The following is a 121,915-nucleotide window of genomic DNA, read 5'->3' on the forward strand; positions in this document are numbered from 1 at the left end:
TAAAGGAGAAAAGTGCCAAAATAGGCCCGGTAACGAAGTGGTTAAAGAACTAGCATTCCCAAAATAAAGTTCAATAATGGCAGCCTCCAATAACCCCTTATTACAAGAGTCCCTTTAACCGCTTGCCGCCCGCCGCACGCAGATATACGTCTGCAGCATGGCACAGGCAGGCAAAAGGACATACCTGTACGTCCCCTTTAAGAAGCGGTTGTTGCGGGCGCGCACCCGCCGCAATCTCTGTGAGCGCGCCTGTGGGTACCACAGACTAGATCGCCACGGGCATACCCGCGATCGTCTCACGGAGAGATAGAACAGGGAGATGTTAGTGCAAACACAACATCTCCCCGTTCTGCCTAGTGAGACCGTCACTGATCGTGGTTAACTCCTTCACTGCCAGTGTCATTTTCACAGTAACCAGTGCATTTTTCACCGATCGCTGTAAAAATGACAATGGTCCCAAAAATGTGTCAAAAGTGTCCGATGTGTCTGCCATAATGTTGCAGTCACGATAAAAATCGCTACATGTGACACGACACTGATCACCGCTCCCGATCACAGGTAGCGGTGATCAGTGTCCTGTCACTAGGAAGACTGGGGAAATGCTTGTTTACATCAGCATTTCCCTGTTCTTGCTCTCCGTTTGACAATAGTGGGTAGCTCCGTGGACATCGAGTCCGCCGGGACCCGCAGCCAGACTCATGGAGCCTGCGGCGGGCGCGTACACCCACAATGGCGCATCTGAAAGGGGACGTACAGGTACGTCCATCTGCCCAGCTGTGCCATTGTGTCGACGTATACCGTTGTGCGCTGGTCCTTAAGCAGTTAAAATAAAAATTTGGATTTACATCCACTTTGAATGGACGGGACTGCGACGCAAGCAATTGTGGCATAGTGCTATGGACTCTGAATGGTTAAAACAGGCATCCAGAGAGGGTAGTAAAACAGTTGCACCTGTAAAAGAGGCCTTACAATTAAACCTTTATATGATCGCGCATTCCTATTTTCACACAGTAGCATGCTGCAAGGAAAAAGTAGTAATGTTGTCCATTGCAACTACTTTTTTTATTTATTACTATGATAGAATTTGGCTTCTATGAGCAAAGGAAAAGTTAAACAGCAAAATATTAAACTGTGTTAGATGGCTGGGTCACATTATTGCCTTAGGCCCGATTCTTACTTATGCAGTTTTAGTGTTTTTTGCATTTTGCAGATTTTCCCTACAGTCCATTTAACATGGTTTCCTATGGAACACGTTCTGTAGTGCAAATCTGCAAAATGCAAAAAGCACAAAAAATGCATAGGTGTGAATCCAGCCTTAAAGTGGAGTTCCACCCATAAATATAACATTACATCAGTAGTTTAAAAAAAATGTCATTAGTCCTTTACGATTTTTTTTTTTTTTTTTTAGATGCCTTCAAAGTGTTGTTGCTAGGCAGAATAGTTAATCTTCCCTCTTCCTGCACCTAGGTGCTTAATGCTTCCTAACCTACACCGCACAGACTCCTGGGAATGTAGTGGGTGTAACTTTCCAGGAGTCTGTGCACTCCCCAGTCTCAAAGAATCATGTGACTTGGACAGCACAGGTGCTGAAACCTGATCTGACACTGCTTGTGCAGCACTAAGCATGTGCGAGATCTGCAAGGCTGAAATCCAGGAAGTCATACAGTTGGCTTCATGATGCCCACACTTAAGATGGCCCCAGTCAATTTCTATTTTATAAAGTGTCTAAATGCTGTAACAACCTAACAAAACGGACCTTAGTTTACAGACTAACTTTACTAGAATACATTAAGCTTGTGTATTACAGGGGTATTTATATTTAAAAAGTGAAATTGTGGCCGGAACTCCGCTTTAAAGTTGCTCGGCTGTTATCCCAGGTTTGGACATACACATTATTCAAATATTGTTTGTGCTTTTGGTCAAAGATTATGCACACACCCCTTGCATCCCACAATACATAGAAGCTGAGGAAGCTGCATTGTGCTGTAAAGATATGGTCAAAGAAATGTGTATACATGAGCTATGACTTGCAGCAAACACTGTATTTCCAGTTGCCCAGAGTTGTTCAGAGTATCCGGGCTTGAGCAAATAAGGAGTTTTGATAACGTTGTGGCATTTACCAGCAACTAAGTTCCACTTAAAAGGTGTCCCTATATCCCATGTCCGGTGGAAAGAGTGCAAATGGCAGCATGAATTCAGTCCAGTTCCCCAGCCTAGTTCAGTTGTGCTTAAAGCAAACATTCCCCTCTGGGTGATCGATGTACATTGCAAGGATTATAACAACCGCTGTTGCATATTCCTACCTTTTGTCATTCTGAAGAAATCCATGTGTGTTTGTCTGTGCCTCTGGGCCAAGTGGGTCTAATGGGAGTGGTTTCATAATTATCAGCCAGGAGGGCAGCTGCAGAGCACTAATGAGGAAAGCTGCTGGGCCTGCATCCCTTTAGACGTGTTTCTATTAGAAATATCTCACAAAAAATGAAATTTTTGTTGCAGGGGACGCCTGATATCCAACTTGTATCTTAGGCAGACTTCTGGGGGAAATTGGTGAGCCAATCACACAAGCAGGAAATTATGTTTCTGGGGAGTGGTCAGTACACATTCTGGGCCAGATTAACGTAGCGCATCGTAATTTTAGTCCAGCATAGCGTATCGTAGTAACGCTACGCCGCCGCAACTTTGAGAGGCAAGTGCTGTATTCACAAAGCACTTGCCTCTAAAGTTACGGTGGCGTAGCGTAAATCTGCCGGCGTAAGGGCGCGGAATTCAAATGATAAAGATGTGGGCGTGTTTTATGTTAATTTTACTTGACCCGACGTAAATGACGTTTTTTTCTGAACGGTGCATGCGCCGTCCGTGGGGGTATACCAGTGCGCATGCTCGAAATTAACCCGCAACAAGCCAATGCTTTCGACGTGAACTTAATTCTACGCAAAGCCCTATTCGCGAACGACTTACGCAAACAACGTAAAATTTTCAAAATTCGACGCGGGAATGACGTCCATACTTAACATAGGATACGCCTCATATAGCAGGGGTAACTATACGCCGAAAAAAGCCTTACAGAAACTACGTAAAAAAATGCGCCGGCCGGACGTACGTTTGTGGATTCGCGTATATAGCTAATTTGCATACTCAATGCGGAAATCGACGGAAGCGCCACCTAGCGGCCAGCGGAAATATGCACCTTAGATCCGACTGCGTACTAAGACGTACGCCAGTCGGATCTAGCCCTGCTTCAGGCGTATCTTGTTTTGTGGATACAAAACAAAGATACGCCGGAGCAACCTAGCAGTTACGCGGCGTATCAATAGATACTCCAGCGTAACTGCTTCGTGGATCTGGCCCTCTGTGTACAGAACACCTCTAGGTAGTCATATTGTATTACAATTCTAGGAAATGACAGCAGCTGCAGATTGAAAAGGAAAGGTCATTTTTAATAACATTTAATCACAATATGACTTCTGTTGCAATTGTACACAATATATTATTTTCTTTAATTGCTATTTTTTCCCCCCATAAAAGTGGATTTACCCTTCATCTTTGTCCTGATCATATGCAGTTCAGACAAAGGAACACTGTTATCTTGCTTGAAAAGGAGTACACACCAACACTTTTTCCATTTTAACCCTCATAGGATTAGTGTACCTGGATGTTTCCATTTGCCTTTTGTTTACCCCGCAGTCTTAGGCCCCATACACACGATAGAATTTATCCGCGAATACGGTCCAGCGGACCGTTTCCGCGGATAAATCCTCTCGAGGATTTCGGCGGATTTTCATGCGATGGAGTGTACACACCATCGCATTGAAATCCGCGCCGAAATCCTCTGGTGATGACGTGTCGCGCCGTCGCCGCAATTATGACGCGGCGACGTGCGCGACGCTGTCAGATAAGGAATTCCACGCATGCGTCGAATCATTACGACGCATGCGGGGGATCCCTTCGGACGGATGGATCCGGTGAGTCTATACAGACCAGCGGATCCATCCGTTGGGATGGACTCCAGCAGATGGATATGTTCTGCATGTCAGCAAATATTCGATCTGCTGGAATCCATCCCAGGGGGGATATATCCGCGGAAACAGATCCGCTGGAGTGTACACACCATAGGATCTATCCGCTGAAACCCATTTGCTGGGATTTATCTGCGGATGGATTCTATGGTGTGTACGGGGCCTTAGGCCCCATACACACGAGAGGATTTATCTGCAGATACGGTCCAGCGGACCGTATCCGCGGATAAATCCTCTCGAGGATTTCAGAAGATTTCTATGCGATGGCGTGTACACACCATCGCATTGAAATCCGCGCTGAAATCCTCTGGCGATGACGTGTCGCGCCGTCGCCGCTATTATGACGCGGCGACGGGCGCGACGCTGTCATAAAAGGAATTCCACGCATGCGTCAAATCATTACGACGCGTGCGGGGAATCCCTTTGGACGGATGGATCCGGTAAGTCTGTACAGACGAGCGGATCCATCCGTTGGAATGGATTCCAGCAGATGGATTTGTTGTGCATGTCAGCAAATATCCGATCAGCTGGAATCCATCCCAGAGGAGATTTCTCCGCGGAAACAGATCCGCTGGCGTGTACACACCATAGGATCTATCCGCAGAAACCCATTTGCTGGGATTTATCTGCGGATGGATTCTATCGTGTGTATGGGGCCTTAGTGTGACCACATTCCCAAACAGCCATTCAGGGCACCCATTCCCAAAAATCAGCTTGTGCTGTAATGAATCACAGCACAGCTGGGGCAGCAGATGCAAGCTCTACCCAGAAGAACTGATCACGCCCCCAAAAAAGGCAGCCACATCGCCACTTTACTCATTGACAGCACTTGTCCTGAATGGCCATGACCCATTTTATCTTGTTCCACCGCTGGCTTTACACTGCCCTGCTGTGATTAGACACAAGAGGTGGGATTTATGATTTCTCCAATCACAAGCAGGGGGCGGGGATTGTGCCTCTCCAGACATTCCCGGCCAGGACAAGTACTGTCAGTGAGTAAAGCGACGATGTGGTGGCCTTTTTTGGGGGCAACAGAAGGGGAGGGGGGGGTGGCTGTGTCAGCTTCATTCCGGGACACTGTATTGTCCTGGAATGAAGGTGCCCGGGACATGGGACAGACCTGCAAAATGCAGGACTGTCCCGGGCAATCCGGGACACGTGGTCACCCTATGCAGTCTAACTTTGAAATGCTCAGCACAATCCATAGAAGAAAAAAAAGTGTTGCCTATATAAATCATCTGTACCATCTCTGGAGTTTATGTGGAGGCCTTGCTGATGCTTTTTCATTTTTGCTGGACCTTTAAGCCTCATACACATGATCGGATTTCCATCAAAGGCGTGGAATTATGTCCGAAGGACGTTGGCCGTGAACTTGTTCTGCATACAGATGGCAAAACTTTGTCAGCCAACAAATACGAAACTATGTGGTTTTTCGCGCCACCCTTTGGGCAATTTCTGTTAATGTTGTGTTATGGTTAGCATTGCTTCTGAGCATGCGTATTTGTACCGTTTACGATGGACTTGTGTCGGAAAATTTTAACGCATGCTATCCCACATTTGTTGTCGGAAAATCCGACAATTGGCCAATGGAGCGTACAAATGGTTGGATTTTCAGACAAAACCCTTCCATCACACAATTCCCGTCGGAAAATCCGATCGTGTGTACGAGGCTTTACTTTCACCTGTGGCAAACATGACCAGTGCCCTGGCTTATACGCTCCTTCCTGTTTATGGCCCTAAAAACATCAAAGTATCACCAATATACAAATTATTTATTAAATCTGACATTACAATTGTATTACCTGAAGCACCCGATTATGTATTTTGCATTAATATCCAAGTATACCTGCCCACGGGATCCTTTCCTAAACATTCCTTATGTGAAGTCTCCCACGCAGCCATGAATCTTCGCATATAAACTTAGACTGAAGAACATATTTAGCAATCATTAACCAAGCCTTGGACAGCTTTCACAAAGCCCTCAAAGCACATTAAACTCCGACCTCAAGTGTTGAATACATTTTTTTCTTTTAATGGGAGCGCTGGCTCTAACTTTATCGGCCTGTTTACAACCTCTTATAGACGAGATCAATTTTTACATTTTATTAGCCAAGGACCTCCTGGTTTGGTAATAACTTTAGCTTTAATTATAATAAAATAATACATGTACTATTGATTTTGGGCACAAACAATGCTTTCTTTTGGTAATATTATCTTATAAATTAGTTAAAAAACATTATAAAAAGCAATGTTTGACAGTTTTTTATTATTTAACCACTTCAGCTCCGGACCATTTGGCTGCCCAAAGACCGGAGCACTGTTTGCGATTCGGCGCTGCGTCGCTTTAACCGACAATTGCGCGGTCGTGCGACGTGGCTCCTGAACAAAATTGACATTTTTTTCCCCCCACAAATAGAGATTTCTTTTGGTGGTATTTGATCACCTCTGCGGTTTTTATTTTTGTGCTGTACACAAAAAAAGGGCGACCCTTTTGAAAAAAAAAGCAATATTTTTTACTTTTTGCTATAATAAATATCCCCCAAAAATATATATATAAAAAAATGTTTTTCCTCAGTTTAGGCCGATACGTATTCTACATATCTTTGGTAAGAAACAAATAACAATAAGCGTTTATTGATCGGCTTGCGCAAAAGTTATACCGTCTACAAAATAGGGGATAGTTTTATGGCCTTTTTGTTAATATTTTTTTTTACTAGTAATGGCGGCAATCAGCGATTTGACTGCGACATTATGGAGGACACATCGGACACTTTTGATGCCATTTTGGGACCATTGTCATTTACACAGCGATCAGTGCTATAAAAATGCACTGATTACTGTGCAAATGACACGGGCAGTCAAGGGGTTAACCAGTAGGGGGCGCTGAAGGGGTTAAGTGTATCCTAGAGAATGATTCTAACTGTAGGGGGATGGGCTACGTGTGACACAACACTGATCACCGCTCCCTATCATAGGGAGCGGTGATCAGTGTCCTGTCACTAGGCAGAACAGGGAACTGCTTGTTTACATCAGCATTTCCCCGTTCTTCCTCTCCGTGAGATGATCGCGGGATTCCCGGCGGACATCGAGTCTGCGGGACGGCGGTCACACTCACGGAGCTCGCGCCCACAATGCCGTGTCTTAAAGGGGACGTACATGTACGCCCATATGCCCAGCCGAGCCATTGTGCCAACGTATATGGTCATGCGCTGGTCGCAAGTGGACAACAATAAATGTACACTCTTGATCCGCAGCTAAACAAATTAAGCAAAATACATTGTAAATTCAGTAAAACCTTGGTTTGCGAGCATAATTCGTTCCAGAAACACGCTTGTAATCCAAAGCACTTGTATATCAAAGCATTTTTTTTAGAGGGTATAAAAGAGAAGAGAGGCACCTCTAAGTGTAGCAATAAGTTGCTAAATGTTGTACTTTCATTAAATGTAACCATATTGCTACACTTAGAGGCGCCTCTCTTCTCTTTTACACTCAGTTGTGACATGACGCTACTCTTATATCAAGACATCGCTTGTATATGAAGGCAACATTTATTAAAACATTTTGCTTGTCTTGCAAAATGCTCTCAAACCAAGTTACTCTCAAACCAAGGTTTTAATGTCCAATCCAATATTGTTACAATGTATTTACAAAGCCTGCAATTACTGATTGCTGCTAAAGTACAGACTAGTACCTAGTTGTTAAAATTAGGAAGCCCTGGCTGTATGAAGTACAACTAAGGTGGTATATTAGAATTTGTGGTGTACAAAATGCACCAAAATATCTTTACGTAGTTCAAGCTTTTAGAGCTGCTAATTGTACAGCCGGCACTCCCAGGCTGGAGGGTACCGTCATGGCTTCAAAAATGCTGCTTAACTTCTTCAGCTCCAGAAGGTTTACCCCCCTTCATGACCAGGCTTACGGTGCGGGTGCAAATCACATGCAGTGTCTGAGATCGCATATACAGTATGTGAACCTAGGCTCAAACAATGTCTGCACTATATTGTCAAAAGTTTTGGGACACCTGCCTTTACAAGCACATGAACTTTGACGACATCTTAGTCTGTAGGGTTCAATATGGAGTTGGCCCACCCTTTGCAGCTATCCCATAGTTTGTAGACTCTACAACATTCGCACAAACAAATCAATTGTGATTTTTTTTTTTTACCAAAAATATGTAGAAAATCGCCTGGTCATTAACCACTTGAGATCCGCACTATGGTCGAAAGACGTCCACAGCGCGGCTCTCAAGTGCCGGGTGGACGTCCCTGGACGTCCTGTTGTTGTTGTTCCCTGTGCGCGCCGCTGGGGGCGCGCAGCGGAGACATAATGTGCCCGGCGCATCGTTCGGGAGCCGATGCGAGTGCCTGGCGGCCGTGATGTCCACCAGACACACACGATCGTCGGTGACACAGCAGAGACGTGGAGCTCTGTGTGTAAACACAGAGCTCCACGTGCTGTCAGGGAGAGAGGAGACCGATCTGTGTCCCTTGTACATAGGGACACAGCATCAGTCCCCTCCCCCCACACAGTAAGAACACAATGAGGGAATACATTTAACCCCTTCCTCACCCCCTAGTGTTAACCCCTTCACTGCCAGTCACATTTATACAGTACAGTGATACCTCGGTTCACGAACGCTTCTGTTCACGAACAACTCGGTTCACGAACAGGAAAGTTCATAAAAATATGCTCCGGTTCACGAACTCCGCCTCGGTTCACGAACAGGAGCCGCGGCCATTTTAATGCTATTTCCCGGCTGTCACATGGTCGTGACTTTCTGTAGGAAGACCGTGGAGAGAAGAAGACACACAGAAAGAAGTACTGTGAGTACTCTGCAAACATTTTGAGTGATTTTTTGATTTTTGGTGTGCTTTTTAGCACATACAGTACTGTACTGTACTACAGTACTGTCCTTGCTGTATTGTACAGTTCACTGAAGGAGATCCCCCTGATGTCCTTATGGAGGGGGACTCTCCCTCCAAACAATAACTGCCTCCCACCTGCCTTCCTCCATGCCAGAAGTCATCTCAAGCAAGGTTAGTGTCCTCTCTTTATACATTACTATACTGTACTAATGTGTATTGTAATTTGTTTCATATTTTTGTGCTTCAAAAACCCCCAAAAAAAGGTCAGCACGGATTAACTGGATTTACATTGAACCCTAAGGGAAAATGTGCCTCGGTTCACGACCAATTCGGTTCGCGACCAGAGTCAGTTCACGAATTAAGTTCGTGAACCGAGGTATCACTGTAATTAGTGCATTTTTATAGCACTGATCACTGTATAAATGTGAATGGTCCCAAAATTGTGTCAAAAGTGTCCGATACGTCCGCCGCAATATCGCAGCCCTGACAAAAAAAAATCGCAAATCGCCGCCATTACAAGTAAAAAAAAAAAAAAAAAAAATCATAAATCTATCCCCCATTTTGTAGGCGCTATAACTTTTGCGCAAACCAGTCGCTTATTGCAATTTTTTTTTTACAAAAATACGTCAAAAAATACGTATCGGCCTTAACTGAGAAAAAAAAATATATATAAAAAAAAAAAAAATTGGGATATTTATTATAGCAACAAGTAAAAAAAAATATATTTTTTTTAAATTGTCGCTCTTTTTTGGTTTATAGCGCAAAAAATAAAAACCGCAGAGGTGATCAAATACCACCAAAAGAAAGCTCTATTTGTGGGGGGAAAAGGACGTCAATTTTGTTTGGGAGCCACGTCGCACGACCGCGCAAATGTCAGTTAAAGCGGCGCAGTGCCGGAAGCTGAAATTTCGCCTGGGCACGAAGGGGGTTTATGTGCCCAGTAAGCAAGTGGTTAAGGGGGCAAATCCTTTCAGGGCTGAAGTGGTTAAAGTTCAACTGCGTGTAAAGACAGGCGTCTCAATACTTTTGACAATCCAAAGTATATAGGTTTAGATTTTATAATTTATTTATTGCACTAATGTTTATTAACATTTTCTAATTAAAAAGGGTCAGTATGCACAAAACGATTATTTCAGTTAAATCATGTTATTCATTACTTATACAGCAGGCATGTTCAAAGTCCGGCACATGGGACAATCGCGGCCCGCGTTCCGGATGGCCGCCTGGTAATTTTGACATATATATCTTTTGTGGCCCCCAACGAATCCCCAAGTGCCGGGGGCCACAAAAGATATAAATGCTTGCTGCCTTGGAGCAGACGGGACAAGTGCAATACGTACAGGATACAGTAGTATTTCCTGTTTACACGGCATCCTTTGTAAAAGGAAGTCCCATCTCCTGCGCTGCCATTGGACGACTGTTCTGTCCATCACAGGAGGCAGGACTTTCAGAGGCAGCTGAGAAAACAGGAGTTTCTCCTGTATGTCTGTCAGCGCTCGTCCCGCCCCCTCCATGTCTCCTCAAGGCTTCAGATGGACATGAATCAGGCTGCACTGACGAATGGTGAGTCTGCATTAATGGCAATGTGGTTGGTGCTGAATTCATGGCAATGCAGTGTGGCATTCATGGCAATGGAGTGGGTGCTGCATTCATGGCAATGGAGTGGGTGCTACATTCATGGCAATGGAGTGGGTGCTGCATTCATGGCAATGGAGTGGGTGCTGCATTCATGGTGGCAATACGGTGGGTGCTGCATTCATGGCAATGGAGTGGGTGCTGCATTCATGGCAATATGGTGAGTGCTGTATTCATGGCAATACGGTGGGTGCTGTATTCATGGCAATACGGTGGGTGCTGCATTCATGGCACTTGTGAGGCTGCAGATGGGCACTGATTAGGCTGCATTGATGGGCACAGACCCTTATTTTGCTTCACAGTTCTTTATTTAAAATGTAGGATTTCTTCCAGAAACATCCTTTTTAAAGTGAAGGTGCGTGTTTTAAGCCGATAAATACTGTATATCTAAATAACACGCCTATGCTCATCTCTTCGCCACACACAGCCACAAAGGCAAGAGAATTATTGTTGGGCCGTGTATTAGTGCTCGGACAAACACACTTCAACCAAATTTTAATGGTTTAAAGAATGTCAGGCAAAATGGTCAGCCCTCAAGCATGTTCACTTTATTAAATCTGGCCCTCTTTGAAAAAAGTTTGGACACCTCTGTTATACAGTATAGCTCTGTTATTCCAGATGTAGATTTCCACCTTAAATTCTCCAAATGCACTCACCTGATGAAACTATTTTGAAGGTTCTCCCCAAGGCCCCTTTCACATTGGACCTGTAGCCGCGGTGGCGGTATATCGCCGCTAAAAATAGCGGCGCTATACCGCCGAGATTGCCGCGCGAATCGGCCGCTAGCGGTGTGGTATTAACCCCTGCTAGCGGCCGATAAAGGGTTAATACCGCCCGCAATGCGCCTCTATAGAGGCGCATTGTGGGCGGTATTGCCACGGTTTCCCATTGTTTTCAATGGGAAGGAGCAGTATACACGCCACTCCTCTCACCGCTCCAAAGATGCTGCTGACAGGAGATTTTTTTGTCTCCCGCCAGCGCATCGCCTCAGTGTGAAAGCCCTCCGGCTTTCACATTGAGGTAGCTGGGCAGGAGTTTTTCAGGCGGTATAGCAGCGCTATTTTTAGCGCTGTACCGCCTGAAAAACTCCTCAATGTGAAAGGGGCCTAAAGAGTTTTTTCTGTGTATTACATTTTGGCTAATGCAACAAAATGTGCTAGGCTTCGTGATGGGTGCAGAGCAGGTCCATAAAAACGTTGGAAAGATCTCACTGCGAGACCCATATCCGAGAATTTTGTTTCTCATGGTCACAGTCTTTTGGGTGCCTTCTGGCAAACTCAAGGTGGGCCGTTCATGTGCCTTTTGCTGAGGAGTGGCTTCCGTCTGGCCACTCTACCATACATGCCTGATTGTGGAGAGAGGAGAACCTTCCAGGAAGAACAACCATCTCTGCAGCACTCCACCAGAGAACTGCTGGAGCTCTGTCAGAGTGACCATCAGGTTCTTGGTCACCTCCCTGACTAAGGCCCCTTTCCCCCCGATCCCTCAGTTTGGCCGGATGACCCACTCTAGGAAGAGTCCTGGTGGTTCCAAACTTTTTCTATTTATAGATGATGGAGGCCACTGTGCTCATTAGCACCTTCAATGCTGCCAAAATCTTTCTGTACCCTTCCTCAGATCTGTGCCTCCATAAAATCCTGTCTCGGAGGTCTACGGACAATTTGGACATCATGGCTTGGTTTGCTCTCTGACATGCACTGTTAATTGTGGGACCCTATATTGAGAGTTATGCGCCTTTCCAAATCATGTCTAATCAACCGTTTTACCACAGGTGAACTCCAATATAGTTGAAGAAACATCTCAAGGACGGTCAGTGGAAACAGGATGCACCTGAGCTCCATTTTGAGTGTCATGGCAAACTGCAAATACTTATGTACATGTGATAATTTTTATTTTTTATAAATTTGCAAAGATTAAAAACAAACTTCTTTCACATTATCATTATGGGGTATTGTTTGTAGAATTTTGAGAAAAATAATGTATTTAATTAATTTTGGAATAAGGCTGTAACATAACAAAATGTGGAAAAAGTGGAGCAATGTGAATACTTTCCAGATGCACTGTATATACTGTACACAAGAGTTTAGGTGCCATCTTCACATGCGTAGGATGCACAAATTAAGGACAGACAGCCAGCTGCATGGACCTCCACATGCATCTATGTCAGCCAACACATGGATCAGAACGCAAGTCCTGACCCGTGTATCAGTCCCACACAGATGTCTGGGATGTGTATGGAGATCTTTGCAAGTCCAAGGAACTGGATGTCTGTCATTGATTTAACCACTTCAATACAGGGCACTTTCACCCCCTTCCTTCCCAGCCCAATTTTCAGCTTTCAGCGCTCTCACAATTCCAATGACAATTGCACGATCACGCTGTACCCAAATGAAATTTTTATAATTTTGTTCACACAAACAGAGCTTTCTTTTGGTGGTATTTATTCAGGACTCAGTTTTTAATTTTCTTGTGAGTGAAAAAAGAGCGGAATTTGAAAATATATATATATATATATATATATATATATATATATATTTTCATTCGTCTATTTTAAAGGAAATCCAATAAAAATCAAATTTTGTCATAAATTTACGCCAAAATGTATTCTGCTACATATTATTGGTAAAAAAAAAAAAAAAAAAAATCACATTAAGTGTATAATTGGTTTGTGTGATCACAGACAGATGATCATGTTACAGATGTGTGCAGGTGATCACAGACATGTGTGCAGATGATCATTGGGACACGTGATTTTTTACTGTTACATATGTGGGGGACAGGTGTTTTTACTGTGTGGGGACATTGTGGGGTGACACAAGGCTAGCGATCAGTGTGTAAAAAATATCTCATACCTCACTAATCACCAGCCGGCTGCAGCGATCCGCTCTCCTCACAGACGACTTCTGTGTGAGGAGAGCCGATCCCCTAGCAACCGCCTCTTTATTTAAATCACATGACGGCTGTAATTGGACACGGGCGTCATGTGATCAGGAGGGCCAATCACAGAGCCCTCCTGCCGATCGGAGAAGCACCATGTCCGGGTGACACGAGCGCATCGCTGTGCGCGATCCCCCTCCTTCCTGAACGTCCACTCAGAAGGAAGCGCCCACCCGGCCTTATATATGCAGTGCTCGGGTGGGATGTGGTTAAACAGGCTGCCTATATGGATTTGCATAGAACTCGTGCATTCCGCATGGAAGAAGATGACCCTTTCACTTAAGTGTACAGATTGGTACGCCCATGTAAATGAAGCCTAATAGATCGTTTTAAAAAATGCAAAGGCGCTAAATTTAGCCACAAGTCTCTGAGGCGTGTACTGATGCAACTACGTGACTGTATATAGTTCAACTGACTTATTCATGTCCCACTTATCAGATTTCAGTGTTCTTCGTTCTCTCAAAAGAATTAAAGTGCCATCTTACCTGTGAGCTACTGTCCTTTAAAAATGCGTGCTAACATATTTAAAACACAATTCAATTACTTTGGGTGATACTGACCTACATTAATATATTGTAAAGCGCTGCGTGTTGGTGCTATGTAAATCCTGTATAGTAATATTATTAATAATAATAATGTGCCCTTACTGCAAGATATACTATATGCACTTTTTTAGAATTGTATTTCAGTAAACCATTATACGGAGTAGATTCTGTTTATCAGAGATCTACATTTGTCTGTAGGTCAATGGTACAGTCACTCCTCCTTTATTGGTGTCATATTCTGTCTCCTCAATATTTGCACAAGGTGTTCCTTGTGACTCAGCTCTAGACACGTGAGTGACATGTTCAGTCTATCCATGTCTCTCACGTTTACTTGTATGTAAAGGTAGGCCGTTATCGGCAGCTATGATTTCTAGTCACCCTCTGTCCCACTGGTATGCCAACATCGGAGATAATTTTTAGATAAGGACTGATAAATGAAACTTGTGGCCATAACAATCTAGCAACTAGTTGCTATGTTCAATAACTGCATTAAAAAAAAATGAAAAAAAAAAAAAAAAAAATAGAACTACACCTACAATATAGTATATATACAGTATCTCACAAAAATGAGTACACCCCTCACATTTTTGTAAATATTTTATTATATCTTTTCATGTGACAACACTGAAGAAACTACACTTTGCTACAATGTAAAGTAGTGAGTGTACAGCTTGTATAACAGTGTATTTGCTGTCCCCTCAAAATAACTCAACACACAGCCATTAATGTCTAAACCACTGGCAACAAAAGTGAGTAACTGAAAATGTCCAAATTGGGCCCAAAGTGTGTCCACCATTATTCACCCTATTGGGCATGGAGTTCACCAGCGCTTCACAGGTTGCCACTGGGGTCCTCTTCCACTTCTCCATGATGACATCACAGAGTTGGTGGATGTTAGAGACCTTGCGCTCCTCCACCTTCCGTTTGAGGATGCCCCACAGATGCTCAATAGGGTTTAGGTCTGGAGACATGCTTGGCCAGTCCATCACCTTTACCTTCTTTAGCAAGGCAGTGGTCATCTTGGAGGTGTGTTTGGGGTCGTTATGTTGGAATGCTGCCCTGCGGCCCAGTCTCCGAAGGGAGGGGATCATGCTCTGCTTCAGTATGTCACAGTACATGTTGGCATTCATGGTTCCCTCAGTGAACTGTAGCTCCCCAGTGCTGGCAGCACTCATGCAGCCCCAGACCTCGACACTCCCACCACCATGCTTGACTGTAGACAAGACACTTGTCTTTGTACTCCTCACCTGGTTGCCGCCACACACGCTTGACACCATCTGAACCAAATAAGTTTATCTTGGTCTCATCAGATCACAGGACATGGTTCCAGTAATCAATGCCCTCAGTCTGCTTGTCTTCAGCAAACTGTTTGCGGGCTTGTGCATCATCTTTAGAAGAGGCTTCCTTCTGGGACGACAACCATGCAGACCAATTTGATGCTGTGTGCGGCGTATAGTCTGGGCACTGACAGGCTGACCCCCCACCCATTCAACCTCTGCAGCAATGCTGATAGCACACATACGTCTATTTCCCAAAGATAACCTCTGGATATGACGCTGAGCACATGCACTCAGCTTCATTGGTCAACCATGGTGAGGCCTGTTCTGAGTGGATAAGGGTAAAAAACTGCACTAGAAAAAGGGAGAAGCGACGTGCTGACGTCACCGCACGATACGTCACGTTTGTATGCACGGGCGTGCATACTGCTGCCGGCCGTCTGCAATATTTAATATTCTTTTTTTTACCATTAAACCCATCAGTTTTTACCTATGGCGGTCCTTTTGTATGTCCCCTTCTTTGAGAGCCTATACAATTTTTGAATGATTATGAGCTGTAGGAGAGGATGGACCAATTGTTTGCATCTAGACAGCGCTGGTGATGGACTGAGGAGACTGACCGTTTGACAACATCGTGAGAATAGAGACCCTGGCTGGGTGATAGCCACATGCTGTATGGGTCCGTGCAGCTGGTAAGCGCACATTGCACTCGGTGGTGGATTCACCGCGTTTGTCTGATATTATTCTGAAGCTTGAGTTATTCATTCACCCTTTCACATTGGAGATGACTCCGCAAGAACTTTCTTCACTTTGGACAATTTTGAAATATTTCTCTCATAAGAACTTTTCCATATATATTCAACAGAGGATTATGTTTATTAATTCATTTTTCACATTTGAGTTTGCAATATTACATCATTTTGTGCATATTTTTTTCTCACAGGGATTTTCATTTAGAATTCACTTAAGACTTTTCTCCACTTTGTTTGCCTTTTTGCATCGCCATTTGTATTATTCAGTTTACAGTGGATACATCCATTAAGAGTTCACACAGGACTACTTATCAGTAATAGTTGGTTAATGTTTCACTTATGATTTAGTTAGAGCGCAACCTTCATTTTTTATTACTGTTCTGAGTGGAACCTGTCCTGTTAAACTGCTGTACAGTCTTGGCCACCGTGCTGCAGCTCAGTTTCAGGGTCTTGGTAATCTTCTTATAGTCTAGGCCATCTTTATGTAGAGCCACAATTCCTTTTTTCAGATCCTCAGAGAGTTCTTTGCTATGAGGTGCCATGTTGAACTTCCAGTGACCAGTATGAGAGAGAGAGAGCGATAAAACCAAATTTAACACACCTGCTCCCCATTCACACCTGAGACCCTGGAGACCCTGGAACATCAACAAGGGAAAATGGCTAATTGGGCCCAATGTGGACATTTTCACTTATGGGTGTACTTACTTTTGTTGCAAGCAGTTTAGACATTAGGGTGTTGAGTTATTTTGAGGGGACACCAAATGTACACTGTTATACAAGCTGTACACTCACTACTTTACATTGTAGAAAGGTGTAATTTCTTCAGTGTTGTCACATGAAAAGATAGAATAAAATATTTCCAAAAATATGAGGGGTCTACTCACTTTTGAGAGATAGTGTATGTCCTAGAGACCTCTGTACTTAAAAACATACTATAACTTCCTGTTGTTGCAACACCATTTATTAAAGTAATTTACTTTACAGTTGGAATTTGCTCATCTGTTTACCCATCATGGGCATCACATACATTAAGAATTACACAACATAATTAAACAATTAAGAATAAATGTCACAAGGACGAACAGACACGTTAATGTATGTCACTAATGTGTTATGTTCAGGAAAGTGTGTGATGGAGCAGTACAGAACAATACATTGGCCAACCTGGAGGTAGATAGGTATGAAAACAGGGAATAAGGAAACTTGATTTTCTCTCATCCATTGAGGGACACAAGGCTCTTTAGTCTTCAGAAAATCCAAAAGCATTTAATTTAGGGGTGGGCAACACTGCAAATCGATAAACCCTTTGGCTGATTGAAAATAAATTAATCATCTATGGCCAGCCTAAGAATTAGCATTTCTATGGCTGATGGCTTGGCCTAAGTCCGCAGGCAAATCAGAAATCGAATTGGCAGCAGTTGGCGTGGGATCATGCATGTGACTTTGGTGATCAGAGTCTGCAAATATCTAGGTGTCTTGGGTGATAGTCTTTCTTGACTGTGGCAAACACTTTAGCTGATGGGGGAGATGCTCCAGTCAAACCCAAGGGAGCCAAGGAAGACTCAGACAATGGGACGGATTTCTAAGCACAAGGATCTCTGGTTGCAGATACTGGCACTGTCAGTAGATGCACTGCAAGCAGCTGTAGAGCCGGTATTGGCAGGGGGTTATCCAGGGCTGGCCAACAGTTTTTTTTGCCAGTTTTAAATTCTCCTGTAGGGGGGAGAATAACATGAAGGTGAAGATTTGTGTCCCTTAATAGAAGAGAAAAAATTTGGATTGCTCACACCAGCAACTGAAAGAATCTGGTTGCGATTGGCAATTCTTCACATCTCCCATTCAAGCCTTTTTAGATCAGGGCAGTTGTCCTTTGATTCTCCAAGATCACAGAACTAAATTACTCCATAAAGGAGTACTAAAAATTATGGTGCAAGGCGCTCATACACCCACCCACCCTCTGCAGGGTGTGTCCAGGGGCTTGTGTCAGTCTCCTCTCCTTCTTTCCTTCGAAATACAATGCGGTCATGCAGACGATTAGTCTGTCCCTGCCAGAACTCCATGACAGAAGGACGGATGATGTATCCTCCCCTGTAAAAGTATTAGTAAATCTTTTTAGCATGAAGAAAAGTTGTTATATAACCAGCAAGTACCTTAAAAATACTTACCATTCATTTGGCCTGGGAACCTCCTTGTCCTTGTACTCCTCCTGAAGGTCAGCATTTTTCTTACGAAGGTACTGTGAGCAAGAATACTAGATGCATTAGAATTGGTTCTGGACGACTGAAATTTAAACTTTAATGGCTTGGGTCAGTTTTAAAAGATTTGTTCTTTAAAAGCGCAACTCTTTTTTTTTTTTAATGAGAGCACAGCTCTTTTCAGACTGGCTCAGCCCGATTAAAACCCAGGGATGGAGCCAAGTCAGTCTTAGTCTAATTCATTCACTGTGCGTTTAATTTTAGTTTGAGCTACTGAGCTCTGTATACAAGTTTGTTTTGTATTTTAAACAAAAGAACTTTGGAGAGAGGGAAAACAAGCAAAACAGAACCCTGTAGCTCGTACCTTCTGGATAGATACAATAGCAGATATTATTTACATGTAATATTTTATATTTTTTAACAGAGAAAATATTTCATATTTACCTGCCTAATAAAACATTTTTAAACTAGCAGATTTGAAAGTAAATAAAAATCTGTTCCGAATGCAAAACTCACCTCTTTTTCGAAGTTGTTCTCCACCTCATGGTTTTGTGATACGGCATCATCTTTTGGGTTGAAGGACTACATTCAATACACTTCCTGTCAGGCATGAACATCAAGGACCCACCCCCTGGGGGCACATTGCTAGGCTGCTAATGACTCACAGGAGAATGAGGAAGAGAGGGACCACATTTTGTTGTGCAACGCTCTCCCCAAACTTATTTTTTCCGCATTCCCCACTGAATCCTCCACCTCAGTACCCCAAAATTGCTGGGAAGTTTTAACCTTCCGCAAAATATAACTAAAGCCTGTTGTGGAAATTTCATGAAGATGTATTTTAAATGTATTGTCATAGTGTCACCCATTGTTGGTTCTCCCGCAGCCCGCTCTAAAGAGCTGACTGGGGCGGACTGAGACTGGTTGAGATTACTTTCCTGATTTGGAGAAGGGTGTTTGCTGAGTGGGGGTGTCAGCCGGCGAAAGGGCCCCTGTGTCATGCACAGATATTCGCCTGTGGGATGCGTCCACTCTGCAAAACGCATTGTAGGTTTAGCGGATATATGCTTTTTGTCATCTCTCGGTGCCTGATCAACACTGTATTGTGATGTGATCATACACCTGCAGATAAGCTCCCCTCATCAGGAACTGTGTTCATTGGTTATTGTATTATTACTGTATTATATTGTTATTACTGTATCGTTATTGTAGCATGCTGTTGTATTATGTTGCATTATTGTCCCATCCATATATGGGCATTTGCTGTGTGGAGCCCCCATGCTGTGTCCTGGCTTCCCATGGAGGAGGTCACATGCTGTGACATCACTTCCTATGGTCACATGCTGTGATCTCCTCCAATCAGCTGTGGTCTGAAGGCTTTTGTTGCAATAAAAGGACTCTCTGTGGGCGTCGGCAGGCAGTCTTGTGATGATGCAGAGATGAGAACAAGCTGGTGTTAATGGTTTGTTATTGAACGAATGGAAGGGGATGAATGGTGAGTGAACCTTTTAGCTTAAAGATGGATTTCACCAATTTCACTAAGATGAAGTGTGTGCTTACTAGCACAGGCAGAATGGCGGTGTGCTCTGCATACCACCAAAACTGCCACGTCAAGCCTCATACATACGGTCGGACTTCAAACTTTTACAGGGATTTTTGTTCGAAGGGAGTTGGCCGGGCACACCCATAGCATACACACGGCAGGACTTTTCTGCAAACTTTCCCAACATCACGTGGTTTTTCTGCTCTTTTCCGCCACCCTTTGGCCAACTTTTGCTATTGTTGGTTGATTTTAACATTGGTTCTGGGCATGGGTATTTGTACTTCGGACAAAAGTCCGATGGATTTCTGTACACACGATAGGACTTTGCAGCGTAGGACTTTTGTTGCTGAAAAGTTTGTCTGTTTGCAGAGCGAACTTTTGTCCGATGAAAACCGAAAAAGTTTGTCCGATGGAGCGCACACACACGGTAGGATTTTTTTGAAAACTTGCTCATTTTGAAGTTTGTTGTCAAAAAGTCCTACCGTGTGTATGGGGCTTTACACAGGGCTAACAACGTGACCTCCTCCCACCTTCTGCATGTGACAGCGATCAGAGTCAGAGATGAATGGTAGAGAATCAGATGGAAAGCCATATAATCTCCTATCTCTGGAAGTACAGGGCTCTCTCAGAACCCTGGTGTCAGATGGCAGCAATGGGGAAATGTGTGGAAAGTAAAATTCAGGCAGTTTACAGTGCTTGTTCTGCATGTATCCACAAAGACAAAGCACAGGTTCACATAGATAGTGGCAGTATTCAAGTCTTTAAAGCGGATGTGCCATGGGAACAAAATATTAAAAGTCAGCAGCTACAAATACTGCAGCTGCTGACTTTTAATATTAGGACACTTACCTGTCCTGGAGTCCAGCGCCGATCGCAGCAGAGCACGAGCGATCGCTCGTCACTCTGCTGCTCCCCCCGCCATCCACGCTGAGGGAACCAGGAAGTGAAGCACTGCGGCTTCACTGCCCGGTTCCCTACGGCGCATGCGCGAGTCGCGCTGCGCCCGCCGATTGGCTCACACGCTGTGTGCTGGGAGCCGAGTGTTCCCAGCACACAACGGGCGACAGACGGGATGTGACGGAATGCCCGTCTTTCGCCCGTATCGTGTGGCCGGAAGTGGGTGCAAATACCTGTCTTTAGACAGGTGTCTGCACCCCCCTCCCCCCTGAAAGGTGTCAAATGTGACACCGGAGGGGGGGAGGGTTCCGATCAGCGGGACTCCACTTTAGGGTGGAGGACCGCTTTAAGGCTTGCTCTACAGTACACACACAAGAAGGTAGAGAAGACTGCAAATTCTGATTACCAATTTAACACCACTGCATAAACATTCATGTTTTCATCACCCAAACTGTATGTACCGAGGAGACTCTCTACCACCACATTATATCAGGGGAACAACGGAGATTGGCAAGGGGAATGCCAATTAATTGCTTTTTCTTTGTGTGAAAAACTGGCCTTGGGTTTTTGCCAAGTTTCAAAGTACCCATAAACATAACAATTATTATGTTATGTGGTCAAGATCAGGCAATTGCCATTTATCATTAAAATAATTCATCAGGCCCCGTTACTCACCTCTCGGTCTGGGATAACTTGACTCTGACTGCTAACAACAGCACCAATCTGGCTAGACTTTGGACGAGAGTGGAAGTACTTGTCAGATTGTTCGTCTGAAAGCTTTTCAACTGACCCCTCTATGCGAACCTAATAAAAATCAAAAATGTTGTAAGCACTTTACCTAAATGCAAAATAAACATATTATGCCTTGTTCAAGAGGGATACATTGCAATATGGTTATATAGGAATTAGAAACATGCACAGATCCTCTTCCCTGGACTGTGTAGGCTGACCTGTGTAAGCCCATGGCTATGCAGCTTGTTTTAGCAAACGCCTTGCCTTGTTTTGCTCACTTTATGTTGGTTTTAGCTAGTTTAGCAGTGTTTGGCCCAGGGATTGGGAGCTCTATATAGCATGCACATGGTGGTGACACACTAGGCTAGGGGATATTTAATAAAACTGGAGCACAGCTGTGTATGGAGGCCAATCAGCTTTTAAATTCAGTGTGTTCCATTAAGCTTTGACAATAAAAACTGGAAACTGGTTTTCTATGCAGAGCTGCAACAGATTTTGCACTCTCCAGTTTTAGTAAATTCCGACCACAGTGTTACAGCAACAGTAAATGAGTTGCCAGGCCAGCATCCTCCAAATATATAACTGTGGTTTGCATTCAGGCAAACAGTCTGGATAGTATACAAAACCGATTGGCCATTATGCAAGCTGGTTAATATTTGAACAGATGAGCAACAAATCTTATTAGATGAGACAAAAACTCAGAAGAGAGTGAACGTTATGTTCCATCATAGAGCTATGCATCAAAACTCATACATATTGGGTGTGGTTTGCACAAGTCCGTGAGTGGAAATGCTTTCTAAAGAGCCTTGGCCTCTGTTTTTGCCCTGAGGATCTCTTTTCTTCAGCCCTCTTTACTGATTTTATGGGGTGCAACAGTAAGGAGGACAGCACGGAGCACTAGCCTGGTGGAATCATCATTCCTAAAAGCAGGACACGGAAAACACCTGGGCTTGTAAAATCCTCCTAATATGGTGCAGGAGACTAGGATGCATCTTCCAACACTGTTGGGAGAGAGACAATGGAAAACAAATGAAGCATTACCACAAAAAAGGGAAATGGATGAAGTTTGGAAGGGTTTGCAGACTTTTCACTGTTTGGATAGTATAGAAATGGTCTTTTCACCACTAGCTGAATACATATGAGAGCTGCAGGAGAGGGTATACAAGCCATAACATCTGGGGCATACCCGAGGCTATTAAAGTAGACTGTGAACTTAGACTTCCATAACGCAAATCTATCACACCCAAGGGTTTTCTTTGCAGTGCCCACTTAAAGCAGAAGTAGTAGATCATGGCCAAAGGAAGGGAAAGAGGAACCCTTGACTATGAAATGTGTGCAGGTCACTTTATATCCTGACCCTGGAGGACGCTAGGTGGGGAGCCCATTGCCCACTAACATGTGCCCTTAAACATGCCAGTACATTGTACTGCTGGGGATAGCCTTTTCATCTACTGACATTTAAAAGTAGTAGAATTTACTTGCTGTGAAACCTAAGGGGTTAATCCTCTGCATTGTGTAAAAAGGCCATTTGATCCTGCATGCACAGATCTTCATCTTCTTGCATTGCCCCCAAAACATGTCCAGATAAGATTGAGTAAATGGAGTCAGGCTACACATGCTCAGTTTGGTGTGTATTGCTAGAGAATTTATTTTTCTTGGGAGAGTGCATGTGATCGGCACCAGTGCCGGGACAAGGTCATCTGGCGCCCAGGGCGAAGATGCCAAACTGCGCCCCCCCAAGATGTTTGAGCATCATGTGTTAGCAAATCCCCCCCCCCCCCAAAAAAAAAAGAAATACAAAAAATTGAGCACTAATCAGCACGCTTAGCCCTAAGCATAAATTCCCATTGCAAGCCTTGCCAAACAAAAATCCCCCTTCCACTGAAATCCCCTCTCCCAGCACACATCTCCCTCACCCCCCAATCCTCTCTCTAAGCTTAAAGGTGTTGTAAAGGAAAAAAAAATTTCACCTTAATGCAATCTATGCATTAAGGTGAAAACATCTGATGATACCGGCTCCCCCTGAGCCCCCGTTTTACTTACCTGACCCTTCGAAAGTCCCGCGCTCGGTCCCGAGATCCTCTTCGCCGCTCAGCCTGGACGCTGATTGGCTAGAGCGGATGGATTGAGAGCAGCGCAGCCATTGGCTAGCGCTGCTGTCAATCACATCCTGTGACGCGGCGCGCCGAGGCCGAGTGATACAGTGAGCGGCTATGGCCGCACGCTGTTTCACGGGAGTGCGCCCGCAAGGACTCATCACCATGCGAGCTCTCTCGCATGAATGTGACGAGTTCTTGCGGGGAGGACCAGAGACAGCCGCCGAGGGACCCCCAAAGACGTGGAACGAGGCCACTTTGTGCAAAACGAACTGCACGGTGGAGGCAAGTATAAGATGCTTATTATTTTAAAGAAAATTATTTTTTTCCTTTAGTGACACTTTAAATTCTTCTCGACTGTTCCCTGCTAGCATAAATCCCTCACCAAAAAAGCCCCTTTTAGCACAAATCCTCTTCTGCCCATTGCCCCAGCACGAACCACCCCTCCAAGTCACCCTCAAATTTCCCCTCCGAGCACAAATCTTACGCCTCTCACCCTCCAAATTCCCCCTCCTAGCGCAAATCCTCCCCCCAAATTTCCCCTCTAGACTTCCCCTCTAGCACCCCTATCATCCCTACCAGCATAAATCCCTCCTAAATCCGTATTTCTAACAGCTCCAATATTTCCTGTCCTAGCACAAATCCCCTCCACATTCACCTCTTCTAGCACAACCCCCCAAATCCCCCCTCCTAGCACAAATCCTTCCCCCCCCCATCCTGGTGGCACAAATTTCCATCCTCCCAGCACAACCCCTCCTCCTAGAACAAATCTTACTCCTGTTACCCCCCCCCTCAAATTCCCCCTCCTAGCACAAATCCCCCCCCCCCAAAAAAATCTTCCCTAGCACACATACACCCCATGTCACGGTCTGGAGTCAGGCTCAGAGGCCAGATTGCTATAGCAGTGACAGAGCAAGTATACAGACAGTAGAGTAGTCCAGGAACAGGCCGAGGGTCAAACACAGGTGATTGCAGATTGGGATCAGGCAATAGAGAAGTCCAGGAACAGGCCGAGGGTCAAACACAGGTGGTTGCAGATTGGGATCAGGCAATAGAGAAGTCCAGTAACAGGCCAAGGGTCAAACACAGGTGGTTGCAGATTGGGATCAGGCAATAGAGAAGTCCAGTAACAGGCCAAGGGTAAAACACAGGTGGTTGCAGATACAATGGCAGCAGAGCAGACAAATTGCAGGGCACTGGCTGGGAAGGCACAATAACCTGGCAAAGAGGAAGTGCAGAGACAAGGCTTTTATAGGAAGTCTGTGGGAGGAGCAAGGGGTTCAAGGTTCAATGCAATCAAGACACAAGGCAGGAATGTTCAATGGATCAGATGGGTTTGTCCAGCAGATCAGACAGGGAGCTGTCCAGCATCCCAGATAGCTCAGTGAGAAGGTTCTCTGCCAGCCACAGCTGAGGTCCCAGGTTCGAATCCAGGTCCTGACAGTACTCCCCTCCTCTCAGGATGTCCTCCGGACGTCCTAGGTCTTGGCTTGTGAGGAAACCTCTGGTGGAATACTTTTGTTAATCTAGGGAGTGAACCTTATTATTGCTTCAGAAGTTCCTGCCCGGGAGATTCTCCTTGCTTGCAAGGCTTTTTCAAACATCTCCAGCTCCTGCTTATGGATAAGGGTGCCATTCGAGGCATACATACAGTCAGGTGGTAGAACTTCTTTGGCAGGACAGGAATTAGTGATGAAACCAGACTTTACGGAAGTGGTGACGGTATCAGGAACAGGCGTTTTCTTAAGAAGTAGCGAAGATGTTTCTGGAGCAGGAGGTGGTTCTTTGGCAGGACAGGGTGATGTTACTGTATTTACCACTGTGGAGTGTGGGTTGACTACTGGAACTGATCTGTTATCAGGAAGATGCATAGTTGCCTTTAGGCCAGATGGTAGGGGTTTCACAGGGGTATTGGTTGCAGGTTCAAGAGGGGCACTGGTATCGTTGACCACCGTAGTCTGGGAACCCACTTGTGCCATCGAACACGGACAGGCCTTAAAGCAACCTTGGCAGTTCACAGGCCGAACAGCAGTGATAGCATGATGAGTCCCAATAGTACACACTTGAAGAACCTTTGGTCGAGGTGGGCGAGTTGGGCAGAGGGAGATAAGGTGACCTCTTTCTCCACAATAGAAACAAAGGCCATAGCCTCTCCTCCGCTCTCTTTCACCTTTAGACAGCTTGGTCTGGATGACCCCGATCTCCATTGGTTCCACATCTTCCAGGATAGGTGTGTGTATATCCACAGGAATGCCAAGGCTTTGTGGTGTTAGGGCTTCACGGCTTGGCACATACTGGGATGGCTCAGAGTCGTATCTGTACAGGGTATTCCTGTCCCTGGGTTCCCGTAGGCCACATGAGCTAGGAGCAGACTTGGGAACCCTGGTTTTCTTGGCAACAGTACAGTGAGAGTCCAGAGCTAACATAAATGCTTCCCAGCTGTCCAAGACTGGACTCCTTTCCTGTAGTACCTGATGAGCCCATGCTTTGATTGGTCCAGTGAGCAGGTTGATAGTAGCGCGAACCTTTATATAATCGGTGGCATAGGTCATAGGCTTAAGAGCAAACAACAGCTCGCAATCCACCTTGAAGCACAAGAATGATGCACGGCTACCATCAAACCTCTCTGGCATCACCACAAATGGCTCAGGGCATACTGGTTCCAGGGCTGGGCCTACTGTACCTTTCAGTAACAGCACTTCTTGCTGGAGCTCCAAAAGTTGCTGCCTGAGAGGAGCCACAGCCTTTGCTATAGCGGCCTCCATGTTTTAGGCCAGGTTATTCTGTCACGGTCTGGAGTCAGGCTCAGAGGCCAGATTGCTATAGCAGTGACAGAACAAGTATACAGACAGTAGAGTAGTCCAGGAACAGGCCGAGGGTCAAACACAGGTGATTGCAGATTGGGATCAGGCAATAGAGAAGTCCAGTAACAGGCCAAGGGTAAAACACAGGTGGTTGCAGATTGGGATCAGGCAATAGAGAAGTCCAGGAACAGGCCGAGGGTCAAACACAGGTGGTTGCAGATTGGGATCAGGCAATAGAGAAGTCCAGTAACAGGCCAAGGGTAAAACACAGGTGGTTGCAGATTGGGATCAGGCAATAGAGAAGTCCAGGAACAGGCCGAGGGTCAAACACAGGTGGTTGCAGATTGGGATCAGGCAATAGAGAAGTCCAGGAACAGGTCGAGGGTCAAACACAGGTGGTTGCAGATACAATGGCAGCAGAGCAGACAAATTGCAAGGCACTGGCTGGGAAGGCACAATAACCTGGCAAAGAGGAAGTGCAGAGACAAGGCTTTTATAGGAAGTCTGTGGGAGGAGCAAGGGGTTCAAGGTTCAATGCAATCAAGACACAAGGCAGGAATGTTCAATGGATCAGATGGGTTTGTCCAGCAGATCAGACAGGGAGCTGTCCAGCATCCCAGATAGCTCAGTGAGAAGGTTCTCTGCCAGCCACAGCTGAGGTCCCAGGTTCGAATCCAGGTCCTGACACCCCATCATCCCCATCCCCCCCCAACAGCTTTAGGCTTTCCTATACTAGCCCAAACCATCTTCCTCCCATCTCCCAGCACAAATCACCCGTTGTAGCCCCCCCCCCCCCCAATATCCCTACCAGAAAAAATAGTGTCCTGTCACCCTTCAAATTCCCCATCCCAGCACGCACAACCCCCCCCCCCCCAGATGATTTCACTTCCTAGCACAAATCCCCCCCCCCCCCCCAATATCAATCCTAGAAGTAATCATCTTCTCCCTACACCTTCAAGTACAAATGCTCTGATACCCTTGTGTCCTCAGTGAGTGCAGATCTCCTTTCCCCTCGCCTGGGCTGCAGCTTTCCCCTATACACTTAGACAGCGTGGTACATTGCTCCATGATGTCCTCCTTCCGAAGGCTCCTTCTCATGTTGACATGTTAGAGCCGAGGAGGAGCCGATCTCTAAGCCTTTGCACAGGCAGCTGGCGGGAGAGATACCACCCGCTGCTGAAGGGGACTGGGATCGCAGCTCAGGGATGCCAGTGGATGTCACCTCTGGACTATACAGAGTTTAACACATTGTTTGCTGGGAGGAGATGTGGGCGGGTAAACCAACTGTAAAGTCCCAATGGAAGAGCGCTACAGTGATAGGAGAGTGACGCTGGAGAGAAGCAAGAGAGCACATCCCGCTCTCCAGATTTGGCACATATCATGCAACACTAAGCGCTGACTGAAGTAGTGATGCCGCTGTCACTACTTCTGTCAGCTAATAGTCGCACAAACTCTCCTTGCAGCGCCTCCTATGCTACAGTCGCCCAGGGCAGCCGGCCCGACCGCCCACCCCTTGTACTGGCCCTGATCGGCACAGGGCCAATCGGCACCATCCAGTAAGAGTCCTGCATCCTGATAACCCAGCCAGTGCAGTATGAAAACTCCTACGAATTTTAACCAGGCACTGATAGAAGTTACAAGATTGCTATATACTTCCAAAGAGAAATTTGGAGTTTCGGGGGTGACAAGTGGTTTACATTTACTGAAACTATTGCGTTTCCATGTTCTGTGTACTGTGGGAGACCAAATATATTGAATGGATGTAAATCATAGGTTGATTTACTTCCACTTTAAATTGCTCCACAAACAACAAGTATCAGCTATATGGAGAATCCTGCACCCCGCAGATAGGTACTAGATTTGTTTTTCCCCACTACACCCTTCTTACAGCAAGATAGACTACTTTCTTACATCACACTGCTTCCTCCTCTGGCTTCCTCATGCTGGCTCATAGATTTGATTAAAACATTTCCCAATAAACTCCTGCATACATTAAAAACTTCTTCCTGATGGATGCTTCTAAAGACATTACCACTCAACTGGCCATTAAAGCAGAATATAATTTTCATGAGATCACACAGGACGACAACATTGCCCTGCCCATTAAGCAGGAAGCCATCAAATGCATTCTTCTTCTGTTTTAATACCCAATGATTCTCTAAGAAAATTTGGGGACTTTAAATGAGGCTATTGACTTCTGGAGGTTGAATGATATGTAGACATGTTTAATTGGCATAAATAAATGTTGGTATACATAACAATGATATAAAACATATAAATAAGTAATCAATTCGGACCTACTATCTTTAATCAATCATGTTGACACATTTTATACCCGATTTATAACACACTGATATGCAGTCTATACGACATGTGTATATACAGTTTTATTCATCACTTTGTTCAATATTGTCATGTACTGCCAAGCCAATATGTATATATCTACGTATCCACGATGTTGATGCCGTGTGTGCATAATATTTATATATATATATATATATATATATATATATATATATATATATATATATACACACACACACACACACACACACACACACACACACACACACACACACACACACACACACACACACATACAGTGAGGAAAATAAGTATTTGAACACCCTGCTATTTTGCAAGTTCTCCCACTTGGAAATCATGGAGGCGTCTGAAATTGTCATGAAATGGTCATGAAATTGACAGTGCATGTCCACTGTGAGAGAAATAATAAAAAAAAAAAAATTCCAGAAATCACAATTTATGATCTTTTAACTATTTATTTGTATGATACAGCTGCAAATAAGTATTTGAACACCTGTCTATCAGCTAGAATTCTGACCCTCAAAGACCTGTTAGTCTGCCTTTAACCACTTCCCGCCCGGCCTATGGCCGATTTACGTCCGGGAAGTGGTTATGAAATCCTGACAGGACGTTCTAGAACGTCCTGCAGGATTTCATGCCGCGCGCGCCCGTGGGGGCGCGCATCGCGGCGATCGGTGATGCGGGGTGTCAGTCTGACACCCTGCATCTCCGATCTCGGTAAAGAGCCTCCGGCGGAGACTCTTTACCACGTGATCAGCTGTGTCCAACCACGGCTGATCACGATGTAAACAGGAAGAGCCGTCGATGGCTCTTCCTCACTCGCGTCTGACAGACGCGAGTAGAGGATAGCCGATCGGCGGCTCTCCTGACAGGGGGGGGTAGCGCTGATTGTTTATCAGCGCAGCCCCCCCTCGGATCGCCACACTGGACCACCAGGGATGCCCACCCTGAAGCACCAGGGTGGGAAAAAAAAAAAAAAAAAAAAAAAAAAAAAAAAAAAAGCATAAAGAAAAAAAAAAGGTGCCAGTCAGTGCCCACAAATGGGCACTGACTGGCAACCTGGCAAAAATCAGTGCTGCCACCCCAGTGTCCATCAGCGCCACCCCAGTGTCCATCAGCGCCACCCCACAGTGCCCATCCATGCTCAGTGCCCATCCATGCTCAGTGCCCATCTGTGCCACCCATAAGTATCCATCAGTGCCGCCCATGAGTGCCCATCTGTGCCGCCTATGAGTGCCCAGTGCCGCCCATGAGTGCCCATCAGTGCCGCCTATGTGTGCCCATCAGTGCCGCCTATGTGTGCCCATCAGTGCCGCCTATGTGTGCCCATCAGTGCCGCCTATGTGTGCCCATCAGTGCCGCCTATGTGTGCCCATCAGTGCCGCCTATGTGTGCCCATCAGTGCCGCCTATGTGTGCCCATCAGTGTCGCATACCAGCGCCGCCAATCAGTGCCACCTCATCTGTGCCCGTCAGTACTACCTCATCGATGTCCATCAGTGCCATCTCATCGGTGCCCATTAGTGCCGCCATATCAGTGCCCGTAATTGAAAGAGAAAACTTATTTACAAAAAAATTAACAGAAAAAAATAAAAACGTAATTTTTTTTCCAAATTTTCAGCCTTTTTTTAGTTGTTGCGCAAAAAAAAATAAAATCGCAGAGGTGATCGAATACCACCAAAAGAAAGCTCTATTTGTGGGGAAAAAAGGACGCCAATTTTGTTTGGGTACAGTGTAGCATGACCGCGCAATTGCCATTCAAAGTGCGACAGTGCTGAAAGCTGAAAATTGGCTTGGGCGGGAAGCTGCGTAAGTACCTGGTATGGAAGTGGTTAAAATGTCCACCTCCACTCCATTTATTATCCTAAATGAGATGCACCTGTTTGAGGTCATTAGCTGCATAAAGACACCTGTCCACCCCATACAATCAGTAAGAATCCAACTACTAACATGGCCAAGACCAAAGAGCTGTCCAAAGACACTAGAGACAAAATTGTACACCTCCACAAGGCTGGAAAGGGCTACGGGGAAATTGCCAAGCAGCTTGGTGAAAAAAGGTCCACTGTTGGAGCAATCATTAGAAAATGGAAGAAGCTAAACATGACTGTCAATCTCCCTCGGACTGGGGCTCCATGCAAAATCTCACCTCGTGGGGTCTCAATGATCCTAAGAAAGGTGAGAAATCAGCCCAGGACTACACGGGAGGAGCTGGTCAATGACCTGAAAAGAGCTGGGACCACCGTTTCCAAGGTTACTGTTGGTAATACACTAAGACGTCATGGTTTGAAATCATGCATGGCACGGAAGGTTCCCCTGCTTAAACCAGCACATGTCAAGGCCCGTCTTAAGTTTGCCAATGACCATTTGGATGATCCAGAGGAGTCATGGGAGAAAGTCATGTGGTCAGATGAGACCAAAATAGAACTTTTTGGTCATAATTCCACTAACCGTGTTTGGAGGAAGAAGAATGATGAGTACCATCCCAAGAACACCATCCCTACTGTGAAGCATGGGGGTGGTAGCATCATGCTTTGGGGGTGTTTTTCTGCACATGGGACAGGGCGAATGCACTGTATTAAGGAGAGGATGACCGGGGCCATGTATTGCGAGATTTTGGGCAACAACCTCCTTCCCTCAGTTAGAGCTTTGAAGATGGGTCGAGGCTGGGTCTTCCAACATGACAATGACCCGAAGCACACAGCCAGGATAACCAAGGAGTGGCTCTGTAAGAAGCATATCAAGGTTCTGGCGTGGCCTAGCCAGTCTCCAGACCTAAACCCAATAGAGAATCTTTGGAGGGAGCTCAAACTCCGTGTTTCTCAGCGACAGCCCAGAAACCTGACTGATCTAGAGAAGATCTGTGTGGAGGAGTGGGCCAAAATCCCTCCTCCAGTGTGTGCAAAGCTGGTGAAAAACTACAAGAAACGTTTGACCTCTGTAATTGCAAACAAAGGCTACTGTTCCAAATATTAACATTGTTTTTCTCAGGTGTTCAAATACTTATTTGCAGCTGTATCATACAAATAAATAGTTTAAAAAAATCATACATTGTGATTTCTGGATTTTTTTTTGATTATGTCTCTCACAGTGGACATGCACCTACGATAACAATTTCAGACCCCTCCATGATTTCCAAGTGGGAGAACTTGCAAAATAGCAGGGTGTTCAAATACTTATTTTCATCACTGTATACACACACAATTATTTATTTACATGTTTTATATCATTGTTATGTATGACAAACATTTATGCCAATTAAACATGTCGACATATCATTCAACCTCCGCGAGTCGATAGCCTCATTTAAAGTCCCAAAATCCCCTTTTTTGTCTACTTGAACCAGGGATGGAGGCACACACCATGTGCTTCATCTAAAGTCCCTAAATCCCCATTTTATTCTCTCTTTAAGAAAGAACAATCACAAACAATGACTTAAAGCAGTGTTTCACCCTGCAGAACAACTTTTTAGCATAAAATTCGGCATAGTAGCGCGAGCTACAGTATGCCTGTCTTAATTTTTTTATCCCCGTACTCCCTGTTATATCGTACATAGAAGATTCCGACTGCCCGCGGGGAATGGGCGTTCCTTTCAAGAGGGAGGGTGATTGACGGCCGGCTCTGGCACGTCACGCTCCCCGAAGACAGCCGGAGTAGGTCTCGGCTCTTCACGGCGCCTGCGCACAGACTATGCGCAGGCGCCGTGAAGAGCCAATCCTATTTCGGCAATTTCCGGAGAAGCGTGACGCGCCAGAGCTGGCCGTCAATCACCTTCCGTCTGGATTGGAACGCCCATTCCCCGTGGGCAGTCGAAATCTTCTATGTACGATATAACAGTGAGTACGGGGATAAAAAAATTCAGACAGGCATACTGTAGCTCGCGCTACTATGCCGAATTTTATGCTACAAGAAATTTTTTTTTTTTTTTTTTTAATAGGGTGAACCCCCGCTTTAACAATATTCATACCTTAAAAATGGTCCATAAAACACTTAATTGATGCCTTTACACTTCCAACCCAAAAAACGCACAGACCTGCACAAATTGCTTGACCAATCCCACACTCACAATGGAGACTGCATACTTTGTGCGATTTATGAAGATGGGAATAAATATGGCAAAGTTTTATACACCTCAGGCAGTAGTGACTGATTAAGTTTATTTCCTCACTATAGTTGCAGTTGAGTCTCAGAGGCAGTGGTTGTGTCATTCGGATTGAAATGCATTAATAATACCTTAGGCACTGTTGTATCTGCTTTGTTTCTCTAGACAACCATGTTTAAGTGCCTTATTTATTTAATTATATACTTTTTTGTAATATAGTCCCTGATCATCCTAGGAGTCTAATGTGTCATGCGTTTACTTTATTCAGTCTGTACCTTGTAAATCTTTAATAAAAACCACAAGATACATATACATGTTTTATTAGAAAAAAAAAAGTATATTTAGGCATTTTAAAGAGGAACTCCAGCTGGCTGCAGAAAAATACAAGTCAGCAGCTACAAACACTGTAGCTGCTGACTTTTAATAAACAGGTACTCAGGTCTTCAGGTAAACGGTGCCACCATCTTGAGTGTGTAAAAATGGCTGTGACTTCCTACTGGTTTACAGCTGGATCCCCACTGAGCATGTGCGAGTCGTGTTTCCCTTCTGATGGACCGGCAGCCTTCTGGGACCTGTGATGCATCCCAGAAGGTTGTGGACAGGGAGAGGGGCCAAACTTTTGCTCAGATCACCCAGGCTAATTTTTCTCAACTCCAGTCCTCAAGTACCCCCAACAAGTCATGTTCTCAGGATTTCCCAAGAAACGGCGGTCGTAATTACTAAGGCAGTGAAACCGATTAAATCACCAGTGCAAAATAGGAAGCCTGAAAACATGATCTGTGAGGACTGGAGTTGACAAACATTGACCTAGGTGATCTGATCAGTAGGGGGTACCTATCAAAACTAGGCAACAACACTCTGTTTTTTTTTTTTTTCAAAGCATAGAAAGTAGAGGAGAAGGAAAAGCAGAACATCCCATTCTAGGTGAAGTTCTGCTTTAACCGCTTCCTATCCACCATATTGTCAAATCACGGGTGGCAGCACTCCCGTTCTGGGACGTCATAGAACGTATAACCACCCTTGCGATCCCCTGGCGATCAGTGGTGCGCTCTGTCCCTGGCACACAGCACGTCACAGATTCCAGTAAAGACCTGATGATGAAGCCCTTTATCCATTAGCAGAGTCCAATCACAACTGATTACATGTAAACAAGGAAATGGCGATAACACGCTGACAGCGTGTGAGAAGAGGAGAGTCGATCAGCGGCATTTCCTCACGGGGAAGATCTGCAGACATGCCTGTCAGTGCCCATCCGTGCTGTGCATTAGTGCCTCCTCATCAATGCAGTCTCATCAGTGCCGCCTCATCAGCAAACATCAGAAAAGGATAAAAATCACTTCTTTACAAAATTTACAAGAGAAAAAAAAAAATGGTCTGTTTAGCAAAAACCAAACAAAAAACACAGTGGGCCCAAAATAAAGCTCTGTCTCAAAAAAAAAAATGTTGTATGGGTACAATGTCATAGTGTGACAGCACTGAAAGCTGAAAATTGGCCTGGGCAGGAAGGGGGTAAAAGTGCACAGTAGGCAAGTGGTTAGCGAACAAGTCACTAAATGAGCGCCTCTTATGTGATAAAAACAAAGTGTAAATATTATGTTGGTATACAAAGTGGTAAAAAGTTAATGAATAAACCAGTGCATACCAAGACATCAAAATCTGGCCTAGTCACAAAGATTTTGATTATCCCAACACAGAAATGGATGATGGGAAAATGGGTCCCTAGGCAAGGCCCCCCTTCATTTCGATTGACATTGAAAAGCACAGAGAAGCCACCCAATTCCCATTGTCTGTATTGGCCTGGCCCCATCAGAAATGAAATACAAGTTCATTGTGAAGTGATAGGCAGGCGCCAAAGCTTTGAGTAATTGTGGTTTAATCACTAAAGCTAGAGGGGGCAAAATTTGTCACAATGCTGCAGAGAAACCAATCAACTTCCAGTATTTTTTGCTAAAGCTTAAACAAGCCAAGGTTAGAAGCGGATTGGTTTCTCAGCATAATTGTGACTACTTTTCCCCTCTCTAGCTTAAGTAAATAAACCCTATTGTGTCAATCCTTTTAGTATAAGGCAGGAAAATGAAAGGTTGTAGCCTTCTGAGCTCCTGTCTAGGTTGTGTATGATCCATCTATGCCAATTGACATATAAGGGTTCATTTATTTAAAAAAGATGAGAATGAGATAGGAAAAGCTGAAGAAAGGCTGGGAAAACCCAAATCTCCCCGGAGGGTAGAAAGAGTTGGAAAACCTCACTGTCTGATACAGTTTACTACCCGGTCTCCCCAAAAATAAGACCTACCCTGAAAATAAGACCTAGCGTTATTTTCCAGGAGGGCTGCAATATAAGCCCTACCCCAAAAATAAGCCCTAGTTAAAAATGCTTGTAAAATCCTATAATCCACTATATTACAGTAGTTTATAATGTACAATGTGTGTGTTTCTGTAATATAATTGCGGGGAAGAAAGCTCCGGCGGGTAACAGAAGTGGAGAGCGGCGCTATAACAAATGTATTTGGCACAATTATATTACAGAAACACACACATTGTACATTATATACTACTGTAATAGAGTGGATTATAGGATTGTACAAGCTTTTTAACTCAGTTCACACTGGGGACTCCTGACAGGCAGGGAGGGAGAGGGGGAGAGAAGACAGCACATTACATGGTAAGACCTACCCCGAAAATAAGCCCTACTGTGTCTTTTGTTGGCTTAATAATATAAGACCCAGGCTTATTTTCGGGGAAACACGGGTAGGCTCCCCCTTTAGCCAGGATATCATAGTGGGTTAATTTTATTGGTAAAATGAACCCGTGCTTTGCCTATTTAGGGCAAATTAACAGGTTTACCTAATTTCTTTCCTCCCTGGAAACACATTCACCTTTCCTTCAATCCCTCGCTGCTATGATCAGCTGCCAGTAATGTTACATTTTGGGTGGGGAGCCAGTCTTCAGCCCCGCGTTAGTTCCAGGTCTCTTTCTTCCTTTGCTCCTGCAGGCAGAACAATGCAGCAGGGGAGCAAAAAGCATGTGCTAAAAGGATAGGAAGATATTAGGTGAACCGCTTATTTTTCCCAGCATAAGCAAAGCACAGGTGTAAGGATAGGGGAGGAAATATAGTTAAATCTTAAAGGCTCAACATTTTTTACCTTAATGCATTCCTTGTTAAGGCAACGGTTTTAGCCCCTCACCCTTTACTTACATGAGCCCTCATTCTATCCAGTGATGTGCACGTCTGAAGCTCTCTCTTCACTTCCGTGTCTCACTGGCTTTGCTTTTGGCTCCTGCTGCGGTCAATTAAAGCCAGTGATGCAGGAAGGGGTGGGCGACTCCTGCTGTCTGTGTCAATAGATGCAGCAGCAGGGCTCAGGAGCGAGCGGGCACAAGTGCCCCCCATGGGAAGCCGCTAGATAAAGAAGAGGGGCCATGAGCGCTAAAGTAGAACCCGAGAAGAGGAAGATCGGGGCCGCTCTGTGCAGAGATGTTTGTTATTTAAAAGAAAAACCAAACCTTAAAGTGATACTAAACTCTTGCTTGTTTTTGGGCTAAAAATAACAAACATGTCATATTTACCTGCTCTGTGCAGTGGTTTTGCACAGAGCAGCCCTGATCCTCCTCTTCTCGGGTCCCTCACTGGTGATCCTCCCCCGCTGCCTCCTACCAAGTGCTCCCCCATCAAAAAGCTTGCTATAGGGGCACCCGAGCTGAGGTGCTGCTCTTGCTACGGTTGCACCCAAGCTGCCGCTTGGCCCGCCCCAACTCTTTCTCCTCATTGGCTCACTGCCTTTGATTGACAGCAGTGGGAGCCAATAGCACCCGCTGTGCAACTTAGCCAATCAGGAGTAAGAGTCCGGGACGAGTCTCTCGTGCAACATCAATAAATTGAGATGGGGCTCAGGTAATTATTGGGGGGGCGGCTGCACAATATACGTTTTTTATCTTAATGTTTAGAATGCATTAAGATAAAAACCTTCTGCCTTAAGAACCACTTTAAGAACAGAGTTTGGAGAGTCATGAGCACATCAGACTCTAATAAAACATTTTTTTGCATCAAAAGACCTGCCCTGAACACATTAGCTGGTGCCCATCAGCAGCAGGACCAGAGTGAAGTCCCGGTGCCCAATAACCAAACAGATTAGCCAGAGATTTTCCAGCTACATGTACCAGTAGGAAGCTTCCGACTTAACAATCAGACACTCACCTGTCCCACGGTCCAGTGATGCGGGCATACGAAGCCCCGCTCCTCTCCCTCTCTCCTCGGCACTCTTACTGTGGGCACCCGACTGTGGCTTAACAGCCGGGCACACACTGTGCATGCCGCGCTGTGAATGGCCAGAAAGTCTTCTGGGACCTGTGACGTGTCCCAGAAGATTCCTCCTGGTGCTGCGGAGTCCTGGGAGGAAGTGAGAGCTGGGTGCCTCTAAAAAGAGGGTATACGCCGCCCCCATCCCCCAATAAAATTACATGCCAGGGGGTCACCAGCGTTTAAAGCAGAAGTTCCATTTTTGGGTGGAGCTCCACTTTAAGGCTTTTTTAATACTAAAATGCTGGATCACCTAAAAATGAGCAGTATTTAAACTGGTCACAGACAGCCAGCACTTTCATTTTCTACATAAAACTAAAGTAATTACCATTCTTAATGGACTCGGAATGTTCTTTTTCTATACTACAATTGCTCGAGTGGTGCATGTACTGTTTCAATCTGTTGCAATACTGGTTACAATGAAGTAATGGACACACAATACGTGCAGTTGTTCTGTAGAGGTGCGGTAGAGGCATGAATTGCTTCTTTCTAAAGAATGAGTGGTATGCAATACTTCAAAAGGAGAGAGTTGAGAATCCTTGGCCTGCACAATGGCTCTAAACCAAGACCAACCTGTGATCATATTCTACAAAGCAAAAGCAGACAATGCCAGAACAAAACACAAATGTCACAAGCAAAAAAAGGCTTTGTTCCGTCAAGCCATATTAAACTCAAAACCAAAAATGTAATATATTGCAGCTAACCAATCATTAGGTGGCTGCAGGGGCGGCTGGTGCTCAAAAATTTTGGGTGGACGCAAACAAACTGAAAAATTCTGAAAAAACAAACAAAAAAACACAACAAACCATCACCTGCAGCCTCACTGCGCCCATCAAATGATGCCACTGTGCCATCAAACGCAGCCACTGTGCCCATAAAAGGCAGCCACTGTGCCATCAAACGCAGCCACTGTGCCATCAAACGCAGCCACTGTGCCCATAAAAGGCAGCCACTGTGCCCATAAAAGGCAGCCACTGTGCCATCAAACGCAGCCACTGTGCCATCAAACGCAGCCACTGTGCCCCATCAAATAGTGCCACTGTGACCTCCCCTTCCTGCCCTCTGGACGTCTGCCCAGCACTTACCCCATCTCGGTGGCAAGTCAGGCAGCGGGTGACAGCAGTGGGACCTTGCAGTGGGTCAGACAGCGGCTCCCGTGTCCCCCCCAATGCATCTCCTTCCCTCCTGATAGGAGTCTAATCGCAGTGGTTAACAGATCCACACACTTGATGGTGGAGAGGCGGTTTAGTGTTAGAACAGCAAACTAATATTCGCTTTCCCAACACATCTGGGTGAACTGCGAGGTTCTCTGCACTCCAAGTTCACCTTTTTTAAAAGCAAATTAGAGCCTATGGCTCCAATCAGGTGCTTCAAAAATACATCCCCACCCCTAGAATTCAAGTGGCCGGCATCCGAAAAGGGGCCAGATGCCTGAATAGGGGGGGGGGGGGGTGGCGGCCATGGATAGAATCATGCAATTCATGAATCTATGAACTAGTCATATAGGGGGTGGCTGTAGAGAGGGGGCAGGGCCTGTGCGCTCCTTAATGGAAGCACCGCCACTGGGTGGCTGCGTTAGTTTCTTTCCTCTTGGTTTTCACCTGGTGGTCTAGCCAGTAACACCTCCGATATTAGGGAGACACCACTTTGGATTAATGAGCACAGAAATCACATCAGACAGCAGCATTGTCAGTTTGGAGAGGGGGGTAGTGACAAATGTATTAGCCAATTTAAATAAACAAATAGAAGCCAAACTCCAGCACACACACTTTATGGTTTGTCTGTCTCATTCATGTAAACGGATACATTCTGCTGGAGAACAAATGCAGCCATCACATCGAAAAAGCTGCAATACTATAAAACATTTGCTTTTGAGTTTAAGACCACTTTAGGCTGGGTTCACACCGCAGCATGGAGTGGCTTCACAGCGGGGGTCCGGTGCCTCCCTCTTCACCGTTTTGGGTCCGATTTGTGCCCACATTTTTGCCTGAATTCAGTCCTGAAACAGACAAGAAGATGCACAGGACTCCTGTGCAATTCGCATTGGAGTCGCTGCGGAGATGTGTGAACCAGCTCCATAGAGATGGTCACAATCTCCTGACCTGCAAACTGAATGCGGGAAAACCACATCCGATTTGCAAAAATGCGAACCCAGCCTGAGTTTTGGTAAATTTATATGCCAATAGATAATACTTTTTGTAAATACCTACAGGAATATTACCACCTACGCTCACCGGCCACTTAATTAAGTAGCACCTGTTAAATTGCTTGCTAAAATAAATTGCTAATTAGCCAATCACATGTCAGCATTTAGGCATCTAGAACATTGCATGATTGTTGGAGGCACAGGGGCTGGTCTGAGTATTTCAAAAACTGCTGATCTACTGGGATTTTCACACAGAACCATCTCTAGAGTTTACAGAGAATGGTCTGAAAAAGAGAAAATATTCAGTGATGTCAGAAGAGAATGGGCAGACTGGTTTGAGATAATATAAATGCAACAGTAACTCAAAAAACTCTTCAATACATCGAAGGTATGCAGAATACCATCTCTGAACGTACAACACATCGAACCTTGAAGCAGATGGGCTACAGCTGCAGAAGACCACACACACACACACACACGTGTCACTCCTGTCAGCCAAGAACAGGAAACTGAGGCTACAATTCACACAGGCTCACCAAAATTGAAAAATGGAAGATTGGAAAAACATTGCCTGGTCTGATGAGTCTCGATTTCAGCGGAGACATTCAGATGGGAGGGTCAGATTTAGGTGTAAACTACATGAAAGCATGTATATATCCTGCCTTGTATCACAGATTCAGGCTGGTGGTGTAATTGTGTGGGGGATATTCTCTTGGCACACTTTGGGCCCCTTTAGTACCAATTGAGCATCATTTAAACACAACGACCTACCTGAGTATTGTTGCTGACCATGTCCATCGCTTTATGACTACAGTGTACCCATCTTCTGATGGCTCCTTCCAGCAGGATAATGCGACATGTCACAAAGATCCAATCATCTCACCACTGGTTTCTTGAACGTGAAAATGAGGTCACTGTATTCCAATGGTCTCCACAGTCACCACATCTCATCCAATAGAGCGCCTTTGGGATATGATGGATTAGGAGATTCCCATCATGAATGTGCAGCCGACAAATCTGCAGAAATTGCGTGATGCTATCATGTCACTATGGACCGAAAATCTCTGGAGGAATGTTTCCAACACCTTGTTGAATCTATGCCATGAAGAATGAATGCAGTTCTGAAGGCAAAAGGGGGTCCCAACCTGGTACTAGCAAGGTGTACCCAACAAAGTGGGCGGCGAGTGCATAAAAGTCATTAGCGTTACTGGGTAATTTTTTTTAACCAATTCCCCCATGGCCTATAACAAAATGACGGCTGGGCAGTGGTTCAGTTATCCTGACTGGACGTCTTTCAAAATAACTGCCAGTGAAACACTTCAACACCGATCTCGGTAAAGAGCCTCTGACGGAGGCGCTTTACCACGTGATCAGCCGTGTCCAATCACAGCTGTTCGCAGTGTAAACAGGAAGAGCCATTTACCGGCTTTTCCTCACTCACGAGTAGAAGAGAGCCGATCGGCGACTCTCCTAACAGGGAGGGGGGTCTGCGCTGATTGTTTATTAGCACAGCCCCCCCCCCCCCGGTGGATGCCCACACAGGACCACCGGGGATGCCGTCAGGACCACCAGGGATGGCCAGCACACATGGATGACCAGGTATGCCCCCCATGGCCACCAGGGATGCCAGATAGTGCCCTAAAAGATGGCAGTGCCCAGAAATGGTGCCAGTCAGTGCCCACTACAAATGCCTGCCAGATGTCTCCTCATCAGTGATGCCCAGCAGTGCCACCCTTCAGTGTCCATCAGTGCCCACCTATCAGTGCAGCTTTTCAGTTCCCAGTGCCACCTATCAGTGCCCATCAGTACCACCTATCAGTGCCCACCAGTGAAGGAGAAAAATGTACTTATTTACAACATTTTATAATAGAAACAAAAGAAAAAAAACTCCCCCCCCCATAAAAAATGTTTTATTTTTTTTATTTGTTGTGCAAGAAATACAATACCACCAGCAGTGATCAAATGCCACCAAAAGAAAGTTATATTTGTGGAAACAAAATGATAAAAAAAAAAAAAAAAAAAAAAAAAAGGGGAGTACAGTGTAGCATGACCGCGCAATTGCCAATCAAAATGCGACAGCGCTAAAAGCTAAAAATTGGCCTGGGCAGGAATGGGCAAAAGTTCCTGGTATTGAAGTGGTTAAAAGGAGGGCCCTTGAAGAAATGTTACTTGTGCTGTGCTTTTATGGTAACTTAACCTTTACTACGAAAAAATGCTTTCTGCCAAGCCTAAAAGCAATATAAAGTTGCAAACTCTGTAAAAGCACACCCATACGGTTTATGCAGCAGTTTGCAAGAATCTAGCGTTGCCACAGCAACCTCTTACCCCATAATAACTGTGGTGGACAATTGGTATGAATCACTGGGAGAGGCTTTCTGCCGCAAGAGCAACTTTTCCAGTTCCTGTGTAGCACTGTGTAGCATTGTTTCCACGTTGAGATTCCAATCACTGAAAGAATAGATAGTATGGGCCAAGCTGGGAATTCTAAGCGTTCCCGAGAGATGACTTTAGTGCACGTGCCCAGTTTATGTTGCACATTGTCATACATTTCCTGTTTTAATAGATTAACAAAATACACTCCCTGACTATTCAGTCAATAAAAACAATAATATTCATTTGATTATATGTTCTCTACTGGGAAATCTCTATATTTGCATATGAAAGCGTAAAGAAGTATTGACAAATGCATTCCATCTTCATACCTAAAACCTGTTTTCCTTGTACTCAAATATTTCGTTTAGATGCGTGAATTATTTCAAAATAATAAAAAGCCTTTTTTTCTTTGTATGACCTGTAGGTCTTTTATTTTAGTGCCAATTGTCCCCTCCAAAGGCTTCGCTATGCTTGCATATCATGGGCATAGGATTCATGCTTTGGCAGGAGCTAAGCCAACCAGCTCTTCTCTTTGATCGTTGATATGCATCCAGAGGCCTGGCTGATACCATTCTCCGCATCCCTCTCCAGTTTCTGATCTCTTACTAATTTGTTTCTTGTAATAAGAAGACTATAGGGCAGTGAAGGCGAACCTTGGCACCCCAGATGTTCTGGAACTACATTTCCCATGATGCACACGCACTCTGTAGTTGAGCATCATGGGGAAAATAGGATTTTTGTACTCAACGTAAAATCCATTTCTCTGAGTTCATGGACGGACACAGCCTTAATCTTGACAAAGTGGGTATTAGCCTTCCATTAGGAGTGACTAGGCAGAATGTGTTAACATTAGGGTTGTCCCAATACCACTTTTTTAGGACCGAGTACAAGTACCGATACTTTTTTTCAAGTACTCGCCGATACCGAATACCGATACTTTTTTTTAAATGTGTCCCCAAATGCAGCCATGTCCCCCACGAATGCAGCCATGTCCCCCACAGATGCAGCCATGTCCCCCCATACCTAGATGCCGCCGCCTCCTAGTTAATCAGCGTGCAGGGAACATTACAGCTTTCATTTGAATAGCTGTGTGTTCCCCGCTGCGCCGCGTATAGACACTCCCCCTTGCTCGGGATTGGACGGGTGATCTGCACTTTGATAGACAGATCACCCGTCCAATCCCGAGCAAGGGGGAGTGTCTCAACGCGGCGCAGCGGGGAACAGACAGCTATTCAAATGAAATCTGTAATGTTCCCCGCACGCTGATTAACTAGGCGGCGGCGGCGGTTTAGTAGTATCGGATCTGGCATCGGGGGCATTTACGGGAGTACAAGTACTCCCGCAAATGCTCAGTATCGGTCCCGATACTGGTATCGGGACAACCCTAGTTAACATCAAAAGAAGAACAGCCCTACCCAGGAGGCGGTCCTACTGGCTATATCCCCTCAGCAGCTCAGTTCGTCAAAAGCAGTACAAAAACGTAAAAAAGGAGCGGTGGGTGCTGTGTCCGTCCATGAATATAGAGAAAAGGATTTTACAGCGAGTACAAAAATCCTATTTTCTCTTTCGTTCATGGACGGACACAGCCTTAATCTTGACAAAGTGGGATGTCCCAAAGCCGTGTCAAAAAAAACGAGGGGTGGGAACAGCATAAAATTAAACTTCACCCCAAAAACAAAAAACAGAGTTGCAACTCTAAACAGCTGCCTGCAAAACTTTGAGGCCGAAAGAAGCATCCGAAGATGCACTCACATCAACTTTGTAAAGTTTAGTGAAAGTGTGAACGGACGACCAGGTCGCCGCCCTACACAATTGGGAAACAGATGTCGGAAAGCCCAAGAGGCACCTATTGCCCTGGTTGAATGCGCCGTGACAGGAAAAAAATAAAAACATTTGAAATAAACCTCCAGGTCTATGGGCCCGAAGGGAGCCATGTCGTCTTCTTAGCTAGGCATAAAAAACTGAGCTGCTGAGTGCATGCTGAGGGCATATAGCCAGTAGGACCGGCCCCTGGGCTGGGCTGTTCAGCTTTGATGTTGTTAACACATTATGCCTAGTCACTCCTAAAGGAAGGCCAATACCCACTTTGTCAAGATTAAGGCTGTGTCCATCCATGAACGAAAGAGAAATGTAGTTTCAAAACATCTGGGTCCCAAGGTTCGCCATCACTGCTATAGGTTATACAAGGGGGCTGGTATTAGGTGCAGACTGGTCATACGGAGCTCAATGCAAGAGTAACATGGGGAGGTTAGGTGTGGTGGAAGGGTTATAGGTCTAGGCCCTCTAGGGGCCAGGAGCTCTGGCTCATATCTTGAAATTAAGTCTAGAAGTATCATGTACACCAGTGGTTCTCAACCCTATCAAGTACCCCCTCCCAACAGGCCACATGTGCAGGTTTTCCTTTATCTTGCACAGGTGCTTTAAATCAAAGCCAATGGCTTGGTATCTCGGACAGCTATTTTATCCAAGAGAAATTCCCAAAATATGGCCTGTTGGGGGTACTTGAGGACAGGGTTGAGAACCACTAATGTACACCAACTACCATTTTGTATACAGATGACAATGACAACCAGCAAATTGCAATGAAAAAAAAAATGGGAGGGGATTCCACATGGGATTTAGGGGACCTTTTTTGCGGGCAGTACAGCACCTCTACACTAACCCCTCTTCGTAGGTAAAACCCCTTTTGCCACCTCGCCCACTTTCCCAACAACTAATGGTACCCGCCAGGTCTGTCTGCTTTCCCCCCTACTATTTGCCCTATGTATCGAGCCCCTGGCGGAGACCATTAGGGCAATCCGGATATTGGGGGCATATCGGTGAGGGGAAATAAATTTAAAATAGCTTTGTTTGCGGATGATATTATCCTAACCCTAACCCAACCCGGGATTGTCTCTATGGATACATCACTATACCCATGCCATGCCTGCTCTCCGTTTGGCCCCTGGAGGGGTACCTTTTTGACTCCGCCCCCTCAGCTCCCGTTTGAGGCACCTGCTGCTGCCGCCATCTTGGGGCTGCACACTTGCAGCCATGGTCAAGCTCAGTGGTACAGTGTTACACACCCCTGAAGAGCGAGCTGGATCTTGCGAAACTAGGCTAGTCGGGTAGTACGATGCCCGTGTACTTGTGTACCAATATTTATTGTTTATGTATCGTTTCAATCGGCAATTGTTGGTGTTATCCATGTTTGTAACAATTTTACTTGAATAAATGATATATTATACAATTACTGTTATCTTTATTGGCGGAAACGTTACCCACTTCATTTAAAGTCCCGGGGCGAATTATTTTTGACAAAATGCCTACAAGAGTCTTTTCTTTTGGTACCCGACTCCGGACGTACTCCAAATAGTATACCCCTACACTTCGGATCGCTGCTGGCGTTGCCAGCAAGCCAGGGGCACCCTTTTCAACATCTATTGGACATGCCCTTTAATAGTCCCGTTTGGACCTCAACACAGCAATTACTGATTAGTCTCTTCGAGGCACCCATACCTCGGACCCCGAAACTCTTCCGGTTAGGTCTCTCCCAACCAAAAATAGACAGACCCCATAAAAAACTGCTCAGGCCCGTTCTCACATCAGCAAGGTGCTTAATTGCCCTTCACTGGAAGAAAACTGTGCCCCTTTCCGAGGAAGCCCTTTACGCTAGGGTCAAGGACGTGGAACTAATGGAGAAAATGAGAATATGGGACAGACTGGGCGACCGCAACGGTGTCTGGGAGCGGTGGCATTCTCGGGAGGAGACGTTATCGAGGTAACCTAGTGTCTTTCTTCTGGACATTATATATGCAAAGTTTAGCACTACATCAGTCTCAGGGTAGGGCACAATATATACTTTATCTGAGACACTGCTATTACTGTTGGAATGTACGATGCTAAATATTGGAAGGTTTCTTCCTTCTCAACGCTACTGTGTATAAACTAAGCATTGTTATATTCCCATTTCTTTGCTCACTATATATGTACCTGTGTACTGCTATTTTCTCTCAAACTTTAATAAAAAACGTTATTTGACAAAAAAAATATGGAGGGATCAGAAGGGCACGGCAAAGGGAAAAATCCCACAAAGGGGTCATTATCTACGTGGCACAGAACATGCCACATGTGGCAGAACAACATTTATGCTCCATTCACACTTGTGCGCCTTGTCATGAGACTTTGAACATTGAAGTCCCATAACAAGTCACAGCTCATTCTTTTTTTGATGGCACCTGTTCAAATTGGTGCAACTTTGAAAAGGTGCCTGCACTACTACACGACTTTGGATTTGCACAAATGTGAATGGAGTCTTAGTGTGGAACTTAAAAGCCAAGCCATAAATAAAAATAAAATGATAGTAGAAAACAATAATAAAAGCAGAACTTGGAAGAGGAAGTTGAAAAATAACAGACTTACTGACCAGATCAATTGTACTGAGCTACGCATCAAAGAATTATTAAATAGGAACTTTACCCTACAACTTGATAAAAAAATAATGTTCTTTAGCAAGGAAAATACACTCCACATAAATAAGAATGCTACCAAAATGAATGTGTTCTGTAAATTGCCTCCAGCATTGTTCTGGTTTCTTCTTGCTGGAGGCTGCCATTTTGCTGAAGCCCAGAGCCCCTGAACAGCAGTAAATTATAAAGTGGAACAAAACCCCTTGATTTGACGGTTTCAAAAAACTGTTACATTCCTGGAATGCCAGGATTGCCAACTGTCACATTTGCTTGTGTCTTCAACCAAACTATCAAATCATCAAATAACTGGTGTCATATCTGATCACATGTGCAACACCATGGCAATTGCAGATCAAACAGAAGCAGCTTCCTTGGCTGTAAAGGATAGGAGGACTTTATTCTGCTTCATGGCTGTCAGCCAATCGGCCTCTAGAAACGCAGTCTAAAAATGTGTATTACTGGATATTAAACAGTATAGACACTTATCTTTAATGTTTTACATCGCAATACCTACAAAAAGGGGCCAGCCTGAAGTGATCTAGCAGTACCACATTTTCTGACTTCTAAATTGGGCAACAAATAAGGTCTAAAAATCCCTCAATGCTTATTGTAGCTTCTTATGTTGCTTTGTTGTCTCAATTCCATTTAAAAAAAGATGCAGAATTGATGGAGAAACAGAAATGTCACAGCCACGCGATTCCTTGTAGCTACAGGGTAATTAGTCCAAAATGAAAAGCTAGAATTTTCAAGGTACCCATGTCAGCTATATTGGAATGCAGTTTTAAAGATATAAAATGTCCTAAAGCAAAAGGTAAAAACAGAATAAACTCTGCTACTCCTAAAGATCGCCATAGACGATTAGTTTTGTTTCATTTCATGCTGAAAAAAAGAAAATACGCCAACAGATTTCTTCATCCACACAAGCCAGGTGGATGAAGGAATTGCCCCACCCCCCAGGACATTTTATTCTGATAAAGTTCATCTAGTTTAACCACTTCATTACTGGGCACTTAAACCCCCTTCCTGCCCAGACCAATTTTCAGCTTTCAGTGCTGACGCATTTTGAATGACAATATTGCAGGGCAATACAACACTACCCAAATTACATTTTTATAATTTTTTCCCCACAAATAGAGATTTCTTTTGGTGGTATTTGATCACCTCTGTGGTTTTTATTTTTTGCGCTATAAACAAAAAAGACAGAAAAAAAAAAAAAAAAACACAATATTTTTTACTTTGTTATACTAATATCCCAATTTTTTTTTTTTTTTAATGTTTTTTTTCCTCAGTTTAGGCCGATACGTATTCTTCTACATATTTTTGGTTAAAAAAAAAAAAATATTGCAATAAGCGCTTATTGATTGGTTGGCGCAAAAGTTATAGCACCTACAAAATAGGGGATAGATTTATGATTTTTTTTTTTTACTAGTAATGGCTGCGATCTGCGATTTTTGTCAGGCCTGCGATATTGCGGCGGATACATCGGACACTTTTGACACTATTTTGGAACCATTCACATTTACACAGCGAACAGTGCTATAGTAATGCACCGATTACTGTATAAATGTGACTGGCAGGGAAGGGGTTAACACTAGGGTGCGAGGAAGGTATTAAATGTATTCCCTGGGAGTGATTCTTACTGTGGGGGGAGGGGACTGACTGGGGGAAGTGACCGATCTGGGTCCCTATGTACAAGGGACACAGCATCTGTCTCCTCTCCCTGACAGGATGTGGAGCTCGGTGTTTACCCACAGAGCTCCACGTTCCTGCTCTGTCATTGCCGATCACGGGTACCTGGCGGACATCGCGGCTGCCAGGCCCACACATCGTCATCTCAGCGATGCGCCGGGCAGTTTTTCCCTGGGGAATGCAAATAAAAGGACGTCCAGGGACGTCCACCCGGCAGTTGAGAGCCGCGCTGTGGACGTCTTTCGTCTACAGTGCGGGTCTCAAGTGGTTAATCAATAGGATACAAATAAACAGAATAAATAAACAGAAAACCTTGATATACACGATCCTATGCTCCTAGTTGATCCAGAGAAAAGGAAAAAAAAAAAAAAAAAAAACCTCCATGAGTCCCTGTGAAGACGACCTTTCGGACAAAAAGTGTAGGGCGGAGCTACTGCAGTGACATCAGCACGCCCACCATGGTGATTGATGAAGGCTTTGTGAAATGCTTTAAATATGTGAGTGGTTGCCCGATTTTAATGAAAGGTAGTATACGTTACTACACTATAGGCAATTCTCCTTCCTCTTTTTGGCATGTGTGACCTAATTGGACATGAGCAAGTTAATGAAAGGCTGAACATCGACCTTGCATCCATCCGTTTTGGGATTTCTCCCACAAGTGCTGTTAGACCTCCTAGGTCAGTGATGGCGAACCTTGGCACACCAGATGTTTTGGAACTACATTAACATGATGCTCATGCACTCTGCAGAGTAGTGGCGCATCATGGGAAATATAGTTTTAAAACATCTGGGGTGCCAAGGTTCACCATCACTGTCCTAGATAATTAGGTATAACTTTCTGGTATGCAGCTGTGTGAATATCTGGTGGCTGGTGCACAGTGGTGGTTTCCAGTCTTTCATAAAAGTTAGAACAGTACAAAAGAAAAAAACAAAACAAGTTACAGAATAAAACCGACAGTACATGGTTGAAAAAATGCGATGTGGTACAGAAAGAGTCATGATAATGAACTCATTGCATGGGTTCAGCATAATATAGTGTCAGTGAGAATCATCAAGGCAGAGGAGTCCCCTTTAGAGATACTGAAGAGCGCTTTGTTGCAAAGTCTTCAACTTTTTGTTGGTGGACCACTGTTATTGAACATTAGACTTTTTCCTGATTATTGCGGAGAGACACTAATGCCGCGTACACACGATCGGAAATTCCGACAAAAAAAACTTGCGTTGCATACACATGGTCACACAAAATTCCGACCGCCAAAAACGCTGTGAAATACAACACATACGATGAGCAGAGAAAAATGAAGTTCAATATGCAGTGGGGGCTCTTCTGCTTGATTCCGAGCATGCATGGATTTTTGTGCGTCGGAATTGCATACACACGATCGGAATTTCCGACAAGAACTTTTGTCTGAAAAAATTAAGAACCAGCTCTTAAAATTTTTGCTGTCGGAAATTCCGACAGAAAAAGTCCGATGGAGCCTACACACAGTCGGAATTTCCGACCAAAAGCTCACATCGAACTTTTCTTGTTGAAAATTCCGACCGTGCGTTAGTTACGTGGTTGAAATTTATTTGATTAAACTGGATTACTAAAATGTGTGGCACATTTGTTCTTATGTATATTGATGCACTTTCATTGGTGTTTTTTTAAATTATTTATTTACACAGAGAAGGTAAGTATAGGTATGTTTATGATTTTTATAAAAAAAATAAACAAGGGATTACAACTCCTTTAATTTCCTCTTCTGAAGAGTGAATAAATTCAGTTCCTCTAATCTTTCCTCATAGCTGAGCTCCTCCATGCCTCTTATCAGTTTGGTTGCCCTTCTCTGCACTTTCTCCAGTTCTCCAATATCCTTTTTATGAACTGGTTCCCAAAACTGAACTGCATATTCCAGATGAGGTCTTACTAAGAATTTGTACAGGGGCAAAATGATATCTCTCTCTCTGGAGTCCATACCCCTCTTATACGAGAAAGGATTTTGCCAGCCTTAGTAACTACAGCTTGGCATTGCATGCCATTATCAAGGCCCTATGCACACAGGATTTTTAAAAAAACTCTTTCTGCATGTCAGATTGCCAGCAGAAAAACGCTGCTTTAAAAACACGCTTTTTACACAGTTTTTTAAATGCTCCAGCGTTTTTGTAAAATGACACAAAAATGTAAAAAAAACACTAAATGCTGTAAAAAGCGTGTTTATGCCCGTTTTACAGCATTAGGCGTTTTGTGATCAGAAGAATTGCTCCTGAATGCGATTTTAGGGCGTTCAGAAAACAGCCAATAAACTCCTCTGCGGATAAACTGCTAAAACGTAGGCTAACAGAGGTAAGAGCAGTTTAAAAAAATGCCTAAACTCACAAAAATTGGAGTTTAATAGCAGTTGTGTGCATGAGGCCTAAAGTGGTATAAAAGCTTGTTTTTTAAAATAAAAAACATGTTCTACTTACCTGCTCTGTGTAGTAGTTTTACACAGAGCAGCTCCAATCCTTTTTTGGGGTGCCCCACAGGTGATCATGGCTACTCCCAGTTGAGTAGTGCCCCCAGAGAAAGCCGCTTGCCCTGGGAGCACCAATGAGTGCTCACTCCCGAGCTGCTGCTTAATGTGTCCAATAAGACACACAGAGCCATGGCTCTGCCCCACTCTCTCCTCATTGGCTCACTGGCTGTGATTGCTGTCTCAGCCAATGAGGAGGGAGAGTCCTAGGACAGGCGAGGCTATGATGAACATCGCTGGATCGAACGGAGCTCAGGTAAGGATTGGGAGGGCTGCTGCACACAGGTGTTTTTTTTCCCTTCATGCATAGAATTTTTGCATAGAATGCATAATAGGTAATAAAAAAATTCAGCCTTTAGAACCATTTTAAGTCTATGATCTACCAGAACACCCAGATCCTTCTAGACCCGACTTAATTTTGTCTATAGCCAGCTGAACTTGTGTCACTTGGTAGCTGGATTGCTGGTGAGGGTAATGTGGATGTCTTACCTGACGATTTAAAGGCTCCCAGAAAAACAGGAGAGAAGCAGCTGGATTGGCCTCCTATAGAAACAAATTAAGATTTTAGGATACCCAAACACTTTAACATCAGCAAAATATTTTATCATAAAGGTTTTGGACAGAGTAGGAAGGGTTAGAAATACTGCAACAGGAACTTAGGGGAGTCTCTAGTGTGGACACACAGACCATGATAAAAGCCTGACAGGGCATCCAACCCAATCAGTTTCAATTCGATCCGATTACTTTTGAAAAGGTGGTGGTGGAGCACTTCCAACAGTGACAGAGACAGAATTTAAAATCTAGCAGAGATCCTGACTCTTCCCTGTGCTGTACAAAACCTTGCAATTTATGCAGTTCAACTTTAACGTGTACTATAAACCTTAAAGATGAATGAGGAAGGTACACACTACTTTGTTATGGTTTTTCCCATCCCATTGACATCATTCACATTATATAGTGCAGGGATATGCAATTAGCGGACCTCCAGCTGTTGCCAAACTACAAGTCCCATCATGCCTCTGCCTCTGGGTGTCATGCTTGATGCTGTCAGAGTCTCGCTATGCCTCATGGGACTTGTAATTTGGCAACAGCTGGAGGTCCGCTAATTGCATATCCCTGATATAGTGCATGCATTAGCGAGTGCATATAGCAGATGTGCTGACATGCAGAGCTGTCACTCAAGTGACACGATAGTATTCCCCTTCCATCCCAACTGGCAGCTACATAAAAGGCTATGCAGGGTGGTAAAGGAGGAGCAGAGGATCTAGTCTAGCACACTGTATTTAGACACACCCAGAAAAGGATAGGCTGCGACAAGCAAGGAAGGAGGGGGGGGCTGTGATAGGAAAATTATTCTACATAGGAGCACTAATAGGTATGCCCACTCACCAATTTAGTTGGCGCCTATCCCGTCAACTCCTGAACACAAAGGATTATGAAGATACAGAGTGGGGAAGATACCCAGAGAAGTTCAACAGGGAGGAGGGGAATAAGGCGAAGGTCTTACCTATAATTACGAACTTTATTATATATCAAAATTGGACAGAATACAGTTATGCGCAATACAGGTTAAAACAAAGAACAACGTTGCCGTAAAAAGCACACACCCGGGTTCACATGCAGACCAGAATCGTGAATTATAATGAAGTGTAGGCAATAATGTAAATAGATATAGATAAGTGTGTAAGGGTTCAGTTCTAGAGAGATAGCATGAAATCTCAGTGTTGTTAGCCTAGATATGGCTGTATGGTTGACGTCGGCTCTCAAATAGATATCGGAGATCCACCCCTAAAATTTACTTATGTAGCATTGATCAGTGTTGGGGGGGGGGGGGTCAGGTTGCAATGAGACAGCAGGAAACCTTAGTGTTGTTAGCCTAGATTCTGGCTAGTACATATACACTATGGACGTCTGTCCTCACTGATCAGTCTGAGATCCCCAGAGATTTCTTAAAGTGGTTGTAAACCCAATTTTACAACCTTATGCTACAGGTAAGCCTATATTAAGGCTTACCTGTAGCTACCCAGGATGTCTCCTAAACCTGAAAAGTTTAGGAGATATCCCCTCTGTATATGCCGATGTCATCGGCACATGCGCACTGGGGCAAACTAAAGCAATGGCACCTATGCGCGCAAATGCGCGGGAGTGATGTCATCGCGGCTCTGGCCAATCACAGCGCCGGAGCCGCGATACCCGGAAGTAACTTGGGAATGACATGTCGGCAGCCGGAGGGGGAGACGTGGACCACTGCGGGGGGGTTCGATCAGAGGCATGTAATACATAATGAGCTAGTATGCTATGCATACTAGCTCATTATGCCTTTGTCTTGCAGGGAGTTTTTATCTTTTTTTGACAAGGCTTTACTTACTCTTTAATGACTACAGGCAGATACAGAAACATACATTAATTTATACTGTCATTTTCTCACTTTTAGAGAGGAGAGAAATGTCCAAAGGGCGAAACTTTTAAATAGTCAGCGCCATCATACTGTTATAAAAAGTATGTGTTCCCTTTTTAGGTGGATCGCACAAAAAGTGCAGTGTGTGGATAGTTTGTTAGTAACTATGTACAGCACGGTTTCGCAGGGCGAGTACAGCGAGAGATCAGGCGGTTCACTGGGGGGGGGGGGTGACTGCGAGCCTCCAAATGTTGGGAGATAGTGGGTGGAAGCAAAAGATGTGGATCACACTCATCTGCCGTTTTTCTAGTCAGCCTCTGGTCCCTGATTATGACAATATAGTTGACAATGTTACTCACAGTTTGAGTACACCCCTCACATTTTTGTAAAGATTTTATTATATCTTTTCATGTGACAACACTGAAGAAATGACACTTTGCTACAATGTAAAGTAGTGAGTGTACAGCTTGTATAACAGTGTAAATTTGCTGTCCCCTCAAAATAACTCAACACACATTTTTATAAAAATGTAATATAGGTACAATGTCGCATGACCGCGCAAATATGTCATACAAAGCTCTGAAAGCTGCCAATTGACCTGGGCAGGAAGGGGGTGAACGTGTCCAGTATTGAAGTGGTTAAGAATTGTTAGCAGCTGATTCCTATAAGACAGAACCCTCACCAGCTCTTTCCCTTTTCTGCTCTCCCGGTTAGTGAAGAATCGGAACCCATCCGAGCCGAACCCTTTCAGGAGAACCATACGGGCAGAGGGTTTGCCGTCCCTACACAGGAAAACATGAGGAAAGGTGAGGTTCAGGAAGGTAAAGAAAGGGTGCATAAAAGCAAAGGACAAAGTGAAAGGTATGGTAGGGACATATGCAGTTACAAGACCCACAAAAATTGAATCAGTACCTTGTTGCGGTAGCCAGACACATGGCATTTGGTTCAGGAATGGCTGGGCATTCTAAGACTTCCTGGAACCAAGCGCTGAACTGAGCAACTGGATCGAGAGAGGCCAAGTGAGTTTCTTCAAAAGCCTAATAAAATCAAAACAAGGAGAGAAATGCAACAAAACGTAAATGCAACTAAACAGGAACTCCTGATAAATAGCTAAAAACTGAATAAAAAGAAATAATAAAAAAAACACATACATTCTAATAATTATATATATATATATATATATATATATATATATATATATATATATATATATATATAATTATAAATAAATAATGTTACCTGCATTTCCATCCCTCCTGGTTGTGAGGATTACACAGTTCTACCACAAAGCCAGCATTGTAAATCGGACTTTTCTCTGCTTTTCCTACCCAAAGCCTCTGACTGAACAGTGCAGTAGAAGCAACAAACGAATAAGAGTAATGTATGTACAGTATGTTAAACACTCATTTCTGCTGAAAAAATAAAAAAAGTCTTCCAAAGGAAAACAAGCCTTTTTTTTTTAACTTGCCATGAAATCTGGTAGTCCATTGAGGAACACAGGAATTGTTATGACAGTCTGGTTCAGTGGTGGCCGGTCCATAAGAAGTGCAGTCCTCCTAGCTTGCATGCGGGGCAATGGACTAATGGCTTTCTGTGAGGCTTGTCATTTATTTTACAAGCACATAATTAGAGCCCGAGACTAACTGGCTTGTAAAAGGTTGTCCCCAAACCCTTCCACTTGCGATACTGGCGACGATGGAACAAGCCAATACATTTGGCTTGTTGCATCGTACCCCGGGGTCACCCAGGCTCCATCATTGATCTCCATGGTTGAGAATTACCTTTGCTTTAGGCCGCGTACACACGGTCGTACCAAACCGATGAGAATGGTCCGACGGGCCATTTCTATCGGTTCACCGCTGAAGTGGCCTGATGGTCCGATGTGCGCACACACCATCGTTCCAAAAACCGATCGAATCAGTACGCGGTGACGTCAAACACACGACGTGCTGAATAAAACGAAGTTCAATGCTTCCAAGCATGCGTCGACTTGATTCTGAGCATGCGCGGGTTTTGAACCGATGCTTTCTGTACTAACCATCGGTTTGGACCGATCGGGCAGCGTGCCATCGGTTCGATTTTAAAGCATGTTTTACAATTTTGGACCGAAGGAAAACAGACCGATGGGCAATACACACGGTCGGTTTGGACCGATGAAACTGAACCTCGGTCCATTCTCATCGGTGTTGTACGACCGTGTGTACGCGGCCTTATTGTTTGTTTCAGAGATTATTGTGATCAATCAGCTGCTGCTCATTTAACCAACCACCCAGAGCCACATCTTATGCAACCTCCATTGGTACTGTAAGCCCAAAAGTGTTTTACAATAAACTGTACTGTTCATCTCAGCATGTCCGAGTTCCAAGTCTAGTTTTCACCCAGTTCCGTAAGTGCTCCTCTTCTGGTAATTGGTTAGCGAGTCCCCCATTGTTCCCATGAGTCCCAGGTCTTGGTTTTGTTCCTGGGGAACCCACTGACAGCTGATGAGTCATCAGTTAAAAAAGAAGCGGCCGGCTTCCTGGCCCGCTCCTTAGCAACCAGCTATTTTGGGGGTCCCCACACTGGTTTTGACAAATATAGCATGCGATACCGCCAGCAAAACCCTGGTGATAAATAATGCACATTTTTTCAGTTTCTATTCTGTCTGTGAATTGGATTTAAGAGCTTATTGCATGGATTTTAAACAATATTTAGTGCACATTTTTCATTTCGCTGCAAATACCACATAACTGTTTTTTGGAGAACAGGACTTAATATACTGCATGCGATAATTTATGCAAAATGAGTCCCGTGACTGCATTATCACATGCGGTAAACGTTAGCGAATTGATCCCGTGAGGGGTTGTTACCTGTTTTCATCATATAAATAAATGTTATCATCATATACAGTACAATCCTTGTTATTCCATTTGTAATAAATAAATATTTTAAACAAGCAAAATTAATTTTATTAAAGTGGAACTTCCACTTTAATCACTTCTCACCCCCTTACATTTGGCATGTAATTTTTTCTTTGGGGGGGGGGGGGGGGAGTGGGGACAATCTCCAGGGACACGTGACAGGTCCCAAGAGATCGCCTATCCATTCATAGAGTGTAGCATGACTCGCGCATGCACAGTGAGTGCCCGGCCGTGAAGCCAAAAGCCGTCACGGCCGGGTGCCCACACTATGAATGGAGGCGCCGGCCAGAGGGGGGTAGGAGTGGAGCTCTGGGCGGCCGCATCACTGGACTGTGGAACAGGTAAGTGTCTGTTTATTAAAAAAAAGTCAGCAGCTACACTTTTTTTTTTAACTAAAAAAGGCTGGAACTCCCCTTTAAAGGCCACTTTCACACTGAGGCAGTTTTCAGTTGTTTTAGCGCTAGAAATAACCTTTAAAAAGTGTCTAAAAACTGCCTCCTATTTTGTGCAATAAGTGCTTTCACATTGGCGCGGTGTACTTGTGGGACGTTAGGGAAAGTCCTGCAAGCAGCATCTTTGGGACGGCTTCGGATAGCATTTTTTTTTTATTTTATTTTATTTTTTTTAATGTCACGTTGTCACATGACTTTAAAAAAAATCCGCCACACTAGCACTTGAAAAGCACAGCAAAAACTACCGGCGCTTTAGCGGCACTGCAGTGTGAAAGGGGCCTTACTGAATGAGCTGTACTCAAAAAAAAAAAAAAAAAAAAAAAAAAAAAAAACTTTTTTACCCTGGCGTCAAAACATCTCGGTTGTTGACACATCACAGGAAGCTACATTAGGTGGACTTTACTGGTAGGCTAAATAGGGTATTTGGGCGCATGAAATTGTCCAAAATGACTTGGTATGCCGACGCCTTAAAGCGGGGGGTTTACCCTAAAAAAAAAATCTAACATTGCATGGAGCCGACCTATGAGACCGACACTATGATGCTTTTTTGGCGTACATACCATTTAGGGCTATTTTCACCCACGGCTTCCCCGCGGGAGTGGGCGTTCCTAATCACAGGCTGTGATTGACGTGCTTCCGACCGGCGCATACTGCGCGTCACAAGTTGCCGAAAGAAGCCGAACGTCAGTGCGGCTCTATACGGCGCCTGCGCACCGACGTTCGGCTTCTTTCAGCAACTTGTGACGCGCAGTATGCGCCGGTCGGAAGCACGTCAATCACAGCCTGTGACTAGGAACGCCCACTCCCGCGGGGAAGCCGGGGGTGAAAATAGCCCTAAAATGGTATGTACGCCAAAAAAAAAAAACAGCAGCATAGTGTCGGTCTCATGGGTCGGCTCCATGCAATGTTAGACATTTTTTTTAGGGTGATCCCCCGCTTTAACGTGGAAGTCCATGCAAAATCTAAAATGCCCGCATCTTTAGACACCAGGAATCCAACACTAACCTCTCTATCCCTGTAAAGAAAAAACTAGCATACATACCTTTTTGGAAGCCGATCTGACCGGATCCCACGGTGAGCTGTCAGCCATGGCTTCTCTGTGTAGGTGGGTGCAGAGGAGATGGAGGACAACAGAAGCCCCATAGTAACTCTATGAGTGACATCATTTCCCATTCATTCCCCAGCCGATGTCATCCATGTCCTCTGCAGAGCTTCTGGCGCTGGAGATCTGGTTGGAGCGGGTCAGATCGGCTTCCAAAAAGGTATGTATACTCATCTTTTCTTTACAGGGATAGAGAGGTTAATGTCAAATCCCTGGTGTCTATAGATGCAGGGACTTTCAGGCCGCGTACACACGGTCGGTCAAAACCGATGGAAACGGACTGAAGGACCGTTTCATCTGTCCAAACTGATGGTGTGGGGGCCCCATCGGTCAGTTATCCTTTGATCAAAAATGTTAGTACTTGCTTAAAAATTGAACCAATGGACGCCTAACCGATAGGTCAAAACTGACGGTTAGTATGCAAAAGCATCGGTTAAAAACCTGCGCATGCTCAGAATCAAGTCGACGCATGCTCGGAAGCATTGAACTTCATTTTTCTCAGCGCGTCGTTGTGTTTTACGTCACCGCGTTGGACTCCATCGTTTTTTTAACTGATGGTGTGTAGGTACATAAGACCATCAGTCAGCTTCATCAATTCACCTTCGGACCGTTCTCGTCGGATGGACTGACCGTGTGTACGCGGCCTAAGAGTTCCCTTCACTGAAACTAAGGGGCCAAGCCCAACCCCTGAAAAAACAACCCCACACCATAATCCCCCTTCACCAAATGATTTGGACCAGGGCACAAAGCAAGGCCCATAAAGACATGGATGAGCCAGTTTGGGGTGGAGGAACTTGACTGCCCTGCACAGAGTCCTGACCTCAACCCGACAGAACGATGAATTAGAGCAGACTGCAAGCCAGACCTTCTCATCCAACATCAGCGCCTGATCTCACAAATGCGCTTCTGGAAGAAAAGTCAAAATTTCCCATGGACAGCCTTCCCAGAAGAGATGAAGCTGTTATAGCTTAGATTATATGGAAGCTTGTATGGAGGATTGTAAAATAGTAAAGTCATGTCAAACACTACCGTAAAATACTGCAATAATAACCCACTGAAAATACTGGTTTCCCTTTATGGGGAAATTACCCTGCAGTACTTTTTTCTTTAGCTCACAGGCACATTTGTCCTACTTGTATCCATCAACAGAGAAGTTATGTGTGAAGATAAACCGTGTCCACATAGCTTATCTGATTTTGTATATCCTGGTGCTGGCAAGATGACAATTTTCCTGAAGACGCATTTCTCTTCAGAGTTTCTACAAAGGCTGGCACAGGGGGATCACTAAAGTGATTCTAAATGCCATTTTCTTTTTTTTTTAAATAACAGGTCTATACTTACCTGCACCATGCAATAGTTTTGCACAGAGCAGCCCTGACCCTCCTCTTCTCGGCAGCCCCAATCCTCCTCTTCTCCTGCTGGCGCGCTTGGCTTCTTCTCGGTGTGCCACCTCAGGAAGCAGATTCACAGAGAGTCCCCCCTCCTCACATTCTGTGATCAAATGTGATACAAATTTCTGGCGAGATGGGATCGGGGCAGAGGGACCCCCAACCTGTTGGAGGGGTTGTGACGCCACAGGGACCTTTGTGCACCTGTGGTGGCAATTAGGGTTGTCCAGATACCGATACCAGTATCGGGACCGATACCGAGTATTTGCGGGAGTACTCGTACTCGCGCAAATACCCCCGATACCTAAATAGAATACTTCCCCCCCCCCCCCCCCCCCCGCCGCCGCATCGCGCCGCCGCATCGAGGGACATGGCTAGAGAGACATTGCTGCATATGTGAGGGACATGGCTGCATATGTGAGGGACATGGCTAGAGGGACATGGCTGCATATGTGAGGGACATGGCTAGAGGGACATTGCTGCATATGTGAGGGACATGGCTAGAGGGACATTGCTGCATATGTGAGGGACATGGCTAGAGGGACATGGCTGCATATGTGAGGGACATGGCTAGAGGGACATGGCTGCATATGTGAGGGACATGGCTGCATATGTGAGGGACATGGCTAGAGGGACATGGCTGCATATGCGAGGGACATGGCTAGAGGGACATGGCTGCATATGTGAGGGACATGGCTAGAGGGACATGGCTGCATATGTGAGGGACATGGCTAGAGGGACATGGCTGCATATGTGAGGGACATGGCTAGAGGGACATGGCTGCATATGTGAGGGACATGGCTAGAGGGACATGGCTGCATATGTGGGGGACATGGCTGCATATGGGGGGGACATGGCTGCATTTGGGGACACATTTAAAAAAAGTATCGGTATTCGGTATCGGCGACTACTTGAAAAAAAGTATCGGTACTTGTACTCAGTCCTAAAAAAGTGGTATCGGGACAACCCTAGTGGCAATGCACAAAGATTCAACCCTATTGGCAGCAACTTACCAAATTACAGGAGAACGGATTCAGAAGAGTCCTTGGGATGGTTTATTTCATGATACGAGGAAAACGGTTCCTCAATATAAGAATACCCTAGGCCACTTTTAAATGCAGCTAAAAGTTTGATTCTGAGTTTTTGGAGGACCCAAGAAGTGTCGAGAATGAAGGATTGGGTAAAGGGTTGAAATAAGAGCCTCAGAAGAAACGATCCATACAGAAGGACTCGCTGGAGAGATTTCGGAATACATTGGGAAAATGGATGGAATTCAGGGAATATGGAGGTTGGAGGAATTGATGGAGGTGTAGGGAGATGGGTAGAAGAGGGGAGGGGAGAGGAGACACACACACACACACACACACCCTATGTTTTTTCCTTTCTTCTGGGGGGTTGTTTTGGGGGAGGGTTTGTGGATAGAGGGAATAAATGTTTAGAGCATAAAGGATTGATTTTTACAATGTGTATCACAGGAGAGGGAGGGAGGGAGGGTGGGTTTTTAATCACAGTGCTCGGGAGCCGTCAGCGATGGCACGATCGCTTTCACTAATGGCACGCTTAGTGCGCATGCGCCGTAGACATCGGTGCAGTCTTTTCTGCAAATATCTCCTAAACTGTGGAGGTTTAGGAGATATTTGTTGCACCTACAGGTAAGCCTTAATCTAGGCTTACCTGTAGGTTAAAGTGGTCTGTATAGGTTTACAACCACTTTAAAAGTAATGCAGTGCCGTATCGTGCGAGAAAAAAAAAAAGGTAGTAAGTAAAACCTTCCAGGGCTGAAGTGGTTAAAATTACAATATGACGTTTTTTGTGTTTTTATTCTCCTACAAAAGGGGAGGTACTTTAGAAAACAGATTTTTTACAGTTGTAAAGTGTTTGTAAAATTTACAATGTGGCCCTCCTACTGAAAGGTGTGGAGACCCCTTTGCTTTTTTTTTTTTTTTTTTAATAATACATTTTTTTTTTTTTATTATTAGAAACATTTCATCATCAATCCAAACCATGGTCAAATTACATTCTTTTATATCTTCAGAATATATATATATATATATATACATACATATATATATATATATATATATATATATATATATATACATATATTATATATATATAAATACATATATATATATATATATATATAAATACATATACATATATATATATTTTGTTTTCAATAAAAAAAGGAAAAATGAAAGAAGGGGAGGTGGGGGGATTGGGAACAGTGGTGTGGGATCCTTCAGTACTTATTAATACACCATTACATACTATAATAATTCACCCAAGATCCAACCATCCGATTCGGAAAAACCCTACTAAAATTATATGGATTCTTCTTTGGCAGATATAAAACAAAATATATATATATATATATATATATATATATATATATATATATATATATATATATATATATATATATATATATATATATATATATATATATATATATATATATATATATATATATATATATATATATACAGTCATATTTGAAAAAAAAAAATAAAATTGTTATCTGGATCATGCTTTAACATGATTCAGATAAATAAAGGCATAGGTAGGTATCAGTACAATATCATTTGTGATTGGTTGCTAGGGGTCTATAGTGGAACTATAGACATTGGCATACAAAAAAAAAAAAAAAAAAACACAACTGCTAAAATTTAAAAATGTATTGAATCAGATAATCAGTGGCTTTGTGCCTCTCCCATACCCTCTGCGTTGCCATGTTTGTGCCGATTTATTGCTCCTCTGGGAACACATATATACCCAGTTTTACAAATAATGTCATTTCTGCTCTGCTGATCACAAGATATCCTTTCTTCTCTCTTTATTTAAACTCGATGAGTAAATAGTCACATGAGAGAAAGGCATTAATAGCTGGGGAAGGAGACAGAAGAACTTCACATTTCCGTGTATATGCAAAGAATTCTGCACAACTCTACATGTAAACTTGCCTGAAAGAGAAACATGGCGGAGGCAGCTAGGCTGGTATTTAATAAAGGTCCCTTTCACACAAGTGTGTCCCATCTGTAAATTTCTTATATGGATCTAGATAAAAACACAATGGGGGTTATTTACGAAAGGCAAATCCACTTTGCACTACAAGTGCTTTGAAGTGCTGTCGCTGTAGATCTGAGGGGAAGATCTGCTGATTTTATCATCCAATCATGTGCAAGCTAAAATGCTGTTTATTTTCCTTGCATATCCCCCTCCGATCTACAGTGACTGCACTTCCAAGTGCACTTGTAGTGCAAAGTGGATTCGATTTTCGCAATTAACCCCCAATGTATCTCTATGGCAGGTGGATGTAAACAAATGTGCCTCCGTTTACATCCACATCAAAGTCAGTTTTTGTTCACAAAAACAGAGGTTTGCATCATTTTTCCCCAAGCAAGACAGATGAACAATGATCTAAATGGATGCACATCTGTCTATGTCTGCCTACCCATAGACATGGTAAGGGTCTGTTTTTTTTGTAATTTCAAGATGGATGAAAAATCCAACCACAAAAGGGACATTCGTCCTACTCTGATTTGACTGGGCAGGGAATCTGGGTGTAATGCGCCGACATGGAATGGGGAATGGCTGTATGAAACGGGCCTAAGGGAAACTTTGCTATGGTGCAAAGTTGTACAGCCAGTAAGACCCCTTTCACAGTAGGCGGTTTGCAGGCGCTATAAATAGCGCCTGCAAACTGACCCTAAACAGTGGCATTGCATTCGCAAAAAAATAAAAAAATAAATTGCATGGGTGTTATGTAGCACGAGGCTGTGTATTCTGCAAGATTTACATTTTTGGTAAACTCATTCAATGAACCCAAGCTCTGCAGGCTGAGATAACATGCACTGCATTGATGCATTCACACAATTTCACAGTAACCATGAGATAAAACAAAGTTCAGGAATATTCCTTTATCCCATTGTTTTGCAAATCTATGTACACTACAAACTGTATGATTGAATCGGTTCTGATATCACCGTTTTACTAACTGACAGCTTATTATTCTAAATAGGAGACCTTCATTTTGTTTGCACATATTAATCACTTCCATACTGGGCCTATTCTGGTACTCCTCTCCTACATGTAAATAGAATTGTTTTTGTCTGGAAAATGACCCCCAAACATTATATATATATATTTTTTTTTAGCAGACACCCTAGGGCAGTGATGGCGAACCTTGGCACCCCAGATGTTTTGGAACTACATTTCCCATGATGCTCATGCACTTTGCAGTGTAGTTGAGCATCATGGGAAATGTAGTTCCAAAACATCTGGGGTGCCAAGGTTTGCCATCACTGCCCTAGGGAATAAAGTGGCGGTCGTTGCAACTTTTAATGTCACACGGTATTTGCGCAACCATTTTTCAAACGTGTTTTTTGGGGGGGAAAAAAACAGTTTCATGAATTAAAAAATAACAAACAGTAAAGTTAGCCCAATTTTTTTGTATAATGTGAAAGATGATGTTACACCGAGTAAATAGATACCCAACATGTCATGCTTTAAGATTGAGCACACTCGTGGAATGGTGTCAAACTTCAGTACTTAAAAATTTCCATAGGCGACGCGTTATTTAATTTTTTTTACAGGTTACATGTGTAGAGTTACAAAGAAGGTCTAGTGCTAGAATTATTGATCTCACTCTAACACACGAGGCGATACCATACATGTGTGGTTTGAACGGCATTTACATATGTGGGAGGGACTTAGGTGTGCATTCGCTTCTGTGCGCGAACACACGGGGATGGCCCCCTTTAAAAAAAATATTTATTTTTTTGTTTTTGTTTTTACACTTTCTCTTAAAACATTTTGTTTTTATCACTTTTATTCCTATTACAAGGAATGTAAACATCACTTGTAATAGGAATGATGCATGACAGGTCCTCTTTATGGAGAGATGTGGGGCCATAGAGATGACTGGTCACCAGAAATCGTTATGCTCTTCGGTGGCAGCGGATTCTTTCTCTGGGTCCCCGATTACACGGGAGAGTCGGGAGACGCACCGTCACCTGTAAGAACGATCAAGTTCATTATTCACCACTGAAAGTCAAAGACGTCCCTGGGGTGGAAGCAGTTGGATTCTATCCACCAGCAAGAATAAGTCCTAAACATTTAAAGAGCACCTGTCATTTCAGATCCATCATAGCAGCGCCTGTTAGTGGGCATTCACTCACCTGTTGCTACCACATCCCTCACCTCCTTGTGTCACTGCCGCATTACCAGCCGTCCCATTAAAGTGAATGGGACTGTGGGTGAGTCAAGAGCGGGTCAGGAGGAGGAGCCGCTGAGGGACAGAGATGACAGGTGCTCTTTAAAAATTATGATTTAAATTAAGCCTTTTCACTAGCGATTTAAATCAAATCCACCCTGTCTGGGGGTGTCAATAACCGTATTGACACCCTCAGAGGTCAGTATAGGGCAGTGTGAACCGCCGGCAGGCGACATGCGATGCAAGAACCCGAACTGCATACATGTGAACCGGGACTTCTAGCAAAAAGTAAAAAATATACAGCGGAACCTCGGATTGCAAGTAACGCTGTTAACAAGCATTTTACAATACGAGCACTTTATTTAAAAAATCCTAACTCGGTTTGCGAAACGAGCAGGATTCAGGCCAAAGCGGTGTGCAGTACCGCGTTTGGCCTGAGGTGGGGGGGCGCCGATCCCAGACGATTGGAAATGCTCGGTAAGACACGGAAATATTCTGTTCCCAAGCCTTTCCGAGGTTTGACGAGGTCAGCTGAGCTGTCCTCTGGCCTTCCCGGCTGTTACTGAGGCTCTCCGCGCCCCCCCCCCCCACCTCTGGCCGGATGCAGTATTGCATGCCATTGAAGTCAAGGCAGAACAAATAATTTTCGTTTCCATTGACTTCAATGGGGAAACTCACTTCGATATGAGAGTACTTTGGATTACGAGCATTCTCCTGGAACGGATTATGCTCGTACTTCGAGCTTCCACTGTATTTTATTTTCAAAATTGTAGGTTTTCCCTGTTTATAGCGCAAAAAATAAAAAACTGCAGGAGGTGATCAAATACCACCAAAAGTAAGCTTTTTTTTTTTTTTTAATAAAAAGGACATATATTTGGTTTAGGTACAGTGTTGCACAACCACAAAATTGTAAGTTAAAGTGCTGTATCACAAAAAATAGCCTGGACAGGAAGGGGGGTAAATCTCCAGGAGGTCAAGTGGTTAAAGGAAACTTTCCATAAGAGAAATAGGTTGGCTTCTATAGAGGACCTCCTGAAAATTCTAGTTGCTTGACTGCCAAGCCACCGACTCAGACAATGTTCCAGGTCAACGACTCAAAATATTAAAAGTCAGTGAATCAGCCAGGCAACTAGCATTTTCGTTATTGCCTCTTTTCCACTGAGCGGATCGGTTTGGGTCACTACAGTTTGGAAGGGTTAGAATGGTCCGGTCTATTCCGGTGAGCGTTTTCACTGCAAGGGGCCATACAGGATTTAGAAAAAATGCCTAGCGTGTCCACCAATCAGTGGAATGTATTGTAGCTCCGCCCTAACCCAACCGTACCATTTTCTTTGGCCCCACATATGAAGCAGGACCCAGAAAGGTGCGGTATGGTTCGGTTGTATGGGTCGCTTTCATAATGGAAACACCCAAAATACCGGACGAGGGAACGAGGGAACAGCAAACCTCTTTTTAGAAAAATGTATTAAAAAAATACATCTGGTAATCTTTGATGTTTTAGAGAAATCTGATCTTTAGCCTGCAGCTCATATTATGCTGGCAGTTTATAGGTCTTTAAAGTTTTATGGCCTGCTCTGTTGTTTTCCATAGTCCTCTGTACAAAGTCACTTCTAGAAGAAATGCAGTCAAGCCCAACCTTTTGTATCGGCTGAAGACATAATCAATTATTTAAAAAAAGAAGGACATAGCGCCAATTAAAAATATATACACATTGCCTAAACATAAGATCTGCTCAGATGTGTCCTTTGCATTTGCTTCTGTCTTTATATTAATGGGAGTGAGGAAGCGATAGGGAAACACAGATGGTATAACCCTTTACTCACTACATGCAAAAAAGCTGCAATATTTGAAAGGGGGAAAAAAGCCCAACACTAACTATTCTTTTTTTTCTTCTTTTAATTGCTACAGCCTGCACATCACAGTCTTCTCTCTGCCTACCCTTTTATAGGCGATCGCATTCCCTCTGTTCTCAGCTGCAAAGGAGGAGGAGGAGCAACAGCACACTGATTTTCCCAGTGAATGGCTGTGCAGGGGGGCGTGTCACGACATGTCTGATCATTGGAGGAGAGCAGGCTGAGTTCCCAGCACAGTGTACTCTCCTGCTTAGTGTGGTCAGTTTTTAATAGGAAAGCAGAGGGACTGTCAGTAACACCAGGGATCTCGCATAAAGGAAGCAATACAAAGAACAGGATACTTCCTCATACAAGTACATAGTATACATACCTCCCAACTGTCCCCGATTTTAAGGGACTGTCCCTGATTTAGAGCAATGTCCCTCTGTCCCTCATTCTCCTCATTTGTCCCTCATTTTGGTCTGATCTATATAGATTTATATAAAATGCATTTTTTATCTATCAAAAAGTGTTTCCCAGTGCTAAACCTTTCATCTGATTGCTAAATTGCTGCATTTGTAAAGGAATAGTAAGGAATAGTAGTGGTAAAAAAGCACTTGTGGGTTTAACCAAATCGTATGTTTTTGTACAATTCTCCTTTAAGGGGGCGTGACAAGGGGTGTGTCCTATGCCTGCATACTTTTGCCGATAGGCGTCCCTCATTCCCATCTCAGAAAGTTGGGAGGTATGAGTATAGCAATCACATATCAGAAATATGAAGTGTTGGGGTAACAAATACAGAGGGCCATGCATGCACCCGTCCCAGAGTACCTGTCAAACTCGACTTATCAAACAAGTTCATACAGCCGAGGTGTATCCATTCACTACAAATATAAATACAACACTCCTCATTGCGCAGAGGAGTGTGTGTGTGTGTGTGTGTGCGCATGTTAATTTTTTTCCCCCTTTTTATTTTTAATAAATTTGCAAAGAATTTAAACTGTTTTCACGTTGTCATTATGGGGTATTGTTTTTAGAATTTTCAGGGAAAATAATGAATTTAATCCATTTTGGAATAAGGCTGCAACATAACAAAATGTGGAAAAAGTGAAGCGCTGTGAATACTTTCGGGATGCACTGTATTTAGCCACCATTGGAACTCTTGAGGGGGTAGGCCTGGGTGGAAACACTGGGTTTATTAAAGAGGTGCCGTTTCAATAATTTAAAGTGGAACTAAACCCCATCATTTGCAGCCAAGAAGGCTGCCATCTTAGCCTCTGTTTGATCTGCAGTTGACACTGTGATCAATTGTCATACCATCTCATGGCTTAACAGCTCAGTTAAAGTGGTTGTATAGTCATTTTACATACAGGTAAGCCTATAATAAGGCTCACCTGTATGTATAAAGAATATCTCCTAAACCTGTATGGTTTAGGAGATATTCCCCTGCGCATGCGCCGCTGATTGCAGCGGCGCAGGGGGGATCCTCGGCTAAAGTGCTGGCAGCCGCCGGACCTTGCCGGAATGAAATCTCCCGCGCATATGCGCGGGAGTGAGGACATCGCCGCTCCAGCCAATCACAGCGCTGAAGCGGCAATACCCGGAAGACACGCCAGGCAAGATGACATTTTGCTCGGCGTGGACCAGGTAAGTTCTCTACACCTCGTAATATGCGGTGCATACTAGCTCATTATGGCTTTTGCTTTACAGGTGTAAAAAAAAAAAAAAAAAAATGCGGGTATACGCTTTAGGAGCACAAGAAACTGTGACAATTATCATTTATGGCACATCTTGAATATAACTGCATTGGGAAACTGTTAAATGGGTTGTGTTATGCTTTAATGCAGTATTAAACCCAAACATTTATTATATTGCAGGTTACCAATTCTTTGATGTGATGGCTGCATTTCTTTTCTTTCGGTTTTCATCTGCTGAACCAGCCGACAAGTCTGTTTTTCAAAAGCACAAGTTCTCCAGCAGAATGTATCAGTTTACATGAATGAGACAAACCATTTAAAACTGGCAGGGGTACTTAAAAATTATCAGCCTTTATTTGTGTAAAAGGAGGGGGGACTTTCTATTAAAGAGGCCGCTGTGTAAACAGGAGATTCTCCTGTAGGTAATCTTTGGCGCTCGTCCTGCCCCCTCCATGGCTGCACTGATGGCAATGATGGTGGGTGCTGCATTCCTGGCAATGGTGGGTGCTGCATTCCTGGCCATGGTGGGTCTGCAGATGGGCACTGACCCTTATTTTGCTTCACAGTTGTTTATTTAAAATGTACGTTTAGAGGAGAATTCCCTCTTAAAGTGAAGGTGCGTGTTATACGCCAATAAATACGGTATATTGTGAATATTCATACCAACTGTTGTCAGCCTCTCACCAAGCTGCCTGCCGATATTCTTGTAGCCCATTCCAGCCTTGTGTAGGTCTACAATCTTGTCCCCGACATCCTCGGACAGCTCTTTGGTCTTGGCCGTGGTGGAGCGATTGGAATCTGATTGAGGCTGTGTTCACACATATGCGATGCGAGAACCCGAGCGATTCCAGTGCAGATTTCTGCATCACTCGTCAGTTCCCACTGCCTTATGCGAACCGCTGCGGGTGTCAATAGAACGTTCATGACACCCCCAGATCAGTTTGCATATCGCAGTGCGAACTGTCAAATGGTGCAAAATTGGATGGCATAGGTGTGGACAAAAGGGACCTGTACCAATTTTGGTGCGAATGCGATTTCAGCCATACAGTTTGTATATGTGTGAACCGGCACTGATCGCTTCTGTGGACAGGTGTCTTTTATACAGGTAACAAGCTGAGATTAGGAGCACTCCCTTTAAGAGAGTGCTCCTAATCTCAGCTTGTTACCTGTATAGAAGACACCTGGGAGCCAGAAATCTTGCCGACTGATAGGGGATCAAATACTTATTTCACTCATTAAAATGCAAATCAATTTATAACTTTTTTGAAATGCGTTTTTCTGGATATTTTTGTTCCGTCTCTCACTGTTCAAATAAACCTACCATTAAAATTAGAGACTGATCTTTTCTTTGCCAGTGAGCAAATGTACAAAATCAGCAGGGGATCAAGTACTTTTTTCCCCCCTACTGTATATCTAAATCCCAGACTTGTGTCTAATACAGAAGGTGCGTTAGTGGCCAGGTAACCAAGTGAAAAGGCAAAATAAAAGAAAACTAATGCAGCCACCACATCTTATGATTGGTAAGCTGAAATATATTACGTTTTGGGTTTCATACCGCTTTAAGACTTAATATAGGGAATCCAAAACCAGTCCAATCTATACAAACCTTGAAACACGCAATGCACATGTAATGAAAATATTGTTTATACAAAGTGCGCAACAGAGAGCCCTTTGAAGGGACTAAACATCTCATACTATTGGGTAGCAAATAATCTTTTGGATTCCAAGCCCATGCCTCCCATTTGATGTCTGTTTATGCAGGTCTCCATTATCTAACACCATAATTGGTTCTTAACACAAAGAATCATCTGTGCTGGAGGCTTAAGTCATTACTGTATTTAAAGATTAACTGTCATTTGGATAAAAAAAAATAAAAAAAAAAGGTTGCGATTAACACATAGCGCTATTATTTCCTAATTGTTTACAAATGATGGGTTTAAACTAATTATAGCTTTAAAAAAAAAATAAAAAAAATGTTTTATGTATATCCTCCAACAGGTAAAAAAAAAGGAAAAAAAAGTTCTGTTTTTTTTTTTTCTGAGATACTATATATATATATACTAATACCAAACTCCGATTTAAAAAGAAAATTCTATTCTAGTATATATGCCTAAAGCGCTGTTAAACCCCAAACTAAAATGTAATACATTGCAGCTTACCAATTATTAGATGTGGTGGCTGCATTTGTTTTCTTATTTTTTGGGGCTTTTCTCCCTGTTTTCACCTGATGATCTGACCGGTAACAAACCTCCTGTATTAGAATGTCCACACACTGGATGAAGGCGCACATGGGGCACCTTTGGACAGCAACATTGTCCGTCTGGGGGGGGTTTTGCAGTGTTAGATGCACTAGCAGATTTGACTACACCAGCACATTGACACTAAACTCCAGCTAATATTTATAGGCAGTTACAAAAAGAGTTTTCTTTCCCTTTGGTATAAAAGTTGTAAATAAATAAATGCAGATCATTGTAAGCACCCCTGTCAATAATAAATGATTTGTCTCATCCCTGTAACTGATGCAATCTGCAGGAACGCTTGTTCTGCTGAAAAAACAGACACCAGGTGAAAATACAAAGTCTAAAAAGAAAACTAGAGGAATCGCAGGAGAGGGGGAGGTATCAATTGAGCTGCACATTAGGAATGCCTACAAATCGGGCTTCATGTAAGGGGAGGAGCAAACAAGCAACACTGGTAAAGCACAGACACACGACTCCGTAAACCAGCAGGTAAGCTTTTAATCTCCTTTAAGGCTGGTAAACATCATCCTGGAATGCCTTGACCCAAAGTCTTTTTGTACCATCCAATTGATGTGTTTATTTTCCTTACATATGCATTCCAGAGCTATAATACAATCAATGTATGGCTCCTGCCGCTGAAGGCATTTAGTAAACCAATTGACAGACATAATATTACATTTGAGTCCCATTTTTTGCACAACAGTCGAGTCCTGTATGCAATACTTATTTTTATTCCATATAGAAGGTCAAGCTTTTGAGAGGTCGCAGCATTATGGCTTGTTCACACTATGGAGTGTATTTTAACCACTTCCCACCCGCCGTATACAGAATGACGGCCAGGTGGTGGCTCAGTTATCTGGACTGGGCATCATATGACGATCATTAGGATAACAAGCTGTAACGGTTACCCACTGGTGTGTGAGGGTCTCAGCCGTTGGAGACGTCCTTTTCCCTGGCAAGCTGCGATATGCAAGTACCGCCGGTATATCCCATCGAACGCCCTTCCAAGAAACGAGACGTGCTACGTTTGCAGAGTCAAGCAGACTGACTTTATTTGGCATATTTCACCTGCTTATATCTGCTTACAACTGTACAGAAACAAATGACACTCCCCCCCCCCCAGGGGGGACTTCAATACACACACTTTGAAACAATGACACTCCCTTGAGCCAATCAGTCGCTAGCCGTTTTGGCTCCTTAACTTGGACAATAGAATTCAATTAACCTTTGAAAACAATTATCACTCACACATAATCCCATCAGCATACACCTCACAGGAGGCTGTTACCTCCACAAAAGACTTCATTAGCTATGCGAAGGGTACATTAGCATTCAGCAGTGAAAGAGACTCTTTGTCCAGTTAACCCTTTGAGCTCAGAATACAATGCGGTACATCCAATTGCGACAAGCCATGCAGTTCCTTGTAGTCCCCCTGCATGAAGATTATCGATGTCCCGGCAGCATGCATATGTCCGTTACACTACTCACCTTTTGTGGAACACTCCGGCAGACCCGGATTGATCCTTTTCGGATCAACTTGGGGATGTCCGGTCTGCTGTTAGGGTAAAAGTTCCGTTTGCCTGGACAGTCCGTCGGCCTTCCTATTGGCTTACCAGGTCGGTAGCTGATGGTGACGGTGAAGAATAGAATTCAATTCTGGAACAGTCACTTGCTTTGCTCTCTCAATGGCTCCCAAAACCTGTTGCTGATGCTCTTGGGACAGATACGGCACCACCTGGATGCAAATCCCATTTAATCTTTTGACAATTTCCGCCTGTTTGTGCATTTCAATGTTCAAGCCACGGGACATCTCATAATACATGACCTAGTGTCGTTGCATCTCTGATTTCTCACTGGCCAACTTGTCACATTCCCATTTTAGACTGTGATATTGTGCCGGATCTACAGTACATGTCGGGGAAGGTAGTCTTACCCGGTTCTCAGCAGCAAGCGGGTTGATTCCAGCAACGCGGGTGGTCACGGGACAAGCAGCAGCAGGTGTAGGTAAATAAGCCGAAGTCAGAGGGCCAATGTCGTTGCCCAGCACCACCTCGGCAGGTAGGTTGTCCATGATACCAACTGTGGTCTTTCCTGACCCGGCTCCCCAGTCTAAGTGCACCCGGGTGGTGGGTACGCGAAATACAGCACCCCCTGCGACCCGGACGGCAACTGTGCGAGTGGACACGTTCTCTGGCTTTACCAGATGTTTTTGAATCAGAGTGATAGTAGTCCCGGAATCTCTTAGGCCTTGTGCTACTTGTCCATTCACTCGTACCTCCTGACGGTGATGCTGACGGTTATCCGGAGAGGCAGCTTGTATTGGGTCTGCCTCATACCAAATTCCCAGACATTCCTCAGGGCCCCCTTCGGTCTCCAGGCAGTGGGCCGCAGCAGAGGGACGTGATGGAGTGACCTCTGTGTTGGGTGTTGTGCGTCTCCAATTGTTACTTGTAGCTCTCAAAGGGCAATAACGAGCAATATGTCCCGTGTCGCTGCAGTGATGGCACGTCACCCTAGGCGAATCTCGGGGGTAGTTGCTAGGCCCCTGAGGACGTGGTGGGACTGGAGCCCGAAACTCTGGGCGTGGGGTGACGGTTGGAGTACGCGGTTCTACCTTCTGAGCCAGCCGCATAGTACCCTGGCTTACTCTCCTTGTTTCCGCGTACTCATCTGCTAGCCGAGCCGCCTCGTTTAAGTTAGCGGTACGGAGATCTCGTACCCAGTCTTGTATGTCTGCGGCCAGGTCTTGGAAGAAATGTTCCATTAGGAACAGCTGCAATACTTCCTCCCCGGTGTTGGCCTTGCACCCTTGGACCTAAAGGGATGCCACCCTTTGTAACTGGTTGGCCCATTCCATGTGGGAGTCCACAGCCATCTTCTTGGACTCCCGGAAGCGCCGTCGGTAGGCTTCTGGCGTTACGGCATATCGGGTTAGCAGCGCCTTTTTAACTTGCTGATATTGTAAAATATCCTCTGGAGCGAGAGCCCGAAAGGCTTCATTGGCTTTGCCCGACAATTTCCCCGACAAAATAGTGACCCATTGGTCTGGTGGTACCTGGTGTAGTGAGCACTGCCTCTCAAAATCCGCCAAATATCCATCGATTTCCTCCTCACTTTCTACAAAAGCTTTAAATGCAGTGAATGGTATTTTCTTTCCTGTAGCAGCAGGTGGGGGGGTAGGAACTGCAGGTGTAATGGGCTGTCTCGCTCTTACCAGTTCCATTTCTTGTCCCCTCTTCGTTTGTATCTCTTCCCTTGCTTCCCGAAACAGCTGGTTGATTAGTTCCACGGACGTTTCTGGATACAAGGATAATCTCCGCTGTACAATCCCAGTAATTACATCTTCTTTTCTGACCGGTGCAAGGGGCTCCGTTCCTTCCATGGATCCATCCATTTCGTCCAGCTCCAGCAGGTCAGCTATCAGCTCCCTCCGTGGTCTGTTGCTGGCGCTCCTACCACGACTCTCTAATAAATCTTTCAGTGTGGATCTTTTCAGCCTGGCGTACTGCGACTCCATTCAGCACTTGCTCTTTGGATAAAAGGACCATCCCACCGCTGCCAACCAATGTAACGGCTACCCACTGGTGTGTGAGGGTCTCAGCCGTTGGAGACGTCCTTTTCCCTGGCAAGCTGCGATATGCAAGTACCGCCGGTATATCCCATCGAACGCCCTTCCAAGAAACGAGATGTGCTACGTTTGCAGAGTCAAGCAGACTGACTTTATTTGGCATATTTCACCTGCTTATATCTGCTTACAACTGTACAGAAACAAATGACACTCCCCCCCCCAGGGGGGACTTCAATACACACACTTTGAAACAATGACACTCCCTTGAGCCAATCAGTCGCTAGCCGTTTTGGCTCCTTAACTTGATCAGACAATAGAATTCAATTAACCTTTAAAACAATTATCACTCACACATAATCCCATCAGCATACACCTCACAAGAGGCTGTTACCTCCACAAAAGACTTCATTAGCTATGCGAAGGGAACATTAGCATTCAGCAGTGAAAGAGACTCTTTGTCCAGTTAACCCTTTGAGCTCAGAATACAATGCGGTACATCCAATTGTGACAAGCCATGCAGTTCCTTGTAGTCCCCCTGCATGAAGATTATCGATGTCCCGGCAGCAGGCATATGTCCGTTACACAAGCTTGTCCCCTTGTCTGCAGTAGCGGGCAGCACAGCGATCGGTGGTGTGGTGTATCAGTCTGACACACCGCATCTCCGATCTCGGTAAAGAGCCTCTGATGTAGGTTCTTAACTATGTGATCAGTTGTGTCCAATCACAGTGTAAATAGGAAGAGCCGTTTATCGGCTTTTCCTCCAGTCACACTGACAGACGCGAGTAGAGGAGAGCCGATCGTCTGCTTTCCTGACGGGGGACGGGTCTGCGCCGATTGATTATCAGTGCAGACCCCCAGGATGCCCACCCAGGACCACCAGGGATGACAATCAATGTCCAATAGGGATAACACTCATCAGTGCTGCCTGCCAGTGCCGCCCATCTGTGCCACCTACTAGTGCGGCATATAAGTGCCCGTCAGTGACGCCTCATCAGTGCAGCCAAATCAGTGCCCATCAGTGAAGGAGAAAACATACTTATTTACAAAGTTTTGTAAAATTTTCCGTATTCTTTTATTCGTAGTGCAAACAATGAAAACCCCAGTGGTGATCAAATACCAGGACTTTTCTTGACGCCCTGCCAGCGCAGCACCCCAGTGTGAAAGCACTAGGGCTTTCACACTGGGTTTGCAGGAAAGGCTTTTTTTTTTTTAAAGCACTTTACATGTGCTATTTTTATTGCTAAAGGGCCTGAAAGTGCAAGATAAAGAGGAATGTCTGGACAGCCGCACTCCATAAATGTTTATTTTTTTTAATAAAACAGGATCACAAAGTACATGCCACAGCAAACGGGATACTAAGTAATGCGTTTCACACTTTTACTTAGTGCTTAGTCATAGCTGAAAGCGCCTGAAAAACACCTCCAGTGTAAAAGGGGTCTTAAGGACCTTAGATAATAAGCGTCTTAAGGGCAGCGACTGGTGTGAATGCATAAACATGTGTGCTGTGTAAACCGATGGCACTAGAGGTCGACCAATATATCGGCAGGCCGATATTTGGCCGTTTTGGAGAAATCGTCATCGGCCGATTTTTTTCCAAATTAGGCCGATATTTAACTTGGCCGCTAGCGGTGCCACGGCTCTGGAGCTAGGCCGAAGCCGCAGCCTTTCCTGATGCTGTGACCGCGGCGGCAATCCGCGGATTGCCGCCGCGGTCACAGCATCAGGAAAGGCCGCGGCTTCGGCCTAGCTCCGGAGCCGCGGCCATCTTGGTACACCCAGCGCGGCAGCCAACCAGCGGGCCTGTAACAAAAACGTCCCCTGACGTGCTGCGCGCCCTGCCTCTGCCTACAAACCCCAGAATGCAGCGCGGGCCGGTAACTGCCGGCCCGCGCTGCTTTCTGGGGTTTGTAGGCAGAGGCACGCGCAGCATGTCAGGGGCACGCGCAGCATGTCAGGGGACGTTTTTTTTCAGAGTGGAGGATGTCGGCCGCCGCCGCCGATTGGCTGTTACAGGCCCGCTCTGCATTCTGGGGATTGTAGGCAGAGGCGGGGCAGCACGTCAGGGCCAGGGACATTGGAGCTTTCTTGTGCTGGGAGATGGAACGGAGCCTGGAGCGCTCTGCTGGTGGCAGTGAATGACATTGGGCTGTACTGGTGGGCACTGATGTGAGGCACTAATGAGGTGATGCACTGGTTGGCACTGATAAGGAAGGTGATGCACTGGTTGGCACTGATAAGGTGATGCACTGGTGAGATGCACTGGTGGGCAATGATGGGATGCATTGGTGGGCATTGATGAGGTGGCACTGATGAGGTAGCACTGGTGGGCACTGATAGGCTGCACTGGTGGGCACTAATAGGCTGCACTCCACCCTAAATAATTATCTCCTCTCCACCCTAGGTTTATTGCGATGAGGGAAAAAAAAAAAAAAAATCGGCCTAAAATATCGGCAACACATATCGGCCATCGGCCGCCCCGATTTCCAAATATCGGCATCGGCCAGAGAAAAACCCATATCGGTCGACCTCTAGATGGCACTATACAAGTACTAGTAGGAATAAATAAATAATAATAATAATAATAATAATAAAATAAAAAAATTAACATTATTAGGCTATTTACTCTCCCGGTTACATGTTATTCCTCATTACAAAAAAAACGAAATAAAAAATAGATAAAAATCTGAAAAATACTGCATCATGGCCACTAGATGGAGCTGACAAACATGAAAGATAAATATTTATTTACTGTGATGATCTGCTCCATCTAGTGGCCATACTGGTGGCATTTTCCTAAATCATTCTATTGTTAAAAATGAAGAACATTCCACCGGAGAGAAAATAGTCTGAAAATGATTCATTTTTCATTTGCACAGAATGAATATTAATTTAGTTTCACAGGACAAATAGCCCTATGCATCTTTTAATACATACTCTCCATGTGGCAAACTGCATTTTTCAACACCTGAGCAACCCAGCTTTCTACAAGGACACATAGAAATACAATTGTTTTCGGGGTGCCCCATTCATGTTACAACTGAGCAGAAGGGTGACATAAAAGAAGAAGCATTTGTGGATTTTTCTGCATCACACCAGAGCTCTGTCCATTGCCACACCACAGCTCAGTAGTGCATAGAAATGAATGAACTGTCACTGTGTGAAATTTCAATAACGTTATTGAACACTTGACCTCCGAAAGATTTTACCCCCTTCATGACCAGGCCATTTCTAGCTTTTAGGCACTGTTACTTTAACTTGCAATTGCACTGTCATGCAACGCTGTACACAAATAAAAAATATATAATAATTTTCACACAGACAGAGCTTTCTTTTATGTGTTATTTGATCGCCAAAGGGATTTTTTTTATAATTGCAAAAAAATAAGAAATTTTGAAAAAGGAGAACCCAATATTGTTGCCGTCACAAAACGCGAGGTGTGCGTGTGATTCCAGCCGCGGGACCACGTCGGTCCCAGGCTGCATCTCTATTGAGTAGGCCCAGCTATGCTGGCTGGGGCCTATGGTTCTACAAGGGATCCTAAGCTGTCCATCCAAGTGGAGGAAGCTGCTTAATGAAGGAAACTGGGGGGAGGACCTGCCCTGGAGGCGACCAAGCATGGCAAGCTGACGTCTCGGGATAGACCTGGTGATTTCGTTAACTAAAGGGCTCCACCATTCAATTTGTCTTACAGTCCGCCGGATCGGCTTAAAGGCTCTTTGGCTGTAAGGCAGGAAGTTCGGGACTAAAATCCTGTGGCAGAGGATTCCTGACTATCCATCCTGTGTTCTCAGACGGTCTGTAGCAGTTTCTACACTCTCCGTCCATTCCGGCTGCTAGGCCATGTGAGAGGGGTCTATGCGGGTGAGCAATACCCACTCAGGAGTGAGCGGTGAATACTGGAACTTTGAATACTTTTTGTGCATTCTGTACGGCGTACCTGAACCTTCCCCTTCTCTCTATACTCTCTACTTCCTTCACAAGTTTTATGCAGCAAAAATAAAACTTGACAGTTGAAGGTTTTACATCTTGTGTGGACATTGCAATTTCTACAGATTTCCTTCCCTGGACAACGAACCTAGAGGTAACGTGCAAAACCCAAACTAAACCAGCAGCTCCTTCGGGGGTAGTGCTATATATGTGTGTTATTTGGGTTAACTTTATAGAAAAGAAAAAGTAGATTTTTACGGGTTGTTTATTTGTTCCCAAAACAATTGCGTTTGAAAAACCGCTGCACAAATAAAGTGCGACGTAAAAAAAAATTGCAACACCCATCATTTTATTCCATAGGGCCTCTGCCGTGTGAATGCAGGCTTAGGCCTGGATTCTCAAACAAGTTACGCCGGCGTATCTCCAGATACGCTGTCGTAACTCTGAGTCCGAGCCGTCGTATCTATGCGCCTGATTCTTAGAATCAGTTACGCATAGATTTGTATTAGATCCGACCGCCGTAAGTCTCTTACGCCGTCGTATCTTAACTGCATATTTACGCTGGCTGCTAGGGGCGTGTACGCCGATTTACACCTAGAAATATGTAAATCAGCTAGATACGCGAATTCACGAACGTACGCCCGGCTGACGCAGTAGAGATACGCCGTTTACGTTAGGCTTTTCTCGGCGTAAAGTTACCCCTGCTATTTGAGGCGTACATGAGGCGTACCAATGTTAAAGCGGAGTTCCGGCCACAATTTCACTTTTTAAATATAAATACCCCTGTAATACACAAGCTTAATGTATTCTAGTAAAGTTAGTCTGTAAACTAAGGTCCGTTTTGTTAGGTTGTTACAGCATTTAGACACTTTATAAAATAGAAATTGACTGGGGCCATCTTAAGTGTGTGCATCACGAAGCCAGACTGTATGACTTCCTGGATTTCAGCCTTGCAGATCTCGCACATGCTCAGTGCTGCACAAGCAGTGTAATAGGTTTCAGCACCTGTACTGTCCAAGTCACATGATTCTTCGAGACTGGGGAGTGCACAGACTCCTGGAAAATTACACCCACTACATTCCCAGGAGTCTGTGCGGTGTAGGTTAGGAAGCATTAAGCACCTAGGTGCAGGAAGTGGGAAGATTACCTATTCTGCCTAGCAACAACACTTTGAAGGCATCTAAAAATGTATTTATTTTTCTTAAAGGACTAATGACATTTTTTTAAAACTACTGATGTAATGTTATATTTATGGGTGGAACTTCACTTTAAGTATGGACGTCGTTGAATTTTGAAAATTTTATGTCATTTGCGTAAGTCGTTCGTGAATAGAGCTGGGCTTCATTTACGTTCACGTCGAAAGCATTGGCTTCTTGCGGGTTAATTTGGAGCATGCGCCGTTCATAAAAAGCGTCATTTACGTGGGGTCACATAAAATTTACATAACACACGCCCACATCTACCACATTTGAATTAGGCGGGCTTACGCCGGCTTTTTTACGCTACGCCGCCGCAACTATTGTTTGAGAATACGGCACTTGCCTGTAAAAGTTGCGGAGGCGTAACGTAAATAGGATACGTTACGCCCACACAAAGATAGGCGATTCTACGTAATTCCGGGACTTAGCGTTTAGGAAACACCTGGAGAACGTGCGTCAAACTTTCGTTGCCATTCATGGTTAATGACACCCCAAGCGTGGCAGAAAAGACGTGCGTTTGTCAAACCAAAAAACGCACGGGTAAAAAAAAAAACGCACAAAGCTTGACACTCAAACCTACGCACGCGCTACTTAGTTGCATTTTTGCACCATTTATTTGAATGGATTATTCTATGTGCCTGGCAATAGTGCATGTGTTTACAAAGTGCTGCAGGCTCAGGGGTGAAGGGTCCTTACTGACACTAGAACTGCTTCTTCCTGCTGACCTCCATGTCACTGAAGGACATATTAGTGGTGTGGTACTACAAGTCCCAGCACAGGCTCCTCCATCATTACTAAACACCTGTCTCCCTATTGTATTATTAATGAGACCTCAGCTGACGTCACCAGGCCTCTCACCTCATCATCATTCCGGTAACTCTTCCGCATGTGCGACAGGTCCATGACGTCACTTCCACTTGTACAGCTGGCCGCTCGGACTGACTGGGATCCAGAGTACCGAGCTACCTGGCACAGAGTTGTCACCAGCCCCCGCCACATGGAGCAACGCCACCTGACATTACGGATCGGGGTGGAGCCAGCGCCATGGAAACACGGAAGGGAAAAAAAGAACCAATTGGCTGCAGCGAAGCTGAAGCCACGTGATGGTAGGCGGTGTCCCAAACAAGGAAGTGGCGGTACACCTGGAGGGAAACCAGCCAATCAGTGTAGGCGGCACTGACAGGGGCAGCGAATCACAGACGAACTGTCATTGGGAGGGGGCGGGGCTGAACATCCGGAAACTGCGGAATGTAAACAGACACATGGAGGTGAGAGAAGGCAGTGAATGAGAGAATGGAGATGGTGTGATCGCGGGGTGGCTGGGCTGTGTGTGCACTGGGGGTGCTGGTCAGGATGGGGGGCTCACCTTATCAGCAGTGTCCTGTCACAGAGGAGACACCGAGGGTCTGCGGATTCGGGCATACCTGGGGGGTCCTGTGTCTGATAATGTTATTATTATTATTATTATTATTATAAAGAAATTATATAGAGCAAAAGTTTGCCCAGCCCCCCTTCACAGAATAATATTCTCTGCTCAGGTGGAGGCTCCAGTAATAGATTCATGCTGGGAAAATCAATCACTGAGGTCATGTTTACGCTTGTGGTTGGGGGAGGGGTGGTAAAATAGTACGATGGGGATGTACAGGCTACCTGCAGCCATTATACCTTGCATGGAGGCAAGTAACATCCCCCCAATGGGGGTCACATAACCACATGAAATACATGTGGCGGTGAGGTGGTTTAGAGGTTACAACATACAGCTCTCTGATGGGCAATCCACCACAGATCGCTTTTCAGGGGGTAGCACAAGTGTAAACCAGCCCTTACTTTTATCTGATTAGTAATTTTAGGGACAGAATTTCTGAGGGCTCGTTTACACTTGCATTCGAAATCCCTGTTCAGGTTTCAGAAGGTGGCAGAAGCAGGGGTCTCCAAAATATGGCCCTCCAGTTGTTCAGGAACTACAATTCCCATCATGTGTGTGAATGTCAGAGTTTTACAAGGCCTCATGGGACATGTAGTTCCACAACAGCTGGAGGGCCGTAGTTTGGAGATCCCTGCCCGGGAGTAGCGCCTCCTGAAGGCCTGGCAGCCACTGCTCTACCAACCACCTGGAAAGCTATCCAATGCAGATCAGAGAGTGCTGACCATGTTACCCTCCCTGGCGGTTTTCCCAAGTGTGGCTCGGGGGTTCAATTTCATTACCATTAGCAGTAACCCTGGGCTACAGTGCAGGATCCTGGTGCAGGTTACTTACCTTGTCCCCAGGATCCTGCGATGTGCCCCCCACTGTGTGCGGAGGCTGTGTCCTCCGCCCGATGCCTCTGTGTGCCAGGCTCCGTTCCCTGCTAGTGTCGCAATGCATGGGGGTGGAGCCTGGCGGAAAATTTTAAAAGTACTAAATTCATAACACCTACAGTACACTGTAATCTTACAGATTACATTACTGTATCAAATCATTTCACCTCCCTTTTGTCCCTAGTGTTTTGTCCATTTTTATGTTATAAATACTGTTCTTTCTGCCTGGAAACTTGACATTTCCCATGACAACCAACAAGTGTCCCTTTACGTCAAAAGTGGTTTTAGAACAGCTAGAAAACAGCGATAGTAAATTAGAACACTTGCAGAATTGAGCGATAGTGAATCGTGGGTAAATACATTTTATTATTATTATTATTATTATTTTTGATATTTGTTTATAGTTATGTATTATATTATAATTTATGATAATTTATGATTTAGTGTCAAACTTTATCATACCCGGGATGTCTACTAGACTCTTGTTTGGACAGATTTATGTGAGTTATTCCTAAGAATTACAGACCTACAATATGAAACGCCAAATTTCTATGCAAAGCAATGTAAAGCTTGGGATATTTTTTTATAACCTAACCCAGCTTTAAACTTCTCCACAACTTTATCCCTGACCTGTCTGGTGTGTTCATTGGCCTTCATGATGCTGTTTGTTCACTAAGGTTCTAACTAACAAACCTTCACTGAACAGCTGTATGTATACTGGGGTATATTCAAGAAGCAATTGCGCCTGTGTAACCATAGGTTACACAGCGCAATTGCTTACTTGCCCCGGCGTAACGAGTGCTCCTGATTCAGGAACCTCCTTACGCCGACTGCAGCCTAAGATCTGCGCGGCATAAGGCTCTTATGCCCGTATATCTTAGGCTGCATTCTTGCGTTGGCCGCTAGGTGGCGTTCCCGTTGTGCTCAGCGTATAGTATGCAAATTGCATACTAACACCGATTCACAACGTTGCGCGAGCCCTGCGTACGCAATTTGCGTCGTTTACGTACGGCGGTTTTCGCGCAAGGCTGCCCCTGCTATTAGCAGGGGCAGCCCATGTTACGTATACCCGTCGTTCCCGCGTCGCGAAATTAGAATTTTACGTAGTTTGCGTAAGTGAATCGTGAATGGCGCTGGACGTCATTCACGTTCACTTTGAAGCAAATGACGTCCTTGCGACGTCATTTGCCGCAATGCACGTCGGAAAAGTTTCCCGACGGAGCATGCGCTCTACGATCGGCGCGGGAACGCGCCTAATTTAAATGATTCCCGCCCCCTACGGGATCATTTAAATTGCGCGATCCTGCATCGGGCATTTTGCCGGCGCGCCCGCGCAATTTACGGAGCTTCTGCTCCGTGAATCGAGGGCAGCGCAAAAAAATTGCGGGGGCGCAGGGCAAAATCGTTGCCCTGCGCCTCCGTAAAAAAAGCGCAATTCTTACTGAATTTGGCCCACTGAGATTAAATGACACACAGGTGGACTCTTTTTACTAACTAGGTGACTTCTGGGCAATTGGTTCCACTAGATTTTAGTTTAGTAAAGGGGGATGAATACAAATGTACGCCACACTTTTCAGATATTTATTGGTAAAAGAAATGAAAAAACATTTATCATTTTCCTTCCACTTCCCAATTATGAGCCACTTTGTGTTGGTCTATCACATAAAATCCCAATAAAATACATTTACGTTTTTGGGTGTAACATGACAAAATGTGGAAAATTTCAAGGGGTGTGAATACTTTTTCAAGGCACTGTATAATCACCCATCAAAAAGACGGTGACATGAAAGCGTTCTTAGCAGGGGAGGAAGACAGATATAGCATATTTTCTAATAAAACTGTAAATATCCCTTGTAGGTCACTCATGTATTTTCTTAATAAAGCCATCCTTAGCCAAGTTGATGGATCGGACGGCAGAACATGAACAAAGGCGTGACAAGTCAGATGAGGGTGCAGTTGGTGCTCCTGTGCACTGCTCTCCAGATGGAGCCAGTAAGCCAGTCCAGATGCCAAAGTAAGTGACAACAAGTGCCTTTTTTATATTACTTTAGAGTTTTCACTGTTGGCACCAGTAACAATTTTAAGCATACCGTATTTGCCGGCATATAAGGGACTCGGCGTATAAGATGACCCCCTAATTTTCCAGCTAAAATGTTGGTTTTGGGATATACTCGCCATGTAAGACGACCCCCTTCCTACTAGTCATGCCTCACCTCACTGTGCCATTACATGCCTCACTGTGCCACCATTACATGCCTCACTGTGCCACCATTACATGCCTCACTGTGCCACCATTACATGCCTCACTGTGCCACCATTACATGCCTCACTGTGCCACCGTTACATGCACCACTGTGCCACCATTACATGCCAGACTGTGCCACCATTACATGCCTCACTGTGCCACCATTACATGCCTCACTGTGCCTCCATTACATGCCAGACTGTGCCTCCATTACATGCCAGACTGTGCCACCATTGCATGCCAGACTGTGCCACCATTACATGCCAGACTGTGCCACCATTACATGCCAGACTGTGCCACCATTACATGCCAGACTGTGCCACCATTACATGCCTCACTGTGCCACCATTACATGCCTCACTGTGCCACCATTACATGCCAGACTGTGCCACCATTACATGTCAGACTGTGCCACCATTACATGTCAGACTGTGCCACCATTACATGCCAGTATGTGCCACCATTACATGCCTCACTGTGCCACCATTACATGCCAGACTGTGCCACCATTACATGCCTCACTGTGCCACTGCATGCCTCGACGATCCCTTACCTTATCCCTGACATGCAGAATCTCAGTCAGACCACGGGCGTCCATTTTTCAAAAGCCGCGCCTCCTCCTCGTGCTGATCTGTGATAGGTGGAACACTCAGCTTCCCAGCAGACACTGTGTTCAGTGTTCTGCCTATCACGGATGCCCTCTCGTCCGAGGACGAGAGGGCATCCATGATAGGCGGAACACTGAACAGAGGCTCTGCTGGGAAGCTGAGTGTTCCGCCTATCACAGAACAGCACGAGAAGGAGGCTCGGCTTTTGAAAAATGGACGGCCGCGGTCTGACTGAGAGTCTGCATGTTAGGTACCGGCGTATAAGACGACCCCCGACTTTTAAGAAGAATTTCATGTGTTAAAAAGTCGTCTTCTACCCTGGAAAATACGGTATTTAAAAAGCAAATGTGCTTCCTTCTGTTAAAAAAAAAAAAAAAAGCAAATGTGTTAAAAACTTTATGCATCCAAGCCAGTAACACAACAATATAACCCAAATGCAAAATCCAAAATTATTTACTGTTCTGAAGATAAAAAACACTAAGGACCCTTTCATACTGGCTGTGTCCCCTCCGTGTGAACAGATCCCATGCTGAATTCAAACCGAATGGCTAACATGGAGCTCCCATTTAATTCTGCCAGAAAAACTTACAGGCAGATGTAATTAGACCACCTGTATGAAAGATGCAGTGGCTCTGGGGGTAGGAAGTTGATACTTATGAACATGTTACATGTAACACACTAAACCAGTGGTCATTAACCCTGTCCTCGGGGACCACTAACAGGCCAGGTTTTATGTATTACCTTGGGGAGATGCAGACTAGAATACTGAAATCACTGAGCAGCAAATGATATCATCTGTGATGTATTTCAGTTATCTTGCAAACCTGGCCTGTTAGTGGGCCCTGAGGACAGGGTTGATGACCACTGCCCTAAACAAAACAATCCAACACCCTGTAACCTATTAATGCAATAAAAGTGCACTGCCACAAAAATGATATTGTTAATACAGGTGTTTTATTGGGTTGAGGTCAGGACTGTGCAGGACAGTCAAATTCCTCCAACCCAAACTCACTCATCCATGTCTTTATGAACCTTGCTTTGTGCATTGTGCGCAGTCATGTTGGAACAGGAAGGGGCCGTCCATAAACTGTTCCCACAACATTGGTTGCATAAAATTGTCCAAAATGTCTTGGTATGCTGACACCTTAAGAGTTCCCTTCACTGGAATTAAAGGGGTTGTAAAGGTACAACTTGTTTTCCCTAAATAGCTTCCTTTACCTTAGTGCAGTCCTCCTTCACTTACCCCATCCTTCCATTTTGCTTTTAAATGTCCTTATTTCTTCTGAGAAATCCTCACTTCCTGTTCTTCTGTCTGTAACTCCACACAGTGATGCAAGGCTTTCTCCCTGGTGTGTAGTGTCATGCTTGAGGGGCGAGCAGGAGAGTCAGGACGCCCACTAACATACAGCTCCTTTCTCTGTCTGCAATGTAGAGAGCGTCCTGACTCTGCTGTAGTCCAAGGGAGGGGGCGAGCACGACACTCCACACCAGGGAGAAAAACTTGCATTACGGTGGTGAGTTACAGACAGAAGAACAGGAAGTGAGGATTTCTCAGAAGAAATAAGGACATTTAAAAGCAAAATCGAAGGATGAGGTAAGTGAAGGAGGACTGCCCTAAGGTAAAGGAAGCTATTAAGGAAAATAATTGTACCTTTACAACCCCTTTAAGGGGCCAAAAAGAATTGCACTTGCATAGTAAAAATCATAACATGGTATAAAGAATTAACCTTCGGCTTATGGCCACATTGCGCCACGTATCATGTAGTTCATTAAAGGTTCCTAAAGGTGAACTTAGTCTTTATAAGGGAGAAAATATGGTAATTAGTAGCACATAAAAGGGATTCTAGTATGCCACATGCCTCTGATGAGCATTAGGCCGAAATGCGTAGGAATTGTCTCAGATGTGACATTGAAAGCTGATATGAGCTGATATGCACATTGGAAACTTTTAGGTGAACTTTTTTTATAGTTAAATTCCTATTCAACTGCACAATATGGAGCATTTTTTTTTTTTTTTTTGTATATTACACCTGAGCCTCTGGGAATGAGGATAACCCTGAACATCTATTACCGGAGGAGCATAGAAATGCTCAAGAATATTTGGCTGCTGAGCCATACACAAGCTCTGTATGAGTATGTATACAAGTGGTCAGACCTTTTGGTAAAAGGCTTTGCTTGATGTTTGGTTGGGTTTTTGAAACTACCATATATACTCGAGTATAAGACAAGTTTTTCAGCCAATTTTTTTGTATTCTTATATTTGGGTCAGCTTATACTCGAGTATATACGGTACATAGAAAAGTGGAGGTGCAGGCACCTGGGCGGAAATGGAGGTGTGCAGGAATATATATAATTTTATTTGCTAGTGATGCGTCAAGCAGCTTTACAGGGACATCCACATAGCAGTAGAGTGTGGGTTGGGGCACAGCTGACTCTGCGCATCAAAGAATAAACCTGCGGCCTGGGCCCAGCAAAGTCGTCGTTGGTGGTTATAGTTTTTTCTGAGTTGATTATGATTTTACAATACTGAAATGCCCATTTTTGTCTTCATGTTACAGATTCTTGTCTACACCAGTCATGCAGAACTGTGACGAGGACAACCCTGCCAGGAAACGTCAAAAAATCTTTAATGGACCTTTGTTTTCCCCCATAATTCCTCAGCACCCATATGTTACAAAACAGGAAGGTCAGAGAACTGATGAACGATCCACTAGCAAAAATACAGTGCCTCCTGAAGGTCAAGGTATTTCAACAGAACAGTGCTGGGCCACACGTTCTGCTAGTAGGGTGACCTCCCTTTATGCAGAACTGGTTCGGGAGCTAGAGGCGCAAGTTGCAGAACTGAGACAGATCCTGGTGTCACGAGATGAGGCAGTTGCAGTGAGAGAATGGAGGATACAGCAACTCGAGAAGGAAAACCAAGAATTAAGAAGACACATTCAAACACTGGAGGAACAGAATGATGCACTCTCGCATAGTGGAATAAGTGCTACCAGAGAAGGCGGTTGCCTCTTGGGATCTGAGGACCATTGTGTGGGTGAGATGTCTCAAAGTACGTTTGTAATGTGAATTTCTTTATATGAACTAACGATTGCAGCAAGAAAAGAAAATATCCATGTTTCCCATTTTTTATGTCATAGCCACAGTTGTGTACCAGTACAAAAAAGCTAAAACATTCTGCTGGTTGTCTAAAAAAGTATAGTATAGTAAAGAGGTGCACCGATACCGGTGTTGGTGCCGATACTAAGAATTTGCACAAGTACTCCAATACCTTTTACAGTGCAATCGCAGTGGTGGAAGAGGAGAGTAGTGGTGGAGAAGGGGTGCAGCGGTGGAAAAAGGGGGAAGAGGAAAGTGCAGAAGGGGTGCAGAGGTGGAAGAGGAGAGTAGTGGTGGAAAAGGGGTGCAGTGGTGGAAGAGGAGAGTAGTGGCGGAGAAGGGTGCAGCGGTGGAAGAGGAGAGTAGTGGTGGAGAGGGGGTGCAGCGGTGAAAGAGGGAGAAAGAGGAGAGTAGTGGTGGAGAAGGGGTGCAGACGAGAGCAGTGGTGGAAGAGGAGAGTAGTGGTGGAGAAGGGGTGGAAAAGGGAGAGGAGAGTAGTGGTGGAGAAGGGATGCAGAGGTGAGCAGTGGTGGAGAAGGGGTGCAGACAGTGGTGGAAGTAGAGAGTAGTGGTGGAGAAGGGGTGCAGAGGTGAGCAGTGGTGGAGAAGGGGTGGTGGAAGTGGAGAGTAGTGGTGGAGAAGGGGTGCAGAGGTGAGCAGTGGTGGAGAAGAGGTGCAGACAGTGGTGGAAGTGGAGAGTAGTGGTGGAGAAGGGTGCAGTGGTAGAATAGGAGAGTAGTGGTGGAGAAGGGTGCAGTGGTGGAAGAGGAGAGTTGTGGTGGAGAAGGGTGGAAGAGGAGAGTAGTGGTGGAGAAGGGTGCAGTGGTGGAAGAGGAGAGTAGTGGTGGAGAAGGGTGCAGTGGTGGAAGAGGAGAGTTGTGGTGGAGAAAGGGGTGGAAGAGGGAGAAAGAGGAGAGTAGTGGTGGAGAAGGGGTGCAGAGGTGAGCAGTGATGGAAGAGGAGAGTAGTGGTGGAGAAGGGGTGCAGAGGTAAGCAGCGGTGGAAGCGGAGAGTAGTGGTGAAGGGGTGCAGAGGTGAGCAGTGGTGGAGAAGGGGTGGAGACAGTGGTGGAAGTGGAGAGTAGTGGTGGAGAAGGGTGCAGTGGTAGAAGAGGAGAGTAGTGGTGGAGAAGGGGTGGAGACAGTGGTGGAAGTGGAGAGTAGTGGTGGAGAAGGGTGCAGTGGTAGAAGAGGAGAGTAGTGGTGGAGAAGGGGCGCAGAGGTGAGCAGTGGTGGAGAAGGGTGCAGAGGTGGAAGAGGAGAGTAGTGGTGTAGAAGGGTGCAGAGGTGGAAGAGGAGAGTAGTGGTGTAGAAGGGTGCAGACAGTGGTGGAAGAGGAGAGTAGTGGTGTAGAAGGGTGCAGAGGTGGAAGAGGAGAGTAGTGGTGTAGAAGGGTGCAGACAGTGGTGGAAGAGGAGAGTAGTGGTGGAGAAGGGTGCAGTGGTAGAAGAGGAGAGTAGTGGTGGAGAAGGGGTGCAGACAGTGGTGGAAGAGGAGAGTAGTGGTGGAGAAGGGGTGCAGAGGTGGAAGAGGAGAGTAGTGATGGAGAAGGGGCGCAGAGGTGAGCAGTGGTGGAGAAGGGTGCAGAGGTGGAAGAGGAGAGTAGTGGTGTAGAAGGGTGCAGACAGTGGTGGAAGAGGAGAGTAGTGGTGGAGAAGGGGTGCAGAGGTGGAAGAGGAGAGTAGTGATGGAGAAGGGGCGCAGAGGTGAGCAGTGGTGGAGAAGGGTGCAGTGGTGGAAGAGGAGAGTAGTGGTGGAGAAGGGGCGCAGAGGTGAGCAGTGGTGGAGAAGGGTGCAGTGGTGGAAGAGGAGAGTAGTGGTGGAGAAGGGTGCAGACAGTGGTGGAAGAGGAGAGTAGTGGCGGAGAAGGGTGCAGTGGTAGAAGAGGAGAGTAGTGGTGGAGAAGGGGTGCAGACAGTGGTGGAAGAGGAGAGTAGTGGTGGCGAAGGGGTGCAGAGGTGGAAGAGGAGAGTAGTGGTGGAGAAGGGGTGCAGACAGTGGTGGAAGAGGAGAGTAGTGGTGGAGAAGGGGTGCAGACAGTGGTGGAAGAGGAGAGTAGTGGTGGAGAAGGGGTGCAGAGGTGGAAGAGGAGAGTAGTGATGGAGAAGGGGCGCAGAGGTGAGCAGTGGTGGAGAAGGGTGCAGTGGTGGAAGAGGAGAGTAGTGGTGGAGAAGGGTGCAGACAGTGGTGGAAGAGCAGAGTAGTGGAGGAAGGGGGGTACACAGGTAAGTGGCAGACAAGAGGGGCTGAGGTGAGTGGTGTAATCCCTGACTGTAAGCATGACGGTTATCTGACAAGATAGTCAGTCAGAAGTGGCCATTTATCTGTTTCTTCCAACACAGGTTTTCCTGACGTTGGCACTTTTAGTGGACACCTCTCTGTCATGTGATCGCTGTTAAGTGCGCTAATCCACAGCTGTTTACATTGCTGGAATTTGCATTATTCATCTGATGACAATGTATGATGACCAAATGGATTTGCAAATTTGGTAAAGAATCCTCCATTTAAAAGAAGTCCAGGGAATACCAGAAGACACGATTTGGCAGACTTGTTAGCTTGCATCTACCCAATAGATTCCTGATTTTCTGTGAAATCCCTAAGGAATGGTTGGTGGCAATATGAAATATTTGTATGTAATATATCATATACAGCCAACTAAATCTAAAACATTTTTGAAGACAAACCCTGTCATTTGCATTTTCCATTCTCTGCAGGTAATGTTACTTTCTTTGTGTATATTTTTCAAACTGCTTTTTGGTACCTTGATAGAAAGTAAGAGATAAAACTCCTAGTGGAGTGTAGCCTATACATCCCACCATGTCACAATACATTTGGGTTGTTTATGACCCCTCTATCAATAACTCAATCTTTTCTCTTACCAGTTATCAATGACAACAACATATCCTTCCTAAGAAACCTGGCAGGATTCCTGGAAACAAGTTACAGCTCACAGGTAATACAGTCAATGTAAAAAAAGTTTAGCAAATCTTAAAGTGGAGGTTCACCTGAAAAACAAATTTTTAACCTTAGATTGAGGCTCATTTTGTCAAGGGGAATCGGGTAGTTTTTTTTAAAATCGAAGCAGTACTTATCGTTTTAGAGAGCGATCTTCTCCGCCGCTTCCGGGTATGGGCTGCGGGACTGGGCGTTCCTATTTGATTGACAGGCTTCCGACGGTCGCATCTATCGCGTCACGATTTTCCGAAAGTAGCCGAACGTCAGAGCGCAGGCTCCGTATAGAGCCGCACCGAAGTTCGGCTTCTTTCGGCTACTCGTGACGCGATGTATGCGACCGTCGGAAGGCTGTCAATCAAATAGGAACGCCTTGCTTCAATTTTAAAAAAATTACCCGATTCCCCTTGACAAAATGAGCCTCAATCTATGGTTAAAAAATTTTTTCCGGGTGAACTCCCGCTTTAACCATTAAGGCAAAGTCTGCCTTTTTTATCATGTTGCACCCATATTTAGAGTATACCATGGGCGGTCTTCCTCCGGACTAAAGAGGAGATGGACATTCTGGTTTGTTATCAGCGCTCAGTTTAATAGCCTGCATTATATGGGGGTGCATTTGTGCGAATAGAACGCTCGCATATCTGGAAAGGCATCAACAATGATAAAATATATATCCAGGTTTTAGAGCAGCATATGCTCCCATCAAGATGATGTCTTTCAGGGAAGGCCGTGCAAATTTCAGCAGGACAATGCTAAACTGCATACTGACAACTGCATGGCTTCATAGTAGAAGAGTCCAGGTGCTTAACCGCTTCCGGACCGTCTACCACATATATACTGCAGCAGGGCGGCTCGGCTGCACAAAATCTTGTACCTGCACGTGATTTTGTGCACAAGGTCTGGGGCGTGCACGCCACCGGCGAACCGCTCCCACTGTGATTCGACACAGCTGGAGTCAGTCAGCGGGTCCAGCGGTCGCGATGGTCAGCAAGACCCGCCGATCGTTCACAGGAGAGGCAGAAAGGCGGTCTGCTTATGTAAACAAGGCAGATCGCCGTTCTGTAAGGGAGGAAAATTGAGAATGTTTTTCTCCAGTCACAGCATTCCCCCCACAGTTAAAAAGCACTCCCTAGGAGCACACTTAACCCTTTGATCGCCCCTGATGTTAACCCCTTCCCAGCCAGTGTCATTTATACAGTGACAGTGCTTTTTTTTTTTAGCACTGCTGTATTGGTATTACTGGTCCCCAAAAAGTGTCACTTAATGTCAGCCTTGTTCGCCGCAATGTTTACCTGTAAAAACAATAAAAAAATAGTCCATAAATCTATCCTATAGTTTGTAGATGCTTATTGGGATTTTTTTTACCAAGAATATGTAGCAGAATACATATTGGCCTAAATTCGATTTTTTTTTTTTATTGGGTGTGTTTTATAGCAGAAAGGAAAAAATATAGTTTCTTAATTGCTTTAATTGTTCTTTTGTTAAAAGGGTTGTAAAGGTAAATGTTTTTTCAACCTTAATGCAGCCTAGCCGTTGATTGCCGAGGTTGGACGGATTGATAGCAGCGCAGCCATTGGCTGCCGCTGCTGTCAATCACATCGAATGGCGCGGTGCGCCAGGGGGCGGGGCCGAGTGATATAGTCGGCGGCTATGCCCGCCGCTGTATCACGGGAGTGAGCCCGAGCATTCCACCATGCGAGCTCGCTCGCATGAAGGTGGAAAGCTCTTGTGGGGAGGAGCCGAGATAGCCGCCGAGGGACCCCAGAAGACCAGGATCGGGGCCACTCTGTGCAAAACGAGCCGCACAGTGAAGGTAAGTATAACATGTTTGTTATTTAAAAAAAAAATTAACTTTAGTGTTCCTTTAATAGCGCAAAAAAATAAAAACCGCAGAGGTGATCAAATAATACCAAAAGAAAGCTCTATTTGTGGGACAAAAATGTTGCCTCAGTTCCCAGAGATTTACAGACTGTTGTTAAAAGAAGAAGGGATGCTACACAGTGGTAAACATGACCCTGTCCCAACTTTTTTTGAGAATAAAAAATGGGCTTTTAATGCCGTGTACACACGGTCGTTTTTTGTGACATATTGCAACATCTATCTTTTTCCATTCTTCAAGAACGACCTCTTTTAGAGCCTGGATGCTGGACGGAGAGCGAGGCTCAACTTGTCTCTTTAGAATTCCCCATCGATGTTCCATTGGGTTCAGATCAGGAGACGTTTATTCTTGACCACTGAATAATTTTCACCCACCGTTCTTCTTCAGAAATGCAACAGTGGCCTTAGATGTGTGTATTGGATGATTGTCACGTTGGAAAAGTACACAATGACCAAGGTCATGGAGTAATGGTAGCATCTTCTCTTTCAATATAGAACAGTACATCTGTGAATTCATTAACCATGAATTAACCACTTAACTCCCGGACCATATTGCTGCTCAAAGACCAGAGCACTTTTTGCAATTCGGCACTGCGTTGCTTTAACTGACAATTGCGCGGTCGTGCGACGTGGTTCCCAAACAAAATTGGCGTCATTTTTCCCCCACAAATCAAGCTTTCTTTTGGTGGTATTTGATCACCTCTGCGGTTTTAAGGCTTTTGCGCTATAAACAAAAATAGAGCGACAATTTTGAAAAAAGTGAATATTTTTTTGCTTTTTGCTATAATAAATATCCCCCAAAAATATATAAAAAAAACGTTTAATTCCCCTCAATTTAGGCCGATACGTATTCTTCTACATATTTTTCGTAAAAAAAAAATCGCAATAAGCTTTTATTGATTGGTTTGCGCAAAAGTTATAGCTTTTACAAAATAGGGGGATATTTTTATGGCATTTTTATTAACTTGTAATGGCGGCGATCATCGTTTTTTTTTTTCGGTACTGCGACATTATGGCGGACACTTTTGACACATTTTTGGTACCATTGGCATTTTTATAGCGATTAGTGCTATAAAAATGCATTGGATTACTATAAAAATGCCACTGGCAGTAAAGGGGTTAACACTAGGGGCGGGAAAGGGGTTAAGTATGTTCCCTGGGTGTGTTCTAACTGTAGGGGGGGTGCCTCATTAGGGGAAATCACTGGTCTTATGTTCATACATTGTATGAACAGAAGATCAGCATTTTTCCCCCTGACAGGACCGCGCCCCTAGTGGCCTGCGCGAGAGCCGACGTTATATTACATGCTCTCGCGCAGGGGAGCCGACCTGCCGCCGTAAAACAATGGCGGCTGGTCGGCATGTGGTTAAAAGCGGATCCCCAACACCAGCACCACTCATGCAGCCCCACAGAAGGACACGGCCACCACCATGTATCACTGTAGGCACCATACATTTTTCTTTGTACTTCTCACCTTTGCGACGCCATACAGTTTTAAAGCCATCAGTTGCAAAAACATTTATCTTTGTCTCATCACTTCAGAGTACAGAGTCCCAGTAGTCTTCTTATTTTTCAGTATAGGTCCTGGCAAGTTGTAGGTGGGCTTTCCTTCATGGACTACACCCATGCATGCTTTTTCTCTGCAGTGTACATCGTATTGTGTCATGGGAAACAATCAACACATTTGGGCTTTCTACTTCTGTAGCTAACTGCAGGGAACTTGCATGGAGGTTTTCTTCAACCCTTCTCATCAGAAGACGCTCCTGTCAAGGTGTTGACTTCCGTGGATGGCCTGGACATCTCTCTCTCTGAGATGGTTGCAGTTCCATCTTTGTTACATTTTTCACTTTTTTTTTTGTTACAATATTCTGACTGATAAGTAAAGCTTTGCTGATCTTCTTGTAGCCTTCATCTTTCTTGTGTAAAGAAATTATTTTCTTTCTCAGGCCTTGTGACATTTCTCTTCCATGTGGTGCCATTGCTGATGCCATGAAATGGGAAGAGGTTTTTTGTTGTTGTTAAGTAACGCCCTTTTATAATCGACTGTACTGGACATCTGTTTAATGAATAATTTTAATAATTATATGAATAATTAGACCAGGGCTTGACAAATTTGCTTGGAATCTAGGAGCCATCTAAAAAAGTTAGGAGCCAGGAGCGCGCCCCATCTCGCCGAGCTTGCGAAAAGAAGCATTCGTGAGTAGCGCCCGCATATGAAAGCAGTGTTCAAACCACAAATGTGAGGTATCGACGCGATTGGTAGAGCAAGAGCAATAATTCTAGCCATAGTCCTCCTCTGTAACTCAAAACATGCAACCTGTAGATTTTTTTAAACGTCGACTATGGAGATTTTAAAGGGTAAAAGTTTGTCGCCATTCCACAAGCGGACACAATTTTGAAGCGCGATGTGTTGGGTACCAATTTACTCGGCGTAACATTCTTTCACAATATGAAAAAGAATTGGGCTAACGTTACTGGTAGGGCCGAAAACAACTAATCGATTAATCGACAACTAATCGATTATGAAATTAATCGATTACCATTTTCATAATCGAGTAATCGGCCAGTAACATAATGGGGTTAAAAAAAACTAAAATTGGTCTTGTATAGTACAAAAACAGCAAATCGCTACGATAAATATTACTTTCACTGTCCAACAGTAAAAAATGAACCCCTTACAGTAGCAATTATTTGATCTTTTTGTACTAATTTTAGTTTTTTTAACCCCCATTATGTTACTAAACATCTCAGGCCGGGGTCACACCTCTGTGTTTTTTGGTGCTTTTTGCAGAAACTCACTACAGTTCATTTACATGGTTTCCTATGGGACACGTTCACATCCATGATTTTTTTTCAGCTGCTGCCTATTTGGAAGGGGCTAGGACATTTTTTTTAACGCAAAATGATGCTATTTTGTTTTTTTTTGCTTCAATATACTTCAATGGAGAAGATGCAGAAAAACATGTAATGTTTTTTTGCGGCAATTTTTGTTTTTTAATCTGCCCAACAACAAATAGGCCAACAAAAATAAAAAAATGCAAATCACCGCAAAATTCCTTTTTATTTTTTATTTTTATTTTTTTTGTTAATCGATTAATCCAGCTGTGCCACCCCAGGCGCCAGGTTGTTAATTCTAGTCGCAATTGCGACATGGCGCCCGGGTTTTGTCGAACCCTGAATTGGACTCACCTGTAGTTGAATTCTTGTTATTTAGGATTTTGTTGTCTAAAATGAAGCTTTGCTCCTAAGACTTTCATTGGGGTATATTTATTTTTTGCAACATGGTCTTGAATAAATTTGTTAGGAAAAACACTTTTTGCTGGTTGTGCAAATTAACAAACTTTGGTTGCAATCAATGGAATATTTTGCAGTGTCCCTTTATAAAATGTTGATTCTGAAAGGAAAGTGAAGGTTTTCTGACAAATCTGTTGGGGGTGTACTCATTTATGCACAGCACTGTAGATTACGTATACTGCTTTGACATTTTTAAACCTGTACCAAATTACAAAGGTTCCTATTGCGGATGGCCTTCCCAAAATATTGGCTGTCGTTGGGTTTTTGGGTCACAGACCTGAAAATGAATCATTTTAACCACTTAAGACCCGGACCATTATGCAGGGAAAGGACCTGGCCAGTTTTTGCGATTCGGCACTGCGTCGCTTTAACTGACAATTGCGCGGTCGTGCGACGTGGCTCCCAAACAAAATTGGCGTCCTTTTTTTCCCACAAATAGAGCTTTCTTTTGGTGGTATTTGGTCACCTCTGTGTTTTTTTTTGCACTATAAACAAAAATAGAGCGACAATTTTGAAAAAAATTCAATATTTTTTACTTTTTGCTATAATAAATATCCCCAAAAAAGATATAAAAAACATTTTTTTTCCTCAGTTTAGGCCGATATGTATTCTTCTACCTATTTTTGGTAAAAAAAATCGCAATAAGCGTTTATCGATTTGGTTTGCGCACAATTTATAGCGTTTACAAAATAGGGGATAGTTCTATGGCATTTTTATTAATAATTAATTTTTTACTACTAATGGCGGCGATCAGCGGTTTTTTTCTTTTTTTTCATGACTGCGACAATATGGCGGACACAGCGGATAATTTTTACAAATTTTTGGGACCATTGTCATTTTCACAGCGAAAAGTGCTAAAAAAATGCACTGATTACTGTGAAAATGACAATTTCTGTTTAGGAGTTAACCACTAGGGTGCGCTGTAGGGGTAAAGTGTGACCTCATGTGTGTTTCTAACTGTAGGAGGCGGGGCTGGACGTGTGACGTCAGTGATCGTCGTTCACTATATCAGGGAACAGACGATCACTGACATTGCCACAGTGAAGAATGGGGAAGGTTTGTTTACACACACCTCTCCCCGTTCTTCAGCTCCTGTGACCGATCGTGGGACACTGGCGGTGATCGGGTCCCGCGGGCGCGGTCACGGAGCTTCGGACCGGAACGCGTGCACGCGCGACCCACGGCTGGGCTCTTAAAGGGGACGTATTTATACGTCCATGTGCCCAGCCGTGCCATTCTGCCGACGTATATCGGTCCTTAAGTGGTTAAAGAGATTCTATCATGATACAAATATGGGAGCTTCCATTCTTGACTTGGTTTAGGAGGCGCAGAACCTAAGGCATATACTTTCTTAATGATCTTTTTTTTTTCTGCAGAGTTCTACACCACAGTTGATATCAACACCCATCCCAACCAATGAAAACAGAAACTCATCAACCGAAAGGCTATCTTCCCCTGTTGCACTTTCTCTATCAGAGCCAGACCAGCCCAATTCACCTGCAGCGGTAACCAGCTCCCCTCCAGAAGGAATGTTGCAGGTGAGTGGTGTGACAAGCGGCTTCCAGTACTGGATGAAGATGGATGACGTTGGTGACAACACAATACCTGAATCGTGTGTGCTGTGGGAGGAACCATTACAAGAAACATTGCCAGATGGTACCCCCACGTGGGCATCACCCATAGAGGTAAGTATACTGTGCTCCCTAGGTTTATCTGTGTCTTACAGATGTAAAATTGATCACTTTTAAATGATTTGATTTTTGTGTTTAGAGTAATGGACGCCCTAAATTGGAGTTGGTGCCTGGCTCTGGGGTTTATATTACATACCAGCAGCTGGAAGATCTCTCCCACATCCCACCAGATAAGCCCAAGCTGATGACCAGGCGCCTGCTTGATTACTTCTTCTCTCGGGAGACCTTGGCACGATCTTCAGCCACAGGGCAGAGAATTGCACATAACAACACCACTATGGAGAAACCATTGCGATTACCTGATGCAGTGGTAACTGCAATTAAAGGTGAGATCGTGTTGCCAATACAGTTTCTGAGTCGCTGCAGTTGAGCTTATCCAAAGCCTCTTGCTTATTGTGCAGTACCATTAATCACAATCGCCATTACTCATGAATATGACCAGGCTCTAAGGGTCTTTTTTTTTTTTTTAAGATTTTAGTTACCTGCTCTGTGTTGGTTTTGCACTGAGCTGCCCCGATCCTCCTCTTCTGGGGTGCCTTGCTAGCACTCCTGGTTCCTCCCCCTTAACAAATGCCCCCATTAACAAGCCGCTTGCTATGGGGGAACTGGTGCATGCTCGCTCCCGAACCCTGCACTGTGCATCCATTAAACACAGAACCACGACCCTGCCCCTGCTCTCTCCTCATTGGCTGTTGTTGGCTCCCGCTGCTGTAACTCAGCCAATTAGGAGAGGGAGTCTCGGGACAGCCAAGGCTTCTGTGCACATTGTTGGATTGAGAGGGGGCTAAGGTGAGTATTGGGGGGCTGGGGGGGGGGGTCGGGGGAGCATACAGAAGGAAAGCATGAAGGTAAAAAAACATTCAGCCTTTATAACCAATTTAATGCCCCTTTTAGACAGAGCGAATCTGTCCAAGCGGAATCCGCCTGCTCACCGGGGGTTCTCCGCTGAGCAGACGGTTGACAGGCCTGTGTCCACTCCGCTATGTAGATTGGACATGGACACAGCCTGCTCTCCTCTATAGGGAAGTTGGATGGAAATGGACTGCATGTCCCATCCGATCCGATACGCCATACGTCTGTTTTTAGCGGATTTTATGGGATCAGATGCCACTGACATCTGCTGCCCCATAGAGAACAATGGGGGGGTCCGATCAGGTCCGCCTGAAAAACTGACAGGCAGATCCGATCAGCCCGCTGGTGTGAAATGGGCCCAAGTATTAAGAATCTCTTTCAGCCACAGCAAGTTGCATACTTGTTAGTCACTGGGTAATAAGCAGTGGGTTTCCACCCACAATGACACAGTTAAAACTTTTCAATCAAGACAAACTTAGTTGCAGTTAAAGGAGTTGTAAAGGAAAAAATGTTTTTGCCTAAAATGAATTTCTGCAAGGTAGACAGAATAGTGTAATGATTCTGTTAAAAAATAAGTAAATACCTATTAAATTCCTTCATCTATATCACTTCCGGTGTTCTAGTTTCTGTTCTCTCATTCACTTCCTGGTTTGCATCGTTTGTTCATGTAAGAACTACATTTCCCAGTATGCATTGCGGCACGCCCAGTAATTCACACCTCCTTGAAGTCTCTAACACGTAGAGAGCGTCCTGCCGCACAGATGTAGTTCCCAGGAGGGGGTGAGCACGTCACTGACCACCGCAGTAAAGCCTCCCATCACGGTGGTCAGTAACAATCAGACAAGCAGGAAGTGAACAGAGAAGAAATAGAGCACCTTCTGAGCAAAAACAAACAATGAGGAAGTGAAAAGAGGAATGTCTGCAGGTAAAGGATGCTTATTATGAAAGAACATTTTTTTCCTTTACAACCCCTTTAAATATGAAAATAATGAGATAGGATTGTGTGTAAACAGTCCATGACCATATAGAATGTCACTCAATCCAACATCTGCATGCCATCATGAAACTGCTTGTAACACTTCACCCATTAAGTCAGACATAAGTCATCTCCTTTTACTTCAGTGGTTCCTAACCTGGGGTACATGCCAGGATGTTTAGGGGTGCACAAAAAAAACGAATAATGGCGGAAAGAGACTGTAAACAGAGGGTAGCTTGGTCACCATGGCTGGGAATTTACCGGAAAATTACTCATTTATGCTGACTTTTTCTATGGTTATTGGGTCTCCAGTTTGAGTACTAGTATCTCCAGCCTAAACATTAGTGGTGTCATGCTGGGCATGGGCAGCCTGCCAGTCGCTTTCTGTCCTGGAGAGAGTAGGAGAAAGGGGAAGGGCTGAAGCCCAGAAACAGAGAATAGAATGGCAGTATACAGAGTCGAATCTGTGCTGTTGTGAAGTTTAAAGTGTGAAGTTTACCCACGTAAAGTAAGTGACAACAGTACTTAAGGTGGTTGTAAAGGCAGAAGGTCTTTTATCTGAATGCATTCTGTGCATTCATATAAAAAGCCTTCTGTGTGCAGCATGGAAAAAAGAAATGTTCCTGGACTGCCGCACTCTGATAGGCGATTTATTGAAACAAAATAAACATAGGATAAAATCCAAAGCTGTATAACATCCAAAAATCCATGCAACACTGCAATCAATGGTAGAAAGTGGACATAGGGGACAAAAAAGCTAACATGTTTCACATCATGGATAGATGCGGCTATGACTAAGCAAAGCATCTATCCATGATGTGAAACATGTTAGCTTTTAGCTGTACTGTCAGCGCAGAGTCTGCACCTGTCAGTACTACAGGGCGGGAGCACAGAATAGGTCGCAGGGCTTGGAGCGGTACTCTTTTCCTTTCTTCTGTGTGCAGCAGCCCACCACTTAGCCCCCCTCCTAATACTTACCTGAGCCCCATCTCTCCCTCCTGATTGGCTGAGACACAGCAGCAGCAACATTGACTCCCACTGCTGTCAATCAAAGTCAGTTAGCCAGTCAGGAGAGAGGTGGGAAGGGGCCAAACTGGTGCTTCATGTCTTAATGGATACAGGGAGCTGTGACTTGGCTTGGGTGCCCCCATAGCAAGCTTCTATGCTAACAGGAGGGAGGAGCCAGGAGAGCCGAAGAGGGACCCGAGAAGAGGAGGATCTGGGCTGCCCTGTGCAAAACCAACTGTACAGTGCAGAGCTACACGGCAATCACCTGTGGTGTTTAGCGTCCTAATTTACCGATCACCCTGTGTGAAGTTGTTCCAGGAGCAGAGAGACAAGCAAGCAGTGGTGAGAATATCAGGTTCAGCTCCAGGTCCGCAGTGACCGCTATATATTGTGTGCACCACGCAGCCTCTTGCTTCTTAAAAAGGATTTGTTTGAAGTGCCTTGCTTTTACTTGGAAGGATGTGAGTGCAGTATGTGAAGAATTTACGAGTGCTGTTTTAATAAATGGCTTTATAGTACTTCACTATTGCAAGCACTTTTTTATTTATACATGTGGAGAGCATTGGTTCACTGAACACTGTTGGAATTGCTTGGAGATCTCGAAGAGTTCACTAAGTTTTTAATGCCGAGCATGAGAATGCAAGGCATATTCTTGTGGTGAGTGCAAATCCTTAACCACTTCCCCACCGAGCCATTGTAAAATGACGTCGGCGGGGACCTCTCGTCCTTCAGACTGGACGTCATATGACGCCCGCCGCATTCCTCGGGACCCGGTGCGCGTGCCCGGCGGCCGCGATGTCCGCCGGGCACCCGCGATTACCCGCAATCACGGCAAGACCATGGATCTGTGTGTGTAAACACACAGATCCATGTCCTGTCAGCGGTGAGGAGACTGATGTGTGTTCCCAGTACAGAGGAACACACATTGATCTCCTCCCCCAGTCAGTCCCCCTTCACCTAACAGTTAGAACACACTTTAGGGAACATATTTAACCCCTTCAGCGCCCCCTTCCCTGCCAGTCACATTTACACAGTAATCAGTGCAGTTTTATAGCACTAATCGCTGCATAAATGTGAATGGCCTCAAAAGTGTCCGATATGTTCGCAGCAATGTCACGGTCACAATAAAAAAAAAATGCCATAATTCTATTCCCTATTTTTTAGACACTAGAACTTTTGCGCAAACCGATCAAATCCGCTTATTGCGTTTTTTGTTTTTTTTTACCAAAAATATGTAGAATAAGTATCGGTCTAAAATGAGGAAAAAAAAGTTTTGTGTTTTTTTTTTTCAAAATTGTCGCTCTTCTTTTGTTTATAGCGGAAAAAATAAAAACCGCAGAGGTGATCAAATACCACCAAAAGAAAGTTCTATTTGTGGGAAAAAAAGGGTGACAATTTTGTTTGGGAGCCACGTCGCACGACCGCGCAATTGTCATTCAAAGTGCGACAGCGCTGAAAACTAAAAATTGGTCTGGGCAGGAAGGGGGTGAAAATGCCCTGTATGGAAGTGGTTAATGCCTGCGTACACACAATCGTTTTTCGGCATGAAAAAAAACTTTGTTTTTCAGCATGTCCAAAAAACGATGTTTTTCCAACTTCATCATTAAAAACGATGTTGCCCACACACCATCGTTTTTGAAAAATTATGAACTAAGCGCGGTGACGTACAACACGTACAACGACACTCGACTTAGTAAAAGACGATTTGCGCTTTTTTGTCTGTTACAGCGTGATGAATGTGCTTACTCCATTATGAACGGTAGTTTTACCAGAACAAGCGCTCCCGTCTCATAACTTGCTTCTGAGCATGCGCGGGTTTAAAACGTTGTTTTAGCCCACACACGATCATTTTTTACAACCCGAAAAACAAAATTTTCTTTATCGTACATCACGGGACACAGAGCAGCATAGCCATTACATATGGGTTATATAGTGTACCTTCAGGTGATGGACACTGGCACTCTCCGACAGGAAGTTCCCTCCCTATATAACCCCCACCCATAGTGGGAGTACCTCAGTTTTTTCGCCAGTGTCTTAGGTGTTGGTGCACGTTGAAGGTTGTGCCTGCAGTTTGTCCTTGGGACCAGGGCCAGCCGACCGGATCCGTCCAAGGTGCTTCATAGCCAAAGTGGACGGTACCCGGGCCCCAATTCGTGGATGGGGTTTTGCCTATAATGCCTCTCCTTGGAGGGCTGGACTCTGGGTTCCAGGACTGGGTTTTTTTAACCTATGAATACCTGCTGCCAGTAGTGCTGTATAGGTCCAGGTGTGTGGTGTTCCTGACTTGGACCCCGGTCCCTGAAGGTCTATGACCATACCCACGGTGAAGGGGGAAGATTGGGCCTCTTGCATGAGCAATACCCTGCGGCGTGGAAAGGTAAGCGGGGGGCCTACGGAACTTGGTTTGTCAGTGGGCTCCCCACAGGGGACTCTGGGGAAAAGCCTTTTTTATGCCTCTGTGCATGGGCTAAAAGAGAAACCACAAAGTCTGCATGACTGGATGGCTCAAACACCCAGGTATACTGTTCCTCTGGCTGGGCTAATAGACTGCTGCTGCTGCTACAAGGTGTTTTGCTCCATGAAATGTAAGAGGGAGCATGTCAGGTTTAAATTACTTACTTCCTGATGTCTGTGTGTCTCCAGCAGCTCCCGGGCTCCTCTCCCCACATGGATTCTGCTTCCTGCTTCCTGAGAGCGGCGTCGGGAGCGCGCGCGTGCGCGCGCACTGTTATAGGCGCCGACGCTGCGTGGAGGGGCGGGGGACGCCCAGGGAGTTCCCTCCCCTCTGTACATCAGAGGGAAAAACTCTATTTAGCCTGTCAGTTTGCTGAAGGCTGTGAAGGGACACGGAGCAGCGATGCTGAGCTGAGCAGGATAGGTTTGCCTATGTTATGCTGACACAGTGACACCTAGTGGCCGTTTTTTTGTACACACCTTGCTAAAGAGCTGTTTAAGCTCATATTTTCTCTGAAAAGCCGGTGTACTAAGTAGCAGTCAGAGTACTTAGTATTTGGTACTCTCTTAGCCCAGCATTAAGGGAAGCAATATTAGGATATGATTAAGCCCTTGGGGCTCAATATTGCTATCTCTTGTTAGGTTTTGGGAAGTTTAGTTTCTGTCTAACATTACCCTAGCCTAAAATTTTTTTCCTCATTTATTTAAATGTGTGTTTTTCTCCAGCTATTACAGTTAGTTGTATATTAGCGGAGTATCTCAGATTTGTTATTATGGCTCCTAAGGGTGCAGGGAACGCTAAAAATGCTAAAGGTGTTAAAAAGCCGAAGGGTTCCCCATCGGGCTCGGAGGATATTTCCCAGAATCCACCTGCCCCTACCTCCCCGGAGGATCCGGAGGTTGCTGCCCTGGGTGAGCCATCGGGGTTGCTAGGTGCTATGGCGGGCCCTATTCAACCAACTCCTTCCTATGTCACGGAAGAGATGTTAGCCTCCACCTTGGGTGGATTTGAAAAGAGGATGGCCGCTCTTATTACGGCCTCTTTATCCGGGAAGAAGCGGGCTAGGTCCCCGTCTCCCAGGTTTGAATCTCCTGAGGAAGATGTCCTTTCCACTGAGGAATTGGAAGATACAGAAGACCAGGCTGAGGATCATCTGGACCATTTGGGTTCTGAAGATTCTACTATAGAAGAACCTTTTTCAGCTTCTCACGCAGAAAAATTGTGGGTTCAGTCCTTAACGGATATGGTACGGTCAGCTTTTAAAATGCCTTTGCCTCAGCCTCTGGCCTCCGCTGTGTCCTCATTGGGCTCCCTAAAAGCGCCCCAAGCCAACCTGGTGTTCCCGGTCCATCCTTTGTTAAAGGACCTGATATTTCAGGACTGGGTTAAGCCAGACAGGATTTTTTTGCCTCCTAAAAGGTTCGCAGTTATGTACCCTTTAGAGGAGGAGTTTTCAAAAAAATGGGCTGTCCCCACTGTTGACGCAGCCATATCATGTGTCAATAAAGCTTTAACATGTCCAGTGGACAATATTCACATGTTCAAAGATCCTGTGGATAAAAGGCTTGAGACCTTACTAAAGGCATCCTTTTCCACGGCGGGGGCAGTGGTCCAGCCAGCTGTAGCTGCCATTGGCGTCTGCCAGGCTTTAAAAGACCAGGCCAAGCAGGCCCTAAAGGACCTCCCGGCTCAACAGGCTCAGGACCTAGCCGATCTACCTAGAGCCTTATGTTTCGCGGTAGACGCTATCAAGGATTCAATCCAACAGGCGTCCCGCCTATCCCTGTATTTGGTCCACATGAGAAGATTACTTTGGTTAAAGAACTGGTCTGCAGAAACCCCCTGCAAAAAACTCCTTACAGGATTCTCCTTTCAAGGAGAGAGATTGTTTGGAGAAGATCTTGACAAATATATTCAAAAGATCTCTAGTGGTAAGAGCACCCTTTTGCCGGTTAAGAAAAGGTTCCGAGGTCCCTCTTTTAAGCGCCCAACCTCTCCAGTTCCAGGGCCCTCATTCTCTAGGCAGTATCGACGGCCTCCTGGACGCGCAGCTGCAAACAGGCCCCAGGGGCAAGCTGCAGGGAACAAGAGACCGTGGAACCGTAAGCCGGTTAAGGCTGCCCCTAAGGCAGCCTTGTGAAGGGGCGCCCCCACTCTCTCGAGTGGGGGGAAGACTCCGGTTGTTCTCGGAGTTGTGGGGGGCCCAAGTTACCGACCAATGGGTTCTGTCCTCAGTAACTCAGGGGTACAAGCTGGAGTTTCGGGAGTTCCCCCCTCCTCACTTTCAAATGTCAAGACTTCCAGGCGACCCTCAGAGACAGGCATCGCTTCTGTCCGCCCTAGAGCGACTCCTGTCTCAGGGAGTGATTATGGAAGTACCAGCAGGGGAGCAAGGACAAGGGTTTTACTCAAACCTCTTCGTTGTCCCGAAGCCAAACGGCGACGTCAGGCCTATTCTGGACCTAAAGTTATTAAACCGCTTTTTAAGAGTCCGGTCTTTTCGAATGGAGTCCATTCGTTCGGTGGTGGCCGCCCTCCAAGGAAAGGAGTTCTTGGCCTCCATCGATATAAAGGACGCATACCTGCACGTTCCGATTTTCCCAGGCCATTACAGGTATCTGCGTTTTGCCCTAAACTATCGGCATTATCAGTTCGTGGCTCTTCCGTTCGGACTAGCCACGGCCCCTCGGGTTTTTACGAAGATCCTGGCCCCCGTATTAGCCATCCTAAGAGAACAGGGCATTCTGATCATGGCCTACCTAGACGATCTTCTGGTAGTCGACCACTCAGCGGCCGGTCTAAATCGGGCAGTGTTGCTAGCAGTAAACTGCCTAGAGTCCCTGGGTTGGGTTCTAAACCGGGACAAATCGGCTTTACAGCCCACAAGAAGGTTGGAGTATCTAGGTCTGATTTTAGATACAAGACAACAACGGATCTTCCTGCCCCAGTCCAGAGTGGACTCGATAAGGGAGTTAATCCACATAGTCCTAAGCAGCACAAGGCCATCTATACGCCTCTGCATGCGCCTGTTGGGAAAGCTAGTGGCCACCTTCGAGGCAGTGCCCTATGCCCAGATCCATTCTCGGAGGCTACAGAGAGCAATTCTCGCGGCCTGGGACAAAAGACTCCAGGCCTTGGATCTTCCCATTTCCCTTCCCTATGCGGTAAGGCAGAGCCTGTGTTGGTGGCTAGTCACAAAAAATCTTCTGAAAGGAAGATCGTTCAATCCCCCCTCATGGAGGATAGTAACCACGGACGCCAGCCTATCAGGTTGGGGTGCAGTCCTAGACGATTTAACCCTACAGGGGAAATGGTCAAGGGCAGAATCAGCCCTACCCATAAATGTCTTAGAGATCCGAGCAGCTCGGTTGGCTCTTTTGGGCTGGACGGAGGTTCTGCAGGGCTCCCCAGTAAGGGTACAATCCGACAATGCCACTGCCGTAGCTTATATAAACCACCAGGGTGGCACCAGGAGTCAGGCAGCCCAAAGGGAGGTAGATCGGATCTTTTCATGGGCAGAAGCCCATGTCCCCTGCATCTCAGCTATCTTTATCCCCGGGGTGGACAATTGGCAAGCGGACTTCCTCAGCCGCCAACAGATGTCCCCAGGGGAGTGGTCCCTCCATCCCGAAGTGTTCCAGGTCATTTGCCGGAAGTGGGGTACTCCGGAGGTGGACATTATGGCGTCCAGATTCAATGCCAAAGTAGCAAACTTTGTCTCTCGAACGAGGGATCCATTGGCCTGCGGGACAGATGCCTTGGTGTGTCCTTGGCATCAGTTTGCGCTGATCTATGCCTTCCCTCCAATACGGATGCTACCCCGTCTTCTTCACAGAATTCAAAGGGAACGCAAGCCAGCGATTCTAGTGGCCCCAGCGTGGCCCCGAAGACCTTGGTACTCCTTGATAAAAAGGATGACCGTAGAGGAGCCTTGGGTCCTCCCTCTACGTCCGGACCTCCTCTCACAAGGGCCATTCTACCACCCTGCCTTACAGGCCCTAAATTTAACGGCCTGGCGGCTGAGTCCCTGATTCTCAGAAACAGAGGCCTTTCAGGGCAGGTCGTTTCTACCCTTATAAACGCAAGAAAACCAGTTTCCAGGTTAATATACTATAGGGTGTGGAAGGCCTATATTACCTGGTGTGAAACCAGGAAATGGGATCCCCGCAAATATACTATTGGGAGAATCCTGGAGTTTTTACAGTTGGGAGTGGAAAAAGGTTTGGCGGTCGGCACAATCAAGGGGCAGGTGTCTGCCTTGTCGGTCTTCTTCCAGAGATCGTTGGCTGCCCATTCCTTAATGAAATCCTTTTTACAAGGTGTTATTCGGGTGAATCCCCCGATTAAAGCTCCCCTGTATCCTTGGGATCTAAATTTGGTTCTATCGGCCTTGCAAAGGCAGCCCTTTGAGCCCTTGTCCGTGATTCCTTTGGTCCTTTTGACTAGGAAACTAGTGTTTCTGGTGGCCATGGCATCCGCCAGAAGGGTGTCGGAGTTGGCAGCCTTGTCATGTAAGGCACCTTATTTATTATTGCATAAGGACAGGGTCGTTTTGCGGCCGCTTCCGTCCTTCCTGCCTAAGGTGGTATCAAATTTTCACCTTAATCAAGATGTGATTCTTCCATCATTTTTTCCAAAGCCTTCTTCTAAGGAAGAGAGGTTACTACATTCCTTGGATGTAGTTCGAGCTGTAAAGATTTACTTGGAAGCTACAGCCCAGATTCGTAAGACGGACGTCTTATTCATTCTGCCGGAAGGGCCCAAGAAGGGCCAGGCAGCGTCTAAGGCCACTATTGCTAAGTGGATTAGGCAGACGATTATTCAGGCCTATGGCCTGAAGGGGAAGAGTCCACCCTTATCGGTTAAGGCTCATTCCACTAGAGCTATAAGTGCCTCTTGGGCAGCGTATCACCAGGTCCCTATGGCTCAGGTCTGCAGGGCAGCAACCTGGTCATCTGTCCACACATTTGCAAAATTTTATCAAATGGACGTTAGGAGGAACGCTGACTCAGCCTTTGGGCAGGCGGTACTGCGGGCCGCAGTTTAATCTCCTCTTGTCCGGTGGCACCTCTTGTTTGGTTTTTTCTGGTTGTCTCCCTCCCCTCATGGAGCATTGCTTGGGGACACCCCATATGTAATGGCTATGCTGCTCTGTGTCCCGTGATGTACGATAAAGAAAAAGGGATTTTTATTAACAGCTTACCTGTAAAATCCTTTTCTTGTAGTACATCACGGGACACAGAGCTCCCACCCCTCTTATGGGGAATTTTGGGATGCATATTGCTTGCTACAAAACTGAGGTACTCCCACTATGGGTGGGGGTTATATAGGGAGGGAACTTCCTGTCGGAGAGTGCCAGTGTCCATCACCTGAAGGTACACTATATAACCCATATGTAATGGCTATGCTGCTCTGTGTCCCGTGATGTACTACAAGAAAAGGATTTTACAGGTAAGCTGTTAATAAAAATCCCTTTTTTTAAAACGGCGTTAAAAAATGCAGCATGTTAGAATTTTTTTTTTTTTTGTCGTTTTTCAGAAGCCGAAAAACGATGTGAAGCCCACACACGATCATTTTAAATGACGTTTTTAAAAACGTCGTTTTTTTTCATGCCGAAAAACGATTGTGTGTACGCGGCATAAGGGATTTAAGGGAGTCACAGAAACACAAGTGGTGTGGTGGAAGAATTATTTCAAGTTTTTTAAGAAGATTGAATGTTTAAATGCCTGGAAAAACACTACTTATGGACTTGATTTCTTTTTGGATTTTTCTCACACTTTAGGTGTGGATTTTGGATGAACACTCAATGAATATTTTTTTAGAGATCAAACATATATTTAGTATAATTTCATACATTTTTTTTCTTTTCTTTTTTGTCATGTTTAATCGCTATATCACTTTTTCACGTGGTGATTTAGTTTATATATTTTACATGTTTTAGATATGTTTATATGATTTATGAACGCTACAATTTTTTTCATTAAAAATTTTGCATAAGTATAACATGTTTATTATTTTTATAGGAAAAAACAAGACTTCAACCATTTCAATACCGATCATTTTAACCCCCTTCCTGCCCAGGTCAATTTTCAGCTTTTAGCGCTGTCACTCTTTGAATGACAATTGCAGGGTTGTGCGACGTGGCTCCCAAACAAAATTTACATCCTTTTTTTTCCCCACAAATAGAGCTTTCTTTTGGTGGTATTTGATCACCTCTGCGGTTTTTATTTTTGTGCTATAAACAAAAAAATAGCGACAATTTGGAAAAAAAACACAATATTTTTTACTTTTTGCTATAATAAATATCCCAATTTTTTAAAAACAAAACAATTTTTTTTCCTCAGTTTAGGCCGATACGTATTCTTCTACATATTTTTGGTAAAAAAAAATCGCAATAAGCGTATAGTGATTGGTTTGCGCAAAAGTTATAGCGCCTACAAAAAAGGGGATAGATTTATGACAGTTTCTTTTATAATTTTTTTTACTAGTAATGGCGGTTATCTGCAATTTTTGTCAGGACTGCGATATTGCGGCGGACAGATTGGACACTTTTGACACAATTTTGGGACCATTCACATTAATACAGTGATCAGTGCTATAAATATGCACTGATTACTGTATAAATGTGACTGGCAGGGAAGGGGTTAACACTAGGGGGCGATCAAGGGGTTAAATGTGTTCCCTAGAGAGTGATTCTAACTGTGGGGAAAGGGGACTGACTGGGGGAGGTGACCAATTGGTGTCCCTATGTCAGTGTTTCTCAACTCCAGTCCTTAAGGAGCCCCAACAGGTCATGTTTTCAGGCTTTCCATTATTTTGCACAGGTGATTTGATCAGTTTCACTGCCTTAGTAATTACCACAGCCGTTTCATCTGAGGGAAATCCTGAAAACATGACCTGTTGGGGCGCCTTGAGGACTGGAGTTGAGAAACACTGCCCTATGTACAAGGGACACATCATCAGTCTCCTCTCCCTGACAGGACGTGGATCTCTGTGTTTACACTCGGAGATCCACGTCCCTGGCTCTGTAACTGTCGATCGCGTGTACCTGATGAACAACGCAGCCGCTAGGCAAGCGCATTGGCACCCGAATGACTCTGCAGGCACGTGCGCCCCCTAGCAGCTGGGAGTTCCAAGTACGTCATATGACGTCCATCCAGGATGGCAGAGCCGCCTTGTGGACGTCAATTGACATTATGCGGGATGTTAAGTGGTTAAAATTGGAGCCAAAGAAGCATCAGGACTCACTCTAAACCTCCCCAAATGCTGACTAACTGTCTACTTTTGAATCAGAAAACATGAATCACAACATTTTGTCATGTTACAACTAAAAGCTTGAATGTATTTTATTGGTATTTTATGTGATAGACCAACACAAAGTGGCACATAATTTTTTTTTTTTTTAAAGAAAATTATAAAAGGTTTTCCAATTGTTTTACAAATAAATATGTGAAAGGGGTGTTGTGCAATTGTATTCAGCCCCCATTACTCTGATGATCTAGTGCAGGGGTGCCCAATATTTTGAAGAGCGAGGGCCACATAAGCAACTTGGTAACTGGTCGCGGGCCACAATAAGTTGAGTGGACGGAAGACAGAATCCGTGTCCACTCTGTATATGCATAGCGGACACAGACACAGCTCACTCTACTCTGTGGGCCCTCCCATCCAATCCAACCAGATGGAAAGGGACAGATCCCCTTCTGTTTTTCTTGTGGATTGGAGGTAGGTGGGTGCAAATGGACACAAGTCCGTTTACATCTGCTGCTCCATACAGATGAATGGGAGGGTCTGTGTGGGTTGAACCGATCATGTGAAATGGGCCTAAGGCTCCTTTCACACGGGTCGGCAACCTGCGATCTGGGCTTGCGAACCTGCTATCCCAAAGCAGGAGGTCGCGGGCCACATCAGAGGGCTTTGCGGGCCACATGTGGCCCCCGGGCCGCTGGTTGGGCACCCCTGATCTAGTGGAACCAATTGCCTTCAGAAGTCACCTAATTAGTAAAAATGTGTGTAATTTAATCTCAGTATAAATACAGCTGTTCTGCGAAGCCCTCAGAGGTAGGAGAATCTGTCCACAGGACAACTATTAGTCGTGCTCTCCACAAATCTGGCCTTTATGGAAGAGTGGCAAAAAGAAAGCCATTGTAGAAAGAAACCCATAAAAAGTCCTGTTTGCAGTTTGCGAGAAGCCATGTGGGGGACACAACAAACATGTGGAAGAAGGTGCTCTGGTCAGATGAGACCAAAATGTAACTTTTTGGCTTAAAAACAAAATGCTATGTGTGGCGGAAAACTAACACTGCACATCGCCCTGAACACACCATCCCCACTGTGAAACATGGGGGTGGCAGCATCATGTTGTGGGGATGCTTTTCTTCAGCAGGGACAGGGAAGCTGCTCAGAGTTGATGGGAAGATGGATGGAGCCAAAAACAGGGCAATCTTAGAAGAAAACTTGAGACTGGGTGGAGGTTCACCTTCCAGCAGAACCACAACCCTAAACACACAGCCAGAGCTACAATGGAATGGTTTAGATCAAAGAATATTCATGTGTTAGAATGGCCCAATCAAAGTCCAGACCGAAATCCAATTGAGAATCTGTGACAAGACGTGAAATTTGCTGTTCACAGTTGCTCTCCATCCAATCTGACAGAGCTTGAGTTATTTTGCAAAGAAGAATGGGCAAAAATGTCACTCTCTAGATGTGCAAAGCTGGTAGAGACATCCCCAAACAGATTTGCAGCTGTAATTGCAGTGAAAGGAGGTTCTACAAAGTATTGACTCCGGGGGGCTGAATACAAATGCTTTAGATGTACTAGCAGACTTAGATACACAAACAAATTGAATCTGAGCTCAAGCTAACACAGTTCCAGCAAACTGTTTGATTACCTCTTGGGATAAAGGGCCAGATTCACGTACAAGAGCGCCGGTGTAACGTAACCCGTTTACGATACAACGCCGCAAGTTTCCAGTTTTACTGCCCGATCCACAAAGCACTTACCTGGAAACTTGTGGCGGTGTATCGTAAAGACGTCCGGCGCAAGGCGGGCCAATTCAAATGGGCGTGTGCCATTTAAATTAGGCGCGCTCCCGCGCCGGACCTACTGCGCATGCTCCGTTTCGCAATTCCCGTCGTGCTTTGTGCGCAGTGAAGTCATTTTTTCCAACGGCGACGCACGTAGCGTAATTCCGTATTCCCGGACGGCTTACGCAAACGACGTTCATTTTTAAATTTCGACGCGGGAACGACGGCCATACTTTAGACAGCAATACGTTTGCTGACTAAAGTTAGGGCACCAAAAATGACGACTAACTTTGCGACGGGAAACTAAACTAGCGGCGACGTATCGAACATGAAAATCCGTCGTGGATCGCCGTAACTCCTAATTTGCATACCCAACGCTGGTTTACGACGCAAACTCCCCCCAGCGGCGGCCGCGGTACTGCATCCTAAGATCTGACAGTGTAAAACAATTACACCTGTCGGATCTTATGGATATCTATGCGTAACTGATTCTATGAATCAGTTGCATAGATAGAAACAGAGATACGACGGCGTATCAGGAGATACGACGGCGTATCAGGAGATACGACGTCGTATGTCTTTTGTGAATCTGGCCCAAAGATTTTACATAAATACTGTAAATTAAAGACGACCATTGTAAGCACTCCTGTCCGTGAAAAATGGTTTGTCTCAACCTACATCTGCAGAACAGTTTGTTCTGTTAAAAAACAACAGACTTACTGTCCAGTTCACCAGGTGAAGCGATACGGCACTGTGTCGCTTTAGCTGACAATTGCACGATCGTGCGACGTTGTACCCAAACAAAATTGACGTCCTTTTCCCCCCACAAATAGAGCTTTCTTTTGGTGGTATTTGATCACCTCTGTGGATTTTATTGCGCTATAAACAAAAAAAGAGCGCCAATTTTGAAAAAAATATATATTTTTTTTAACTTTCTGCTATAATACATATGCAAAAAAAACTAAATTATTTAACAGTTTAGGCTGATATACTGTATATTCTTCTACATATTTTTGGCAAATAGGCGTATGTTGATTGCTTTGCGCAAAAGTTATCACGTCTACAAACTACGGGATCGATTTAGGGAGGGGGGGAAAGTGGAAGGGGGGTTATGCTAGAGAATGCACGGAATGGTTTAGGTCGAAAAAATTCAATCCCCAGAACAGATAATGCATATTTTTTTAGCAATGATCACTTTATTGGTGTCACTGGTTCCCACAAAATGTTAGTGTCAGATTGGCTGCCATATTATCACAGTCCCACTAAAAGTCACTGGCCGCTGCCATTACTAGTATGGAAAAAAAAAAAATTCCAATATATATACCATAGCTTGTAGACGCTATAACTTTTGCGTAAACCAATCAATATACGCTTATTGGGATTTTTTTTGTGGGAAAAAAAGTATATACATTTTTATTTGGGTACAGTGTTGCACGACCGCGCAATTGTCAGTTAACCACTTCCGGACCGCCCACCGTCAATATACAGCGGCTCCTTGAAGAGGAATACCGTTGTTATGGAAGCAGCTTGATACCATAACACCGGTATCCTCTTCTTCAGTGAGCGATCCGCTTTCAGATAAAAGTGGTCTCTGTGGCGGATTCACTGCAAGATCAGTTTTATCGGCGGCGGGAGAGGGCCCGCCACGCTCTGGTGCCCTCCCTTTCTTACCGGAGCCGCCAGCAGCGGCGGAGGCGATCGTGTTCTGTCTCCTGTTAGGTATGGAGATGAGTGAGGGGAAGATGCCCCCCACCCGTCTTTATATCATTGCAGGGCGGAAGTGACGTCAAAACGTCACTTCCGCCCATAGCTCTTAAAGCAAACAAATTACATTTAATTATTTATTTATTTTTTATTGCATTTTAGTGTAAATATGAGATCTGAGGTATTTTTGACCCCAGATCTCATAGACCTGTCATGCTTTTTTTTCTATTACAAGGGATGTTTACATTCCTTGTAATAGTAATAAAAGTGACACCTTTTTTTTTTTTTTAAAAGAACAGTGTAAAAATGAAAAATAAAAGGTAAAATAAACAAGAGAAATAAAATGTTTGAAACGTGCCCCGTCCCGCCGAGCTCACGTGCAGAAGCGAACGCATAGGTGAGTAGCCCCCCGTATATGAAACCGGTGTTCAGACCTCATATGTGAGGTATCGCCGCGATGAATAGAGCGAGAGCAATAATTCTAACCCTAGACCTCCTCTGTAACTTAAAACATGCAACCTGTAGAATTTTTTAAACAACGCTTATGGAGATTTTTAAGGGTAAAAGTTTGTTGCCATTCCACGAGCGGACGCAATTTTGAAGCGTGACATGTTGGGTATCAATTTAGTCGGCGTAACATTATCTTTCACAATATAAAAAAAAATTGGGCTAACTTTACTGTTGTCTTATTTTTTTTATTAAAAAAAACACTTTTTTTAATAAAAAAATAAGACAACAGTAAAGTTAGCCCAATTCTTGTAAGACCGCTGCGCAAATACGGTGTGACAAAAAGTATTGTAAAGACCGCCATTTTATTCTCTAGGGTGTTAGTAAAAAAATGTTTGGGGGTTCTATGTAATTTTATAGCAAAAAAAAATGTTTTAATTTGTAAACAACAAGTTTGAAAAATAGGCCCGGTCTTAAAGTGTTTAACCACTTAAGGACCGCCTCCTGTAAATATACACCAGCAGAATGGCACAGCTGGGCAGATGTACGTACCGGTATGTCCTGTACATCTACCCGGTCGCGGGCGCGCGCCCGCGACCCAGTCCGAAGCTGCGGGACCCGCGGACCCGATCGCCGATGGGGTCCCGCGATCGGTCCCCGGAGCTGAAGAATGGGGAGAGACGCGTGTAAACACGGCTTCCCCGTGCTTCACTGTGGCGGCTGCATCGATCGTGTCATCCCCTTTATAGGGAGACACAATCGATGACGTCACTCCTACAGCCACACCCCCCTACAGTTGTAAACACACACTAGGTGAAACATAACTCCTTCAGCGCCCCCTGTGGTTAACTCCCAAACTGCAACTGTCATTTCCACAATAAACAATGCATTTTAAATGCATTTTTTGCTGTGAAAATGACAATGGTCCCAAAAATGTGTCAAAATTGTCCGAAGTGTCCGCCATAATGTCGCAGTTACAAAAAAAATCGCTGATCGCCGCCATTAGTAGTAAAAAAAAAAAAAATTATAAAAATGCAAAAAAACTATCCCCTATTTTGTAAACGCTATACATTTTTGCGCAAACCAACCGATAAACGCTCTTTGCGATTTTATTTTACCAAAAATATGTAGAAGAAGAATTATCGGCCTAAACTGAGGGAAATTTTTTTTTTTTATATATATTTTTGGGGGATATTTATTATAGCAAAAAGTAAAAAATATTGATTTTTTTTCAAAATTGTCGCTCTATTTTTGTTTATAGCGCAAAAAATAAAAACCGCAGAGGCGATCAAATCCCACCAAAAGAAAGCTCTATTTGTGGGAAATAAAGGATGTCAATTTTGTTTGGGTATAGCGTCGCACGACCACGCAATTGTCAGTTAAAGCGACGCAGTGCCGAATCGCAAAAAGGGGCCTGGTCCTTTACCTGCATTTTGGTCCGGGGCTTAAGTGGTTAAAGTAATGCAGTGGCAAAAAGCAAAAAAAAAGCCTGGTCGTGAAGAGGGGTAAATCTTCCGGAGGTCAAGTGGAAACTCATGGTCTCATGTTTTGATCTAAACATAAGTGTGGTGTTTCATTTGAATCTTTTGAATTGACCACTTACTTTCTTTTTTCCCAGCCTATGTGACAAGAGCCTGCGGCCGTGGTTGTAACTTCAATGCAGTCATAAATAGTAAATGTGGAACCTCCCGGCGGGCTGTGAAAAAGATGTCTTTTCGCATTGACTGGACAGAAGGAGGAGCAAAACACTGCCCAAAGTCAGCAACATCACCAGCACAGAGACTAGCGTGTCTCAATGAGAAGGCCCCACTCCCTGCTGCTGCAAAGGGGACAGATCTAGCAGTCTCACATACTGTGCTACAAACCAGCTGAGCATTGCTGCTGCAGGAACTTGTCACAATCAAGACTTTAGGACGTTTGGATGATGCGATTTGACTGCAGTATGGATGTGAAAAAGACATTTTTAAAGCAGAATATACCACTGTTACTGTAAAAGGACAAAAGGCAATGTCATAAAATGACAAATAAAAATATTTTTTGTAAGTTTGAGCAAAATGCTGCAGTTTTTGAAGTATACCTGCCTAGAGGAGGTAACTTTTCATTATGCTGCAAGCACTAAATCAGCAGTACAGAATGCTGAACAAAATGTTAGGAGGTTAGTGCCTACTGGTTATCGGGGCTCTCTGACAGAATAACCCCCAGAACAAAATGTGGCTTTGAGCCCTGGTTCACATCTGTGCGGATTGACATGTCAAATCAGCGGCACTGTCCTAATCGGTGCAATGCCGCATTTTTCGGGTCTGCACCAATTTCAAAAAGTAGTTTCTGTACTACTGATCCCGCGATGGTTTCCCCCAGCTTGAGGCGGCTCTTCATTGGATGATTGATAGCAGCGCAGCCGTTGGCTCCCGCTGTTGTCAATAAATGTCTATGGCCGCCGACTGTATCACATGGGAGCGCGCACGCAAGCTAACCCCCTTGGGAGAGCGCTTCCCAGAGGGGGGTTAGCTCTTGCGGGGAGGAGCCGAGACAGCCGCCAAGGGACCCCAAAAGAGGAGGATCAGGGCCACTCTGTGCAAAACTAACTGCACAGTGGAGGTAAGTATAACATGTTTGTTATTTAAAAAAAAAATTTACAACCCCTTTATCACCATTCTGACAAACATAACTGCCTGTGTTCTGAAATAGTAGACATGTGCATCGTTATTTCGATAATTTGTAACTTCAGATGCATTCAGATTTGTTACGTTCCATTCGTATAAATGCGGTATTCGTTATTTTGATCATTCGGAACTTTGGATGCATTCATATGCATTACGTTCCATTCGCTTTGGCTGCATTCACACCTGAACGCGGCGTATTTTACCGCGATTTGCCGCGACAAATTGCGGCGTTTTGTCCCGCGATTTGCTGCGACAAAACGCTGCGTTTTTTAAGCCTAACATACGCCGGAGGGGTGATCAACATTGTCGGCTATGCCGAAAGCCGCCTGAAAAAAAGGGTCCGGGACTTGTTTTGAGCTTCAGGCGTACGGCGTTCGGCGTGGAGATGTGAACCATCTCCATAGCCGACAATGTTAAATCACCCCTCTAGCGTATTTCAGGCTGCAATAGCTTTGCGCTACAGGCGACAAAACGCCTAGGTGTGAATGGAGCCTTAGATGAGACATTCGTAACTTACGATCAATTTATATTCGTTACGTTCACTAACAGTTATCCAAATTTGAAAGGAAATTCCAATGCCTATAATTTAATAGTTTATAACTATTATTATAGATTTTATTATTATATTATTATTATTTATTTATTTATTATTAATAAATAATAATAATAATACAAAAAAAAACTATAATAATGGTTAATAATTTAATTATAATAGAACATACGAAATACAAAATTATCCGAATGTTTTTCGTTCTTTCTGATTTTCGTTCTTTGACAATTTTTTTTAAAAACAAATTTTCTAAAATAGTCTTCCGAATGAACGAATATGCAGAATTTTGACGAAAAACTAATTTGGAACAAAACTAATGGCACATGTGTATTAAATAGCATAAACTTTTGCCAGATGCAGGATAGATTCTGTGGGGAGATGGTTTTCCTTCCTTTGACTAGCATTTCTATGGCAATGTTGTATGTTTTGCCACTTCAAGTGTTAAAAAAATAAAAATGGATGCTGTTACTTTAAAGCAGGGGTAGGCAACCTAGAGCCCTCCAGCTGTTGTGGAACTACATTTTCCATGAGGAATCGCAAGGCTGGCAGTTACAATGACTGCCAGAGGCATGATGGCACTTGCAGTTCTGCAACAGCTGGAGGGCCCCAGGTTGCCTATGCCTGCTTTAAAGCACGTGCATGTGCTGTGTAATTTGGCCCCCTGTATCATCTGAAATAACTGGCTGGCCGATCCTGCCCTCCCCCCTGTAAACTGACCACAGTTTATCATGGCTGCTGAGCCCTGACACCATGGTCAGTTTACACGCCTCTGTCATCCGCAGCCCTGCTCTGTCCTCCTCTCCCTCCCTGCCTGTCAACTAGTCTGTGCCAATCTGCTCCCTGCCCCTCCCCTCCTGTTGCTGAAATTACTTTAAAATGTTCATACAATCCTCTGTGTTTGATAATGTTAGGTGCCACAGTGTGTGTGTGTTTTATAAAATAAAATGCTGTTTTATACCTTATTTCAGAGTGACGCTCACGTCACTGCCCGCCTCTCTCCCGAATGATGTCAGTGGGGAATTCTCTGCCCCTCCCGCTGTGGCTGTCAGATCGAGAGAGGGGAGAGGCGGCCGGTCACGTGAGCGCTGAGCTTAAATAAGGTATAGAACGATTTTTTTTTATAAAGCACACACACGTGGGCACCTAACATCAAACAGAGGACTGTATGAAGAGAACACAGTGCCATAACAACCACTTTATTGTTCAGCCTAATAAATTAAGTATCTGTACATTCATATGAAAACTTCCTCTGCCCTAACCTATCCTCCTTTGGGGCAGAGCTACAGTGGGGAAAATAATTATTTGATCCCCTGCAGATTTTGTAAGTTTGCCCACTTACAAAGAAATGAAAGGTCTATAATAGGTGTATATTAAATGATAGATACAGAATATCAACCAAAATTCCTGAAGCATTACATGATAAAAATATTATAAATTGAGTTGCAGGTCAGCGAGTGAAATGCAGTCAGGTCCATAAATATTGGGACATCTACACAATTCTAATCTTTTTGGCTCTATACATCACCACTATGGATTTGAAATTAAACAAACAATATGTGCTTTAACCACTTAAGCCCCGGATCATTTTGTTGCTAAATGCCCAGGCCAGGTTTTGCGATTCGACACTGCGTCGCTTTAACAGACAATTGCGCGGTCGTGCAACGTGGCTCCCAAACAAAATTGGCGTCCTTTTTTCCCCACAAATAGAGATTTCTTTTGGTGGTATTTGATCACCTCTGCGTTTTTTATTTTTTGCTCTATAAACAAAAAATTCTAGCGACGTTCCCGCTAGAAGGCAGGGACGTATATATACGCCCATCTGCCTGTACGTGCCATTCTGTGGACGTAAATAGGCGTGCGGCGGGTATTAAGTGGTTAACTGCAGCTTTAATTTGAAGGTATTTACATCCAAATCAGGTGAACGGTGTAGGAATTACAACAGTTTGTATATGTGCCTCCCACTTTTTAAGGGGCCAAAAGTAATGGGACAGATTAACAATCATAAATCAAACTTTCACGTTTTAATATTGGTTGCAAATCCTTTGCAGTCAATTACAGCCTGAAGTCTGGAACACATAGACATCACCAGACTCTGAGTTTCATCCCTGGTGATGCTCTGCCAGGCCTCTACTGCAACTGTCTTCAGTTCCTGCTTGTTCTTGGGGCATTTTCCCTTCAGTTTTGTCTTCAGCAAGTGAAATGCATGCTCACTCGGATTCAGGTCAGCTGATTGACTTGGCCATTGCATAACATTCCACTTCTATCCCTTAAAAAACCCTTTGGTTGCTTTCGCAGTATGCTTCGGGTCTTTGTCCATCTGCACTGTGAAGCGCCGTCCAATGAGTTCTGAAGCATTTGGCTAAATATGAGCAGATAATAATATTGCCCGAAACACTTCAGGATTCATCCTGCTTTTGTCAGCAGTCACATCATCAATAAATACAAGAGAACCAGTTCCATTGGCAGCCATGCATGCCCACACTATGACACTACCGCCACCATGGTTCACTGATGTGGTATGCTTTGGATCATGAGCAGTTCCTTTCCTTCTCCATATTCTTCTCTTCCCATCACTCTGGTACAAGTTGATCTTGGTCTCATCTGTCCATAGGATGTTGTTCCAGAACTGTGAAGGCTTTTTTTTTTTTTTTGTAATCGGGGACAAGGCCGCGCAGGCCGACAGGATAAAACAATGCAAACAGTACACGTAATAGAATATAAATACAACAATAAGAAATAACAACCGTGTCCATTTATAACAAGATGTCCGGGCCGCGCAACCGGTCCCCTCTTTTCTCTTTATAAACTCTTCGAGAGGATAGAAAATCAGAGCTAAAGATAGAGATAGGGAGAAAGGAAAAGAGAAGAAAGGAAAATAAATCGGTCAAGAAAAACAGAGGGGGGGGTGACTTTGGGGGCAAAACCCCCTGCAGGCAGATGCCCCGATGAGGGGAGGATTCCCTTATTTTGTGTTGTCGCTCATCTTTATGGGAGCGGTCAGGAGTGAAGGCTTTTTTAGATGTTGTTTAGCAAACTCTAATCTGGCCTTCCTGTTTTTGCGGCTCACCAATGGTTTACATCTTGTGGCGAACCCTCTATATTCACTCTGGTGACGTTTTCTCTTGATTGTTGGCTTTGACACACATACACCTACCTCCTGGAGAGTGTTCTTTTTTTTTAAATCAAAAGATGTTTATTGGTATAGACAATGTAAATCACAAACTACACAATACACTGTTATACATATTTCTGGATACCAGTATAAACATTTTGACATTGCCAGCAGAAGGGAGAGAGACATTTCCCCACAAAAGAGATGCATGGAGAGTTCCACCCAGCAAAACAACCCGCCCCTCGTGCAAGACAAAAATTGCAATTAAACATCTTGTATTAATTTTTTCACATCAACATACATAGAAGTACGAAACATATATAAACAGTGCCCTTCTGGGGCGGAACTAAGCACGACCTGGGTGATACAAATACCAACTTGTCTGTCTCCCCCTTTTTTTTTTTACCTTTTTCTCTCACTTTTTCCCAAGATCAATTAACACTACCACCTAAAACATATACAGTGAGGCCTGACTGCAAAAGGTAAAGGCCGGAGAAGGGAGGATGTCGGGAGAGGGGGTAAACGAATGAGGGAGGGGGGGGGGGGCAGAAACCCAGATCTCAGTGGTCTCCAAACTACCATGGATTTCCATAGGTTCAATGCGGTAAGGCATTATCCCATCAACAATCTATCCATGATAAGTTGTGGGGGCCCTAGTCCCGGAACATTGAGCCAGGGTTGCCACATAGAATAACATTTTCGTGACGCATTTCTGTGTTGGTAGGTAATTTTTTCCCTGATCAGCAATCTATTAACATCATCCGTCCATTGCTTGTTTGTCGGTACCCTAGGAGATATCCAGAGCCTCGCAATCGCCGTTCTAGCTATGTATAGCAGGCGGAGTATTGCAGTGTGGCCATTAGGCGAGAGCGATGGAATCCTGGAGAGTGTTCTTCACCTGGCCAACTGTTGTGAAAGGTGTTTTCTTCACCAGGGAAAGAATTCTTCGGTCATCCACCACAGTTGTTTTCCGTGGTCTTCTGGGTCTTTTGGTGTTGCTGAGCTCACCGGTGCATTCTTTCTTTTTAAGGATGTTCCAAACAGTTGATTTGGCCACACCTAATGTTTTTGTTATCTCTCTGATGGGTTTGTTTTGTTTTTTCAGCCTAATGATGGCTTGCTTCACTGATAGTGACAGCTCTTTGGATCTCATATTGAGAGTTGACAGCAACAGATTCCAAATGCAAATAGCACACTTGAAATGAACCCTGGACTTTTTATCTGCTTCTTGTAAATGGGATAATGAGGGAACTGGCCATGGAACAGCTGAGCAGCCAATTGTCCCATTACTTTTGGTCCCTTAAAAAGTGAGAGGCACATATACAAACTGTTGTAATTAACCCTCAAATTAAAGCTGAAAGTCTGCAGTTAACCCCTTAACGCCCGCCGCACGACTATATACGCCCGCAAAATGGCACGGACAGGCAGATCGGCGTATATATTCGTCCCTGCCTTCTAGCGGGTGGGGGGTCCGATCGGGACCCTCCCCGCTGCGTGCGGCGGGCGGATTCCCTCGGGGAGTGATCTGGGACGATGGTGCGGCTATTCGTTTATAGCCGCTCTGTCGCGATCGCTCCCCGGAGCTGAAGAACGGGGAGAGCCGTGTGTAAACACGGCTTCCCCGTGCTTAACTGTGGCGGCGTATCGATCGAGTGATCCTTTTTATAAGGGAGACTCGATCGATGACGTCAGTCCTACAGCCACACCCCCCTACAGTTGTAAACACACACTAGGTGTACCCTAACTCCTACAGCGCCCCCTGTGGTTAAAACTCCCAAACTGCAACTGTCATTTTCACAATAAACAATGCAATTTAAATGCATTTTTTTGCTGTGAAAATGACAATGGTCCCAAAAATGTGTCAAAATTGTCCGAAGTGTCCGCCATAATGTCGCAGTCACGAAAAAAATCGCTGATCGGCAATAGTAGTAAAAAAATAATAATTAATAAAAATGCAATAAAACTATCCCCTATTTTGTAAACGCTATACATTTTGCACAAACCAATCGATAAACGCTTATTGCGATTTTTTTTACCAAAAATAGGTAGAAGAATACGTATCGGCCTTAACTGAGGGAAATTTGTTTTTTTTATATATATATATATGTTTTTGGGGGATATTTATTATAGCAAAAAGTAAAAAATATTGCATTTTCTCAAAATTGTCGCTCTATTTTTGTTTATAGCGCAAAAAATAAAAACCGCAGAGGTGATCAAATACCACCAAAAGAAAGCCCTATTTGTGGGGAAAAAAGGACGCCAATTTTGTTTGGGAGCCACGTCGCACGACCGCGCAATTGTCTGTTAAAGCGACGCAGTGCCGAATCGCAAAACCTGGCCTGGGCATTTAGCTGCAAAATGGTCCGGGGCTTAAGTGGTTAAAGCACATCTTGTTTGTTTAATTTTAAATCCATTGTGGTGGTGTATAGAGCCAAACAGATTAGAATTGTGTCGATCTCCCAATATTTATGGACCTGACTGTAAGTATTTGATTCCCTACCAACCAACAATAATTCTGTCTCCCACAGACTGCAATATGTGCTCATGTGGTACACAGATTAGTCCTGTCAATTTAAGAAGGTGCTCCTAATGACAACTTGTTATGTGTATAAAAGATACCTGTCCACAGAATCACTTTCTTCCTTTCAAAACTCACCATCATGGGCAAGACCTAAGAGCTGTCGAAGGAAATAAGGGACAAGATTGTAGACCTGCACAAGGCTAGAATATACTACAAGACCATCAGCAAGAAGCTTGGAGAGAAGGAGACAACTGTTGGAGTGATTATTCGCAAATGGAAGAAATACAAAATATAAATCGCCCTCGGTCTGGAGCTCCATGCAGCATTTTGCCTCATGGGGTAAGGTTCATCATGAGAAAAGTGAGGGATCAGGCCAGAACTACACGGGAGGAGCTTGTGAATGATCTCAAGGCAGTTGGGACCACAGTTGCCAAACAAATGATTGGTAAAACAATACGC

General features: G+C 44.6%; 2 protein-coding genes across 4 annotated transcripts; one reads left to right on the forward strand and one right to left on the reverse strand.

Annotated features, from left to right (window-relative positions):
• Positions 1 to 16,970: 16,970 nt before the first annotated feature.
• PNPO (pyridoxamine 5'-phosphate oxidase) lies at positions 16,971 to 79,132 on the reverse strand. The gene is made up of 7 exons (XM_040331305.1): positions 78,939 to 79,132; positions 53,473 to 53,597; positions 53,243 to 53,342; positions 50,652 to 50,705; positions 21,335 to 21,463; positions 18,193 to 18,263; positions 16,971 to 18,115 (listed from the first exon to the last, which is right to left on the reverse strand). Exons 1-7 carry the CDS (start codon positions 79,077 to 79,079, stop codon positions 17,950 to 17,952), a joined length of 786 nt encoding a protein of 261 aa, XP_040187239.1. The 5' UTR covers positions 79,080 to 79,132; the 3' UTR covers positions 16,971 to 17,949.
• A 56-nt stretch (positions 79,133 to 79,188) lies between these two features.
• LOC120919241 lies at positions 79,189 to 114,659 on the forward strand. Of its 3 annotated transcripts, none has more exons than XM_040331303.1 (7): positions 79,189 to 79,348; positions 82,262 to 82,392; positions 85,790 to 86,268; positions 89,212 to 89,282; positions 95,830 to 96,138; positions 96,224 to 96,470; positions 114,229 to 114,659. In XM_040331303.1, the coding sequence occupies exons 1-7, from the start codon at positions 79,343 to 79,345 to the stop codon at positions 114,480 to 114,482; spliced, it is 1,497 nt and encodes a 498-aa protein (XP_040187237.1). In that variant the 5' UTR covers positions 79,189 to 79,342; the 3' UTR covers positions 114,483 to 114,659. The 3 variants fall into 3 exon arrangements, with proteins under 3 accessions (XP_040187237.1, XP_040187236.1, XP_040187238.1); XM_040331302.1 differs by having other exon boundaries at positions 79,192 to 79,348; positions 85,790 to 86,283; XM_040331304.1 differs by having other exon boundaries at positions 79,194 to 79,348; positions 82,236 to 82,392; positions 85,790 to 86,283.
• The last annotated feature ends 7,256 nt before the right edge of the window (positions 114,660 to 121,915 follow it).

Source organism: Rana temporaria, chromosome 12 (genome assembly GCF_905171775.1).
Source record: "Rana temporaria chromosome 12, aRanTem1.1, whole genome shotgun sequence".
In the NCBI taxonomy this organism is placed as follows: Eukaryota; Metazoa; Chordata; class Amphibia; order Anura; family Ranidae; genus Rana; species Rana temporaria.

What these genes read in the sequence shown, in the direction of transcription:
- LOC120919241 (XM_040331302.1), top strand. An exon ending in AAACAAGTTACAGCTCACAG is followed by an intron (nt 89,283 to 95,829) that starts GTAATACAGTCA and finishes TTTTTTCTGCAG; the next exon opens with AGTTCTACACCACAGTTGAT. An exon ending in CGTGGGCATCACCCATAGAG is followed by an intron (nt 96,139 to 96,223) that starts GTAAGTATACTG and finishes TTTTGTGTTTAG; the next exon opens with AGTAATGGACGCCCTAAATT.
- PNPO (XM_040331305.1), bottom strand. Translation starts at nt 79,079, where the DNA reads ATGTGGCGGGGGCTGGTGACAACTCTGTGCCAGGTAGCTCGGTACTCT. An exon ending in GGGAGCCTTTAAATCGTCAG is followed by an intron (nt 21,464 to 50,651) that starts GTAAGACATCCA and finishes GATTTTTATTAG; the next exon opens with GTTCGCATAGAGGGGTCAGT. An exon ending in GTTCCCAGGCCAAATGAATG is followed by an intron (nt 18,116 to 18,192) that starts GTAAGTATTTTT and finishes ATACTTTTACAG; the next exon opens with GGGAGGATACATCATCCGTC.